General features: G+C 45.8%; 1 protein-coding gene across 1 annotated transcript; it reads left to right on the top strand.

Annotated features, from left to right (window-relative positions):
- Positions 1–54,974: 54,974 nt before the first annotated feature.
- Positions 54,975–116,640, top strand: LOC141114390 (urotensin-2 receptor-like). Its single transcript, XM_073608037.1, has 2 exons — positions 54,975–57,813; positions 115,889–116,640. The coding sequence occupies exon 1, from the start codon at positions 56,661–56,663 to the stop codon at positions 57,744–57,746; it is 1,086 nt and encodes a 361-aa protein (XP_073464138.1). The 5' UTR covers positions 54,975–56,660; the 3' UTR covers positions 57,747–57,813; positions 115,889–116,640.
- The last annotated feature ends 27,539 nt before the right edge of the window (positions 116,641–144,179 follow it).

The following is a 144,179-nucleotide window of genomic DNA, read 5'->3' as shown; positions in this document are numbered from 1 at the left end:
CCGGGACAGTCCCTCAAAATCAGGGACAGTACCTCAAAATCCGGGACAGTACCTCAAAATCCGGGTCAGTCCCTCCAAATCCGGGACAGTCCCTCAAAATCAGGGACAGTCCCTCAAAGTCCGGGACAGTTGGGAGCTATGGAAGTGTGTCCCTGGAAGTCTGTAAAGCGTACCAAAACCTATACAATTTCATTGTACAATCTCCTTTCGATCTACCATCAACTATGTCATGCAAGGGCCTGCCTGATTACATACAGAGTGATTGGATCGATAGCTGTGTCCTCGGATTAGATAGTGTTGGTAAATCTAAAGCAGAGATTGTACAATCAGATTGTATAATGTATGGTCACCTTTATACACCTAAAATGAACTAATCTGTGGTTTCAGTACCATTAATTTTTAACGCCCACCCATACACGGAAGAAAACGCACGTTTTGTTGAGAGCAAAAACTCACAACGAATGCTGTATTGTAATGAAGAAAAAGAGGGACTGGCTCAGTAGGATTGAAAGAGAGAAATCACAGCAACCTCTACACCTTCCCGAAGAAGAGCATGTGGTCGGAGACCCAGAAGAAGACATCCTGGGTTTGGTAACAGACTAACCTTGCACAAGTTATTCTATTGTCTGCTGGGAACTGTTGTTTTGTCTCCAAGGGCCCCAACTTTTCCGGCCAACGGTTTCTTTATCCATCAATCATTGGCCGGTGTGATAAAACTTGGACTGTCACAGCAAGTTAGGACTGTCTATATACAGCAGCTATCATTAAATTCCCATCGCCCTCCACAAGTTTCAATCTTCTACGTGATCGATGCTGGGGGACTCTGGGAACACGGTGCAATTTATCTAAACCAGTAAATCTTCTTATGAACCTATTTTCAGCCGCAAAGCAGAATCTATATCTGGCCGTCCTGGATCGCAGAAATGGGAATCTTTAAGGTCCCGCCACCTTATCGAGCCGCTCTGGAATAGGAAATCGGTGGCCTTTCATCATATGCATGGTAATTAGCTCCTGTGTGCGGAGAGGGACGAGACCCTGATTTGTGGAGCCTTGGGGGGGGGGGTTATATTTGCTGCATTGTTCCCAGGCTGGTGGGTGGACGTCTAATCAGGCAGGAGGACTAAAATGGCCACGAGGGACCTCCAAGGGAGTCGGCGGGAAAAGGTTCCCACCGTCAGATAAGGGGAAATGTATCCTTCACGCCAACATTGATCCGAGCATAATTAAAGAAGAACGATCGGCATTATCTGCCTGTAATCCAAGAGGCCTCATTATGGCTGGAGGAATGTCCATTATACAGAAACGGATAAGAGTTTCTTTTTACAACATAACTATTGGCGGCATCAAATAATACATTTACACTATGATGAAAGCTGTTTTTATTTTTACCCCCATAACATTCATCCTGACAGTAAATTCATTCGTCTTCTTTTAACAGGGTGACAACGCTGTTCATTCAACTATTACATTACATGGCAACGTTGGAGCCCACCCAGGTGTGTTACAACAGCGAGTGAATATTCCCTATTTTAACACTGATCCTCCTCCCAGGCCAACCAGGAAGCGGGGTCATGAGACGTTTGGCCGAAAGGACAGGCGATCCTATTGGACGCCTAGGAGGAGGGGAGGAGTCGCACGGCCGAAGCTATGGAGGAAAGGACACAGGAGCCGAAGCTCGACCGCCTGATGCCTGATGCCCGCCGCCTTCCCGATGCTGCTGCCTGATGCCCGATGCCCGCCGCCTGCCCGATGCTGCTGCCTGAAGCCCGGCCCGCCACCTGGATGGGTTTGAGGTGCCACCCCAAAAAAAAAAAAAAAAACACTGGCCACCACTCTTCCTAATGTAATAGGTGGATACTGGTGCGATATCCTTTCCTCAGTGGCGGAACTACCAGGGTCACAAAGATCGCACTTGCGACTGGGCCCTGTCGTTCCGCCAATGTGGGGGGGGCCCCAAGACATCTGTGGGAACGTAAGGCTTGGTTCACAGTGCTATGACCCCCAAGTCGTGTGACTTACTTGTGATCTCCTTGTTTGTGATTTCCTTGTGACTTGCTTGGGACTTTTGTGATTTAACATTGCAGTCTATGGCACTTAAAACCAGACCAGAGGAAAGGGCCCTGGGACCGATGGAAAGGGGGGCCCCTTCATGGTTTCCTGCACCAGGTTTTAGTTACGCCCTCTGCCTTTCCTTTCCTTTTGGGTTGATTTTGGCCTGGTGCACCAGGATTGTCCCAGGACTCTCCCTAAGTGCAGTGCCTTCTGGTAGGTATGGGGCTGCCCTTGTCTGGCCAGGGGCTGGGGTACACAAAGAACTCCTGGTGATATACCTCCTGGGGGTGCCAGAAAAGCACTATGGGTTTGGGACCTCTCTGGCACTTGGTGACTTCACCTATTGCTATACTTGAACAATACTTCTTGGGCAAGCCTTTTGGCTAGCTTATGCAGGGCCGTAGATAAGGGGGTACCACCAGTCCTCCTGTATGGGGCCCGGACCAGCAGGGGGGGCCCAGGCAGCAGGGTGAATTGGATGTGGGCAAAGAAGGTGATCGGTGCGGCAGAGAGGCAATTACTGGAACCAATCCCCTGTATGGCTCTCTCTGCAGCATCTGAAAGCTGGCTTCTTCTCTTCTACCTCCCGTTGGCTTTCAGCTGCTGCAGAGAGAGCCATACAAATGATCGGTTCCAGTAATTGTCGCCCCCTGCAACACCGATCACCCTCTCTGTGCACCATTTTCCCCTGCTTCCCAGGTCCCCCTGGGCTGCTGGCATCTCATACTAGCACATTATAAGGAGACTTACCTTAAAAACGCTGAGAGGGCTTCCATCTGCACCTGGTCTTCATTCCGGGTTTGCGGCTTATGCTGCATGAGAAACCGGGGGGTGGGATGACATCACTACCATGCATGTGCGAGGGGGCCACCATTTAGGGCAAGGTCTGGCACAGTATGCCGGGCCTTCAGAGTGCATGCACCAGTGTTGTCACCGGCTGCATGCACTCTGAATATCCCCTAAACAGTGCAAGTTTAGGAGATATTCAGAGTACCAACAGGTAAGTCTGTAATAAGCCTTATTACAGGCTTACCTGTAGGTAAAAGATGAAAAAGTGTGTTTACTACTACTTTAATCACATAATTAGGACCCTACCACCATAATTAGGCTCCAGGGGTGGGGCGAAACGCGTTGGAAGAGTGACTTCTGATGGAATGAGCTGAGGCTGCTCCTACTTCACAAAGACATGGCCGGATAGGTGTGCGGCTGCAGAAATAGCCTTCGATCTTCATAGCCAATCACATTGCTCACATGATAAAGAAGTCCATCTTGCCCCCTTGGGTAAAGACCTATTTAAAGGGATGCAAAGGCTGGGTGGGAAGGAGTAAAGAGGGAACAGAGGAAATGGAAATACAGATCCCTTGGTGGCTCCCGTTGGCGTGCCGTTCCTCTGAGGGGAAATAATGCTTTGACAAGATAAAACAAAGAGAATTGCAAGTAGCATAATGTTTGAAACATTGTTACCAACATTTGCCCACAGAACTCTCAGCATAGTGGGAACTTTTATTTCCCCGGTCCCACCTGGCTGATGAGCAGCAGAGCTCATTGATAGTCTGTCGAGGGCCCAAGCTGCGCGTTTCAATTAAACTTTGCCGCTGGATATTTTCAATACAGATCAATAAGAACAAACAGCATGTCCGCCGTCTCCGTATTCTGCGTAATAAGCGAATAATGTAGAGACAAGAATCCAATTCCGTGACTCCTTGATGCATTTTATTATCACACTGACATCCCAGGCCATCCTCTAATTGCCTGTATGGATGTGGAAGGGTAGACCCTCTAATGGCTTCACCCTTGAACGCGCAGCGGGGAAAATAAATATTCCGAAACACCTGCTTGTCTCCTCTTCACTGTCACGAATTTTGTTACACTTCAAAATCACCCTGGAAACACCCCGAGAGAAATACCAAAGTTACAGTTTCTGACCTTTTTGTTTGCAAATTGCTAATCCAGCGACTTCACTAGTTGGAGTCGCAGAACCAATATAAGTATCCTGATCAGAAATTCCCACTGGTTCCAATTGCTTCTTCTTCCTTTTCTTCTTTAATCCTTAGCTGGTGATTGGGGAACAGGTCATCCTTTTAACCAGTGGTGGTCCAATTTCTCGATATGCAGGGAGGGGAGCCTCAAGTGTGGCCCCCGACTTCGCCAAAGGGCCAAACACAAAATTCAAAGAATATTCAGTCTCAGAGACAGCAGACACACAACAGTGAAAAACTATGGGCATGATAAAAGAGATGGTCAGAGACTGCAGACACGATACAAGAGATGGTCAGAGACTGCAGACATGATAAAAGAGATGGTCAGAGACTGCAGACATGATACAAGAGATGGTCAGAGACTGCAGACATGATACAAGAGACGGTCAGAGACTGCAGACATGATACAAGAGATGGTCAGAGACTGCAGACATGATACAGGAGATGGTCAGAAACTCTGGACGTGATACAAGAGATCATCAGAGACTGCGGACACGATACAAGAGATAGTCAGAGGCTGCAGTCATGATACAAGAGATGGTCAGAGACTGCAGACATTATACAGGAGATGGTCAGAGACTGCAGACATGATACAAGAGATGGTTAGAGACTGCAGACACCATACAAGAGATGGTCAAAGACTGAAGACATACTACAGGAGACAGTCAGAGACAACATACATGATATAAGAGATGGTCAGAGACTGCAGACACGATACAAGAGATGGTCAGAGACTGCAGACACGATACAAGAGATGGTCAGAGACTGTAGACACAATACTAGAGATGGTCAGAGACTGCAGACACGATACAAGAGATGGTCAGAGACTGCAGACACGATACAAGAGATGGTCAGAGACTGTAGACACAATACTAGAGATGGTCAGAGACTGCAGACATGATACTAGAGATGGTCAGAGACTGAAGACATACTACAGGAGATACTCAGAGACAGCAAACCTGATACAAGAGATGGTCAGAGACTGCAGACATGATACAAGAGATGGTCAGAGACTGAAGATATCTCCCAGTTAGAAGAAAAGGGAGGGGGAAAATCCCTCCTGCAGAGCTGACAAGCTGTGTCTCTGTTCAATGAGAGTCCCTGCCAGCTTGGCAATGTAGTGAGGATGCAGAGCAGCCACTACACACTCCCCTCGCCAGAGAACCTTTGGTCCTCCAAAGGAAATTACATTCTTTTACCTGGTACAGAGTTACATGCGGAGGAAATGCTCCTTACATTGGTGATCAGTGGGAAGAATGTGCCTTACATTGGTGATCAGTGGGAAGAATGTTCCTTACATTGGTGGTCAGTGGGAAGAATGTTCCCTACATTGGTGATCAGTGGGAAGAATGTTCCTTACATTGGTGATCAGTGGGAAGAATGTTCCTTACATTGGTGATCAGTGAGAAGAATGTCCCTTACATTGGAGATCAGTGAGAAGAATGTTCCTTACATTGGTGATCAGTGAGAAGAATGTTCCTTACATTGGTGATCAGTGAGAAGAATGTTCCTTACATTGGTGATCAGTGGGAAGAATGTTCCTTACATTGGTGATCAGTGAGAAGAATGTTCCTTACATTGGTGGTCAGTGAGAAGAATGTTCCTTACATTGGTGATCAGTGAGAAGAATGTTCCTTACATTGGTGATCAGTGAGAAGAATGTTCCTTACATTGGTGATCAGTGAGAAGAATGTTCCTTACATTGGTGATCAGTGAGAAGAATGTTCCTTACATTGGTGATCAGTGAGAAGAATGTTCCTTACATTGGTGATCAGTGGGAAGAATGTTCCTTACATTGGTGATCAGTGAGAAGAATGTTCCTTACATTGGTGATCAGTGAGAAGAATGTTCCTTACATTGGTGATCAGTGAGAAGAACGTTCCTTACATTGGTGATCAGTGAGAAGAATGTTCCTTACATTGGTGATCAGTGAGAAGAATGTTCCTTACATTGGTGATCAGTGAGAAGAATGTTCCTTACATTGGTGATCAGTGAGAAGAATGTCCCTTACATTAGTGATCAGTGAGAAGAATGTTCCTTACATTGGTGATCAGTGAGAAGAATGCTCCTTACATTGGTGATCAGTGGGAAGAATGTCCCTTACATTAGTGATCAGTGAGAAGAATGTTCCTTACATTGGTGATCAGTGAGAAGAACGTTCCTTACATTGGTGATCAGTGAGAAGAATGTTCCTTACATTGGTGATCAGTGGGAAGAATGTTCCTTACATTGGTGATCAGTGAGAAGAATGTTCCTTACATTGGTGATCAGTGAGAAGAATGTTCCTTACATTGGTGATCAGTGAGAAGAATGTTCCTTACATTGGTGATCAGTGAGAAGAATGTTCCTTACATTGGTGATCAGTGAGAAGAATGTTCCTTACATTGGTGATCAGTGGGAAGAATGTTCCTTACATTGGTGATCAGTGAGAAGAATGTCCCTTACATTGGTGATCAGTGAGAAGAATGCTCCTTACATTGGTGATCAGTGAGAAGAATGTCCCTTACATTGGTGATCAGTGAGAAGAATGTCCCTTACATTGGTGATCAGTGGGAAGAATGCTCCTTACATTGGTGATCAGTGAGAAGAATGCTCCTTACATTGGTGATCAGTGAGAAGAATGTTCCTTACATTGGTGATCAGTGAGAAGAATGTCCCTTACATTGGTGATCAGTGAGAAGAATGTTCCTTACATTGGTGATCAGTGAGAAGAATGCTCCTTACATTGGTGATCAGTGAGAAGAATGCTCCTTACATTGGTGATCAGTGAGAAGAATGTTCCTTACATTGGTGATCAGTGAGAAGAATGTTCCTTACATTGGTGATCAGTGAGAAGAATGTTCCTTACATTGGTGATCAGTGAGAAGAATGTCCCTTACATTGGTGATCAGTGAGAAGAATGTTCCTTACATTGGTGATCAGTGAGAAGAATGTTGTTCAGTAGGGAATCACGTGACAAGAGCTTGCAGTCTCATCCCTGAATTCTGCAGGGGCAACCTTAACTTTTAACTGACATGATAAGGTTGGCCATAGTAACAAGTCAGTTAGAGAAATCCTTTCAGGATTCATGTTATGCCATATTTCTGAAATGCCCCGGGTCATGGATGAGCACTCCTGAGGATCCTCTGACCGCGGTGCCTCCTCTGTGGCCGGCTTTGATGTGTAAGTCAATACTATGCACATGTTTTAAAACAGTTAATGCATTCTGCAGAATCCTGAAGCATCAGAGGGGGTCGGTATGGTGTAAATCCCTTTTATCTCCAGATAAAACGCGCCACCTGCGGGGTCACACACCTGCGGCGATGAGAGCATCTATGCGGTGAAAGCCAAAGGGGATTATGGGAAATGAATGCAGTTGTTAGTGGTTAGGCCTATGATTAGATGGCACCCTTACATCGCGGATAATTAAAGCTCTTCTGAATTTATAGACGGAAGCCGAATTCCTTGACTAACAGAAATTCCTCTGGTGATTGGCAGGCGGCAAGATGGAACCTCAGAGAAATGAAAAATTGCCGTTTGGCATTTAGAATACAATATACACTATTTTGCCAAAAGTATTGGGACGCCTGCCTTTACACGCACATGAACTTTAATGACATCCCAGTCTTAGTCCGGAGGGTTCAATATTGAGTTGGCTCCACCCTTTGCAGATATAACAGCTTCAACTCTTCTGGGAAGGCCGTCCACAAGGTTTAGGAGGGTGTCTATGGGAATGTTTGACCATTCTTCCAGAAGAGCATTTGTGAGGTCAGGCACTGATGTTGGACGAGAAGGCCTGGCTTGCAGTCTCCGCTCCTAATTCATCCCAAAGGTATTCTTACCTATAGGTAAGTTTATAATAAGGCTTACCTGTAGGTTCTGTATATATCACGTAAACTTGCACCTTTTCGGAGACATTTACTATATACAGTGCCGCCAACATCATCGGCGCATGCGCACTGGAGAAACGGCCCACTCCTGTCGTTCCTTCAGGGACCATGCCGTGGCCGGCAGCTCCCACGCGCGTACGCGGCTAGTCACGTCATCGCGGCTCCAGCCAATCACAGCGCCGGAGCCCGCGAACCCGGAAGTAACTCCGGGAGAGATGGTGGCCCTGTTAGCGGTGTGCGGGCGCCGATTCAGGGCATCGTTCTAAGGTAAGTATTTCGTAATGAGCTAGTATGCCATGCACCCTACACATTATGCCTTTTGTCTTGCAGGTTTTTTTTTTTTTGGACTTTTTTATTTTGGAGGTCTACAACCTCTTTAGGTGGTTAATATACAGTTATCTGAATTCTTTTTTTTTTTTTACCGAATACATGCAGCAGAATACATTTTGGCCAAAATGTATGAAGCAATTATATTTTATTGAATATATTTTATAACAGAAATGTGAAAATATCGTTTTTTTTTTTTAATTTTCAGTCTTATTTTGTTTATATAATAGAAAAAAAACCCAGTGGTGATCCAATAATTTAGAAAATAAAATAAAAAATAATAAAAATAATAAAAAATAATAACAATCTCATCTGGGTACAGTGTTGCATGACTGCACAATTACCAGTTAAAGTAGCGCAGTTACTTTTTATTATTTGTTTGTTTGTTATATTCTCTTTTTCTTTGTAAAGGAGTTTTTTTTTTCCTTGTTGCTAGTAGTATCCTTTTTTGGAGTTGTAGCTTAATGCCAAAGACTAATATATTTTATTATTTATTTTTATTTATTTCAGGTACTTATATAGCGCCGTCAATTTACGCAGCGCTTTACATATACATTGTACAATCACATCAGTCCCTACCCTCAAGGAGCTTACAATCTAAGGTCCCTAACTCACATTCATACATACTAGGGACAATTTAGACAGAATCCAATTAACCTACCAGCATTTCACATTATTGATCATAACTTCCATTGGTATTGGGGGGGGGATATTGGTGCCATATATAGTATTTTACAAAATACCGAGCTCAGCCAAGCTGTTCCCGAGTATTTCCGAGGCTCTCCGGCGCCCCCCCACCAACTCTGGCCACATGCGGTATTGCATGTAATAGAAGTCAATGCGGAACAAATTATCTTTGTTTCCATTGACTTCTGTGGGGAAACTCGCTTTGATATGCGAGTGCTTTGAATTACGAGCATTCTCCTGGAACGGATTATGATCGCAATCCGAGGTTCCACTGTAAACTTGGTTTGAGAGCGTTTTGCAAGACAAGCAAAATTCTTTAATAAATCTTGACTTGATATACAAGCGATGTCTTAATGTACAAGTAGCGTCGCGTCACGTCACAACTGAGTATAAAAGAGAAGAGAGGCGCCTCTAATTCCGCGTACACACGGTCCGTTTTTTACCGATGGGAAATGTTCAATGGGAGCTTTGCTGTCAGAAATTCCGACCGTGTGTAGACTCCATCGGACAGTTTCCGCCGGAATTTTCCGACAAACAAAATTTGAGATCTGGATCTTAAATTTTCCGTCAGCAAAATCCGTTGTCGGAAATTCCGCTCGTGTGAGCACAATTCCGATGCATCAAAGTGCCACGCATGCTCGTAATCAAGCAGAAGGAGCCGCACTGGCTATTGAACTTCATTTTCCTCGGCTCGTCGTACGTCTTGTACGTCACCGCGTTCTGGACGTTCGGGAATTTCCGACAAGATTTGTGCCACTGTGTGTCTGCAAGACAAGTCTGAGCCAACATCCGTCATATAAAAATCCAGGATTTCGTTGTTGGAATGTCCGTGTGTACGCGGCATAGGTGTAGCAATATGGTTACATTTAATGAAGGAACAACAATTACCGTATAGACTCGAGTATAAGCCCCCCTTGGCTTATACTCGAGTCAAGCCCTTTTCTGCAGCAAAGAATGACATTTTCCAAACCGAATTTGGGGCCCCGTATCTCGGGGCCACTTGGTGCTAGGAACTCCAAATTTGGTGTGCAAACTGGGGTTCCTAGCACCAAGTGACCCCAAGATACGGGGCCCCAAATTCGGTTCAGAAAATGTCATTCTCTGCTGCAGAAAAGTGCAAAGTCCCGTATCTCGGGGCCACTTGGTGCTAGGAACCCCAAATTTGGATATGTTGTAGTGCTAGTTCCACTGGGATTGCACACCCAATTTGGGGTTCCTAGCACCAAGAGATACGAGATATGGGGCCCCAAATTCGTTCAACTGTGTCCATCTGCAGCAATGTCATTTCGGGACACTCTGGGTCCAGAGACCCCAAATTTTGGCTGCAGTTAGGGGGGCACCTAGGAACCCTTAACTACCGAGTTTGAAGTTCGGGGGACCTATGGCTGCAAATGGGCACAGTGAGGCTGCAAATGGGCACAGTGAGGCTGCACATGGGCATTGTTGACTCTCTTTTCCACTTACAGTAGCTGCACATTTCTCCCCCTAGGCTTATACTCGAGTCAATACGTTTTCCCAGTTTTTTGTGGTAAAATTAGGTGCCTCGGCTTATACTCCAGTATATACGGTAGCAACATATTGCTACACTTAGAGGCGCCTCTCTTCTCATTTACTGTATACTTTGTAGCTCCTGCTGGATTTTTCTTCTAATCCCCTTGTGGAGGCTTCCATTTGTGGAAGGACATTTTACAACCAATCACATCGCTATAATCTTTTTATATGGACTATAAACTGAAGGATTTATAAATAAATGGTTGTGGAACGAATCATCTGAGTTTCCATTATTTCTTATGGGGAAATTTTCTTTGCTATACAAGCGCTTTGGATTACAAGCATGTTTCCGGAAGGAATTACACTCGCAATCCGAGGATTTACTGTACTGTATATTATATGCACTTTTATCTTTAGGTGCTCCCTAAAAGCACAGTTTATCGTTTTACTTTTATGTTTGTTTCGTGGGTGTTGGTGTTGTTGGTATGTGAGTACCATTTGTGTAAAATTATTCTGTATGTACGTTTCAATAAATTTAGATTGAAATAAAGTAGCGCAGTGCTGAATAGCGAAAAAAAAAAAAATTGGCCTGGTCATGAAGGGGGGGGGGGGGTAAAACCTTCCGGAGCTGAAGTGGTGAGGAAAGCTCCGATCCCGTGGAATAGAAGTATTGATCATTTAAAGGGAATCATTAAAGGCTATTCATAGCGCAGTCCAATGACACACCGCGGGCTCCCGATTCCTGGAAGGGCGTCCGTTCGCTTGCGTCCGTACGCCATTATTTCCTGCTGACAAGGAGACATCAAACGTTGTCTGGCTCCCCGTGTGACGGTTAATTATGCCGTCCAATTTACTTTATTTATGTGTGAATTTGCTATCAAATGGAGCCCAGCTTGCGATTAAATGAGCAGCGCTCTCAGACAGATGCTCCGGGTTTTGAAGTGTGGAGGGGGAGGGGAGGGTGGGGGTCTATGGGAATTTCTGCGTTAACTCTTTCATTGTCCAACATTAGAACCACTGATTCTTTTTTTTTTTTTTTTTTCTGCGTTTACTTCCTGTCCCGCAGACATTACAGAGAGGGAAATCTCCTTCCCACCACTCATCTCCTGTTCTGGATTTACTCTCACCTTGGGGTGTATTCATAACAAATCACTTCATTTAATTAATTTAATTCATAAAAAATTGCATAGCACTTCCATCAGTGAAAGCGCATGTGCATTTGTTCTGTGCGAACGGGACCAAAAAAAAACAAAAACAAACAAAAAACAAATGTTATTAAGCTTTGTCCTGTGCTGGTTGAGTGTTTTTTTTTGTTGATTTAGAATGGAAAATACCACATTTGGCCACTGGGTGTCGCTAAGTATAAAATACATTTTCTACAATACTTAGGGCCATCTAGTGGTTGAATTTGGTATTTTCTGTTTTATATCAAAGACAAACATTCGACCAGTACAGGAAATAGCCTAACAACATTTTCTGTTTACTTAAAATGGAAAATACCACATTTGGCCACTGGGTGTCGCTAAGTAAAAAAAAAAATACATTTTCTACAATGCTTAGGGCCACCTAGTGGTTGAATTTGGTATTTTCTGTTTTATATCAAACACAAACATTCAACCAGTACAGGAAATAGCCTAACAACATTTTCTGTTTAATTAAAATGGAAAATACCACATTTGGCCACTGGGTGTCGCTAAGTATAAAATACATTTTCTACAATACTTAGGGCCACCTAGTGGTTGAATTTGGTATTTTCTGTTTTATATCAAAGACAAACATTCGACCAGTATAGGAAATAGCCTAACAACATTTTCTGTTTACTTAAAATGGAAAATACCACATTTGGCCACTGGGTGTCGCTAAGTAAAAAAAAAAATACATTTTCTACAATGCTTAGGGCCACCTAGTGGTTGAATTTGGTATTTTCTGTTTTATATCAAACACAAACATTCAACCAGTACAGGAAATAGCCTAACAACATTTTCTGTTTAATTAAAATGGAAAATACCACATTTGGCCACTGGGTGTCGCTAAGTATAAAATACATTTTCTACAATACTTAGGGCCATCTAGTGGTTGAATTTGGTATTTTCTGTTTTATATCAAACACGAACATTCGACCAGTACAGGAAATAGCCTAACAACATTTTCTGTTTAATTAAAATGGAAAATACCACCTTTGGCCACTGGGTGTCACTAAGTATTACAGAAATGTCCTACAATACTTAGGGCCATAGTGGTTGAATTTGGTATTTTCTGTTTTATATCAATGACAAACATTCCACCAGCACAGGAAACAGCCTAATACAGTGGAACCTTGGATTACGATCATAATCCGTTCCAGGAGAATGCTTGTAATCCAAAGCACTCGCATATCAAAGCTATTTTCCCCATAGAAGTCAATGGAAACAAAGAAAATTTGTTCCACATTGACTTCTATTGTATGCAATACCGTATGTGGCCAGAGGTGGGGGGGCGTCGGAGAGACTCAGAAATACTCGGAGATGGCTCGGATGTACTCAGAAACCCTCAGAAAGGCTCAGAAACACTCGGGAACGTAGTATTTCCGAGTGCATCTGAACGGCTCCGAGCGGCTCCAAGTGTTACCGGCGCCCCTGCACCTCTTGCCAAATGCGGTACTGCGCACCGCAGGGGCTTGAATCCTGCTCGTTTTGCAAGAAGACACTCGCAAACCGAGTCAAGATTTTAAAAACTATAATAGCTCGTATTGAGAAACGCTCGTTAACCGCGTTACTCGCAATCCGAGGTATTACTGCAACATTTTTTGTTTATTTAGAATGGAAAATACCATATTTGGCCACTGGGTGTCGCCAAGTATTACAGAAATGTCCTAAAATACTTAGGGCCATCTAGTGGTCAGATTTGGTATTTTCTATTTTATATCAATGACAAACATTCCACCAGCACAGGAAACAGCCTAAGAATTTTTTTTTTTTTTAGAATGGAAAATAACACATTTGGCCACTGGATGTCGCTAAGTATTACAGAAATTTCCTACAATACTTAGGCCCATCTAGTGGTTGAATTTGGTATTTTCTGTTTTATGTCAATGAAAAGCATTCCACCAGCATAGGAAATAGCCTAATAACATTTTTTGTTTATTTGGAATGGAAAATACCATATTTGGCAACTGGGTGTCGTTAAGTATTACAGAAATTTCCTACGATTCTTAGGGCCATCTAGTGGTTGAATTTGGTATTTTCTGTTTTATATAAATGACATACATTCGACCAGCACAGGAAATAGCCTAATAATGTTCTTTTTTTTTTTTTGTCTTTCCTCCATTCACTCGAATGTATCTGCAATTTTACTGCTCTAATTACAATGCAATTTTTTTTTTAAATACGCACTTTGTGATCACCAGGATAGAAAGGATGAATTTCTCGATCGGGGACAAGCAGCTGGCATTACCAGAAAGAGAATTGTAATTAGTGGCATGAACCCATGTACAGTTAAGTACATTCATAGGTGTGCCGAGTCTCCTCTGTTATCCAGTGGTTGGGGTAACACAAACCCAGTTGCCGACCAATCACATACTTGGTAGGTCATTGGACTTCAAGTGGTTGTACCGGGATGATGCCTGCAGCTGCCATTTTCTATCTTGTAAAAGCAATCCTAGCAGCTGACTAGCCTCTGGATTGCTTTTACAAGCAGCACGAGGGGACGCCCCGCACCCCTCCTGCTGCCTTCCGCGGCTTTACCGGGATCTCCCCTCCCACCGGGAGTCCCGATCGACCAGCCAGCACTTCCACTGATCACAGAGCCAAGCAAAGACTGGGTCAGCTTTGTCCGGCTCTGTGATGTGGTAACCCGGGAGGGATGACCTGACATAACTTTTTGTAAACGGCGACATTTTCCAAAATCAAAAGCATCCGAACACATCGATCTTGGTGTTTTGAATGCTTTTAAGGGCACAGGAAGGATCTGGGGTCTTATAGACCCCAGATATCTCCGTAAAGAGGACCTGTCATGTGCCTATTTCTGTCACAAAGGATATTTAAGTTCCTTGTGACAGCAATAAAAGTGTTAAAAAAAATTAAAGTAGCAGTGTAAAGAAAAATAAAATTTTTTTAAATTAAAATTGCCCCCGTGCTCGCGTGCAAATACCACACGCACGCGAACAGCGATCGTCCCACACATGTGAGGTATCACCGCGAACATCAGATCATGGGCAGTAATTCTAACACCAGACCTGCTGTGTTAATCTAAAGTGGTGACCTGTAAAGGCTTTTAAAGGCGTCTTGTATGGATAGTAACAGATACATAATTTGTCACAGGTGTGCACAATTTTAAAGCGTGACATGTTTGGTATCTATTTACTCGGCATAGCATCATCTGTTATATTTTACCCCAAAAATTTGATTATGTATTGTGGGGTTTTTTTGTTTTTTTTGCATTGAAACTTTAAAATTTCTAAAAAAAAAAATGCATTCAAGACTGCTGCGTAAATACCGTGTGACCAGTGGCGGCTGGTGCTCAAAATTTTTTGGGGGGCGCAAACAAACTGAAAATTTCTGAAATAAAAACCCATCAATTGCAGCCACTGTGCCAATTAAACGCTTCCTCATTTCCATCAAACGCAGCCACTGTGCCCATCAATTGCTGCCACTGTGCCCATCAAATGCAGCCACTGTGCCCATCAAATGCAGCCACTGTGCCCATCAAATGCAGCCACTGTGCCCATCAAATGCAGCCACTGTGCCATCAAATGCAGCCACTGTGCCCATCAAATGCAGCCACTGTGCCATCAAATGCAGCCACTGTGCCCATCAAATGCAGCCACTGTGCCATCAAATGCAGCCACTGTGCCCATCAAATGCAGCCACTGTGCCATCAAATGCAGCCACTGTGCCCATCAAATGCTGCCACTGTGCCATCAAATGCAGCCACTGTGCCCATCAAATGCTGCCACTGTGCCCATCAAATGCTGCCACTGTGCCCATCGAATGCTGCCACTGTGTCCATCGAATGCTGCCACTGTGTCTATCGAATGCAGCCACTGTGCCATCAAATGCTGCCACTGTGCCATCAAATGCAGCCACTGTGCCCATCAATTGCAGCCACTGTGCCAATTAAACGCTTCCTCATTTCCATCAAACGCAGCCACTGTGCCCATCAATTGCTGCCACTGTGCCCATCAAATGCAGCCACTGTGCCATCAAATGCAGCCACTGTGCCCATCAAATGCTGCCACTGTGCCATCAAATGCAGCCACTGTGCCCATCAAATGCAGCCACTGTGCCCATCAAATGCAGCCACTGTGCCCATCGAATGCTGCCACTGTGTCCATCGAATGCAGCCACTGTGCCATCAAATGCTGCCACTGTGCCCATCGAATGCTGCCACTGTGCCCATCGAATGCAGCCACTGTGTCCATCAAATGCTGCCACTGTGCCCATCATATGCAGCCACTGTGCCATCAAATGCAGCCACTGTGCCCATCAAATGCAGCCACTGTGTCCATCGAATGCTGCCACTGTGCCCATCATATGCAGCCACTGTGCCATCAAATGCAGCCACTGTGCCCATCAAATGCTGCCACTGTGCCCATCAAATGCTGCCACTGTGCCCATCAAATGCTGCCACTGTGCCCATCGAATGCAGCCACTGTGCCCATCGAATGCAGCCACTGTGTCCATCGAATGCTGCCACTGTGCCCATCATATGCAGCCACTGTGCCATCAAATGCAGCCACTGTGCCCATCAAATGCTGCCACTGTGCCCATCAAATGCTGCCACTGTGCCCATCAAATGCTGCCACTGTGCCCATCGAATGCAGCCACTGTGCCCATCGAATGCTGCCACTGTGCCCATCGAATGCTGCAACTGTGCCCATCGAATGCAGCCACTGTACCCCCCCCCCCCCGCCTGCTCGCCGTCTGCCCGGCACTTACCCTGTCTCTATGGGGCAGTGGGTGACGGCGGCGGGCAGTGTCCTCAACACTCCTCCATGTCCTCAATGTCTTCTCCTTCCACCCTCTCCTCCTGATAGGTGTCCAATCACAGCGCCTGTCATTAATGCCAATCAGGTGATGGGTAACAGACCGGACCACCTGATTGGCGGAGAGGCGGTTCAGTGTAAGGAAAGCGAATATTCATTTGCTTTTCTAATACACCTGGGTGAACTGCGAGCGACAAGCATGGCGCTCGCAGGTCCCCTTTTTTCACGCCTATTAGAGCCTATGGCTCTAATCAGGTGCTTCAAAAACACACACCCCCCCACCCCCCCCGCTGCTATAATTCAGGCGCCCGAAAAGGGGCCAGACGCCTGAATAGGGGGTGGCAGAGGCGGCCGTGGATAGATTCACGCTATGCATGAATCTATCTATTGGTGATAGAGGGGGTGGCTGGAGAGAGGGGGCGGCGCCCGTGCGCCCTTATGAACGCACCGCCACTGTGTGTGACATAAAAAAAAAATTGCAACGCCCACCAATTTGTTCTCTAGGGCCTCTGCTTTAAAAAAATAAATAAATACTGATTGTTACATGTAAACAAAAAGTACCAGAAAAGGCCCGGGGGGGTCAAGCGGATACTCAAGGGCCCAGTCACATTTTTGCTGTGCATTGGCGCATATGTCTAAAAATCAGTGCGTTGCCATGCTTTTGGGGCACGCTGCTTTGGCCCGGGTTCACAGTATTGCGAACACAGACATCGCATGTATGGCTGAACTCGCATTGGATTCGTATAATAATTCCCGCACTGGAATCGGATGGCATGGGCGTTCACTCCCGATCGCTCCGATTCCTGTCCGAATTCACAGTTCGCTCTGATTCCTGTGAACCGATCTGGGGGGTGTCATTGAACATTGTATTGTCACCCGCAGCGGTTGGCAGAGGGCAGTGTGAGCTGCCTGCGGGAGAGAGGCGGGAATGGGCGCTGGAATCGCTCTGGTTCCCGCATCGCTGCTCTGTGAACCCGGGCTTGGTGTGTATGCAATGCATGTACCACGCGTGGCAGTAATGCACAGATTAACGCTTACGCTACTGCAATGCAAAAGTGGGCACCCTAAAAAACAGGCAAAACCAAAGTAGACCTTCCTTCTTGCTCCTGCGATGTCCCCCTCCACCGACGTCACCTGACCCCCCCTCCATAAAAAAGGGGGGGTCAGGTGGGTCTTGGCGCTGCGTCGCGGTGCCCGCAGCGTTATCTCCTCGGCTCATTCCAGGACGACCTCCAACTCTAATTAAAACAATGAGCAAGACAGAAAAGAGATCTCCGAAAGTTAATCACGGAGTTTGGAGGACGTGGCGGGTCTGACCTCAATTTCCCGATGAAAAGCCGCCGGAGCGTAGACGCAGTGCCGCAAGATGAATGGAATCTGCAGAGAAAATCAACTCGTTTCTTCTTTTTATTTTTTTGCATTGAACGCAATCCACTGAAGGACCCCAGAGGCCCAACGCTTAATCCAATAAAACGTTTTCTAATTAGCCGCGTCTTTGGATGGCGTTCCACGGTGCTTCCCGCTAGGATTGTACAGATCAGCCATCATCTCTGACTGCTGGAATGGGAGGAAGCGGGTCAAACGGGGTCACCGATATCTCCAACGTCTAATCCCCGCCCCCGCCTCACTTTCCACATTAAACTACTTTGGTCTTCATTTAGACCACCGGAACATTTAAAGGGCCAGTCCACCCAAAATGAAACTTTTAGTTATAGGTGGAGCAGGCTGGGCGGAGTCTGCCAGGTTCTTGTATGTCTTGGATACTCCACCAGTGACATCTCCCTGACACCATACCTGTCCACCCTCATGTCTTACTACTCAACATTGGGTGTTCTGGCTCCGGTTATAATATCTAACAAAAAAAAGTTCAACAGGGATGGTGGGAGCCCCTCATAATGGGCACAGCGGGTGTACAGACCCGGGAACTCAGCACAGGGATGGTGGGAACCCCTCATAATGGGTACAGCGGGTGTACAGACCCGGGAACTCAGCACAGGGATGGTGGGAACCCCTCATAATGGGCACAGCGGGTGTACAGACCCGGGAACTCAGCACAGGAATGGTGGGAACCCCTCATAATGGGCACAGCGGGTGTACAGACCCGGGAACTCAGCACAGGGATGGTGGGAACCTCTCATAATGGGCACAGCGGGTGTACAGACCTGGAAACTCAGCACAGGGATGGGGGGAACCCCTCATAATGGGCACAGCGGGTGTACAGACCCGGGAACTCAGCACAGGGAAGGTGGGAACCCCTCATAATGGGCACAGCGGGTGTACAGACCCGGGAACTCAGCACAGGGATGGTGAGAACCCCTCATAATGGGCACAGCGGGTGTACAGACCCGGGAACTCAGCACAGGGATGGTGAGAACCCCTCATAATGGGCACAGCGGGTGTACAGACCTGGGAACTCAGCACAGGAATGGTGGGAACCCCTCATAATGGGCACAGCAGGTGTACAGACCCGGGAACTCAGCACAGGGATGGTGGGAACCCCTCATAATGGGCACAGCGGGTGTACAGACCTGAGAACTCAGCACAGGGATGGTGAGAACCCCTCATAATGGGCACAGCGGGTGTACAGACCCGGGAACTCAGCACAGGGATGGTGAGAACCCCTCATAATGGGCACAGCGGGTGTACAGACCTGGGAACTCAGCACAGGGATGGTGGGAACCCCTCATAATGGGCACAGCGGGTGTACAGACCCGGGAACTCAGCACAGGGATGGTGGGAACCCCTCATAATGGGCACAGCGGGTGTACAGACCTGGGAACTCAGCACAGGGATGGTGAGAACCCCTCATAATGGGCACAGCGGGTGTACAGACCTGGGAACTCAGCACAGGGATGGTGGGGAACCCCTCAGATTTCCTTTCTTCACACAGTGACAGCACTCAGGAAAGGAAATGCCGATAACCGGCAATTATTTACATGGGATCAGCAGTGATTGGACACAGCTGATCACATGGTAAAGAGCCAAATCATTGGCACTGATATGCTGCACTGATGGGCACTAATAGGCATCACTAATGGGCACTGATGAGGCAACACTGATGGGCACTGATTGGCAGCACTAATGGCAGTACCGATAGATGACACTGATGAGGAGGCACTGATGGGCACTGTTGGTACTGCACTGATAATTAGGACACCGATAATCAATGCCCTGATTATCAGTGTAGATGTCCCTTTAACACAAGTCAGTTATCGGCTCTCCTCTCCTCTCCTCATGTTGTCAGCGTGAGGAAAGGAAAGCCAATAACCAGCTTGTGTTTACATATGTAATCAGCTGTCATTGGACACAGCTGATCACATGGTAAAGGGGAGCTGTGATTGGCCCTTTACCCCGATCTATGATCAGCTGTGTCCGAAGCGACGTAATCCTGGCAAATCAAGCCCGTTCTGTAGCTGTCTTTCGGGTATAGCGCGGGCGGGAAGGGGTTAAAATGCATCATAGAATAAAAATAACAGATGAAAAAAATAACAAAAAAATCAAAATGCAAATAATACCCCACTTTCTCCGGCATTACCCCAAATAATACCCCACTTTCTCCATAATTACCCCAAATAATACCCCACTTTCTCCAGCATTACCCCAAATAATACCCCACTTTCTCCATAATTACCCCAAATAATACCCCACTTTCTCCATAATTACCCCAAATAATACCCCACTTTCTCCATAATTACCCCAAATAATACCCCACTTTCTCCATAATTACCCCAAATAATACCCCACTTTCTCCAGCATTACCCCAAATAATACCCCACTTTCTCCATAATTACCCCAAATAATACCCCACTTTCTCCATAATTACCAACATACTATAAAAACCACCTACAAATCCTGATCATAAACCAGATTTAAATCTTCCCCTCCGGCTCTTCCCGTGGCGCTCGGTGGCGCAGTATTTATTCTCCATTTCAGATGAATATACAATCTGGACAATATTTTACTGTAAACGGGAAAAAAGTTTTCTTATTTCGTGTATTTTGTCGATATATATATATATATATATTTTTTAGAACCTTTAGGATCCCTCGTCTGTGATTGGCTGGGATCCATCTGTTGGCACGCCGCCTCATTCCTCTCCCGCTGGATATCAATGACGATAATGCCCACGCAACTTTGTTTTAGGCAGATAATTGGCATCCATTCCTGGAGATACAGAAGCAAATATGTATCTACAAGGAGAAGAATTTTTTCGGGAGCTGCGAAGAATAGGATCCCCGCCCCCCCCCCCGGGTCACATCCAAGGGTCGCTTCAGCGCTAAGTAATAATTACCGGGTGGGGGGGGGGCACAGGTGCAGGAATGCTGCCGATCGATGATGGGGGGGGGGGGGTGGAGGACTCCATGAGGTTCATTATTATGGAATGACGGTGGGGCGGGGGAGGGGGAGGGGGGGGCAGAAGTTTGCTCCCGTGTATCAGTGATGGATTGCTGCCTCTTTCTTTGTATTCCTCTCAGGAACTGATCATTTAATTTGTATCCACATAACATACGCGGCAGATGTGACACACATACGGCACACACAACCCCCATACGTTTCCTAATATTAATTAACCACTTGCCTTCTGGAAGATTTTACCCCCCCCCCCCCCCTTTCAGGATTAGGGTTGCCACTTTTTCTTCAAGCCAAACCCGGACACTTTAGCGGGCGCAAAGTAATTTTTTTTTTCTTTAGCATACACTATAGGATTGTAACAGACCTGGGACACCTTTGGGCGCTCCAAAGAGAATAATAATGCGGCGCCCATAGTGCCCCCCCCCCCTCACCCTCCTGTCCAGCCCGGTTCTGAGCCACAATCCTGTCTGAATAATGTGTCCGGGTTTCAGGTGGACTGAAACCCGGACACATGATTCAAAAGCCGGACTGTCCGGGTTAATTCCCAGACAGGTGGTAACCCTATTTCAGGACCAGGCCATTTTTTTTTGCGATACGGCACTGCGTTACTTTAACTGACATTTTATTAAAGCTTAAAAAAAAAGCATCACCGAAGCCTCAAAAAACCCCATGTAGGCACTTTAACCCGTTCCCGACCGGCCGCCGCAGTTCTAACTGCGGCAGAATGGCTCCTCTGGGCGAGCCGTCGTAGCTGTACGTCGGCCCTTTAAGACGCTGCAGGAGGCGCGCGCACGGAGAGTGTACCCGGAGCCGATGCGAGTGCCCGGCGGGCGCCACGACCACCGGCCACCCGCGATCGCTCGTGACAGAGAACCGGGGTCTGTGTGTGTAAACCAACGTTTCTCAACTCCAGTCCTCGAGGCGCCCCGACGGGTCACGTTTTCAGGCTTCACCATTATTTTGCACAGGTGATTGGATCAGTTTCACTGCCTTAGTGATTATCACAGCCGTTTTCATCTGAGGGAAATCCTGAAAACACGACCTGTTGGGGCGCCTTGAGGACTGGAGTTGGGAAACTCTGGTGTAAACACACAAATCCTGGTTCTCTCAGGGGAGAGGAGCGAGATCGTGTGTTCCTACTAAGTAAGAACACCGATCTCTCTCCTCCCCTAGTCAGTCCCATCCCCCCACAGTTAGAACACAGTAAGGGAACACAGTTAAGCCCTTGATCGCCCCCTAGTGTTAACCTTTTCCCTGCCAGTGACATTTATACAGTAAGCAGTGCATTCTTATAGCAATGATCTCTGTATAATTGTCCCAAAATTGTGTCAAAAGTGTCCAATTTGTCCACCGCAATATCGCAGTCCCGATAAAAGTCGCCGATCGCCTCCATTACTAGTAAAAGAAAAAAAATAATAATAAAAATGCCATAAATCTCTCCCCTATTTTGTAGACGCGTTAATTTTTGTGCAAACCAATCAATATATACGCTTATTGCGATTTTGTTTTTTTTTACCAAAAATATGTAGAAGAATACATATCGGCCTAAACTGAGGAAAATGTTTTTTTTTTTAAATTGGGATATTTATTATAGCAGAAAGTAAAAAATATTGTTTTTTTTTTTCAAAATTGTCGCTCGTCTTTTGTTTATAGCGCAAAAAAATAAAAAACTGCAGAGGTGATCAAATACCACCAACAAAAATCTCTATTTGTGGGGAGAAAAAGGACGTCAATTTTTGTTTGGGTACAACGTCGCACGACCGCGCAATTGTCAGGTAAAGCGTCGCAGTGCCGAATCGCAAAAAAAATGGCCTGGTCATTGAAGCAGCCAAATCTTCCGGGGATGAAGTGGTTAATATGTCTTAAAGTTGAAGCAAATATAAATGAGCTCTAAAGGTTGTTTAGTTCGGCGTGCATGTCAGTGGTCTACCCATTATCCTAGATCTTCCGATTCTCCCATTGGAGGACCTCATCCGTGCTCCTTTCCTTCATCCGTGCTGCTTTCCTTCATCCGTGCTCCTTACCTTCATCTGTGCTCCTTACCTTCATCCGTGCTCCTTTCCTTCATCCGTGCTCCTTTCCTTCATCTGTGTTCCTTTCCTTCATCCGTACTCCTTACCTTCGTCCGTGCTCCTTTCCTTCATCTGTGTTCCTTTCCTTCATCCGTGCTCCTTACCTTCGTCCGTGCTCCTTACCTTCATCTGTGTTCCTTTCCTTCATCCGTGCTCCTTACCTTCGTCCGTGCTCCTTTCCTTCATTTGTGTTCCTTTCCTTCATCCGTGCTCCTTACCTTCGTCCGTGCTCCTTTCCTTCATTTGTGTTCCTTTCCTTCATCCGTGCTCCTTACCTTCGTCCGTGCTCCTTACCTTCATCTGTGTTCCTTTCCTTCATCCGTGCTCCTTACCTTCGTCCGTGCTCCTTACCTTCATCTGTGTTCCTTTCCTTCATCCGTGCTCCTTACCTTCGTCCGTACTCCTTACCTTCGTCCGTGCTCCTTTCCTTCATCCGTGTTCCTTACCTTCGTCCGTGCTCCTTACCTTCATCTGTGTTCCTTTCCTTCATCCGTGCTCCTTACCTTCGTCCGTGCTCCTTACCTTCGTCCGTGCTCCTTTCCTTCATCTGTGTTCCTTTCCTTCATCCGTGCTCCTTACCTTCGTCCGTGCTCCTTTCCTTCATTTGTGTTCCTTTCCTTCATCCGTGCTCCTTACCTTCGTCCGTGCTCCTTACCTTCATCTGTGTTCCTTTCCTTCATCCGTGCTCCTTACCTTCGTCCGTGCTCCTTACCTTCGTCCGTGCTCCTTTCCTTCATCTGTGTTCCTTTCCTTCATCCATGCTCCTTACCTTCGTCCGTGCTCCTTTCCTTCATCCGTGCTCCTTACCTTCGTCCGTGCTCCTTTCCTTCATCCGTGCTCCTTTCCTTCATCTGTGCTCCTTTCCTTCATCCGCACATAAACTCATTAGGAACACATTGTTATTTTTAATGGAAATCCTCTCACTATGATGCAGCAGTAATTGGTGCGGTTTTGTTCAGTCTTGTTAGACCCAGCTTCCCGCTGATTGGCCTCACCCTGGGTTCAATGAAAGGACTGGCGCCCTCTTGGAGAGGAGGGTGGGGGGGATGTTGGCTTTGTGCCGTCTCCAGCACAACACTAGTTAGGGATTGTTTATAACTATTACACCGCCACAGAGCGGGGAACCCTTCATTAGGTGGTGGGGGGAGTATTTGTAGCGTGATGCTCGTCATCCGCGGGTGCAAGGAGAACCTGCATATGTAATGATTAAATATATCCATCTTCTGTTCACACGTAATACAAGCTATATATTGAAATATTACGAGAAGAAGTAACGTTCTATGCAGTATAAAGGTCAAGTCTTTCATTTGCACATACCTTCCAGAAAAAGAACATTGATACAATTTTATTTAAGAATGAAGCTCGCAACTGCTGTTCGAAGGCTTCATCCATAAGGGCTCCCCATGGTTTAATTTGCTGGAGCAGCAGGTCGGGGGCCCCAGATGTACCTCCCAACTGGAACCCCCCCCCTATTGCATAGGCTCAGCCCCATGCTAGAACTTCTGTTGGGATTCTGTTGCTGTCTGTGACCCCCACTAGGAAGATTTTCTTCTCTGTGACACCAAAACAAGCAATGAGGGGTGCCAGGGTCAGCATGACAGGAAGCTCTCGATGGGATTGAAATTAGTCAAGGTGGTCAGTTGACATTGTAAGGAGTGTCTGGTCAGTCTGCAGTGAATTTTGGAAGCTTGGGGGGGGATCAACAGAGACCATGGTTCATGGGGACTTAGTAACCACAACATAGCAACAGGTCCAGGAGTTGAAGCTACCTAGCCTTTAAAGGAAGACCTTAGCCCCACTGGTGGTTATCTTCAGAAAGCATTGTCTTCAGTAACTGAAGGCCATCAGGTCCAAAAAAAACAATTGCAACCCTCCTGTGGACCTCCTAGGTGTCCTATCTACCCTGGAAGGAAGGACTGGCCAATATTCTATTCCAAGGAGAATGCTCTACTAGATCATTAGAGCCTGGGATTTTCAGTAAATGGATGACATGAAGAAGATGACATGCCTGGAATTAATGAGGAGAAAATGGAATTCCATGTACCATATAATCAACAACATTCCTTACAAGAAACACGATGTCCATAACACGAACTCTCAACCCTATTAATAGGCTTGTGTCACCTTAAGAACCTTAACAATGAGCTACCTGACCTAGCCAAACCCAATTAACCTGACCCGGAAAAAAAAAAATCCTTGGTGCTTGATGGATTGTCACCCATCCGCCGTTGCTATGACAGCAAGTCATTCTTCTAAGTGGGCGCTTTTTCGTTTCATTATTAAGAGATCATTGACCTTGGCCTTTCTGTCCCACCTATGACACTGGCTCATGGACGGACACGTCTATCACATTCTTGTGGACCCAACATGATTCAATTTGACGTTCAGCAAAGCTCCTTGGAACAAATGCAGATTAGGTGTCAGAAGCTCTGCAATAAACAAACATGATTTTCATCCAAGCTTCAGTTGATACTATTGATCAGTGTGGTGTGACATGTGACAAGGCCACCCGCCAAAGACTGGATCCAGTAATCATTAGTATAACAAAGCTGAGATGAATGTGAGCCCATGATAAAAGTCCGAGATCGATCTATCTATCTATCTATCTATCTATCTATCTATCTATCTATCTATCTATCTATCTATCTATCTATCTATCTATCTATCTATCTATCTTAAAAATAGGTTGTTTTGGTTTCCCAACACAATCTTGTTTGGATTGGCCATGTGCAGTTGATGATAGTAAATCTACCGGTCTGAGAATTTATTTGTGCATAGCCTACTGTCCTGTATCATCCTTTTCCCTCTCCGGTTAGTGGGTTTAAAATGATGTTTGTTTTCGACTGTAGTGATGATGGGACACTATTCCTCCCACTGACACCAATGATGGGACACTATTCCCCCCACTGATACCAATGATGGGGCACTATTCCTCCCACTGACACCAATGATGGAGCACTATTCCCCCCACTGACACCAGTGATGGGGCACTATTCCTCCCACTGATACCAATGATGGGGCACTATTCCTCTCACTGACACCAATGATGGGGCACTATTCCCCCCACTGATACCAATGATGGGACACTATTCCTCCCACTGACACCAATAATGAGGCACTATTCCTCCCACTGATACCAATGATGGGGCACTATTCCTCCCACTGACACCTATGATGGGACACTATTCCTCCCACTGACACCAACAATAGGGCACTATCCCTCCAACTAATACCAATGATGGGGCACTATTCCCTCCATGGATACAAATAACGGGGCAGTTTTCCTCCCACTGTCACCAATGACGGGGCACTATTCCCTTCACTGATACAAATGATGGGGCACTATTCCCTTCACTGATACAAATGATGGGGCACTATTCCTCCCACTGATTGAAATGGGAGGGCTTTATTATTCCCACTATTCCTCCCACTGACACCAATGATGGAGCACTATTCCTCCACTGATAGAAATGATGGGGCACTGTTCCTCCCACTAACACCAACAATAGGGCACTATCCCTCCAACTAATACTAATGATGGGGCAGTATTCCCTCCATGGATACAAATGATGGGGCACTATTTCTCCCACTGACACCATTGATGGGGCACTATTATTCTCACTGATACCAATGATGGAGCACTATTCCCTTCTCTGACACCAATGATGGGGCACTATTCCTCCCACTGATACCAATGATGGGGCGCTATTCCTCCCACTGATACCAATGATGGGGCACTATTCCTCCCACCGATACCAATGATGGGGCACTATTCCTCCCACTGATACCAATGATGGGGCAGTATTCCACCCACTGATACCAATGATGGGGCACTATTCCTCCCACTGATACCAATGATGGGGCACTATTCCTCCCACCGACACCAATGATGGGGCACTATTCCTCCCACTGATACCAATGATGGGGCACTATTCCTTCCACTGATACCAATGATGGGGCACTATTCCTTCCACTGATACCAATGATGGGACACTATTCCTCCCACTGACACCAATGATGGGACACTATTCCTCCCACTGACACCAATGATGGGACACTATTCCTCCCACTGACACCAATGATGGGGCACTATTCCTCCCACTGACACCAATGATGGGGCACTATTCCCTTCTCTGACACCAATAATGGAGCAGTGCATTATCATTTCTAGGTGGACTGATCCTTTAAGCACCACCGACTGAGGGCAGCATGAAGACAATGTCGCTGTGATGATTAGCGAAGCTCTGTGAAGGGATCAGGGCTGTTTACACAGTGCTGGGAGTCCATCTATAATCCTCGGCTATTTCCATATAGATGACTGTATTAATGTTCCTTGGCTTGCGAGCGCAGATAAAACACCTCGCTATCCCGCCATTACCATATTTAACCCCACAGGCAGCGCAAGCCAGATATAACTACACAGGCGCTTGCCATATATATTTAATTCATAGAGAACAAATCTCATGCTCATCCCGTATGTACACACGGCTTGTTAAATGCAAAATATTTAAAGTGATAGTAAAATCCACTTTGTGATTTTTACCTATAGGTAAGCCTATAAAGCTGTAGGTAAAATGAATATCTTCTAAATGGGCACCGTTTAGGAGATATTAGCACTGGATGCAACCGGTGACATTACCAACTAGGGTTCCCACCTGTCTGGGATTCGCCCGGACAGTCCGAGTTTTAAATCCTAGGGCAGCCCCGCAGCACCAGTCCTCCTATCCTCCTCTCCCCTCCCATCGGCTTCCAGTGCTTTTACCTATATTGGTAGGGGGGACGCTTTAACTGGGGTACAGACTGATGTGGGGGGATTATACTGGGGGACAGACTAACCAGGCGGTATGTACTGGAGTACAGGCTGACCTGGGGGGGATTTTACTGGGGTACAGGCTGACCTGGGGGGATTGTATTGGGGTACAGACTGACTTGGGGGGGGGGATTTTACTGGAGTACAGACTGACCTGGGGGGTGGACTGGAGTACAAACTGACCTGGGGGGGTGTACTGGAGTACAGACTGACCTGGGGGGGAATTATACTGGGGGACAGACTTGGTGGGATTGTACTGGAGTAAAGACTTGGTGGGATTGTACTGGAGTAAAGACTTGGTGGGATTGTACTGGGGGACTGACCTGGGTGGGATTGTACTGGGGGACTGACCTGGGTGGGATTGTACTGGGGGACAGACTGACCTGGGGGGGGGTACTGGAGACTACAGACTGACCTGGGTGGGATTGTACTGGGGGACAGACTTGGTGGGATTGTACTGGGGGACAGACTTGGTGGGATTGTACTGGGGGACTGACCTGGGGGGGGATTGTACTGGGGGACAGACTGACCTGGGGGGGGGTACTGGAGACTACAGACTGACCTGGGTGGGATTGTACTGGGGGACAGACTTGGTGGGATTGTACTGGGGGACAGACTTGGTGGGATTGTACTGGGGGACAGACTGACCTGGGGGGGGATTGTACTGGGGGACAGACTGACCTGGGGGGGGGATTGTACTGGGGGACAGACTGACCTGGGGGGGATTGTACTGGGGGACAGACTGACCGGGGGAGGGGGTGTACTGGAGACTACAGACTGACCTGGGTGGGATTGTACTGGGGGACAGACTTGGTGGGATTGTACTGGAGTAAAGACTTGGTGGGATTGTACTGGGGGACTGACCTGGGTGGGATTGTACTGGGGGACTGACCTGGGTGGGATTGTACTGGGGGACAGACTGACCTGGGGGGGTACTGGAGACTACAGACTGACCTGGGTGGGATTGTACTGGGGGACAGACTTGGTGGGATTGTACTGGGGGACAGACTTGGTGGGATTGTACTGGGGGACAGACTGACCTGGGGGGGGGGGGGATTGTACTGGGGGACAGACTGACCTGGGGGGGGATTGTACTGGGGGACAGACTGACCTGGGGGGGGGATTGTACTGGGGGACAGACTGACCTGGGGGGGATTGTACTGGGGGACAGACTGACCTGGGGGGGGATTGTACTGGGGGACAGACTGACCTGGGGGGGATTGTACTGGGGGACAGACTGACCTGGGGGGATTGTACTGGGGGACAGACTGACCTGGGGGGGGATTGTACTGGGGGACAGACTGACCTGGGGGGGGATTGTACTGGGGGACAGACTGACCTGGGGGGGGATTGTACTGGGGGACAGACTGACCTGGGGGGGGATTGTACTGGGGGACAGACTGACCTTGTTTGATTTAACTACACTGTTAAGCTTCTCCCATTATTAACACATTTGGCTACACCCAATGTCCGTCACAGGAAACTACAAGCGCCACAATACTACTAAAAGGTGTCCTAGGTCTTCTACAATCCTATAGTATATACTGCAAAAAAAAAAAAAATGAAAAATTGCCCATGTGCAGCTGAAGTGTTTGAGTTTGGCTTGATAAAAAGGTGGCAACCCTATCACCAAAGCATGCGCTCTGAAGGTCCCACATACCATGACGTTACAGGGCTCCAGCCGAACCCGTAAGGAAAACCCCGGGATGATGGCAGCCCTTCATTCTAAGGTAAGTATTTCATAATGTGTTAGTATGTGATACATACTAGCACATTATGCAATTGTCTTACAGGGAAACGTTCTACATACAGCCCAGTGGATGGAGGACCTTACCGACTGGATGACTATAGCGAGTTGTGCCAAGGATGTCCGGCTGTACGCCACACTCTGCCAGTTGGAGCTTCACCAAGATAACCATTTTTGGTGATTACGGCCATTCAATGGGCATTGTACATTAAGTCACATGAGTCTGCAGCGGGAACGCGGGGGACACCTCCAGCACTGAATGTGTTTAATGGCAAGAGGTGCTGGGGTATTAATAATGCCTGCTGGGGGATCTATGGTCACTGGAGGGGATGTATTTTTGCATGAGGGTATTATGTCAGTTGTTGCTGGGAGGGATCTACTGTTAATGGAGAGATCTAACGTTGCTGGCTGCTGGGGGGCCTATTGATGTTGGCTGCTGGGGGATCTGCAGTTTATCGGGGTATCTCAAGCTCCCTATCCCTAACCAAGTTCATTGTCCCCTCCCCCCCAAAAAAAAAATACCTAAAAAAACTACTAAACTGTTTCTGAGCCAGTGGAAGAATGAAGGAATTGCTGTGTGCCTGGCTGTGTGTGGAGAATAGGACCAAATTCACCAGCGACTCCTTAGGGGGGTGCTCAACACATGCTACACTTCCTGTAACAAAGACCACTCACTGCTGCTCTCTCTCCTTGTGCAGGGTGACTGGTCTTGTCTCCGCCCCTCTCCTATAGTTTTCTGCAGGTAGCCTGTAGTGGGTGGAGCTTGGTAGGCCCCTCCCACTGCCCTGTTTTCTCTTCTCTTCTTGTGCAGGATGATTGGTCTTGTCTCCGCCCCCCTCCTGTAGTTTTTTGCAGGCACCCTGTAGTAGGTGGAGCTTGGTAGGACCCTCCCACATCTCTGCTCTCTCTCTCCTTGTGCAGGCTGACTGGTCTTGTCTCCACCCCCTCCTGTAGTTTTCTGCAGGCAGCCTGTAGTGGGTGGAGCCTGATAGGCCCCTCCCACTGCCCTGTTCTCTCTCTTTCTCCTTGTGCAGGGTGACTGGTCTTGTCTCCGCCCCCCTCCTGTAGTTTTTTGTTGGTACCCTGTAATGGGTGGACTCTGATAGGCCCCTCCAACGGCTCTGCTCTTTGCTCAGACTATGTACAGCACAGTGATGATGTCACCGCTACTTTACAAGGTAATATCTGAGTTTGTAAAGGCATTTGGAGCTCACAAAGCAGATTTTTAATCCTTTGTGGCTCTTGAGGAATATATGTAAATGAAAGTTTTTGTCCCCCGGAGTTCAGCTTTAAATTTGGCTCCTTGAATTGCTTGCATCAAAAATAAATAGATTTTTTTGCAAAAGTCTGGAAGTCGCCGGCTCTCAATGTAGACGAGGTGAAGAGACGGGAGCCTGGTATGCTAGATAATGAGGAATTAATACGTTTATTGATGTATCAATCATTACAGAGCTGCATTCATTTGTATCTTTTATTTCTGCCCGGAGTTCAGCTGTAAATGTCACTCAATGCTTTTCTTACCCCTGAAATGTTGCTCACAAGTGACTGCAGTTGTGGCCATTTGCTGTAAGCAATTATCATCCATATTTATTATTTACACTGATTATTATCGGTATGGATCAGCTTCTGTTCCGCCTGTTTACTGCAGCAAGCAAACAAACAAACAGCCCCACATCGCCCCCTTGTGGCCACCGACCCGCATTCAGCCATGCACCATGGGGGGGTAATTCATAGAAAACTCACACATTGCCCACAGCACCCCATTAAATCCCACCTGCAAATTGTAGGCTGTCTCTTCATACATGTGTGCGTGTGAATTAAAATACAGAGGTGTCAGTGAATGTCCGGTGCACAGCTAAGCCATTGTTTTCAATGGGTGCGTTCACATGAAGGGCCCCCCTACAGGGGGTCCTATAGAAGGTAGGTTCATATTCATGCGGTGCCAATGCAAAACTCGCCTCGCAATACACCCAGAGGAAGCATCATAATGCAAATGCATTGGTGTGACCTCTTCAACTACTATATGATAAAAAGAATTCTGCATACCTACAGTGCCTTGAAAAAGTATTCATACCCCTTGAAATATTCCACATTTTCTCATGTTACAACCAAAAACTTAAATGTATTTTATTGGGATTTTATGTGATAGACCAACACAAAGTGGCTCATAATTGTGAAGTGGAAGGAAAATGATAAATGATACAAATAAATATGTGAAAAGTGTGGGGGGTACATTTGTATGGCACCCCCCGGAGTCAATACTTTGTAGAACCCCCTTTCTCTACAAGTCTTTTTGGGGATGTCTCTACCAGCTTTGCACATCTAGAGAGGGACATTTCTGCCCATTCTTCTTTGTAAAATATCTCAAGCTCTGTCAGATTGGATGGAGAGCGTCTGTGAACAGCAATTTTCAAGTCTTGCCACAGATTCTCAATGGGATTTAGGTCTGGACTGTGACTGGGCCATTCTAACACATGAATATGCTTTGATCTAAACCATTCCATTGTAGCTCTGGCTGGATGTTTCGGGTCGTTGTCCTGCTGGAAGGTGAACCTCCGCCCCGGTCTCAAGTCTTTTGTAGACTCTAACAGGTTTTCTTCTAAGATTGTCCTGTATTTGTCTCCATCCATCTTCCCATCAACTCTGACCAGCTTCCCTGTCCCTGCTGAAGAAAAGCATCCCCACCACATGATGCTGCCACCACCATGTTTCACGGTGGGGATGGTGTGTTCAGGGTGATGCGCAGTGTTAGTTTTCCCCACATAGCGTTTTGCTTTTAGGCCAAAAAGATCAATTTTGGTCTCCTCTGACCAGATCACCTTCTTCCACATGTTTGCTGTGTCCTCCACATGGCTTCTCACAAACTACAAACAGGACTTCTTATGACTTTCTTTCACCAATGTCTTTCTTCTTGTCACTCTTCCATAAAGGGCAGATTTGTGGAGAACACGACTAATAGTTGTCCTGTGGACAGATTCTCCCACCTGAGCTGTGGATCTCTGCAGCTCCTCCAGAGTTACCATGGACCTCTTGGCTATTCTCTGATGAATGCTCTCCTTGCCCGGCCGGTCAGTTTAGGTGGACGGCCATGTCTTGGTAGGTTTGCAGTTGTGCCATACTCTTTCCATTTTCCGATGATGGATTGAACAGAGCTCCGTGAGATGTTCAAAGCTTGGGAGATTTTTTTATAATCTAACCCTGCTTTATACTTCTCCACAACTTTATCCCTGACCTGTCTGGTGTGTTCATTGGCCTTCATGATGCTGTTTATTCACTAAGGTTCTCTAACAAACCTCTGAGGGCTTCACGGAACAGCTAGATCTAATAGATTTTAGTTAGGGGTATCAGAGTAAAGGGGGCTGAATACAAATGCCCCCACACTTTTCACATATTTATTTGTAAAAAAAGTTTGAAAACCATTTATTTTTTTATCCTTCCACTTCACAATTATGTGTCACTTTGTGTTGGTCTATCACATAAAATCCCAATTAAAAAAAATACGTTTTTAGTTGTAACATGACAAAATGTGGAACATTTCAAGGGGTATAAATACTTTCTGAAGGCACTGTATCTAGCAGGTTTATAGTACACCATAATTAGTATAGGCCTTTCTCAACCTTTCTACCCCAGAGGAACCCTTGAGATAACTGTCAAGTCTCAATGAACCCCTACTAAAAGAAAATTACCAGGGATCGGGGGGGAAGCATGACCTCTATCATTGGTGATCAGTGAGAAGAATGTTCTTTACATTGGTGATCAGTGGGAAGAATGTTCCTTACATTGGTGATCAGTGGGAAGAATGTCCCTTACATTGGTGATCAGTGAGAAGAATGTTCCTTACATTGGTGATCAGTGAGAAGAATGTTCCTTACATTGGTGATCAGTGAGAAGAATGTTCCTTACATTGGTGATCAGTGGGAAGAATGTTCCTTACATTGGTGATCAGTGAGAAGAATGTTCCTTACATTGGTGATCAGTGAGAAGAATGTCCCTTACATTGGTGATCAGTGGGAAGAATGTTCCTTACATTGGTGATCAGTGAGAAGAATGTTCTTTACATTGGTGATCAGTGAGAAGAATGTTCCTTACATTGGTGATCAGTGAGAAGAATGTTCCTTACATTGGTGATCAGTGAGAAGAATGTTCCTTACATTGGTGATCAGTGAGAAGAATGTTCCTTACATTGGTGATCAGTGAGAAGAATGTTCCTTACATTGATGATCAGTGAGAAGAATTTTCCTTACATTGGTGATCAGTGAGAAGAATGTCCCTTACATTGGTGATCAGTGGGAAGAATGTTCCTTACATTGGTGATCAGTGAGAAGAATGTTCCTTACATTGGTGATCAGTGAGAAGAATTTTCCTTACATTGGTGATCAGTGAGAAGAATGTTCCTTACATTGGTGATCAGTGAGAAGAATGTTCCTTACATTGGTGATCAGTGGGAAGAATGTTCCTTACATTGGTGATCAGTGAGAAGAATGTTCCTTACATTGGTGATCAGTGAGAAGAATGTCCCTTACATTGGTGATCAGTGGGAAGAATGTTCCTTACATTAGTGATCAGTGAGAAGAATGTTCCTTACATTGGTGATCAGTGGGAAGAATGTTCCTTACATTGGTGATCAGTGAGAAGAATGTTCCTTACATTGGTGATCAGTGAGAAGAATGTTCCTTACATTGGTGATCAGTGAGAAGAATGTTCCTTACATTGGTGATCAGTGAGAAGAATGTTCCTTACATTGGTGATCAGTGGGAAGAATGTTCCTTACATTGGTGATCAGTGAGAAGAATGTTCCTTACATTGGTGATCAGTGAGAAGAATGTCCCTTACATTGGTGATCAGTGGGAAGAATGTTCCTTACATTAGTGATCAGTGAGAAGAATGTTCCTTACATTGGTGATCAGTGAGAAGAATGTTCCTTACATTGGTGATCAGTGGGAAGAATGTTCCTTACATTGGTGATCAGTGAGAAGAATGTTCCTTACATTGGTGATCAGTGAGAAGAATGTCCCTTACATTGGTGATCAGTGGGAAGAATGTTCCTTACATTAGTGATCAGTGAGAAGAATGTTCCTTACATTGGTGATCAGTGAGAAGAATGTTCCTTACATTGGTGATCAGTGGGAAGAATGTTCCTTACATTGGTGATCAGTGAGAAGAATGTTCCTTACATTGGTGATCAGTGAGAAGAATGTTCTTTACATTGGTGATCAGTGAGAAGAATGTTCCTTACATTGGTGATCAGTGAGAAGAATGTTCCTTACATTGGTGATCAGTGAGAAGAATGTTCCTTACATTGGTGATCAGTGAGAAGAATGTTCCTTACATTGGTGATCAGTGAGAAGAATGTTCCTTACATTGGTGATCAGTGAGAAGAATGTTCCTTACATTGGTGATCAGTGAGAAGAATGTTCCTTACATTGGTGATCAGTGGGATAAATGATCCTTTAAATTGGTGTGAAGAATGCCCCCCTCTACAGTGGTGATCTGAATACCATATTTACAGGCAGATCAATAGTTAATTGGTGTCTTGCTGCTGGCTCTGGCAAGTGGCATTGGCCCAGGAACTGTGCAGGTATCATCAAGCATGACCTATAGCCAACGCCCCTCTACTTCTATACACTCCATTACTGCAGGCATTTTTCCCGCGTACAGTGCAGCTCATTCACGCACAATAGAAAGGCTGCATACAGTACCGGGGCAGGGTCATCCAGCTCCCAGGGCAAGGATCCAGGATTGTAACCCCTTCTCTGCTTTTAATACATGCTGTAGATGGGGTCTATTATTTACCACCTTGCTTCACTGTGCCCGGGGCACCCCTCCCTCCTGCCCACCTCTTGTCCTGGCCTTATCTGCATACTACATTTGCACAGCGTCTATATTATGGTGCAATGAAGCGCTGGTCTATCAGCACTTACTGTACTTGTACAATGGGAAGCCATTCTAAATAAAGACACCATTCAGGTTGTCCTGTGTCACCGTGCATAGCAGTAATTGTCACTAAAATGGGCGTGTTTCTACGCATGACAGCCATTCATAATAGGTGTGAATTTAGCGTTCCGCAATGTAAGCAGCTCCAGCAATCAGCACACACACAGAAGATTCTCGTTGTTCCTACAAATCCCTCACCGCACATCTCACCCTGCGGATGTGATAAAAAATACACGATGGAGAAAAATGTTTTCTAGAAGGAGAAACAAGGTCAGCGAGAAGCCGCGGCATATGAACGGGTAATAATAAATATGGATTGACAGGGGTCACTCTGGAGAGGACTGGAGGGGGGGGGGGGGCGGATGAGTATCTCTCTAACTTCAGTCCCTTATCTATTGACGCCTTAATCTCTGGCTCGCTCTCTTTGTATCTATGATTGATCCAACCTGTCCATCTGTTTCCACCTCCGCACTTCAGTTCATCCTCAGTGATGGGAAAGACGCAAAGATAACTAGATCACATAACAGGCGGAAGAGCACCATGGCAGTAACAATAGTGATAGCACCCCACGCCGCTGCTATGGGGCCTGGAGGCATTGCGGGGCAGTGAAGATGACCTCCCACATCATGTTTGTTGGACAGTACAACCAACTTGCAAACCATTCAAATGAATATGGCTGAGCCACAACTGCCCCACAAATGCCTGCAATGCACACGGTTGCCGCAGGGTGGTGCAAACTTTCATCATTTAAAACAGGAGTTGATGAGGCGATATAGCTAGGCTGATCAGACATTCCTGATTTCTGGGGACAGTCCTCGATTTCCGAAGGCTGTCCTCGGCTATCTTGGATTTCTCATTAAAAATGGGAGCGTGATGTTGTGGGTGTGGTCACAAATTGTGATATTGTTTTGTGGGTGTGGTTGAAAGTGGGTGTGGCCAAGTAGGGTGTTCCCAAATTTAAAGTCATGGGTAGGCACTAACAAAGTACGAAACGCGTCGACCTTCTCTCAGTCCCCACAGTGTCTTTTTCACTGCAGTATGATGTTTATTTACTGTAAAGCTGGATTCTTTTTTTTTATGGTGCAGCTGTCTTGAATTTCTCATTAAAAATGGGAGCATGATGTTGTGGGTGTGGCTACAAATAGTGATATCACTTGGCAGGTTTGGTTATAAGTGGGTGTGGTCAGTCGGGCTTTCCCCAATTTAATTTTGAAAATCTGGTCACCTTAGCTATTTTGTCTTTATACCTTGAATATCTGCCTCTTGTTCCAAATGTTTGTGGCCAGTTGTTTGGGGGCATGTTAAAAATAGGGGTGTGATGTTGTGGGTGTGGTTACAAAATAGTGGTATCATTCTGCAGGCATGGTTTTAAGTGGGTGTGGTCAGTAGGGTGTTCCCGAGGTTTTCAAGTCATGAGTAAGCGCTATTAAAGTACGAAACGCGTTAGTTGACTTTCTCTCAGTCCCCACTGTGTTTTTTTTACTGCCATACAGTATCTCACAAAAGTAAGTACACCCTTCAGTCACATTTTTGCAAATATTTTCTTCGTCTATTTCTACATCCTGCTGACCACGCCCACTTCTAACCACAACTGCAAAGTGATATCAACATTTGTGACCACACCCACAACTCCATGTTCCCAATTTTAATGAGAAATACAAGACAGCCAGATAGCTGCACTTCACAAAAGCACCCAATATTACTGCAAATAAAAGAAAAACATCACGCAGTATCACACAAAAGTGAGTACACCCCTCACATTTTTGTAAATCTTTTCTTCCATCAACACTGAAGAAATGACACTTTTCTACAATGTAAAGTAGTGAGTGTGCAGCTTGTATAACAGTGTAAATTTGCTGTCCCCTCAAAATAACTCAACACACAGCCATTAATGTCTAAACCGCTGGCAACAAAAGTCAGTACACCCCTAAGTGAAAATATCCACATTGGGCCCAATTAGCCATTTTCCCTCCCCGGTGTCATGTGACTCGTTAGTGTTACAAGGTCTCAGATGTGAATGGGGAGCAGGTGTGTTAAATTTGGTGTTATCGCTCTCACTCTCTCATACTGGTCACTGGAAGTTCAACATGGCACCTCATGGCAAAGAACTCTCTGAGGATCTGAAAAAAAGAATTGTTGCTCTACATAAAGATGGCCTAGGCTATAAGAAGATTGCCAAGACCCTGAAACTGAGCTGCAGCACGGTGGCCAAGACCATACAGCGGTATAACAGGACAGGTTCCACTCAGAACAGGCCTCACCATGGTCCACCAAAGAAGTTGAGGTCACGTGATCAGTGTCATATCCAGAGGTTGACTTTGGGAAATAGACGTATGAGTGCTGCCAGCATTGCTGCAGAGGTTGTAGGGGTGGGGGGTCAGCCTGTCATTGCTCAGACCATACGCTGCACAATGCATCAAATTGGTCTGCATGGCTGTCATCCCAGAAGGAAGCCTCTTCTAAAGATGATGTACAAGAAAGCCTGCAAACAACTTGCTGAAGACAAGCAGACTAAGGACATGGATTACTGGAACCATGTCCTGTGGTCTGATGAGACCAAGATAAACGTATTTGGTTCAGATGGTGACAAGCGTGTGTGGGGGCAACCAGGTGAGGAGGACAAAGACAAGTGTGTCTTGTCTACAGTCAAGCATGGTGGTGGGAGTGTCATGGTCTGGGGCTGCATGAGTGCTGCCGGCACTGGGGGGCTACAGATCATTGAGGGAACCATGAATGCCAACATGTACTGTGATATACTGAAGCAGAGCATGATCCCCTCCCTTCAGAGACTGGACCGCAGGGCAGTATTCCAACATGATAACCACCCCAAACACACCTCCAAGACCACCACTGCCTTGCTAAAGAAGCTGAGGGTAAAGGTGGTGGACTGGCCAAGCATGTCTCCAGACCTAAACCCTATTGATCATCTGTGGGACATCCTCAAAGGGAAGGTGGAGGAGCGCAAGGTCTCTAACACCCACCAGCTCCGTGATGTCGTCATGGAGGAGGGGAAGAGGACTCCAGTGACAACCTGTGAAGCTCTGGTGAACTCCATGTCCAAGAGGGTTAAGGCAGTGCTGGAAAATAATGGTGGCCACACAAAATATTGACACTTTGGGCCCAATTTGGACATTTTCACTTAGGGGTGTACTGAATTTTGTTGCCAGCGGTTTAGACATTAATGGCTGTGTGTTGAGTTATTTTGAGGGGACAGCAAATTTACACTGTTATACAAGCTGTACACTCACTACTTTACATTGTAGACAAGTGTCATTTCTTCAGTGTTGTCACATGAAAAGATATAATAAAATATTTACAAAAATGTGAGGGGTGTACTCACTTTTGTGAGATACTGTGTGATGTTTTTCTTTTATTTGCAGTAATAGTGGGTGCTTTTGTGAAGTGCAGTTATCTGGCTGTCTTGTATTTCTCATTAAAAATGGGAGCATGGAGTTGTGGGTGTGGTCACAAATGTTGATATCACTTTGCAGTTGTGGTTAGAAGTGGGCGTGGTCAGTAGGACGTTCCCCAATTTAATTTTGAAAATCTGGTCACCTTAGGTATCTCTCATTTTAAATTTGTTTATTTTGTCGTTGTACCTCGAATATCTGCCGCTTGTTCCAATTGTTTGTGGCCAGTTGTTTGAGGGCATGTTAAAAATAGGGGCGTGATGTTGTGGGTGTGGTTACAAATAGTGGTATCATTTTGCAGGTGTGGTTATAAGTGTCTGTGGTCAGTAGGGTGTTCCCGAATTTCAAGTCATGAGTAATCGCTAACAGCACGAAACTGGTCAACATTCTCTTGTGTCTTTTTCACTGCAGTATGTTTTTTTTTAAATTAGTAATAAAGTTGTATGCTTTTTCAGAGTGCAGCTGTCTAGAATTACTCATTAAAAATAGCGGCGTGATGTTGTGGTTATAAATGGTGCTATCGTTTTGTGGGTGTGGTTATAAGTGGGTGTGGTCAGTAGGGTGTTTGATTTGAAAAACCTGCTCACCTTAGATATAACGCCTCCTTGCCACTTCTCAAATGCCTTCTGAAAAGTTATCCACCGCGTGTAAACCCTTACTAATGCAGATTTATTGCTTTTGGGTCATCATGGCCAGCACTGAAATTAAACCTCTCCAATAAAAATAACTAACAACATTTTCAACTTCCAGCCCTGTAGAGGGTGATAGCGAGAACCTACAGCCATAAGAGTCCAACCTGTTGGAAACTTTTCCTGCATTCCTTGTTTTTTTGCTGATACAACTAAAGGATAAAAAGTTCCATACATGAGCCGTCCTCAGCATTGGATAAGGATTGTGGAGTATATTTGTACACTGTCCACTAATGGAAGGAGGCTGGTCATTCTCAGGAAGGAAGTTATCTACCATCTATGGCCACCCTATTCTTCTGATCCAATGGTGCTGTAGAAGACTGCAGATAATTGTAGTCAGGTGTATTTCCAGCATTACGGGCAAAGTTTGAACATTTCCCAGCAAGCGCTTCAAGATCTCACCTCGTTGTCTACAGCATGTGTACACTGGCTTTTCCAGTAGCTGGTCAGAAGGATGTCAACTGCAGGTCTGTTATGGTGCCCCCGGCATATGATGCGCCCAGGGCCTGGACTCTAAAGGACAGTTGGTCTTCACCAGAGCTCTTGGTGATAGAGATGGGCCAGAGACCTTAGAGGTTCCACATTTCTTTGTTGCCAGCTGTCACTAGGTTGTGGCCCTCAAGATTAACCCACCAAGAGCATAGCTGAGACAAAATAGTTATAAGGCATGGAGACTGGACATGAAATGCTGGGCAGAAAAGTAGTCTGTTGGAGTCAAAGGTCGTAGGCAGGCAACATGCAAGACAGTAGTCAGGTCCGGCCAGAGGTCAAGGAATTCTGGAAGCCCTGGCTTCTACTATTATCATTGGAAGTCCAGGCAGGGATTCTGCAAGTCCTTGGAGGGATTCTAAGAGTAGAAGTTCTGGAACTTGTATCAAGGCTTCTGCAAGCACCACTGGAAATCCTGCCAGGGATTCTGGAAGTCCTCACAGGGATTCTGAGAGTAGGAGTTCCAGAAGTCATGGCAAGGCTTCTGCAAGTACCATTGGAAGTCCTGGCAGGAATTCTGGAAGTCCTCGCAGGGATTCTGAGAGTAGGAGCTCTAGAAGTCATGGCAAGGCTTTTTCAAGTACCATTGGAGGTCCTGGCAGGAATTCTGGAAATCCTGCCAGGGATTCTGGAAGTCCTCGCAGGGATTCTGAGAGTAGGAGTTCCAGAAGTCATGGCAAGGCTTCTGCAAAAACCATTGGAAGTCCTAGCAGGAATTCTGGAAGTCCTTGCAGGGATTCTGAGAGTATGAGTTTTAGATGACCCAAGGATTCTGCAAGTACCGTAACAAAGTCAAATTCCTCTGTGAGGAAGCACAGATAGGACTCAGAAGCTTCATATGCCTACACAATTCCCTCACAAGATCGACTTTTTTTCAGAAGCTGGCGTTCCTCTTTGATTTCAGCTCCATCTTCTAAATATAAAAACATCACCAATATAAAATCGGCTTCATCAAAGACCTGCATGTTGGAAAATCAGTGGGCTTCTCTCTGTTCTGCACCCTGGAGATCAGATCTGGAGAAGAGAAGAAAGAGAATGTAGAGATCATTAAGAAGTCAGAAGGAATTCCACTATTCAAAGCATCCGTTCCACATTGTTTAGTATGTGCATGGGTGACATGAGAAGGTGACGAGGAGACGGGTGTCATAGAAAAGAGATACCAGGCTCAGGCTGAGATGGGGATGAAAGATAAAGGAATGACAAGAGGAGCCTTAGATGTCTTCCAAATAGATGCTCTGAGGACTTTGATTTTATTTTAAAGAATCGTAATAAAAAAGACAAAAGGCTTCACCTGTAAATTAGACCTAAACTAGAACTGGATGACATTTACTTTGCTCTTTGCACTCTGTATTATGAACAATTACCATGCTTTTTTTTCCCATAAAATACTTCCTTCACCTTTTTTTCATTCTTTAGTCTAGGCATCTCCAGACTACAGCCTGCGGGCCAAATCCTGCCCACTGCAAGGTTTTATCAGGCTTATCTAGGCTCAGTGAGTTCTCATATAGGTCTGCCACTGGTCTTCAGGTCAGCCTACGATATCTGTTTCTGCCCAGTTACCATCCCTTTTCCCCATAAAATACCCTCTTCATCTTTTTATTCTAGGCATCCCCAAACTATGGCCCACGTGCCACATCTGGCCCACTGCAAGATTTTAGGGTCTAGGATCAGTGATCTCTCACACAGGTCTCCCACAGGTCTTCAGGTCAACCTGCAATCTCAGTTTCTCCCCAATATTCATAGCCCCTTTCTGGTCTCCAGGGCAGATTCCCCAGCTGCACTGTAATGTATGGTTGTTGGTTGCTAAGACTGCTGGCATCATAACGACCAATCACACGCTTGCCCGGGCATTCACAGGAGGATGGGACTTCTTCTGTCCAGACCTAATCTGCCTCGGTCTGCTTCTACAGCCACACCCTCAGGCTCTACATGCTTCCAACCACACAGTGAATGTATAAGGTAAGAGTGGACTCTGATGGGGACCCTGATGTAAGGGGGAACTCTAATGGGGACCCTGATGTAAAGGGAAACTCTGATGGGGACTTTAATGTAAGCAGGAACTCTAGTGGGTGCTCTGGTGTAAGGGTGGACCCTGATAGGGACTTTAATGAAAGGGGGACTTTGATGGGGACCTTTATGTAAGGGGGGACACTTGAGTAATGGGGGGGTGGAATCTGATGTGGGCTCTGGCGTAACGGTGGGCTCTGACGAGGACTTTGATATAAAGGGTAATTTTGATTGAGACCGTAATGTAAGGGGTTACTCTGATGGGATTGTCCGGCCTCCTGTTCGGAGAAAGCCAAGCATCTTATAAAGAAGCGGTATTTCTAAATCTGCTATATATGACTGCTTCCCACTGACACTGGTTTCTAAGGAAGTCACAAGTACCCTCAGTGACCCTACAAACAACTGACATCAGAGGGAATCCCCGCCCCTTTTACAGAAAGGATTGGGCATAGCAATACAGCCAACTGATCCCCCCCCCCCCGTCAAAAAACAAACACAGTTTACTATGTATCAGTTATGAATGAACACAATGAATGATTGGGATATATCATCCACTGTGTTCATTCAGGAAGGGTAGGGGGCCAGGAAATGGGACATTTTACAGACCCTTCCTCCCACTTTCCATCCTAAAGGAGTCTATTGTGTGCTTGAAAGAAAGGAGGGAAGCCGGCAGCACTTTGGGGGTGGGGGCACACAGGGGAACCTGAGTAACAGGGGGAAATGTATGGTGCATGGGGCAATAGACATGGCAGGGGGGCAAATATTGGACTCAAACCCCTGTATGGCTCTCTCTGCAGCAGCTGAAAGCCAGCTGGAGGGAGCAGCTTTTAGCTGCTGCAGAGAGAGCCATACAGGGGATTCACCCACCTGCCTGGGCCCCCCTGCTGGCCTAGGCCCCATACAGGAGGACAGATGGTACTCCATTATCCACGGCTCTGAACATCTATACTATCTACCCTATAGAAGGAAGATGCTTATACTTACTTATTCTCCAGGCGCTTCAGTCCGGTCACAGGATCTCCCCAACAGCAGCTTCAAGGCGATCTGACAACATGGAGAATGCCTGGGGGTCACCCAACAGCTTACTATAGGGCATCCGTTGCCAGCTGTCCCTCCTCTCCCCTGAAGCTGGCCACTGGGACCCGATCATGCAACTGGACCGGAGCACGCTGAGACAGTGGTGGCTGGTGCTCAAAATTTTTGGGGGGGCACAAACGAACTGAAAAATACTGAAACAAAAACATCAATTGCAGCCACTGTGCCCATCATATGCAGCCACCTGTGCCCATCATATGCAGCCAACTGTGCCCATAATATGCAACCAACTGTGCCCATAATATGCAACCAACTGTGCCCATAATATGCAGCCTACTGTGCCCATAATATGCAGCCAACTGTGCCCATAATATGCAACCAACTGTGCCCATCATATGCAGCCAACTGTGCCCATAATATGTAGCCACTGTGCTCATCATATGCAGACTCTATGCCCATCATATGCAGACTCTGTGCTAATCAAATGCATCCAACTGTGCCAATAATATGCAGACTCTGTGCCCCATCATATGCAGCCTCTGTGCTAATTAAATGCAGCCAACTGTGCCCATCATATGCAGCCACTGTGCCCATCATATGCAGACTCTGTGCCCATAATATGCAGCCAACTGTGCCCATCATATCTAACCTCTGTGCTCATCAAATGCAGCCAACTATGCCCCATCATATGCAAACTCTGTACCCATCATATGCAGACTCTGTGCTCATCAAATGCAGCCAGCTGTGCCCATCATATGCAACCACTGCGCCCATCATATGCAGCCACTGTGCCCGTCATATGCAGCCACTGTGCTCATCAAATGCAGCCAACTGTGCACCATCGATTGTAGTTTCTGTGCCCATAATATGCCCCACTGTGTCCTGCAAATGCAGCCAACTGTGCTCCATCATTTGCAGCCTTTGTGCCCATAATATGCAGCCACAGCCACCGGAGCACCCTGAGACAGTTGTGGCTGGTGCTCAAAATTGGGGGGGGGGGGGGGCACGCAAAAGAACTGAAAAATTCTGAAAAATACTAAAATAAAAACATCAATTGCAGCCACTGTGCCCATCATATGCAGACAACTGTGCCCATCATATGCCAACTCTGTGCCCATAATATGCAGCCAACTGTGTCCATCATATGCAGCCAACTGTGCCCAAAATATGCAGCCACTGTGCCCATCATATGCAGAATCTGTGTTCCTTAAATGCAGCCAACTGTGCCCCCTTATATGTAGCCTCTGTGCTCATCAAATGCAACCAACTGTGCCCCATCAATTGTAGCCTCTGTGCCTATAATATGCCCCACTGTGCCCCACAAATGCAACCGACTGTGCTCAATCAATTGCAGCCTATTTCCCCATAATATGCAGCCACTGTGCCCACCGTATGCCCGGCATGTACCCCATCATGGTGGCGTGTCAGGCAGCTGGTCAGGCGGCGAGCTGTGGGACGGTAGCGCGGCGATGGATGCTGTGTCCTCCATGCGTGTCTTCTTCCTGTATTCCTTGGCTCCAAAAGGATCACCTCTGCCTTCAGCCAATCAGGTGCCCGGTATTACATCCAGACCTCCTGATTGGCTGAGAGGTGGTTCTGTTGGTTTTTGAAGGACATTTATCTAGATGACTGCTAGTTTTAGGTGACAAAGGACATACAGTATTGATCATTAAAGAAAATCTAATCCAAATCCCTCATCTAAAATATAACATGCAAATGTTAAAGTTTTTTCTTTATAAATCTGCAGCTTTCATTAAAATAATCCCCAGTGATCCTGCCATGAATGCCCTTATTCAGGCACTTCTTTTTACAAGGTGACAATGCTCTGTCTCCCAGTTGTGCTCCTGTGTTGTCACCCTGATGGAGGCCAGGAACCCTGGTGGTCACCAGGTGACAACCTTAAAGATTGTACCACCAAAAAGGTGTCTGAAATGGAAAGACTATGGTCAAGGGGCTGCAAGTCAGTGGTCAGGTCAAGCAAAGGTCTTGGCAGGCAGCAGAAAAGAAACAAATTAAGTCCAGGCAAAGACTGAGGTAGGTAAGAACGTAATTAGATCCAGGCAGGAGTCAAGGTAGGCAGCAGATGAGAATGTAGTCAAGTATCGAGACAGGTGACAGGTTAGTTAAATCCAGGCAGGGGTCAAGGAAGGCGACAGGTGAGAGACAGGTTAGGTCCAGGCATGGGTTAAGGCAGTTAGCAAATGAGACAGTAGTTAGGTCCAGGCAGGGGTCAAGGCAGGCAGCAGGTGAGAGAGCAGTAAGGTCAAGGCAGGCAGCAGGTGAGAGAGTAGTCATGTCCAGGCAGGAGTCAAGTCAGGCAGCAGGTGAGAGAGTAGTCAGGTCTATGCAGAAGTCAAGGCAACCAGCAGGTGAGAGAGTAGTAAGGTCAAGGCATACAGCAGGTGAGAGAGTAGTCATGTCCAGGCAAGGGTCAAGGCAGGCAGAGCAGGAGAGAGCGTAGTCAGGTCCAGGCAGAAGTCAAGGGAACCAGCAGGTGAGAGAGTAGTCAGGTCCTGGCAGAAGTCAAGGCAACCAGCAGGTGAGAGAATAACCAGGTCCAAGCGGGGGTCAAGGCAGATGGCAGGTGGGAGAGTAGTCAGGTCCAGGCAGACAGCAGGTGAGAGAAAAGTCAGGTCAAGGCAGATGAGAAAGTTGTCATGTCCAGGCATGGGTCAAGGCTTGCAGGCAGCGGGTGAGAGAGTAGTCAGGTCCAGGCAGAGGTCAACTCAAGCAGCAGATGAGAAAGTAGTCAGGTCTAGGCAGGGGTCAAGGCAGGCAGCAGTTTAAAGAGCAGTCAGGTCCAGTCAGGCAGCAGATGAGAGAGAGTAGTCAGATCCAGTCAGGCAGCAGGTGAGAGAGCAGACAGGTCCAGTCAGGCAGCAGATGAGAGAGAGTAGTCAGGTCCAGTCAGGCAGCAGGTGAGAGAGCAGTCAGGTCCAGTCAGGCAGCAGATGAGAGTAGTCAGGTCCAGTCAGGCAGCAGGTGAGAGAGCAGTCAGATCCAGTCAGGCAGCAGATGAGAGAGAGTAGTCAGGTCCAGTCAGGCAGCAGGTGAGAGAGCAGTCAGGTCCAGTCAGGCAGCAGATGAGAGTAGTCAGGTCCAGTCAGGCAGCAGGTAAGAGAGCAGTCAGATCCAGTCAGGCAGCAGATGAGAGAGAGTAGTCAGGTCCAGTCAGGCAGCAGGTGAGAGAACAGTCTGATCCAGTCAGGCAGCAGGTAAGAGAGAGTAGTCAGGTCCAGTCAGGCAGCAGGTGAGAGAGTAGTCAGGTCCAGTCAGGCAGCAGGTGAGAGAGTAGTCAGGTCCAGTCAGGCAGCAGGTGAGAGAGCAGTCAGGTCCAGTCAGGCAGCAGGTAAGAGAGAGTAGTCAGGTCCAGTCAGGCAGCAGATGAGAGAGAGTAGTCAGGTCAAGGCAGGCAGTAGGTGAGAGAGTAGTCAGGTCAAGGCCGACAGCAGGTGAGAGAGTAGTCAGGCAGCAGGTGAGAGAGTGGTCAGGTCAAGGTAGGCAGCAGGTGGGAGAGCAGTCAGGTCCAGTCAGGCAGCAGATGAGAGAGAGTAGTCAGGTCCAGTCAGGCAGCAGATGAGAGAGAGTAGTCATGTCAAGGCAAGCAGCAGGTGAGAGGGTAGTCAGGCAGCAGGTGAGTGAGCAGTCAGGTCAAGGTAGGCAGCAGGTGAGAGAGTAGTCAGGTCCAGTCAGGCAACAGGTGAGAGAGTAGTCAGCTCCAGGCAGGCAACTTACAGGTAAGCATTATTGCACTTCAGTTCTGCTGTAGCTGGTAATAAAACACACCACTAATCACCTAACAGCAAAGTGTTTAAATACCCTCCAAGCCAGTGAGCATGCTCAGTATCAGGGACACACGCCAATGCGTGCTGCAGCGCTTGCACACATCAGCATACACTAACTGATGTTCACATGTCATTGCCAAGAGACGATTGAACAGGCGCACGCATGACATGTTTGTTGTTTATGATACACAGTGCTATAGCAAACTAAATGTCACCCAGTTACACCCATTTTAATAGTAACCTTGAAGCTTTTTGTGAGGGTTGTTCATCTGCCTGGTCATGTGACCACTTAAACATGGCGTACGTGTCTGAATGAAGTGCACTCTGAGAGGCACTGTGACTGCATGATAATGAGACCTGCTTATTTTCTAATAGGAAAGGAAGGTTCTGGACATTAATGAAGGTGGTGAGGAACACGTTCCATAATGAAAGGAGACGGCGTAGAGGACAGAAGGAGAGGAGAGCACCGCGGCTTTCAGGGACTGGCCAAATCTGTGGGTTTACTTTAAAGTCGCAGGTCTTATCTCGCCTCGTCCCCTTTATCCCGCAATTATTAAACCTTTTTTTTCCATTATTGGCTCTAACTCCTCTTTCCTCCATCCCTAAACGCCACTTTTTATTGCTTTTACAGCCCCTTTTATCTTTAAAATCCGATGTGTTCCATTCTCATATAGAGACACAAGACTCCAGTCCGGTCATATCTGAGTGTTGTAATGCAGAGTGAAATGGTTCTGCCATTGTCCAGTAATTAGCAGTCCTGAGAAGTAGAGATGAACAGTCTGATTTCCTTCAAATTTTGTCAAAATTTGCCACAATTGTCATCATATGGACTACCTAGGGAAACTTTTTGGTAAAATTCACATTGGCTTGGCAAAGCCAAAAAAAAGCATGAGGCTGCATTCACACCTGAGCCACTTTGAACCCCGTTATTTCTCAATGGCACCTCAAATGTGGGTAGCAGTCAGGAGACAAGTCCAGGGGCTAACCGAGTCGGTAATGGGTATCCGCAGGTGCAAGGGTAACCCAGGAACAAATGCACTGGAGAGCCAAAGATCAACCAGCAATCACAGAGAGAAACTGGCTCCCTAGGTGTCACCTAGACACCTGAAGACACCTAGAAAAAGGTAAGTATAAGGGCTGCGGAGCTTTTCAATGGGGTGAGGTTAACCCTAACGCTATGGGTGCCTTCACACCTGGGTGATGCTGTCAGGACTCAATCTGCAGTAGAAGCTCACTAAGACCTGGCATTCTTGCCAGTATTTTTCATGGCCGCACAAATGTGCGCCAGGATGAGTACTGGCGCACAGCTGGCATGGACTGGCGCCAAACGGTGTCTAGGTGTCCTCTAGATCCCAGGCAGTTTGCGCCAGTCTTGGTTGGCTGTGCACGCCTTTGTGTGCCCTAGTGCTCATCCTGGTGCGTATTTGTGCCGCCATGTAAGATACTGGAAAGAATGCCAGACCTTTGTGAGCTTTTACTGCTGATTGAGTCCTGACAGCATCACCTGGGTGTGAAGGCACCCTTAGTGTTAAGGTTAACCTCACCCCATTGAAAAGCTCCGCAGCCCTTATACTTAACTTTTTTCTAGGTGTCTTCAGGTGTCTAGGTGACACCTAGGGAGCCAGTTTCTCATTTTTCTGGATGTCTTCAGTCCAGTCCAGTGATGTCACAGTTCCTCCTTACTCCTTTTCTTCGTCCAGCAGCTGGCAAATTCTTAATAAATAGAGACCTGCTCTAATTACATGACCCGGCTCTCCGCAGCATCCTACTGTGAGTCCAGGGCGGAGGGTAGGGCAATGACGCCTCAGGCTCCTGAGAAGTGGGTTAAATGTAGGTGTTACCACCCGTCCAGGATTCACCCAAACAGTCTGGGTTTTGAATCATGTGTCCAGGTTTCAGTCCACCTGGAACCCGGACACATTATTCAGACAGGAATGTGGCTTGGAAACAGCGAGGGTGACAAGGGTGAGGGGGGGTACTATGTGAACCACATTACTATTCTCTTTGGAGTGCCCAAAGGTGTCCCAGGTCTGCAGGGCTGGTGCAAGGATTTTTCACACCCTAGACGAAACCTCATTTTGCCGCCCCCCCTTTGGCTCCACCCCTAACCCCACCCCCTTTGCCCTGCCTCTGTATACCCCACTTCTTTAATGAATCACCCATCAAATGCAGCCTACCAGCGCCCATCAATGCAGCCTAACAGCGCCTATCAATGCAGCCTACCAGCGCTCATCAATGCAGCCCACCAGCACCCATCAATGTAGCCTACAAGCGCCCATTAATGCAGCCTACCAGCGCCCATCAAATGCAGCCTACAAGCGCCCATCAATGCAGCCTACCAGCGCCCATCAAATGCAGCCCACCAGCACCCATCAAGTGCAGCCTCACCAGTGCCCATCAAAGCAGCCTCACCAGCGTCCATCAATGCAGCCTACCAGCATCCATCAATGCAGCCTACCAGCATCCATCAATGCAGCCTACCAGCGCCCATCAAATGCATCCTACCAGCGCCCATCAATGCAGCCTACCAGCGCCCATCAATGCAGCCTCACCAGTGCCCATCAAAGCAGCCTCACCAGCGTCCATCAATGCAGCCTACCAGCATCCATCAATGCAGCCTACCAGCGCCCATCAAATGCATCCTACCAGCGCCCATCAATGCAGCCTCACCAGTGTCCATCAATGCAGCCTACCAGCGTCCATCAATGCAGCCTACAAGCGCCCATCAAATGCAGCCTACCAGCGTCCATCAATGCAGCCTACCAGCGCCCATCAATGCAGCCTCACCAGCATCCATCAATGCAGCCTACCAGCGTCCATCAATGCAGCCTACAAGCGCCCATCAATGCAGCCTACCAGTGCCCATCAATGCAGCCTACCAGTGCCCATCAATGAATGTTTGCTTGCTTCTATCGTCGGGCCACAGACACAGTCCTCCGTCGCCGCTGCGCCTCTGACACTGACATGTGTGTACGGAGCGGCGGCTGCCTGCTGATGCTGAGACTTAGTGGCTTGCTGCAGAGAGAAGAGAGTAGGAACACCAGTGGCCGGGCGCCCTAGGCAGAAGTGCGCCCTAGGCAGCTGCCTAGTTTGCCTAGTGTTAGCACCGGCCCTGCAGGTCTGTTACAATCCTATAGTGTATATTAAAAATAAAATACAAATTGCTGTGCTGTGCTAAAGTATTTGGGTTTGGCTTGAAGAAAAAGTGGCAACCCTGGCTGAATGATGCTGGATGCCATTCATGCCAGAAGATGAGTGACGTTGGATCAGGACTGGGATGGGGGCAAAAGGGACAGCTGCACCAGGCACAGTGCCATCATGTGCGGGGGGGGGGGGTCAACTCATGACGAGCCACGCTTCCCTCTTCTCAGGCACACTCCAAATCAGTGGTTGGCAACCAGTGGCCCGTGGCTTCAAGCCTGCTTTGATAGCTACGGCTGTGTCACGCCATGCTCTACACGCTCTCCACCCCAGCCAGCAAAAAAAAAAAAAAAAAAAAAACACCGCGCATGCAGCTGTTAGAAAGCAAGTGGCAAGGCCACGCGTGAGCAGTGCAAATTTCTTTCCAACCATGGGCAGACGGAGCCAGTGCCAGGACAAGATCATCCAGTGCCCAGGGCAAGGAAGCCAAATTGCTATTGGCAATCATGCAGAGAGTGAAATCAAAACAGGTTGATATACTTGCTTGACATAAATGACTGAGCAATGAAGCCAGAGGATGGGGATGGCGGCCAGTTAACAAGCATTTCCAGAATGCATTCAGCAACGGCAGCCCACGTATCTTTCTCGTGGCAGGGCCCCTTTAAATATTCATGTCCAATCACAGCGTCCCAATACCCCCCAGTCCTCATTTTATTTACAAAGTGCCGCACGGGGACTGCGGATTGCTTAAATTATGTGCAAAATGTACGAGAACTGCAAGCGCTGCTCTCAATTATTCATAGCGGAGGAAGAGCAGAAATGCAGCTGTGAATTTTCGACACGTGGCGACTAAATAATAAATTACAGGACTAGTAAAACAAAAATGTCCCACGGCGGAGGGGCTGAACCAATCAGAGCTCAGAGCCAGGGCCAACGTGACACGGGGCCTGGTCATTTTGGTTCGGTGGCCAGGTCCTGTAGCCGGGATTTCTGTTACCTTTTACAGCTTCAATCCAACATGTTCTGAGAGAGCACAGAGGTTGCCATTCCTGAATTCGCCTTCATAAAATGCCAGTTGCCTGGCTGTTGGCGATCCGACCTGCTTCTAAAAAGTTTGAGGACAGGAATGCAGATCGATGGTTGTGGCTTCCCCCATCATTTGCTTGCTGCATGCTGGCTCCGGGTCAGTAACTGGAAGCCAGGAATGGCCAGGCGGATAGCATTTTCAGAAGCGGATCAACAGCGGCGGTGGCCGTATCTCTGTCAGTGCACTTGTCTTTTTTCTTGCCACCTATTATCTTCACAATCATCCCGATTGTGGCTTCTGCTTTACAGCAGCATTTGGCCTGAAATGATTGTCAGCTCTTCTGGTCAGGATGTTATTCCTTTTTATCTTCCCCCTCCTGTAAAATTTGGTGTAGCAGCAAAAGGTCAAAAGAAATAAAGAAAAGTGAGAGGACAAAACGATGGAAAAGATTGGAGGGAAAGGCAGTGGGGGATTAATACTGTGTGCAGTGCGTGCCATGCACATGGGCCCTAGGGGAGATGGGGGCCCCTTGTGTATTCACTGGCTGTATGAATTGTGGGTTCAGGACAGAAGGGGCTGTCTCTGGTCTCTGTGTTCCCCCGCCTTGCATCCTTCAGAACGGTGCAGTTTGCAGTCTGAAGTCTCTCACCGCTTGTTGGTTGTTAGGATGCTGGCGGCCACCGTAGTGTGGCCGCCATCATCCTAGCAACAACACACGCATGATGAGGCTCAGTCCAGTGTATGGGCGGCACAGCCCAATCCAGTAAATGGGCAGCCTGGCTCAATCAGTATATGGGTGGCATGGCCCAATCCAGCACATGGGCAGCATGGCCCAGTGCAGAGCAAAGGGAGCATGGCCCAACTCAGGGCATAGGGGGCACAGCCCAGTCCAGTGCATAGGTGGTATGGCCCAGTCCAACACAGGTGGCATGGCCCTGTTCAGAGCATAGGTGGCACAACCCACTCCAGCACATGGGTGGCGCGGCCCAGTCTAGCACATAGATGGCATGGCCCAGTCCAGTGCATAGGCAGTACGACCCAGTCCAACATAGGTGGCATGGCCCTGTTCAGACCATAAGTGGCACAGCCCACTCTAGCACATAGACGACATGGCCCTAGTCCAGCACATGAGTGGTACAGCCAAGTCCAGTGCATAAGTTGCCCAGTCCGGTACATGGATGGCAGATCCCAGTCCAATGCCTAGGCGGCACTACTCAGTCCAAAATAGGTGGCATGGCCCTGTTTAGCCCATAGGGGGCACCACCCACTCCAGCACATCGACAGTATGGCCCAGTCCAGCACATGGGTGGCGCAGCCAAGTCCAGTGAATTGGTTGCACGGCCCAGTCCAGCACGTAGATGGCACAGCCCAGTCCAATGCGTAGGCTCAGTCCTAGATAGGTGGCTTGGCCCAGTCCAGTGCATAAGCGACACAGCTCAGTCCAGCACATAGGTGGCATGGCCCAGTCCAGACTAGTGCATAGGCGGCACAGCTCAGTCCAGCACATAGGTGGCATGGCCCAGTCCAGTGCAAAGGCAGTACGGCCCAGTCCAACATAGGTGGCATGACCCTTTTCAGACCAGTGCATAGGTGGAACAGCTCAGTCCAGCACATAGGTGGCATGGCCCAGTCCAGATCAGTGCATAGGCGGCACAGCTCCGTCCAGCACATAGGTGGCATAACCCACTCTAGCACATAGACGGCATGGTCCAGTCCAGCACATGAGTGGTGGAGCCAAGTCCAGTGCATAAGTTGCACAGCCCAGTCCGGTACATGGAAGGCACATCCCAGTCCAACACGTAGGCGGCACTACTCAATCCAGAATAGGTGGCATGGCCCAGTCCAGTGCATAGTCGGCACAGCTCAGTCCAGCATATAGGTTGCATTGTCCAGTCCAGCGCATAGGTGGCACAGCTCAGTCCAACATAGGTGGCATGGTCCTGTTTAGACCATAGGGGGCACAGCCCACTCCAGCACATAGATAGCATGGCCCAGTCCAGCACATGAGTGGTGCAGCCAAGTCCAGTGCATAAGTGGCACGGCCCCTTCAGCACATGGATGGCACAACCAAGTCCAACGTCCAGGCCGCATTGCTAAGTCCAAAATAGGTGGCATGGCCCTGTTCAGAGCATAGGTGGCACAACCCACTCCAGCACATGGGTGGCGCGGCCCAGTCTAGCACATAGATGGCATGGCCCAGTCCAGTGCATAGGCAGTACGACCCAGTCCAACATAGGTGGCATGGCCCTGTTCAGACCATAAGTGGCACAGCCCACTCCAGCACATAGATGACATGGCCCTAGTCCAGCACATGAGTGGTACAGCCAAGTCCAGTGCATAAGTTGCCCAGTCCGGTACATGGACGGCACATCCCAGTCCAATGCCTAGGCGGCACTACTCAGTCCAAAATAGGTGGCATGGTCCAGTCCAGCGCATAGATGGCACAGCTCAGTCCAACTTAGGTGGCATGGTCCTGTTTAGACCATAGGGGGCACAGCCCACTCCAGCACATAGATAGCATGGCCCAGTCCAGCACATGAGTGGTGCAGCCAAGTCCAGTGCATAAGTGGCACGGCCCCTTCAGCACATGGATGGCACTACCAAGTCCAACGTCCAGGCCACATTGCTAAGTCCAAAATAGGTGGCAAGGCCCAGTCCAGTGCATAGGTGGCACAGCTCAGTCCAGCACATAGGTGGCATGGCCCAATTCAACTCTTTCCCCGGCATTCTCTCCATCCAGACCCGCACACTCCCCGGGTCCTCCCGCCTGCCATGCTGTAATGAAGAATCCCAGGGGGCTCAAGGAGCTCTGATTGTTCTTTACATGTACATTTTCAGAGCCGATTTGAATGGAAGCCAATTACATGGGTGCAATGTTTTTGGGTTGTGTGAAGGAATCAGAACGGAGCATCTAGAGAGGAACACAATGAGATAATACCAATAGGACGCCTCTTGGGAATTGAGCTCAGGACCTCAGCGCTGCAAGACAAAATTGCCAGACATTAAAGCTGGCCGTACACGGTTAGATTTTCAGTCGAACATTCATAGAAAAATCATCAACCAATTTAGTTCTAAAGCAATGTAAAATTTCGTGCAGACCGGCGACTTACATTGAATCGCAGACCGCTTTCAATGTCAATTTGACCCCACTAACCATTAGAATATCCAAGAAATGTTCCAAAAATGAAAACTTTTGAATTAAATTCTATAGGTATGTGGCCAGCATCAGTCACCTTTTCATTTCTCGAGGGAGGAGGCCAGACTAAGGGTCTTGAACCCCCCCCCAGACCACAGCATTTAGACAACCGCCCTGGGGGAAAATCGCTTAGTTCAGAGGTCTAAGGGAATATAAAAAGGGCTCACTCACAACTGAAGGAGCCTTTGCCTTTTGCTTCTTATTTTCTCTTTTTGAGCTTTTCTTTTCTTTTTCTTTTTTTTTTCTTTCTTTTTTTTTGTCCTTTTGCTTTTTCTTTTTTCTTTTTGAGCTTTTCTTTTCTTTTTTTTTTTTTTTTTACAAATATATGTATAAATTATCATATAAAATTATACTGTACTGCCTCAAAAAAAAAAAAAAAAACTTCAGAGGATCGCTTTTTTCAGAGGGCAGTTGATTGGCGGCTGGCTGTCACCTCCTCGTCCGCATGTTTTAACCCTGAAAAGTCCACAACACTGCACCCCAGAAAGCGCTTGCATTTGCTTGAATGGGTCCTGTTTAATGATAATTTATACATATATGTGTAAAAAAAAAAAAAAATTAAAGAAAAGCTCAAAAAGAGAAAATAAAAAGCAAAAGGCCAAAAAAAATAAAAATAAATAAATAAATAAGAAGAAAAGCTCAAAAAGAGAAAATAAGAAGCAAAATGACAAAAACAAACAAATAAAAAAAAGAAAAGAAAAAGAAAAGCTCAAAAAGAGAAAATAAAAAGCAAAAGGACAAAAACAAATAATTAAAAAAAAGACAAAAAGAAAAAAAAAGCTCAAAAGAGAGAAGCAAAAGGACAAAAACAAACAAATATTTAAAAAAAAAAGAAAAGCTCAAAAAGAGAAAATAAAAAGCAAAAGGACAAAAACAAACAATTAAAACAAAAAAGAAAAAAAAAGCCGCTGTACTAACGTCGATCGCTCCCCCATTGGGCTGTTGTGTTCTGCACCCCCCCCCCCTCCCGCCAGAACACTCCCATCAGCGCTCTCAGCCATTGGCTGCTGGTTTTCCAGCATGCTCATCCGCCAGAAGCCGCCCGAACGATCAGTTTCTGTTGGACCGGGTTCCATACACACGGGCCGAAGGTCAGCCGGTTTTAATTGAACCGGCTGATGTCGTCCGACATTCGGCCCGTGCGTACTAGGTTTTAGGCTGGTTTCACGCTGGTGTTTTCTGTAGTCCACATCCGCCAGCTAAGCATGGAATCTCCCCACTGAGCAGGTGGATGACAGGTCTGTGTCCCGTTCGCTATGCAAAGCAGACACGGACACAGCCCCACTGTTCTCTATGGGGCCGTCAGATTAAAATGGACCGCCTGTCCGTATCCATCTGACTGATCGAATCAGATGCCGACACATATCCGCTGACATCCATTGCTCCATAGAGAGCTATCGATGGTCCGATCAGGTCCACCTGAAAAACCTAAAATAGGGCAAAGTACCAGAAGAGGAAAGGATGGGAGGTGCAGCTACATTTTCACATCCAGCAAGAAATTGTAGAAACCTCAAAAGACAAATAAAGACTATTAAAAAACAAAACAACAAGAAAATCACAAGAGTAAAAAACAAAAAGGACAAAAACAAACAAATCAAGAAAAAAAATAAGAAGCAAGAGGACACAAAATAAAAATAAAAACAAAAGATAAAAAAAAATGTACAAGGACAAAAACAAGTAAGGTCCACCTGAACAACCTAAAAAAGGTTAAAGTACCAGAAGAGGAAAGGATGGGAGGTGCAGCTACATTTTCACATCCAGCAAGAAATTGTACAGACCTCAAAAGACAAAAACAGACAAGTAAAAAACAAAACAACAAGAAAATCACAAAAGAAAAAATAAAAAGCAAAAAGGACAAAAACAAACAAATAAAAAAAAAAAAAAAAGAAGAAGCAAGAGGACAAAAAATAAAAATAAAAACAAAAGATAAAAAAAAATGTACAAGCCTCAAAAGACAAAAACAAGTAAGGTCCACCTGAACAACCTAAAAAGTACCAGAAGAGGAAAGGATGGGAGGTGCAGCTACATTTTCACATCCAGCAAGAAATTGTACAGACCTCAAAAGACAAGTAAAAAAACAAACAAAAAGAAAACATCAAAAGAGAAAATAAAAAGCAAAAGGACAAAAACAGACTAAAAAAAAGAAGCAAGAGGACAACAACAAAAAAAATGAAAAAAACAAAATAAACAAAAAGAAAAAGATAAAAAAAAAGAAAAGAAGAAGCAAAAGAGGAGAGGTAAGAAGACAACACTTACAGTTAAAATAGATCAAAGTACCGGAAGAGGAAAGGATGGGAGGTGCAGCAGATTTCGAGAAGTGTAACAGAAATAAGGGAACACCAAAGCCAACTGAAGGTGGAAAAGATGAGAAAAGCGGTGAAGAGCCAGACACAAAGAAGGGACAAACAATGGATACGTAAAGTAAGAAGACAGAAGGATAGAAGGAAAAGCCAACGTCACAGCCCCCTCTTCCCCTCCCTCTCCTCTCTCTCTCTCTCTCTCTCTCTCGCTCTCTCCTTCGCTGTTCCTGACTGATGAGAAGCTTCAGTCTTCTCCGCAAGACGGTCCTTTCCCCGGGCCGGCTGCGCTAACGCTCTCATGGAGCTCAACTCCTCCGGCCCGGGGAACTTGTCCAGCCCGGACCCCAGGGGCCACAGAACGGAGGAGCTGATCATCACCTCCACCTTCAGCACTATCTTGTCTTTGATGTACGTAGCCGGGATGGCAGGCAACGTGTACACCTTGGTGGTGATGTGTCACTCCATGAGGTACGCCGCATCCATGTACATCTCCATCATCAACTTGGCCCTGGCGGACCTCCTCTACCTATCCAGCATCCCGTTCATCGTCTGCACCTCTTTCGCAAAGGACTGGTACTTTGGAGACATCGGCTGCAGGATACTGCTGAGCCTGGACCTCTTCACCATGCACGCCAGCATCTTCACCCTCACCGTCATGTGCACAGAGAGGTACATGGCCGTCACCAAGCCCCTGGACACCGTCCGGAGGTCCAAGGGCTACCGGAAGTCCATAGTGGTGGCCGTGTGGCTCTTGTCCCTTCTTCTGACGTTGCCCATGATGATCATGATGACGCTGAGAGAGGCCGAGGGCAAAGGGGGGAAGAGGATGTGCGCGCCCACCTGGAGCGAGGACGCCTACAGGACTTACTTAACTGTACTTTTCAGCACCAGCATCATGGCCCCGGGGATGGTGATCGGCTACCTCTACACCCGCCTGGCCAGGACCTACCTGGAATCTCAGCGGAACCCCATCAGCAAGAAGGAGAACAAGAGGTCCCCCAAGCAGAAGGTGCTAATTATGATCTTTAGCATCGTGCTGGTCTTCTGGGCTTGCTTCCTGCCTTTTTGGATCTGGCAGCTGATCAGGCTCTACGACATGTCCCCGCCGCTCTCGTCCCAAACCCAAAAGTGCATTAACTACTTGGTCACCTGCCTGACCTACAGCAACAGCTGCATCAACCCGTTCCTGTACACCCTGCTCACCAAGAACTACCGGGAGTACCTGAAGAACCGCCACAAAAAGTTCTACAGGTTCACCTCCGCCTTTCGCAAAAGGGGGTCCAGCCTGCAGTGCTCCTCGTGGGGGCGTTCCATGTCCTCCAGCAATCACTACGACTACGCAACGGAATCTATGGGGATGACCTGCGTCAGGGACACCAAGTGACTGGAAGAGGTCTTAGGTCCGGCATTGGCTTCCACGCTCACTGCGGGAGGGACCCCCTCTGACCACGGTAAGTAATACCGAGAACGTAACTCTTCAGACTTTATTGGTCCAAAGTGGTAGGAAACAAATTTAGTGTATGTGGTCCAAACAATTCTTCACCAATGGGCTTCGGAGACGTATCAGAACTCTAGGGTTGTGTGTAGCTTACACCCATTAAAGGGATCGTTTCTGGTTTCTGAGCAGTTGGTTGGGGAGATGAGCAGAATGCCCCCCCCCCCCGACAATTGAAGAGGTTTCCTGCCAATGCCGGGACAAGGTCCTCCAGCGCCCAAGGAAAATATGCCAAACTGTGAACACCCCCCCCCCCTCCTCTTAGGGTTAGCAGTGATGTCACTGTCACTACTCTTGTCAGCTTTGTAACAGAAGCAACCGCCACAGGGTGCCCCCCATCCTTGCAATAAACCGTTGTGCCCAGGGCAGCTGCCTCCCTCTTGCCCACCCCTTGTCCCGACCCTATTTCCTGATTCTCCTTCCAAAAACCTCCCCTTTAATGAAACAACCCTTTATAAGCCAGAACCAAGGAATTTTATGAAGTTTTCAGCCACGCCTTCTCCACAAAAAAAAAACTTTCAAGGCAACACCCCTTTTTTTTTTTCATTGAGCATTTTAAACAAGCCATGCCTATTTTGCATGCTATATCACCCCCCCCCCCCCCCCAGGCACAGGCAGTTCCGGATTATTATTGCAGCTTTAGTTCACGTCATTAGAATTTGCCATGTTTTTATCTATTTCTTTTACACTGTGCCCCTTTTCTTTTCCGCACCCTAGGCAGCTGCCTTTACTGCCTTACTCTGATTTCCTTTGAAGCGGTCACGTTTTTTTTCTCGCTGTCGAGGGGAAGTTTGCTCTGCAGTAATGCAGCAGTGGACACAGACTGAAAAAGCAGCAGAACATTGCAGTCTCTGTGCCCGTGCAATGCTAAAGGTGGGCACAGATATAGAGATCTCCCCATCCAGCTATCATTGCATTGGCACGCTGGCCTGTATTGGGCGGTCGCTCAGGAATATCCCAACCTGGTGATCGCTGGTTCACCCGAGATCTGTCAATCAGAGGCTGTCTATCAATGTAGACAGGTGCCAACCAACATGCAGTTAATTTGGGTCTGTTTGGGAAGACGATCTGAATGCTTTGACTTTATTGGAAAAAATTGTTGATGGAAAATGACCCTTCTGTCCTGTGCCACGATTGGATGTGTGACTAATGTATGATAACAAGATTGGTCTTTATTGATAGCTGCTATAGATTTGATCACTGAAAGGGGGGAGACCATAGATTTATAATAGGGACCTTAGAGTAGGGGTCTTACCCGTCCTGCACCAACTTCTCCTGAAGGTATGGGGACTCTGATATGATGGGGGGGACTTCAATGTAAAAGTGGGGGATCTGATATGAGGTGGCTATTATGTGAAACGGGGGCTCTGGTGGGTAAAGGGGGGGGGGGGGGTGTTCTGATGTGAAAGGAGGTTTTGATATCAAAAGAAGGACTCAAGGACTCTGATGTGAAAGGGGAACTCTGTTGTCAAGGGGAAGTTCTAAAGTGAAAGGGGGGACTCTGATGTAAAGGAAAGGGGTGGGTTCTGGTGGGTAAGGGGGCTCCGATATGCAAGGGGGACCCTGATGTGAAGGGGGCTTTGATGTGAAAGGGGGGCTGTAATGTGCAAGGGGAACTCTGTTGTTAAGGGAAAGTTCTAAAGTGAAAAGGGGGACTCTGATGTGAAATGGGGAAGTTGTAAAGTGAAAGGGGGGACTTTGACGTGAAACAGTGAACTCTGTTGTGGTGAAAGGGGGTGGGGTCTGATGGGTAAGGGGGCTCCGGTGTGCAACGGGGACCCTGATGTGAAGAAGGGTTTGATGTGAAGGGGGGGGTTCTAATGTGCAAGGGGAAAGCTTTTGTTAAGGGAAAGTTCTAAAGTGAAAGGGGGAGGGGACTCTGATGTAAAATGGGGGATTCTGCTGTGATAGAAGGGGGGCTCTGATGGGTAAGGGGGGCTCTAAAATTAAGTGGGCTCTGACGTGAAAGGTGACTCTGATATGAAAGGGACCCTGATGTGAAGGAGGCTCTGTTGGGTAAGGAGGGGATCTGATGTGCAAGAAGGGCGCTGAAGTAAAAGGGGAACTCTGTTGTGAAGGTGAAGTTCTACGGTGAAATGGGGGATCTAATGTGAAGGAAGAGGGGATATGATGTGAAGGAAGGGGGGGGTCATGATGGAAAGGAGGGACTCTGATCTGAAAGGGGGCCTTCAGATGTGATGCAGGGGGTTCTGATGTTACAGGGGGACTCTGATGTGGAAAGGGATATACTGATTTGGGGGGGATCTCATGTGAAGGGGTTCTGATCTAAAAGGGGTCTGTTGATGTGATGGGGGGCTTCTGATGTGGTGGAGGGTACTGATGTGATGGGAGGATGGGAGGACCTCTGATGTGATGGGGGACCTCTGATGTGATGGAGGGTTCTGATGTGATGGAGGACCTCTGATATGATGGGGGACCTCTGATGTGATGGGAGGACCTCTGATGTGATGGGGGACCTCTGATGTGATGGAGGACCTCTGATGTGATGGGAGGACCTCTGATGTGATGGGGGACCTCTGATGTGGTGGAGGGTTCTGATGTGTTGGGGAGTTCTGATGTGATGGGGAGATCTGATGTGATGGAGGTTCTGATGTGTTGGGGAGTTCTGATGTGATGGGAGATCTGATGTGATGGAGGGTTAAGATGTGATGGAGGGTTAAGATGTGATGGAGGTTCTGAGGTGATGGAGGGTTCTGATGTGATGGGGGTTCTTCTGATGTGATGGAGGTTCTGATGTGATGGGAGGACCTATGATGTGATGGGAAGACCCCTGATGTGATAGAGGGTTCTGATGTGATGGAGAGTTCTGATGTGATGGGGGTTCTGATGTAATGGAGGTTTCTGATGTAATGGAGGGTTCTGATGTAATGGAGGGTTCTGATGTGATGGGGGACCTCTGATGTGATGGGAGGACCTCTGATGTGATGGAGGGTTCTGATGTGATGGGGGTTCTGATGTAATGGAGGTTTCTGATGTAATGGAGGGTTCTGATGTAATGGAGGGTTCTGATGTGATGGGGGACCTCTGAAGTGATGGGAGGACCTCTGATGTGATGGGAGGACCTCTGATGTGATGGGAGGACCTCTGATGTGATGGAGGACCTCTGATTTGATAGAGGGTTCTGATGTGATGGGGGTTCTGATGTCATGGAAGGACATCTGATGTAATGGAGGTTTCTGATGTGATGGAGGTTTCTGATGTATTGATGGACCTCTGATGTGATGGGAGGACCTTTGATGTGATGGAGGGTTCTGATGTGATGGAGGGTTAAGATGTGATGGGGGTTCTGATGTGATGGAGGGTTCTGATGTGATGGAGGATTCTGATGTGATGGAGGGTTCTGATGTGATGGAGGGTTAAGATGTGATGGGGGTTCTGATGTGATGGAGGGTTCTGATGTGATGGAGGATTCTGATGTGATGGAGGGTTCTGATGTGATGGGGGTTCTAAAGTGATGGAGGTTCTGATGTGATGGAGGGTTCTGATGTGATAGAGGTTCTGATGTGATGGGGGTTAAGATGTGATGGAGGGTTCTGATGTGATGGAGGGTTCTGATGTGATGGGGGTTTAGATGTGATGGAGGTTCTGAGGTGATGGAGGGTTCTGATGTGATGGAGGGTTCTGCTGCGATGGGGGTTCTGATATGATGGAGGTTCTGATGTGATGGGAGGACCTCTAATGTGATGGAGGACATCTGAAGTGATAGAGGTTTTGATGTGATGGGGAGTTCTGATGTGATGGAGGTTCTGATGTGATGGAGGGTTCTGATGTGATGGAGGGTTCTGATGTGATGGGGAGTTCTGATGTGATGGAGGTTCTGATGTGATGGAGGGTTCTGATGTGATGGGGGGACCTCTGATGTGATGGGGGGACCTCTGATGTGATGGGGGACCTCTGATGTGATGGGAGGACCTCTGATGTGATGGGGGACCTCTGATGTTATGGGGGACCTCTGATGTGATGGGAGGACCTCTGATGTGATGGGGGGACCTCTGATGTGATGGGAGGACCTCTGATGTGATGGGGGACCTCTGATGTGATGGGAGGACCTCTGATGTGATGGGGGACCTCTGATGTGATGGGAGGACCTCTGATGTGATGGAGGGTTCTGATGTGATGGGAGGACCTCTGATGTGATGGAGGGTTCTGATGTGATGGGGGGTTCTGATGTTATTGGGGGGAGGTTCTGATGGGAAGGAGAGAATCTGATATAGAAGGGAACTACTGATTTGATGGGGGGGGGGCTTCTGACATGAAGCAAATGTATTCATTCATTTATAAACCTGTTTTTTTTTTTTGCCTGTGGAAATGTGTAAAATACAAAATGTGTCCCTCATACTAAAAAGTTTGGAGCCCCCCCCCCCCCCCCGGCCATATATCAACATTCTCACTAAACAAATGATAGATTATTGAAGCTACGTTAGCGCGCACGCTCCACGCAACGACGGCCCTTTAAATTGCTGTGAGCAGAAATACAACGATCTGCATATGTGACCTGAGACCGGAATTTTACATTCTAATGAGGAATGTTCGCAGCTTCTGGACGCACGCCGGTTTGTATATAAGGGGCGGAACCATAGCAGTGTTATTTCCATTGTCACCTCCCCCACCCCGTCCGGTTTATTGTGTTTTTTTTTTTTTTTTTTTTAAATGTCAGGATCTTCAAGTGCTGCCTGTAGAAAGATAACGAGGGTCTCGCATGCACAAGCTATAGAGAGGGGCATAAAGAACAGACGATCAACTTTTCAGCGGCCATCGTTAAAGGAGAACGTCAGATAAACTGAACTCCTATGAATAGAAAAAAAATTAAAAATACCCCTGTAGTGGAGCCCCCTCCCCCCTGCAATGCAAGGGTTAAATACTCATGTAATCTGTAATACTCGTCTCATTCGTAAATTCGATAATTCCGAAATAATAAATAACTAACTAATAATAACTAATAAATGATAGGCATTGGAATTTCCTTTCAAATTTGGCTGTTAGTGAAAGTAACGAATACGAATTTATCCGAAGTTACGAATTATCCGAAATAACAAATGCTGCATCTAAACAAATAGAACGTAACAAAGTAATAATAATAAATAACAATGATAATAAAAAAGTTTTTATTAATATTATCATTTATTATTATTAATTCGTTACGTTCCATTCGTTTAGATTCGCCATTCGTTATTTTCAGATAATTCGTAACTTCAGATAAATTTGTATTCGTTACGTTCACTACCAGTCAAATTTAAAATAAAATTCCAAATACCTATAACTTAATAGTTAGTAATAGTTACGTTTATTTATTTATTATTTATTTCAGGTACTCATATAGCGCCGTCAATTTACGCAGCACTTTATTTATACAGTGTACATTCACATCCGTTATTATTAGTTAGTTATTATTTCAGATTTTTGAATTTTCGGGTTTTCGAATTTCCGAATTTTTCGAATTTACAAATTTTCTAATATTCGAATTTTTGCGAATATTCGGAAAAATTCGTTAAAGGGGTTTCCGTTAATTTTGGATATTTCCGAATTAACAAATTTGTCGAAATTCGTTACAAAAACGAATTCGGGAACGAAAAGGAATTGCACACGTCTAATAGGCTGGTCCGATCGGTCTGTCAGTGTGAAAAGGGCCTTAAAGATTGCTTATTACAGTGATCATGACTGTAACAAGCAATCAGAGTGTAAAAAAAAAAAAAATCCTGATCACCTCCCCAGAGTAGCAGAGTGTTACTATGGTAACACCGAACTCATAGCCGGGACAAGATCATCCAGTGCTCAGGGCAAAGATGGAAATTTGTGACCCCCCCCGTTCATTATGTGCAAGCTTATGAGAATGAAGGGAGAGAGAGCACAGCCCGCACCTCCTCCCGGCTCTCTCCTCCTCTCCTTGCTGCTTCCAGCGCTGGGCTGACAGAAGTAGTGATGCCGTTGTCACTACTCCTGTCAGCCTTATAGTCAGAGGAACTTGCGGCACCCCCATCCTTACAATACACACTGTGCCCAGGGCAGCCAGCCCTTTCTGCCCACCCCTTGTACCGGCTCTGACTGGTCACAGTAAAAAGGAAAAAAAATGTTAATAAAATTGAAAAAATAATTAGAATCTCTCTTTTTTTTTTACATACTGCCACCAGTCATTGTCCCTGATTACTGCCACAGCAGTCATATGATGACGCTGTACTGCACTGATGACAGTATGTACAAAAAAAATGTGAAAAAAAAACTAATTTTATTTAAATTCTTAAATTCTCCCAAAAATTGTGGGAAAAAAATTACAACTTCAAAAAACTCGCCATGCCTCTTGCTAAATACCTCGGTCTCCTAACCATAAAGGGGGTGATTTGGGGGGTATTTGTACTGTCCTGGTGTTTTAGGGGCTCAAGAAATGAGATCGTCCGTCAGTACATCAGGATTGATCGATTTTCATATATACTGTATATATCCCATAATTTGTGGACTCTATAACGTTCACACAGACTAAATAATAATAGACACGCCTCCAGAAATGTTACTTCCCGCTGGTGTGATTGGCTCACTGATTTTCCCAGAAGTCTGCACTAAGATACAAGTCAGACTTTAGGCATCCCCTGCAAAGGGAAGTTCAGCTTTGGTGAGATTCTCCCCAAGGGTTAAGTACTTCTAAAGGGATGCAGACCCTGCACCTTTCCTCATTAGAACAATGGGAGTGCACCCGGTGATTATAATGAACCAGACCCTCCCATTCAGAGTCATTTTGCACAGGACATGGGGGAACAAACAGCAACAAAATGTAGGAATCTGCTACAAAATTTGTTAAAATCCCTGCAATGTACATAGATAGAACAGAGCCTTGGGGGCACTCTGCACATGCTCAGTTTGGTGTGTATGGCTAGAGAGTTTTTTTTTTCCCGGGCGGGTGCATGTGATCAGCACAGGACCAATCAGCACTGTCCAGACGGACGGTCAGGGGTTCTGCAGCCTCATAGGTCAGTCAGAGTAGAATAAAAACTCCTCCTACAAGCTTTAACCAGACACTGATAGAAGTCACAAGACTGCTATATACTGCTGATGAGAAAAGGTATTTAGCAGTTTATATTTACTAAAATAATTGCGTTTTCATGTTCTGTGTACTGTGGGAAAGCAGATATAGTGACTGCAGGCTCCTGGGGAGAGCAGATATAGTGAATGCAGAGTCCTGGGGAGATCAGATATAGTGAATGCAGAGTCCTGGGGAGATCAGATATAGTGAGTGCAGAGTCCTGGGGAGATCAGATATAGTGACTGCAGGTTCCTGGGGAGACCAGATATAGTGAATGCAGGCTCCTGGGGAGATCAGATATAGTGAATGCAGGTTCCTGGGGAGACCAGATATAGTGAATGCAGGCTCCTGGGGAGATCAGATATAGTGACTGCAGGCTCCTGGGGAGAGCAGATATAGTGAATGCAGAGTCCTGGGGAGATCAGATATAGTGACTGCAGAGTCCTGGGGAGATCAGATATAGTGAGTGCAGAGTCCTGGGTTTAGTAACCTTTTAATTGAAAGGTCCTCAGAGGTAAAAGGTCAGTGTCAGCAGAAACCTGTCCCACCTATGGGCTGCATTCACACACTATGGCGCTTTGTGACTGGGCGCAAAAAAAAAAAAAAACATTTGTGATGCATTTGCGGTGCCATTGATTGTTAACGGTGCCTGTTTTTCTAAAAAAAAAAAAAAAAGAGAGAGAAAGTACCCGCGTAATGGGGTGTATGTTAAAGGATAGAAAATCTATTGGAACTGCTGCCACTACCAGTTACTTCCACTAGGTGGAGTGTAATGTAGAAAAAAGGAAAGAAGGAGTAGATATGGCGCTGTTCCAGATCTGGTGAATTCAGGTGTATGCTGCTCCCTTAATTGGGAGGAATATATTAGGTGGGGAAAAAAAATACTAAGTGGTTCATATTCCTATGCGTATTACCTCAAGAACCCATAGGTCATGACCTATAGTCTGCCCAGGAAGTAAAGCAGAATTAATGGATAAGTGTTTGGAAACATCCACGAAGATAGTGAGAGTTTCCCTTAAGGACGGAGATATCTTATGGTGCTACACAGTGGCATATACTGTGGATGTGTGAGACCCCAAGAGGGGGTGAAGGATCTGGTGAGTGCAGTCATTATAAGAGCACGAATAAGACACGCACTGAGGATTTATTTATTGAAAAGAATTTGAATGGACTCATTCACCGGCACCGGAGCACCAATTAATCAGATGTTCACTTGTTTATTCACATTAGCACTTTAAATGTTTATATTTTTATATTGGTTTTATGTATATATGTATAATAACTAAGCAATTTGCAATATTTTAATTTATTTAAGGTATAAACTGGGACCATGCACATTGCACTTTATTGTATTAGTTACACAACGCACACACACCCAGGCTTCACATTAACCTTTATATGGGTTCTTGAGGTAATACACATAGGAATAGGAACCACTTAGTATTTTTTTTCCCCACCTAATATATTCCTCCCAATTAAGGGAGCAGCATACACCCGAATTCACCAGATCTGGAACAGCACCTGTTTTTCTAAAAGCTCAAAAAGTGCATCAGCCACTTTGAAATGAATAGACCGCCCCATACATGTAGCGTGACTACACGCAACAACAACAAAAAAAGAGCAGATGCGCAATGCCTGATGCCCTGTGTCATACTGCGAATGGACCTTGTAGATACAGTACCGGATTTGTCATTTTTTTCACTGATTTTTTTTTTTTTTTATGTTTAATTTGCCTCAAAAGTCACCCTAATGCCCCCCCCCCCTTTACCCCAAGGCCCCATTGCAGCTGCATGGGCTGCTATGGTTATTGATATACCATGTTCTAAGTCTCTGGGGACAGACGTGTTGGAATATGGTTGCTGTTCTTTCTGCGGTGCCGTGTCTCTGCTTCAACCTGATTGGATAACATGTGATACAGCCACTTTAATTCATGCTGGATTTTATGAATGAACTCCGACACCTCCCGTTACACCTCCTGCGGCTGTGTTGTCACTACGCATTACTTCCTCTCACCTCTCCTGAGCAATCTCTAACACCTCTGAGTCAGACATTTTTTTTTGTATTTCTGCTACCGGTAATGATAAAGGTCCCCAGGCAGGTAGAAGAACATCTATATATAGGTTCTAGAGGGTTAAAGAGGAACTCCAGGCACAATTTCCTTTTAAAACAGAGACTATATTGTCAAAAGTATTGGGACACCTGCCTTTACACACACATGAACTTTAATGACCACATATCCAATACCCCTCCTCCTCTGGCAACCACCGCAATCCACTCAGTTTCATTTCTATCCCCCTGCTTCCTCAAACCACCCTTTGGAACGCCCGCTCCATCTGTAACAAGTTAACATCTGTACATGACCTCTTCATCTCTCATGGCTTTAACATCCTCGCCATAACCGAAACCTGGCTTCAACATTTTGACTCAGCTTCTCCTGCTGCCCTCTCCCATGGTGGCCTCCATTGGACTCACTCCCCCAGACCCAACAGACAGAAAGGAGGTGGGGAGTTGGCTTCCTTCTATCCCCACAAAGCACCTTCCAAGTCCTTCCTGTCCCTCCCTCTCTATCCCGCTCTTCTTTCGAGATGCATTGTATTCGTCTGTTTTCTCCCATTTCTCTGAGAATTGCAGCAATTTATCGGCCTCCTGGACCGGTATCGCGCTTTCTTGATGACTTTGCTGCCTGGCTACCCTACTTTCTCTCCTCTGAAATACCCACCATTATTCTTGGTGACTTCAACATTCCTGTCAATGTTAACAGCCCAACTACAGCTCAACTTCTTGACTTCACCTCATCTTTTGACCTAACCCAATGGACACGTACTTCCACTCTCTCCAATGGTAATACCCTTGACCTTGTTTTCTCCCATCTCTGAAACCCTGGCAACCTCACCAACACCCCCTTTCCTCTCTCTGATCACAACCTCATTAGTTTCACTGTATCCTTGCCTCCAACCACCCATCCCTCCAATCAGCAAACAATTATTTGTAGGAACCTTCGTCACTTTAACCCTTCTCTTCTCTATTCTACTACTGACCACCTATATGACATAATCTCTCCCCTGTCCTGGCCACCTCTTTCTACAACAGTTCACTCTCATCATCACTAGATGCACTTGCTCCTCTAACCACACGCAGAATCAGGCCCCGACCGTTACAACCCTGGCAAACTGACAACACTAGAAATCTCAAGAGACATTGCCGTGCTCTTGAATGACTGTGGTGTAAAACCAAATGTCTGCAAGACTTTACCCTATATAAATCTGCCCTTCAAAATCACAATTCCTACCTCCATGCTGCCAAACAAGCCTACTTTGTTTCTCTTATTAATACCTAGTGATCCAGCTCTTCTCAACCTTTAACTCTCTGCTTCGTCCCCCACCCCCTCTGCCCACTAACTCACTCACTGCCCAAGAGATTGCCAATCACTTCAAAGACAAGATCGATGCAATTCGTGAGGACACCTCCACTGTGCGTACATCTTCCCCACCCAACATACCTTGCCTAACAGCACTGAAGAGGTTACAAAACTTTACTCGGATGCCTACCTAACCAATTGTCCCCTTGGATCCTGTTCCCTCACAACTACTACAGCCACCCTCTTCTTCTATCCTATGCTCCCTCACTCACATCTTCAATCTCTCCCTCTCTAGTGGCATCTTCCCCTCCCCTCTAAAACTTGCGCAGATCACTCCAAATCTTAAAGAGCCCTCACTGGACCCCACCAACCTGAACAACTTAAGACCCATCTCATTGCTCCCATTCACCTCTAAACTTCTAGAACGCTTAGTCTACAACCGTCTTAGCTCCTACCTCAGTGAAAATAACCTTCTTGACCCCTTACAGTCTGGCTTTCGCTCACAGCACTCTATGGAAACCGCCTTACTAAAACTCACTAATGATTTACTAACTGCTAAAACCAACAGCCAGTACTCCATACTCCTACTACTTGTCCTCTCTACGGCCTTTGATACTGTTGACCACCCGCTCCTTCTCAATAAACTCCATTCCCTTGGCCTCCGAGATTCTGCTCTATCCTGGTTCTCTGTCTACCTATCACAACGCTCCTTCAGTGTCACCTACAACTCCTCCTCTCCATTGTCCCTTTCTGTGGGGGTCCCCCAAGGCTCTGTTCTTGGACCCCCTTCTCTTCTCTATCTACACCTTCTCCCTTGGTCACTTGATAACCGCCCACGGCTTCCAATACCACTTATACGCCGATGAGACCCAAATCTATCTGTCTACTCCTCACCTCACTCCTTCAGTCTCCTCTCCATTACTAACTTACTAACTGACATATCAGCCTGGATGTCCCACCACTTCCTTCAACTAAATCTCTCTAAAACTGAGCTAGTAATGTGAAGTGGAAGGAGAATAATAATCTATTAGATAAGCACCTGAAAGACCACAACATACAGGGATATACAATGTAATACTGACACATAATCACACACATAGGTTGGACTTGATGGACTTGTGTCTTTTTTCAACCTCACCTACTATGTAACTATGTAACTATGATACAAATAAATATGTGAAAATTGTGTGTGTGTGTGTGTGTGTGTGGGGGGGGGGATTTGTATGGCGCCCCCCGGAGTCAATACTTTGTAGAACCCCCTTTCTCTACAAGTCTTTTTGGGGATGTCTCTACCAGCTTTGCACATCTAGAGAGGACATTTCTGCTCATTCTTCTTTGTAAAATATCTCAAGCTCTGTCAGATTGGATGGAGAGCATCTGTGAACAGCAATTTTCAAGTCTTGTCACAGATTCTCAATGTGATTTAGGTCTGGACTGTGACTGGGCCATTCTAACACATGAATATGCTTTGATCTAAACCATTCCATTGTAGCTCTGGCTGGATGTTTCGGGTCGTTGTCCTGCTGGAAGGAGAACCTCTGCCCCAGTCTCAAGTCTTTTGTAGACTCTAACAGGTTTTCTTCTAAGATTGTCCTGTATTTGTCTCCATCCATCTTCCCATCAACTCTGACCAGCTTCCCTGTCCCTGCTGAAGAAAAGCATCCCCACCACATGATGCTGCCACCACCATGTTTCACGGTGGGGATGGTGTGTTCAGGGTGATGTGCAGTGTTAGTTTTCCCCACACATAGCGTTTTGCTTTTAGGCCATAAAGTTGAATTTTGGTCTCATCTGACCAGATCACCTTCTTCCACATGTTTGCTGTGTCCTCCACATGGCTTCTCACAAACTACAAACAGGACTTCTTATGACTTTCTTTCACCAATGTCTTTCTTCTTGTCACTCTTCCATAAAGGGCAGATTTGTGGAGAACACGACTAATAGTTGTCCTGTGGACAGATTCTCCCACCTGAGCTGTGGATCTCTGCAGCTCCTCCAGAGTTACCATGGACCTCTTGGCTCTTCTCTGATGAATGCTCTCCTTGCCCGGCCGGTCAGTTTAGGTGGACGGCCATGTCTTGGTAGGTTTGCAGTTGTGCCATACTCTTTCCTTTTTCCAATGATGGATTGAACACAGCTCCGTGAGATGATCAAAGCTTGGGAGATTTATTTATAACCTAACCCTGCTTTATACTTCTCCACAGCTTTATCCCTGACCTGTCTGGTGTGTTCCTTGGCCTTCATGATGCTGTTTGTTCACTAAGATTCTCTAACAAATTTCTGGGGGTTTCACAGAACAGCTGTATTTATACTGAGATGAAATGACACTCAGGTGGATTCTATTTACTAATTAGGTGACTTCTGAAAGCAATTGGTTCCTCTAGATTTTAGTTAGGGGTATCAGAGTAAAGGGGGCTGAATACAAATGCCCCCCCCCCCACAAACTTTTCACATATTTATTTGTATCATTTATCATTTTCCTTCCACTTCACAATTATTTGCCACTTTGTGTTGGTCTATCACATAAAATCCCAATAAAATACATTTACGTTTTTGGTTGTAACATGACAAAATGTGGAAAATGTCAAGGGGTATGAATACTTTTTCAAGGCACTGTATTATACATCTTATAGACTCTATAAAATGGGAAAGGCTCCGCCCCCAGACTGTTATAGATGCCAAGCGGCTATTGGGGATTTTTCCCATATGATTTTGGACTGCCCCGAGGTGCACACATTTTGCAGTGAAATCTATAGGTTTATCAAGGAGAATCTGACCCTACCCAATATCTGTACTCCAGGAGTTCTGGTGGAGGAGGAGTTTAGAGAATCCCAAAAGTCCCAATTCAACTCCTTTTCTTTTGTGGTAAAATAAAAACATTGTACTGCAGTGGAAGAGGCCAGATCTTCCTCGCTCGGAGGCTTGGTTTGACTTTGTTAACCTGCTGCCAACCGCCCCACGTACATTTACCGCGGGGCGGCGGCTCCCCTGGGCAGAATTGCGTAGCTGTACGTCACTCTGCACTTCCGGGTCTGGGGGGGCGCGTATGCGCGCCGCCGGTGACCCGCTCCCGCTGTGATTGGACACAGCGGGAGCCAATCAGCAGGTCCCACGGACTTGTTGTCCGCCAGCACTCGGCGATCATCCAGGAGACTGGCGGAAAGACGATCTGTGACAAGGGAAGGCTGCGATCCTGTGTTCCTACAAAGCAGGAACACGGATCTCTGCCTTCCCACAGTAAAAGCACCTCCCCCAACACAGTCAGCAAGGACCACATTTAACCCTTTGATCACCCCTGATGTTAACCCCCTTCCCTGCCAGTGTCATTACTACAGTGACAGTGCATATTTTTAGCACGGATCACTGTATAAGTGTCACTGGTCCCCAAAAAAGTGTCAGGTGTCCGATTTGTCCACCGCAATGTCGCTGTCCCGCTATAAGTAGCTTACTGCTGCCATTACTAGTTAAACAAAAAATAAATAAATGAAATTCCATAAATCTATCCCATAGTTTGTAGACGCGATGACGTTTGTACAAAACCAATCAATATACGCTTATTGGGATTTTCTTTACCAAAAATATGTAGCAGAATATATATTGGTCTAAACTGATGAAGAAAATAGATTTTTATATTTTTTTTATTGGATGTTTTATAGCAGAAGTAAAAAAAAAATATTGGGTTTTCCGATTCCACTGTGGGTTCATTGCAAAGAACTCGCAGGCAGCCCTATGCGAACACTGCCCTATGCAAACCGCTGCCCTATGCGAACACTGCCCTATGCAAACCGCTGCCCTATGCGAACCACTGCCCTATGCGAACCGCTGCTCTATGCGAACCGCTGCTCTATGCGAACCGCTGCCCTATGCGAACCGCTGCCCTATGCGAACCACTGCTCTATGCGAACCACTGCCCTATGCGAACCACTGCCCCATGCGAACCACTGCTCTATGCGAACCGCTGCTCTATGCGAACCGCTGCTCTATGCGAACCGCTGCTCTATGCGAACCGCTGCTCTATGCGAACCGCTGCTCTATGCGAACCGCTGCCCTATGCGAACCACTGCTCTATGCGAACCACTGCTCTATGCGAACCGCTGCTCTATGCGAACCGCTGCCCTATGCGAACCGCTGCCCTATGCGAACTGCTGCGGGGCGTCAAAACAAAGTTAATGACACACCCCCCCCCCCGGATCGGTTTGCATATCACAGTGCTAACTGTCAATTCAGACAGGAATCGGATCGCATGGGTAGGGCTGCTGTTATAAATCAAAGGGCCCCATACAGGCTACCTGACAGGGCCCCACCCCTCCCAAAAGTGACTGAAGACATAGATTTATCCATCACTTTCTCTACAGACTCAGCTGCACAGATTAATGAATAAGAAGCGCTCTGAGGCTACCTGATCATTCACAAAACTGAAGCATAGTGAACACAGTTTACTATGCTTCAGTGATGAATGGTCACAGGAGTGATTGATACAGATCGTATTGCTCGCTGTGTTTATTCAGGAAAGGAAGGGGCCACTAAATATGACCTCCCCCCTGTGTGCCAGCGGGAGAGGGGGGAAGCCAGCAGTGCTGCGAGGGAAAGGGGGAAAAGGGGGGGACGGGAGGACAGCAGATGGAAGGGTTGCGTGTTCTGGAGCCAATCTCCTTGCAGTGAAACCGAAAGAAGGGAGAGGAAGAGAAGCCGGCAGCACTGCAGGGGGAGAAAGAAGAGGAGCAGTGTCTGCAATATGACAGTACAGCCAACTCTCCTGCTCAGCAGGGGCCTGGGCCCCCCTTTTGAACTAATGGAGCCCGGGCCCAGTACAGGGGGGCTGGCTGTACCGCCTTATCAGCAGCCCTGTGCATGGGTGTTCACTCCCATGTGATCCGATTCTGGTGCGGACCAACGCCTCCTGCACAACTTTGGTCCGAATGCGATGTAAAATTCATCCATAAAATCTGTATGGCTAAATCTGCATCGCATTTGATCTGCACAGAAGTCTGAACCAGGTCTTCAAAAAAAAAAAAAAGAACAAGGAGTCCTGAAAGTGATGGGTTGGACCCCACAGAGCCCTGATCTCACCATTCATGGAGTCTGTCTGGGATGACATGAAGAGACAGAAGGATGTGAGGCAGCCGACATCCACAGAAGATCGGAGCTTAGTCCTCCAAGATGTACCTAGAACAACCTACCTGCCGAGATCCTTCAAAAACTGTATACAAGTCTACCTAGAAGAAGGCAAGGGGGGGGGGTCAAGCCAAATATTGATTGGATTTGGATTTCTCTTCATTTACTTTCCGTTTTGTTAATTGATAAAAAAATAATCTATTAACACTTAAATATATATATTTTTTTATTGGTTCCAGAAGCCTCTCTCAGGAAGATAAATACGGATTTAATTGGATATTTTAGTGTCCTTGATGGGGGAAAACAACCTTCAAAGTCTTCTCTGCGGGGCAGAGCTGGCACAGTAGACGATTGTGTGAGCGAAAATCGCCCCCAATCCACTCGCCAGCGTCCGTCTTTGGGTGAACTTGAACAAAATTATTCCAATTTTATGGGAAGGGACAATTCTTGCCGTATCAAGGAAAATTCCCCCCTCTGTGAACAACATTTTCCAGTGCTGCCAAATTCTCCGACTTGTATAAAAAATCCCACTAGAGACACGTGCTGAGTAATGTGTCAGAGTAACACTCCCAAGTATTCATTATTACCACTCACAGAAGTCACAGTACTCCCCCCTGACGACACCTTCATCTGCTTTTCTCTCCAAAATGACGCCCCCCTCTCGTCTTTGTTCAAGTATCACCCAGGGTCACCATCTAATACCTGAAATGAGATGCCGGATCAGAACTGAGAAGATGACAACTGGAGGCCATTGATGGCCTCTATCTTTTGGGGGATTCAAGAAAGTTTAGAAGTGTGTTCTCAGCTCCACCCACCTGCCTTAGCCACTATTAGTGGGTCTTGAAGTAGAACTCCGTTCAACATTTTTAATTCAAGTAGAAAAGGGTCAGCTCCTCGGTCATGTTTCTACTACGGTCTGTCCTCTTTTGGCTAACTTGCATGGGTGTGGCCAACAATGGTCTATGAAATGGGAAGGAAGAGAAGAAGACCTCAGATCTTGAAACGCTGATCTGTTTCTATACTGTATATTCTATATAACACTTCCTCCTACCATCTTCTATAAATTCTTTTGGCTTCACAGAACATTAATTCCATCTGCTCCCCCATGCCTCTACTAAGTGCTTCATGTAACACCTCTTCCAACAGATCTCCATAACGACTTATCTAACCGGCACCCATAGCTGAGAGCTGCCATGGGATCCTTCCCAACATATTAAGATCTCTTCACCTTGTTTGTTCATCAGATTCATGTATAATGCCAGGCTGGGAGCAGGTAAAGCATACCGTCTCAGGGTAATTTGGGCCCTCAGTGTCACCCTGGGATAAGATGGGCCCCCTTAATTTTCAGAGTTTAAAGTGGTTGCAAAGGCAATTTTTTTGTACAAACATGTCAACACTTACTTGCGCTGTGCAATAGAATTGCAGATAGCGGCCCCAATTTCCTCTCCTTGGGTCCCCCTGCCGGTGCTCCTGGCTCCTCCCCACTTGCTAGTGTCCCCAGTAGGAAACTGATTCCCATGGGGGTACCCATGCGGGCTCGCTCCCGAGCCCTGCTGCTGCATCCATTGACACAGACAGCATAACAGATTCTCCCCCCCCCCTTCCCTGTCACTGGAGTTGATTGACAGGAGTTAGAGCCAATAGCACCTGCCTGCTTACCTGGAACATTTTAACTGATAAGCACCCCTTCCCCTGAATTCCTCAACACTTGTCTCCTGCAAGTGCTTGAAGATGAAAAGAGGAAAAGTGCTGTCTCCTTGCTAGCTGTGTTGTCAGATCGTCATGGGGGATGGGATTGGATAGACTCTGTTCTCATGAATATGAAGGGTCTCGGTGATGTCACTGGTCTCTAGTGATTGGATAGGCTGTGTTCACATGAATATGAAGAGTCTCGGTGATGTCACTGGTCTCTAGTGATTGGATAGGCTGTGTTCACATGAATATGAAGAGTCTCAGTGATGTCACTGGTCTCTAGTGATTGGATAGGTTGTGTTCTCATGAATATGAAGGGTCTCGGTGATGTCACTGGTCTCTAGTGATGGATAGGTTGTGTTCTCATGAATATGAAGGGTCTCGGTGATGTCACTGGTCTCTAGTGATTAGATAGGCATAGGCTGTGTTCTCATGAATATGAAGGGTCTCCGTGATGTCACTGGTCTCTAGTGATGGATAGGCTGTGTTCTCATGAATATGAAGGGTCTCGGTGATGTCACTGGTCTCTAATGATTGGATAGGCTGTGTTCTCATGAATATGAGGGGTCTCGGTGATGTCACTGGTCTCTAATGATTGGATAGGCTGTGTTCTCATGAATATGAAGGGTCTTGGTGATGTCACTGGTCTCTAGTGATGGATAGGCTGTGTTCTCATGAATATGAAGTGTCTCGGTGATGTCACTGGTCTCTAGTGATTGGATAGGCTGTGTTCTCATGAATTTGAAGGGTCTCGGTGATGTCACTGGTCTCTAGTGAATGGTTAGGCTGCGTTCTTATGAATATGAAGGGTCTCGGTGATGTCACTGGTCTCTAGTGAATGGTTAGGCTGTGTTCTCATGAATATGAAAGATCTCGGTGATATCACTGGTCTCTAGTGATGTATAGGCTTTGTTCTCATGAATATGAGGGGTCTCGGTGATGTCTCTGGTCTCTAGTGAATGGATAGGCTGTGTTCTCATGAATATGAAGGGTCTTGGTGATGTCACTGGTCTCTAGTGAATGGATAGGCTGTGTTCTCATGAATATGAAGGGTCTCGGTGATGTCACTTGTCTCTAGTGAAGGGATAGGCTGTGTTATCATGAATATGAAGAGTCTCTGTGAGGTCACTGGTCTCTAGTGATTGGATAGGCTCTATTCTCGTGAATATGAAGGGTCTTGGTGATGTCACTGGTCTCTAGTGATTGGATAGGCTACATTCTCATGAATATGAAGGGTCTCTGTGATGTCACTGGTCTCGTGATTGGATAGGCTGTGTTTTCATAAATATGAAGGGTCACAGTGATGTCACCGGTCTCTAGTGATTGGATAGGCTGTGTTCTTATGAATATGAAGGGTCTCGGTGATGTCACTGGTCTCTAGCGATGGATAGGCTGTGTTCTCATGAATATGAAGGGTCTCGGTGATGTCACTGGTCTCTAGTGAATGGATAGGCTGTGTTCTCATGAATATGAAGGGTCTCGTGATGTCACTGGTCTCTAGTGATGGATAGGCTGTGTTCTCATGAATATGAAGGGTCTTGGTGATGTCACTGGTCTCTAGTGATTGGATAGGCTGTGTTCTCATGAATATGGAGGATCTCGGTGATGTCACTGGTCTCTAGTGATTGGATAGGCTGTGTTCTCATGAATATGAAGGGTCTCTGTGATGTCACTGGTCTCTAGTGATTGGATAGGCTGTGTTCTCATGAATATGAAGTGTCTTGGTGATGTCACTGGTCTCTAGTGATTGGATAGGCTGTGTTCTCATGAATATGAAGGGTCTCGGTGATGTCACTGGTAGGCTGGATTTGATTTACAGTTGTAACAGTCCCATTCACTTTAATGTGATGGCTTGTGATGTGGCAGTGACACAACAAGGTGAGGGACGTGGTGGCAGCAGGTGAGTGGATGCCTGCTGCCATGATGGATCTGAAATGACAGGTGCTCTTTAAATGTAAGGACTTATTCTTGCTGGTAGTTCTTAAATATTTGCAAACAATATGAAGGTTTCCTATTTAAAATAATAATCTGTCAGGTTATTAAAACAGCGATATCAGAACCGATTCAATCATACAGTTTGTAGTGTACATAGTTTTGCAAAACAATGTGATAAAGGAATATTCCTGAACTTTGGTTTATCTCGTGGTTACTGTGAAATTGTGTGAATGCATCAATGCAGTGCATGTTATCTCAGCTTGCAGAGATTAATTAAATGAGTTTACCAAAAATGTAAATATTGCAGAATATATAGCCTCATGCTACATAACTAAGCCCCATTTCATGCTGAACACACAAAAGTATTAATGTATCTTAAATAGAAAACTATCTTTAAAAGGATTTCTACTCCAAAAGCATTTTTTAAAATATCAAAATAATCAGATTTAAATTAAAAAATCAGATTTTTAATTTTTTTTTTTTTAAATTGTTGATTTTTATCCACCCTGTTATTTATTACCTGTTGAGCAAACAAACTATGTGTACCAGCATTGCCCCAAATCCATACCATGCCTTCCATAGGGTGGCGTCTTTCTTTGTCAGGCAGTTTGCAGCATAGTCAGTCTCTGGCAGTGAGAGGGTAAACCAATCAGAGAGCTGCCTGCGGAGGAGGTTGAGGATCAGTAACTGTACACGGTGCGTAACAATAAAAGAGGCACTTCTACAATGCACACAACACACGTCTGAAACTTCCCTGGAAACCACAAAGCCCCGAGCAATCTATTATTTTATTGCATGCTACAGATCTAGAGGCACCATGTAGAGAAATTACAGCCTCCGAGACTCCAGCCTGCCTGGTAATACAATCAATTCCTGATACTGAATATAAAAATGTACATTGTAGATAACTGAGATACATCATATTCATGAGAATGTAGCGTAGAGATCAGTGACATCACCGAGACCCTTCATATTCACGAGAACACAGACTATCCATCACTAGAGACCAGTGATATCACCGAGACCCTTCATATTCATGAGAACACAGCCTATCCATCACTAGAGACCAGTGACATCACCGAGACCCTTCATATTCATGAGAACACAGCCTATCCATCACTAGAGACCAGTGACATCATCGAGACTCTTCATATTCATGAGGACACAGCCTATCCATCACTAGAGACCAGTGACATCACCGAGACCCTTCATATTCATGAGAACACAGCCTATCCATCACTAGAGACCAGTGACATCACCGAGACCCTTCATATTCATGAGAACACAGCCTATCCAATCACTAGAGACCAGTGACATCACCGAGACCCTTCATATTCATGAGAACACAGCCTATCCAATCACTAGAGACCAGTGACATCACCGAGACCCTTCATATTCATGAGAACACAGCCTATCCATCACTAGAGACCAGTGACATCACCGAGACCATTCATATTCATGAGAACACAGCCTATCCAATCACTAGAGACAAGTGACATCACCAAGACATTCATATTCATGAGAACACAGCCTATCCATCACTAGAGACCAGTGACATCATCGAGACTCTTCATATTCATGAGGACACAGCCTATCCATCACTAGAGACCAGAGACCTCACCAAGACCCTTCATATTCATGAGAACACAGCCTATCCATCACTAGAGACCAGTGACATCACCGAGACCCTTCATATTCATGAGAACACAGCCTAGCCAACACTAGAGACCAGTGACATCACCGAGACCCTTCATATTCATGAGAACACAGCCTATCCATCACTAGAGACCAGTGACATCACGAGACCCTTCATATTCATGAAAACACAGCCTATCCAATCACTAGAGACCAGTGACATCACCGAGACCCTTCATATTCATGAGAATGTAGCCTATCCAATTACTAGAGACCAGTGACATCACCAAGACCCTTCTTTTTCACGAGAATAGAGCCTATCCATCACTAGAGACCAGTGACATCACTGAGACTCTTCATATTCATGAAAACACAGCTTATCCATTACTAGAGACCAATGACATCACCGAGACCCTTCATATTCACGAGAATAGAGCCTATCCATCACTAGAGACCAGTGACATCACCGGGACTCTTCATATTCACGAGAATAGAGCCTATCCATCACTAGAGACCAGTGACATCACCGAGACTCTTCATATTCATGAGAACACAGCCTATCCATCACTAGAGACCAGTGACATCACAGAGACCCTTCATATTCATGAGAACACAGCCTATCCATCACTAGAGACCAGTGATATCACTGAGACCCTTCATATTCATGAGAACACAGCCTAACCGATCACTAGAGACCAGTGACATCACCGAGACCCTTCATATTCATGAGAACACAGCCTATCCAATCACTAAAGACCAGTGACATCACAGAGACCCTTCATATTCATGAGAACACAGCCTATCCATCACTAGAGACCAGTGATATCACTGAGACCCTTCATATTCATGAGAACACAGCCTAACCGATCACTAGAGACCAGTGACATCACCGAGACTCTTCATATTCATGAGAACACAGCCTATCCATCACTAGAGACCAGTGACATCACCAAGACCCTTCATATTCATGAGAACACAGCCTATCCATCACTAGAGACCAGTGACATCACCAAGACCCTTCATATTCATGAGAACACAGCCTATCCATCACTAGAGACCAGTGACATCACCAAGACCCTTCATATTCATGAGAACACAGCCTATCCATCACTAGAGACCAGTGACATCACCAAGACCCTTCATATTCATGAGAACACGGCCTATCCATCACTAGAGACCAGTGACATCACTGAGACCCTTCATATTCATGAGAACACAGCCTATCCAATCACTAGAGACCAGTGACATCACCGAGACCCTTCATATTCATGAGAATGTAGCCTATCCAATTACTAGAGACCAGTGACATCACCAAGACCCTTCTTTTTCACGAGAATAGAGCCTATCCATCACTAGAGACCAGTGACATCACAGAGACCCTTCATATTCATGAGAACACAGCCTATCCATCACTAGAGACCAGTGATATCACTGAGACCCTTCATATTCATGAGAACACAGCCTATCCAATCACTAGAGACCAGTCACATCACCGAGACCCTTCATATTCATGAGAACACAGCCTATCCATCACTAGAGACCAGTGATATCACTGAGACCCTTCATATTCATGAGAACACAGCCTAACCGATCACTAGAGACCAGTGATAAAGTTGATTTTTTCTTGAACATCCACTCCCTTGACTGCAGGGAAATTATTAAAATGATTTCAAGGGATTGTCACTTTTGAATGAAAACTCCAGTTTTGTTAAAAAAAAGAAAATCACATATTGATTACTCTCAGTTCCATACAAACCTCACTTTAATTTCCTGTCTGAAAGACTTCAGTCATCATTAATGCCCTCTGCTTCTGTTGCCCACATCTTCTGGCATATTAGCTTTCTGTGCCATAAACCATTTTGTCCCCAAGCATCCTATAAAAGAACACATGCTCTGCATCCCTTTACACCTGCATGCTCCCTGGGTGGTACAGTCTTTAACTGTGCAATCTGCTGATTGGCTTGATTACAAAGCAAGCAGCTGAACAGCAGATAGCACAGCTAAAGTCCTCAACACTCAATGGCTAACAGGGAGAAGCATGCACATCTAAAGGGATGACATGGATGTGTTCTTGCAAATAATGCTCCTGAAAAGCAGGCAGTGAGGAAGGGTGCTGTAATCCTTGTAGGAGCCTGCTGGCCTCTTCCACCAAATTCAACACTAAGAGCAGCAGAAAGACCTAGGGATGATGTCACTGAGTCTCAAAAGAGTTATATCTTGAAAACAAAATAATTCGATTTAACTGCATGTTGAGCGAGGGATAAGGGAAGGTCTTCTATGTGTACTTTTAATTTAGTTTTCATTTTTAATTAAAGCCAGCAGCGATTTTCTATGATAGCCAGAATAAAAAAGTATTTTCAATTTGCAACCATGGCAGTAGTATCCAATGTGCAGACATAACGTCCCACCACCCTGATCTTCCCTGTTATTGGTTAGTCTGGTGACATCCCAAGCAATCTTCTGAGGTTCCATGCACCGGATCTTCATGAAATCACTGCAAATTGTTGTATGTCTGAGATTATGCCAGAGGTTCCCAACATTAGAACTCTTCATTATACCAAAGGCAAGTATTATCTAACCCTAAGTTCCCCTGCATTCGCTTTTTTTGTACGCTTGACGTTTTTTCAGAAAAGTACTACAGTCCAGTTAACATGGTTTCCTTGGGAACACGTTCACACCTATGCATTTTTCAGCCGGTGAGTCTTTGGAATAGGGTCAGGGACATTTTTCTGCAGCAGATTGCGTTTTGCGTGTAATAGACTTCTAAGGAGTCGCACCAGAACCGCACGTGTTACATTTTTGATGCATTTTTTTAATGTGTTTTGCGTTTTGTGGTGTTTTTTTTTTCCCCTTTAAAAACACTGTATATAAGTGGTTCTAAGGAGTGGGCCGGGAAGAATATAGGTGGTTCTAAGGAGCGGGCCGGGAAGAATATAGATGGTTCTAAGGAGCGGGCCGGGAAGAATATAGGTGATTCTAAGGAGCGGGCCAGGAAGAATATAGGTGGTTCTAAGGAGCAGGCCGGGAAGAATATAGGTGGTTCTAAGGAGCGGGCCGGGAAGAATATAGGTGGTTCTAAGGAGCGGGTCGGGAAGAATATAGGTGGTTCTAAGGAGCGGGCCGGGAAGAATATAGGTGGTTCTAAGGAGCGGGCCGGGAAGAATATAGGTGGTTCTGAGGAGCGAACCGGGAAGAATATAGGTGGTTCTAAGGAGCAGGCCGGGAAGAATATAGGTGGTTCTAAGGAGCGGGCCGGGAAGAATATAGGTGGTTCTAAGGAGCGGGCCGGGAAGAATATAGGTGGTTCTAAGGAGCGGGCCGGGAAGAATATAGGTGGTTCTAAGGAGCGGGCCGGGAAGAATATAGGTGGTTCTGAGGAGCGAACCGGGAAGAATATAGGTGGTTCTAAGGAGCAGGCCGGGAAGAATATAGGTGGTTCTAAGGAGCAGGCCGGGAAGAATATAGGTGGTTCTAAGGAGCGGGCCGGGAAGAATATAGGTGGTTCTAAGGAGCGGGCTGGGAAGAATATAGGTGGTTCTAAGGAGCGGGCCGGGAAGAATATAGGTGGTTCTAAGGAGCGGGCTGGGAAGAATATAGGTGGTTCTAAGGAGCGGGCTGGGAAGAATATAGGTGGTTCTAAGGAGCGGGCTGGGAAGAATATAGGTGGTTCTAAGGAGCAGGCCGGGAAGAATATAGGTGGTTCTAAGGAGCGGGCTGGGAAGAATATAGGTGGTTCTAAGGAGCGGGCCGGGAAGAATATAAGTGCTTCTAAGGAGCGGGCCGGGAAGAATATAGGTGATTCTAAGGAGCGGGATGGGAAGAATGTAGGTGGTTCTAAGGAGCGGACCGGGAAGAATGTAGGTGGTTCTAAGGAGCGGGCCAGGCTGAATATTGTGCCTGGGTTTCGGGCAGTCTGAAACCCAAACATATGATTCAAAAAAGTGAAGTGACAGTGGTGAGCGGAGAGTGGAGGGCCAAAGCCTGGAGGTTGCAGAGCTCTGCCACGTTTCGCCTGAAAAAAAAAAAGCCCTGGGTGCAAGGGCCTCAGGAAATGGCCTGGGGGGGCGGATTCGGCCCGTGGGCCTTGTGTTTGACACATGTGCTTTAGATATTAGGTTGTGTTACGGCTGCTTCCCCGATACAAAGAAAACAGGTAAAAGTGCATCTCATCATTTCCGCAGATGTCCTCATCCTGGTTTTAATTTGGAGCATTGGTGACATTTGGGACACCAAGTCATGCAGAAGCTCCCACATAGAAGATTCCCAACACAGAACCATATACTTGGCGATTCTCCCATGTTGGTGATCAGCGTTCAGTGTTTGATGTCAGTGTGCGCTACGAAGCCGCATCAATTAAACAAGCACAAGGCGGATATTTATATACACACTATAAATATTCATCAATCACGCCGCTTGTCTGAACAGCAAAATACTTGAACCCACTGTGACTTGCTGCAGTGTTAAAGTGAAGGTACGGCGTGTCCTCAGGGTAGATTGTGAATGATTACTGCAATGTTTATCTAAAAGTCAATTTTAATGTGACTCTCACATTTTTACATGCTTGGTCTTCCATATTTTCAATTCTGTATATTATAAATAGAGATTTCAGATTGGCCATTAGAGGGAGCTCTCTATTTTACTCATTGCTTAAAGGGGGCCTTCACTCACTTTTTCTTGTTCCTTCCATGTCGCCCCTTCTCACCAATCTGCAACAATGGGGGTAGAGATACCTATTTTCGGCAAAGCTCAGCCAGCTCCTTTTTTGCCTGTTGGAAACCTCCTAGGATAGCCACATCATTCATCTTAGGAGGCTCGGAGGCTATGTAGGATAAATTGCGCATGCGCAGTGCAGAGTAATCTGGAGGCCAGCTCTTAGAACCTGGAAGAGCCAGCTGGCCTCTTGATGATGTCACAAGGAAGATGGCAGCGCAGGACCCGGCATGTGGCAGCTTTTGGCAGGACACACCTGGATAGGGTTTGTTAAAGGAGTAAATATGCTATTATAGCTCTCAGGGCTTTTTTTCTCAGAGAATAGGTGCAGGAACTCTCTCTTTTGGAGTTACCCCTTGTCTCCACCCCCTACCCACCTCTGAGCACCAGTCCTTGGTTCCACCCTATACCCACCTCCGAGCACCATTCCTTGGTTCCACCCCATATCCACCTCCAAGCACCATTCCTTGGTTCCACCCCATACCCACCTCCGAGCACCATTCCTTGGTTCCACCCCATATCCACCTCCGAGCACCATTCCTTGGTTCCACCCCATATCCACCTCCGAGCACCATTCCTTGGTTCCACCCCATACCCACCTCCTAGCAGCATTCATTGGTTCCACCCCATATCCACCTCCAAGCACCATTCCTTGGTTCCACCCCATATCCACCTCCGAGCACCATTTCTTGGTTCCACCCCATATCCACCTCCAAGCACCATTCCTTGGTTCCACCCCAAAGCCACCTCCGAGCACCATTCCTTGGTTCCACCCCATACCCACCTCCGAGCACCATTCCTTGGTTCCACCCCATACCCACCTCTGAGCACCATTCCTTGGTTCCACCCCATACCCACCTCTGAGCACCATTCCTTGGTTCCACCCCATATCCACCTCCGAGCACCATTCCTTGGTTCCACCCCATATCCACCTCCAAGCACCATTCCTTGGTTCCACCCCATACCCACCTCCTAGCACCATTCCTTGGTTCCATCCCATATCCACCTCCGAGCACCATTCCTGGGTTCCACCTCATATCCACCTCCTAGCACCATTCCTTGGTTCCAACCCATACCCACCTCTGAGCACCATTGCTTGGTTCCACCCCATATCCACCTCCGAGCACCATTCCTCGGTTCCACCCCATATCCACCTCCTAGCACTATTCCTTGGTTCCATCCCATATCCACCTCCAAGCACCATTCCTTGGATCCACCCCATGTCCACCTCCGAGCACCATTCCTTGGTTCCACCCCATACCCACCTCCAAGCACCATTTCTTGGTTCCACCCCATACCCACCTCCGAGCACCATTCCTTGGTTCCACCCCATATCCACCTCCCAGCACCATTCTTTGGTTCCACCCCATACCCACCTCTGAGCACCATTCTTTGGTTCCACCCCATACCCACCTCTGAGCACCATTCTTTGGTTCCACCCCATACCCACCTCCAAGCACCATTCCTTGATTCCACCCCATACCCACCTCCGAGCACCATTCCTTGGTTCCACCCCATATCCACCTCCCAGCACCATTCTTTGGTTCCACCCCATACCCACCTCCGAGCACCATTCTTTGGTTCCACCCCATACCCACCTCCGAGCACCATTCCTTGGTTCCACCCCATAACCATCTTCCAGTACTGCCCCTTTTAGGGAATACAGAACCAAGTAACATTTGTGGTACTAAGAAATTTGTATGAAATTTGTTAATGCTAGTAAGAAAAGCAGTAAAATAGATCCCCTGCAGCCAACATAGACCCCCCAGCAACAATAGATCCCCAGCAACATCAACAGATCTCCCCACAGACAGCATCAATAGACCTTCCAGCAGCAAGCTACAATAGACTGCTCCCTCAACAGTAGATCCCCCTCCAGGCAAAAACTGACACCCCCAGCAACTCTAGATCCCCCACCAGCATAAATATATATTCCCAGCAACAATAGACCTCCCCTGCATAAAAAAGATCCCTTCCAGAGACAATAGATCCCCCAGCAGAAACAATAGACCTACACAGCAACAACAGTAAAAAAGGGAGGACAGACCATATTGGCCCCATAAAGAATGAGGAAGGACATCTGGTTACAAAGGATGGGGAGATGGCAAAGGTATTGAATTTATTCTTCTCCTCAGTCTTCACGAGTGAATCGGGGGGCTTCAGTAACCAAAACTGCAGTGTTTATCCTCATGACACAACACAGGAAGCACCTACATGGTTAACAGAGGACGGAATTAAAATTAGACTTGAGAAACTTAACATTAATAAATCACCGGGACCAGATGGCTTGCATCCGAGGGTACTTAGGGAACTCAGTCAGGTGATTGCCAGACCGTTGTTCCTAATTTTTACAGACAGTCTATTGACTGGAATGGTACCAGCTGATTGGAGAAAAGCCAATGTAGCACCAATATTTAAAAAGGGCCCAAAAAACATCCCTGGGAATTACAGACCAGTTAGCCTAACATCAATAGTATGTAAACTCTTGGAGGGGATGATAAGGGACTATATACAAGATTTTAGTATTAAGAATGATATCATTAGCAGTAATCTGCATGGATTCATGAAGAATCGTTCTTGCCAAACCAATCTATTAACCTTCTATGAGGAGGTGAGTTGCCATCTAGATAAAGGAAGGCCCGTAGACGTGGTGTATCTGGATTTTGCAAAAGCATTTGACACAGTTCCCCATAAACGTTTACTGTACAAAATAAGGTCCGTTGGCATGGACCATAGGGTGAGTACATGGATTGAAAACTGGCTACAAGGGCGAGTTCAGAGGGTGGTGATAAATGGGGAGTACTCAGAATGGTCAGGGGTGGGTAGTGGGGTTCCCCAGGGTTCTGTGCTGGGACCAATCCTATTAAATTTGTTCATAAACGATCTAGAGGATGGGATAAACAGTTCAATATCTGTATTTGCAGACGATACTAAGCTAAGCAGGGCAATAACTTCTCCGCAGGATGTGGAAACCTTGCAAAAAGACCTGAACAAATTAATGGGGGAGGGGCGACTACATGGCAAATGAGGTTCAATGTAGAAAAATGTAAAATAATGCATTTGGGTGGCAAAAATATGAATGCAATCTATAGACTGGGGGGAGAACCTCTGGGGGAATCTAGGATGGAAAAGGACCTGGGGGTCCTAGTAGATGATAGCCTCAGCAATGGCATGCAATGCCAAGCTGCTGCTAATAAAGCAAACAGAATATTGGCATTAAAAGGGGGATCAACTCCAGAGATAAAACGATAATTCTCCCGCTCTACAAGACTCTGGTCCGGCCGCACCTGGAGTATGCTGTCCAGTTCTGGGCACCAGTCCTCAGGAGGGACGTACTGGAAATGGAGCGAGTACAAAGAAGGGCAACAAAGCTAATAAAGGGTCTGGAGGATATTAGTTATGAGGAAAGGTTGTGAGCTCTGAACTTATTCTCTCTGGAGAAGAGACGCTTGAGAGGGGATATGATTTCAATATACAAATACTGTACTGGTGACCCCACAATAGGGAGAAAACTTTTTAGCAGAAGAGAGTTTAATAAGACTTGTGGCCACTCATTACAATTAGAAGAAAAGAGGTTTAACCTTAAACTATGTAGAGGGTTCTTTACTGTAAGAGCGGCAAGGATGTGGAATTCCCTTCCACAGGCGGTGGTCTCAGCGGGGAGCATTGATAGCTGCAAGAAACTATTAGATAATCACCTGAATGACTGCAATATACAGGGATATGTAATGTAATACTGACACATAATCACACACATAGGTTGGACTTGATGGACTTGTGTCTTTTTTCAACCTCACCTACTATGTAACTATGTAATAATCCCCCCCACTCAAAAATAGATCCCCTCCAGCAACAATAGATCCCCCAGCAGCAACAATAGACTTACGCAGCAACAATAACCCCCCACACTCAAAAATAGATCCCCTCTTGCAACAATAGATCCCCCCAGCAGTCAGCATAAATAGACACTGTAGCATAACCCGGCACCCCTTACCATCACATACATTCAATGCTGGAGATATTGGAGGTGCCAGAACTGCGTTTCCCTGCGTTCCCACAAAAAAAAAAAATCCCTGATAGCTCTACCCAGTGGACAGGGTAAGATAGGATTAAACTCAAAATTTACCTTGAGAAGGGGGCATGAAGTTCCCCTTTAATAGATATTAGCCACACAGGGAAGGTCTTGTTTTTAGTGAGTTGACTGACTCATAGACATAAACTGGGAGAGTGGAGCAGTAAAGTACAACCACCACCTAGAACTGCAAAGCAGGAAGCTGAGCCGGGTGTGTAATGAGGGAATATCCACATCTACATATATATCACAAACTATACACAGAAAAATAAAAAATAAAACACTCCAAAATACCAATGTGTATCAAGCCGATCTTTTTACTCCAAAAAATATCAATAAAACAGAGAGAAGAGAGCACTGAGAGAACGGCAGGTGAGAGGAGAGAAGATGGGGAATGGAGGAGAGGAGGGAGAGGTGAAGAGGAGAGGAGGGAGAGGTGAAGAGGAGAGGAGGGAGAGGTGAAGAGGAGAGGTGAAGAGGAGAGGAGGGAGAGGTGAAGAGGAGAACAGAGAAATGGAAAGGGTGCAATGGAGAAGGCAGAGGGGAGAAAGAAGGGAGACGAGTAAGGGAGAGGAGAGAGGGGTGATGAAGGAGAGGAAAAAGGAGAGAGAGGTGAAGTGTGAGGGGTGAGGGGAAAGGAGAGACGATATGGGGGAGAGGTGAGGAAGTGGACAGAGGGGAACAAAGAAACACAGCAGAGAGAGATAAAAATGAGGGGAGAGAGAGGGGAAGAGGAGAGGAGTGGTGGAGAAGAGAGGAGATGAGGAAAGGAAAGGGGAGAGGAGAGGGAGGGGAAATTAAAATGAGTTGGGAGAGGAGGGAGAGGAAATGAGAAGTGAAACAGGAGGGAGAGGAAAGGAGAAGAAAGACGAGGGCAGCAGAGAGAAGGAAAGGAGGGGAGGGAAGAGGTAAACTAGAAGAGGGCAGAAAAAAGAAGAGTAAAAGAGAGATGAGAGGAGGTTAAATGAGAGCATCTTAGAAGAGGGCAGGGGAATAGAGGAGAGGGGAGGTGAGAACAGAGGAGAGGAGGATAAGAGAAAACAGGAGAGAGGAAAGCAGGAGTGAGGAGACGATAAAGGGGGAGGGGAGGGGTAATATAAAAGAGGTGAGACAAGAGGAAAGTAGAAGAGAGAAGATGAGATGAGAGAGAAGATGAGAAAAAGGTAAAGGAGAGAACCTTCGAGGAGGGCAGAGGAAGAGAAGAGAGGTGAGAACAGAGGAGGGGTGGAGGCGAGGAGAAGAAGAAGAGGGGACAGGAGAGGTAAAATAGAAGAGGGGAGAGAAGAGGAAAGTAGAAGAGAGAATATGAGAGGAAGGTAAAAGAGAGAACCTTAGAGGGAGGCAGGGGAAGAAAGGAGAGGTGGGAAAAAGGGAGAGGAGAAGAGAGGGGGTCAGAGGTGAGACGAGGAAGAAGAAGGCAGGGGAAGGGAGTAGAGGTGAGAACAGAGGAGAGGAGGATAGGAGAGGAAGAGGGGAAGGAGAGCGAACAGAGGAGATGAGAGAAGAAGAGGGGAGTGGAGAGGTAAAATAGAAGAGGAGAGTAGAAGAGAGAAGATGAGAAGAAGGTAAAGGAGAGAACCTTAGGGTTGGGGGCAGGTGAAGGAAGGAGAGAGAACAGAGGAGAGGAGTGGAGAGAAGAGAAGAGGGGACGGGTGAGGTAAAATAGAAGAGCAGAGAGAGGAGAAGAGTAGAAGATGAGAGGAAAGTAAAGGAGAGAACCTTAGAGGAGGGCAGAGGAAGAGAAGAAAGGTGAGAATAGAGGAGAGGAGAAGAGAGGGGGCCAGAGGTGAGGAGAGGAAGAATAAGAGGGGAGGGGAGAAGTAAAATAGAAGAGGAGCGTAGAAAAGAGAAGATGAGATGAAGGTAAAGGAGAGAACCTTATGCCGCGTACACGCAATCGGACTTCTCATTGGAAAAAGATATGCCGGCTGTTCCGACGGGATTCCGCTCAAGCTTGCCTTGCATACACGCGGTCACGCAAAAGTTTGCTGAAATTATGACCATCAAGAACGCGGTGACGTACAACACGACGACGAGCCGAGAAAATGAAGTTCAATGCTTCCGAGCATGCGTCCAATTGTTTCCGAGCATGAGTAGGGATTTTGCGCGTCGGAATTGCCACAGACGATCGCATTTTCGGATAGGAACTTTTCCCGACCGAAAAATTTAGAACCTGCTCCCAATCTTCTGCTGCCGGGAATTCGGCCAGCAAAAGTCCGATGGAGCGCACACACGGTCGCATTTTCCGATGATAAAAACTCTCATCGGTCTTTTGCGGGCCGAAATTCCGATCGTGTGTACGCGGCATGAGGGTTAGGGACAGGCGAGGGAAGGAGAGAGAACAGAGGAGAGGAGGGGAGAAGAGAGAAGAGGGGAGTGGAGGGATAAAATAGAGGAGGAGATAGAAGATGAGGGGAAGGCAAATAAGAGAACTTTAGAGGAGGAGAAGAGAGGTAAGAGCAGAGGAGAAGAGAAGAGGTGAGGACAGGGAGAGGAGAGGAGAGAAGGTCCTCCTGGTTGATGCATTTTATAAACTCTCTGCGGTCTCTCTCTGAGATAGCAGACAACTTAGAGCTTCTAAATTCCTCATATAACGTTGACATGTTCAGCCCACGCATGCGTCATAAAAAAGGACGATCCCTTTAGGCACCAGACATAGGTATCAGGAAGATTCTTGCACCATCCAGCAGAGGTCACTGTCTGAGGACACATACAGGCCGGACAATTCATGTTATGGCCGCCGGCAGTATTGAAGGATTTTGCCATATTGTTCACCCGATTATAATACTAGAAATATTTATGAGATTCTCCATTTCCCGGGCAGGAATCTCATTCCACAAATAGATTAAAGATCTTATAAATAATGTCAATATCTTTACCCGGTGACAGGGGAGGGATTTAGCAGCCAGGGGGGAGCTCATAGGTGTATTTTAACCCTTTAATGCCTAAGCCTATTTCTGACATTTTGGTGTTTACAAGTTAAAATCCATATTTTTTGCTAGAAAATTACTTAGAGCCCCCAAGCATTATACAGTATAACCTCGGATTACGAGCATAATCCGTTCCAGGAGAATGCTCGTAATCCAAAGTACTCGCATATCAAAGCGAGTTTTCCAATTGAAGTCAATGGAAACGAAAATAATTAGTTCTGCATTGACTTCAATGGGATGCAATACCGCACGCGGCCAGAGACGGGGGGGGGGGGCGCTGGAGAGCCTTGGAAACGGCCGAAAAGGCCCGAGGGACACTTTGACTGACCTCGGCGAACCTCGGAAAGACTCCGTTCCCAAGCCTTTCCAAGGTTTTCCGAGGTCAGCCGAACTGTCCTCGGGCCTTTCCGTGCATTTCCGAACGGCGCCGATCGGCGACTTTCGGCCTCCGGCGCCCCCCCACCTCAGGCCAAAAACGGTACTGCACACCGCTTTTGGCCTGAATCCTGCTCGCTTTGCGAGACAACACTGGCAAACCGAGTTAGGATTTTTAGAAATACAGTGCTCGGCTTGCGAAACGCTCGTTAACCGCATTACTCGCAAACCGAGGTTCCACTGTATATATTCCTTTAGTAGAGAATCTAGAGAATAAAATGGCGATTGTTGCAATATTTTATGTCACGCGGTATTTGTGCAGCGGTGTTTTGAACACAACTTTTTGGGAAAAGGGTCATTTTCATGAATTTTTTAAAAAAAACGAAACAGTAAAGTTAGCTCAATTTTTTTTTTGTATAATGTGAAAGATGATGTTACGCCGAGTAAATAGATACCAAACATGTCATGCTTGGAATGGCGACAAATTACGGTACCTAAAAATCTCCATAGGCGACGCTTTAAGTTTTTTTTTTATGGTTACCAGGTTAGAGTTACAGAGGAGGTCTAGTGCTAGAATTATTGCTCTCGCTCTGATGATCGTGGCAATACCTCACATGTGTGATTTGAACACCGTTTACATATGCGGGCGCGACTTTCGCATGCGTTTTCTCTGCTTAAATTGTGTTTAAAAAAAAAAAATTGTAATCACTTGTATTGCTGTCACAAGGAATGTAAACATCCCATGTGACAGTAATAGGTGGTGACAGGTCCTCTTTATGGAGAGATCTGGGGTCTATAATGAATGTAAACATCCCATGTGACAGTAATAGGAGGTGACAGGTCCTCTTTATGGAGAGATCTGGGGTCTATAATGAATGTAAACATCCCATGTGATAGTAATAGGAGGTGACAGGTTCTCTTTATGGAGAGATCTGGGGTCTATAATGAATGTAAACATCCCATGTGGCAGTAATAGGAGGTGACAGGTCCTCTTTATGGAGAGATCTGGGGTCTATAATGAATGTAAACATCCCATGTGGCAGTAATAGGAGGTGACAGGTCCTCTTTATGGAGAGATCTGGGGTCTATAATGAATGTAAACATCCCATGTGACAGTAATAGGAGGTGACAGGTCCTCTTTATGGAGAGATCTGGGGTCTATAATGAATGTAAACATCCCAGGTGACAGTAATAGGAGGTGACAGGTCCTCTTTATGGAGAGATCTGGGGTCTATAATGAATGTAAACATCCCATGTGATAGTAATAGGAGGTGACAGGTTCTCTTTATGGAGAGATCTGGGGTCTATAATGAATGTAAACATCCCATGTGACAGTAATAGGAGGTGACAGGTCCTCTTTATGGAGAGATCTGGGGTCTATAATGAATGTAAACATCCCATGTGACAGTAATAGGAGGTGACAGGTCCTCTTTATGGAGAGATCTGGGGTCTATAATGAATGTAAACATCCCATGTGACAGTAATAGGAGGTGACAGGTCCTCTTTATGGAGAGATCTGGGGTCTATAATTAATGTAAACATCCCATGTGACAGTAATAGGAGGTGACAGGTCCTCTTTATGGAGAGATCTGGGGTCTATAATGAATGTAAACATCCCTTGTGACAGTAATAGGAGGTGACGGGTCCTCTTTATGGAGAGATCTGGGGTCTATAATGAATGTAAACATCCCTTGTGACAGTAATAGGAGGTGACGGGTCCTCTTTATGGAGAGATCTGGGGTCTATAATGAATGTAAACATCCCTTGTGACAGTAATAGGAGGTGACGGGTCCTCTTTATGGAGAGATCTGGGGTCTATAATGAATGTAAACATCCCATGTGACAGTAATAGACGGTGACAGGTCCTCTTTATGGAGAGATCTGGGGTCTATAATGAATGTAAACATCCTATGTGACAGTAATAGACGGTGACAGGTCCTCTTTATGGAGATATCTGGGGTCTATAATGAATGTAAACATCCCATGTGACAGTAATAGGAGGTGACAGGTCCTCTTTATGGAGAGATCTGGGGTCTATAATGAATGTAAACATCCTATGTGACAGTAATAGACGGTGACAGGTCCTCTTTATGGAGAGATCTGGGGTCTATAATGAATGTAAACATCCCATGTGACAGTAATAGGAGGTGACAGGTCCTCTTTATGGAGAGATCTGGGGTCTATAATTAATGTAAACATCCCATGTGACAGTAATAGGAGGTGACAGGTCCTCTTTATGGAGAGATCTGGGGTCTATAATGAATGTAAACATCCCATGTGACAGTAATAGACGGTGACAGGTCCTCTTTATGGAGGGATCGGTGGGTCTAAAAGACCTCCAATCCCTCCTTTGCACGTCAAAGTTTTCAGATTACCGAAAACGGCGATTCTGAATACTGTATATTTTTTTTAATCCGGCGCCATTGGCAGCCGTGTAAACGGGAAGTGACGTCGTGACATCGCTCCTGTGTTTACAGTCATGAGACTAGAACGAAGCCGCTTTCGGCTTCGTGCCAGTCTGTGGCTAGACGCCGGAACTGGCGGATCGTGGATCGGGTCTCCCGCTCCTCCGGTCACTGCCAGGTGTTTTTTCACCTTAATGCATAGGATGCACGAGGGTCATGGAGGGAGCTGAAACTTCGAATTGCCAAGAGACAGCCAAGAATCCTTAAGGATTTAGAGAAGATCTGTAAAGAAGAGTGGACCAAAACCCCTCCTGAGATGTGTGCAAACCTGGTCACCACCTACAAGAAACGTCTGACCTCTGTGCTTGCCAACAAGGGTTTCTCCACCAACTACTGAGTCATGTTTTGCTTGAGGATCAAATACTTATTTTACTCACTGAACTGCAACTCCATTTATAACATTTGTATTGTGTGTTTTTTCTGGATTTTTGGTTGATATTCTGTCTCTATCATATAAAATACACCTATGATAAAAATTATAGACCCTTCATTTCTTTGTAAGTGGGCAAACTTACACAATCTGCAGGGGAGCCAATCAGTATTTTCCCCGCTGTATGATGCCATCATGTCAAAGACTTGATCTTCACTCTATAGCCAAAACTTTGTGAATTTCTAACCATAACCTATAAGAGCTTTTTGGACATTCCAAAATCAAATCATGGAGTTCTGGTGTTTCTGGTGAATGGCTATGCACAAAGTCAGCTCCATAAAGACATGTCTTGACCAGTTTGGTATCGGCATCCCTCCAAATGATGGACGGTTTGCACGAAGGTCCCTTTTTGGTTCCACCATGACTTGCACAAAACTAGCTCCATAAAGACATGATTTAACCAGTTTTGTATGGAGGAACTCAAGTGGCTTGTACAGAACCCTGGCCTCAGCGCTTCTGAACACCTATTGGATGAATTGGAAGGCCAGTGGTGAACCAGGCCTTCTCATCCAATATCAGTAGCTGAAACTAAACACCTCTGGGAAGAATTGGAACACTGATGGTGAGCCAGGTCTCCTCATCCAACATCAGTACCTGACCTCAACCCTACTGAACACCTTTGGGATTAAATGAATTGCTAATCTTGAGCTAGGTCCTCTGCTCCGACATCAGTACTTGACTCCAACCTAACTGAACACCTTTGGGATGAAATGGATCACAGACGCTAAGTCAGGTCTTCTCATCCAATATCAGTACCTGACCTCAACCCAACTGAACTCCACAGCCAACACACCTTTGGGATGGAAAGAATTTCCAATGGTGAGCCAGGTCTTCCCATCCAACATCAGTACCTGACCTCAACCCTACTGAACACCTTTGGGATTAAATGAATTGCTAATCTTGAGCTAGGTCCTCTGCTCCGACATCAGTACTTGACTCCAACCCAACTGAACACCTTTGGGATGAAATTGATCACAGACGCTAAGTCAGGTCTTCTCATCCAATATCAGTACCTGACCTCAACCCAACTGAACTCCACAGCCAACACACCTTTGGGATGGAAAGAATTTCCAATGGTGAGCCAGGTCTCCTCATCCAACATCAGTACCTGACCTCAACCCTACTGAACACCTTTGGGATTAAATGAATTGCTAATCTTGAGCTAGGTCCTCTGCTCCGACATCAGTACTTGACTCCAACCTAACTGAACACCTTTGGGATGAAATGGATCACAGACGCTAAGTCAGGTCTTCTCATCCAATATCAGTACCTGACCTCAACCCAACTGAACTCCACAGCCAACACACCTTTGGGATGGAAAGAATTTCCAATGGTGAGCCAGGTCTCCTCATCCAACATCAGTACCTGACCTCAACCCTACTGAACACCTTTGGGATTAAATGAATTGCTAATCTTGAGCTAGGTCCTCTGCTCCGACATCAGTACTTGACTCCAACCTAACTGAACACCTTTGGGATGAAATGGATCACAGACGCTAAGTCAGGTCTTCTCATCCAATATCAGTACCTGACCTAACCCAACTGAACTCCACAGCCAACACACCTTTGGGATGGAAAGAATTTCCAATGGTGAGCCAGGTCTCCTCATCCAACATCAGTACCTGACCTCAACCCTACTGAACACCTTTGGGATTAAATGAATTGCTAATCTTGAGCTAGGTCCTCTGCTCCGACATCAGTACTTGACTCCAACCTAACTGAACACCTTTGGGATGAAATGGATCACAGACGCTAAGTCAGGTCTTCTCATCCAATATCAGTACCTGACCTCAACCCAGCTGAACTCCACAGCCAACACACCTTTGGGATGAAAAGGATTTCCAATGGTGAGCCAGGTCTTCCCATCCAACATTAGTACCTGACCTTAACAAATGGCCACAAATTCCCCCAATCAAACTCCACATTCTCTTATGGGAACCCTTCCCAGAAGAGTGAAAGCTGTAGGCGCTTATAGTCTCAAAAGGGAGGCAACTCCCTAATGCCATAATTGCCATGGTTTTGGAATGGGATGGCCAACAAACTCATATGTGCTAGATGGTCCTTTGTACACAAAATATGTATGGGAGCAACAACGATCTGGGTGTGGGCAGCAGAGTGTGGTTAGCACTCCTGCATTGCAGCACTGGGATCCTAGGCTGGAATCTTCACCATGCCACCAGCTGCATGGAGTTTGCATGGCTGCCCTGTATTTTGCCAGGGTTTCCTCCAGGTACTCCAGTTTCCTCCCACACTTCAAAGACATATTAGTAAGTTAATTGTCTCCTGTCTAAATTAGCCAAAGTATACAGTATGTATGTATGTGAGATCGGGACCATGGATTGTAAGCTCCTTGGGGGTGGAGACTGATGTGAATGTACGGTATGCATGGTGCAGTTATGTCTGTGAGTACGTCATCGGACAAATTATATTTATCTCATAGTATGAGAGGTAATCGATCGATTAATATTAAAGATAAAAGTTCCAGGATAGAAAAAGAGAAAAGCTTTCTATATGACAACATTGAAAGGACAATCAAACAATCATAAGAAGTCTTACCAATGGTAGACGAGTCATAACGTGCGTCCTGCCGGCCGTCACACAGCGCCAATGGCATAGACATACACTAGATTACCAAAAGTATTGGGACGCCTGCCTTTACACACACATGAACTTTAATGACATCCCAGTCTTAGTCCGTAGGGTTCAATATTGAGTTGGCTCCGCCCTTTGCAGCTTTAACAGCTTCACCTCTTCTGGGAAGGCCGTCCACAAGGTTTAGGAGGGTGTCTATGGGAATGTTTGACCATTCTTCCAGAAGCGCATTTGTGAGGTCAGGCACTGATGTTGGACGAGAAGGCCTGGATCGCAGTCTCTAATTCATCCCAAAGGTGTTCTATTGGGTTGAGGTCAGGACTCTGTGGAGACCAGTCAAGTTCCTCCACCCCAAACTGGCTCATCCATGTCTTTATGGACCTTGTTTTGTGCACTGGTGGGCAGTCATGTAGGAACAGGAAGGGGCCGTCCCCAAACTGTTCCCACAAAGTTGGGAGCATGAAATTGTCCAAAATGTCTTGGTGTGCTGACGCCTTAAGAGTTCCCTTCACTGGAACTAAGGGGCCAAGATCAACCCCTGAAAAACAACCCCCCCACACCATAATCCCCCCTCCACCCCCACACCATAATCCCCCCTCCACCAAATGATTTGGACCAGTGCACAAAGGTAGGTCCATAAAGACATGGATGAGCGGGTTTAGGGTGGAGGAACTTGACTGGCCTGCACAGAGTCCTGACCTCGACCCCATAAAACACCTTTGGGATGAATTGGAGCGGTGCCTGACCTCACAAATGCTCTTCTGGAAGAATGGTCAAACATTCCCATAGACACCCTCCTAAACCTTGTGGACGGCCTTCCCAGAAGAGGTGAAGCTGTTATAGCTGCAAAGGGCGGAGCCAACTCAATATTGAACCCTCCGGACTAAAGCCTCGTACACACGATCGGACTTTCTGATGGGAATTGTGTGATGACAGGCTGTTGGCGGCAAATCCGACCGTGTGTACACTCCATCGGATTTTTCTGCGGACAAATGTTGGATGGCAGGTTTCAAAATTTTCGGCGGACAAATGTCTGTTGTCGGATTTTCCGATCGTGTGTACACAAGTCCGTCGGACAAAAAAGTCCAAATTACAAAACACGCATGCTCGGAAGCAAGGAACGAACCGGAAGCGGTCGGTCTTGTAAACTCGCGTTCGTAGAATTGAGAATTAACATTCGTGACGCGGCAAATGCTGAAATCTGGAAACGCAGCGCACAATTCTCTTCTTCTTTAATTGGATAATAATGAAGCTGCTTTGCTGGTGATACTGATGGAGTTATTGCAAACTAATTTTCAAAAACTTTTTTTTCTAGTGATATCAAGAATAATATTATTATGCTTTTTTTTTTTTTTTTTTTTTTTTTGGGGGGGGTTAAGTTACCACAACACCATTATTATCCCGGAGTTTTTAAGATCAAAGATACAACTATGTTGGTGTCTCTTGTTAATGTTACATTGTATTTGTTTAAATGTAACTTCCTAGTCCCAAACTGTCATTGGAAGTAAAACACACAGCCAAGTATTATTCTCCACAATTTGTTTTATTGTGCATTAAAAAAAGAAAACAAATAAAATTAGACATGTTATCTGCCAATAGAACTTCACCAAAAAGTGCATTCTATGCATCCGAAAATATAACAAATCAAATCATTATTATTCAACCAAAAAATAAAATAAAAGCCTCATGCATGTGTCCTGCTGCTTAATATAGGGGGGTCACCAATGCCAAGAGTTGGTGAAAGCAGAGGGGTCCGTCATCCAGAGATAATTAATTATAAAAATTATTATTATTATTATTATTAATAATAATATTATAATATAATAATAATATTATAATAATTATAAATATTAATTGATTATAATGATATTATAATAATATTAATAATAATTATTATAATTATTATAATTTAATAATTATTCTCCTGGAGCTCCCGCAGCAAAGGCATATGAAATAATTGGTCACCATTAATAAAGCAACCAATTTTTGGTCCAAGAAATCCTCCTCCTCCTGTTCCTGGACTGGACTTGGGTCAAAGCAATAACTCCAAGGCCAATAATAAATAACACGTCATCTCCTCCGATTCCGCAACATGGCTGGTTGACGAACGGCCATTCAGAAACGAACTGAAAAGCGCAAACTGAAAAGTGTGAAATGAAAAGCGCGAACCAACACTCACCAAACTTCTATTAACAGGAAATTAGAAGAAGGAGCCCAAAGGGTGGCGCTAAAGAGATGAAAAAGCACATAGTACGTCACTACATTCGTGTTTGTTGGCCGACAATTGTGTGGCCGTGTGTATGCAAGACAAGTTTGGGCCAACGCCCTTTGGTTTTGTTGGCGAACAATCCGATCGTGTGTACGAGGCTTAAGACTGGGATGCCATTAAAGTTCATGTGTGTGTAAAGGCCGGTGTCCCAATACTTTTGGCAATATAGTGTAAATAATAAAATAATATTATAGGAGAAGATTTAATGGCAGATGGCATTGTAAGTCCATAAAAAGTGACTTTTCTTCGCTGGCCGTCATCTATATTTTAGGAAGAAACTATTTTTACAAGTTCAATAACATCAGAACTTGTCTCCAATCTTTGTATCTTTTACGCTTTATAAATCTTATTACACCAGGAAGATGTGTTTTATTGTCTCATTTTATAGTATTTTTCGCACTGAGAATTGTTGCAAAACACGCCGTGATATCTGACATGTGCAGCTCCGGGTGACGATAAAATATAATTTACCGGAACGATCAGCTACCCGGGACTGAAATCTGGATGGCCACTGAGTTCTTTTAATACTTGTGTGATAAAATTATTGTGACCCCTTTGCAAGAAGGGCTTTCAGAGTGCCGCTGGGCAGGGCTGAAGTCGCCTATCTCTCGTCTAGTCCAGTGGTGTCCAAAACTGCGGCCCTAGGGCCGGATGCAGCCTTTTGCCTGCTTATATCCATGCCATTGGGGCACTATTCCATCCACTGATACCAATGATGGGGCACTATTCCTCACACTAATACCAATGATGGGGCACTATTCCTCCCACTGACCCCAATGATGGGGCACTATTCCTCCCACTGACACCAATGATGGGACACTATTCCTCCCACTGATACCAATGATGGGACACTATTCCTCCCACTGATACCAATGATGGGGCACTATTCCTCCCACTGATACCAATGATGGGGCACTATTCCTCCCACTGATACCAATGATGGGGCACTATTCCTCCCACTGATAGCAATGATGGGGCACTATTCCTCCCACTGATACCAATGATGGGGCACTATTCCTCCCACTGATACCAATGATGGGATACTATTCCTCCCACTGATACCAATGATGGGGCACTATTCCTCCCACTGATACCAATGATGGGACACTATTCCTCCCACTGACACCAATGATGGGACACTATTCCTCCCACTGACACCAATGATGGGGCACTATTCCTCCCACTGACCCCAATGATGGGGCACTATTCCTCCCACTGATACCAATGATGGGACACTATTCCTCCCACTGATACCAATGATGGGACACTATTCCTCCCACTGATACCAATGATGGGGCACTATTCCTCCCACTGATACCAATGATGGGGCACTATTCCTCCCACTGACCCCAATGATGGGGCACTATTCCTCCCACTGATACCAATGATGGGGCACTATTCCTCCCACTGATACCAATGATGGGACACTATTCCTCCCACTGACACCAATGATGGGACACTATTCCTCCCACTGATACCAATGATGGGGCACTATTCCTCCCACTGATACCAATGATGGGGCACTATTCCTCCCACTGACCCCAATGATGGGGCACTATTCCTCCCACTGATACCAATGATGGGGCACTATTCCTCCCACTGATACCAATGATGGGGCACAAAGAGGGATAAAAGCAGATGAAGGGATTGTCGGGGGAGTCCTGTGATCTCTGTGAGGTAATAAATACCTGGAAGTATTACACTTTCTATGCTGCACTTAACATGAAATATCTGTTGGCTCCACTGTAAATATACAATCGCCATATTTTTATCCTGGAGGTATAAATCGCGCTGCGCTTCCAGCGTGTACTTAGCCGCCATTCCTTCCTCGCGTTTTCTACATTACATCTTGTCCGGCAGCCAGAAACGTTCCCCGGGATGGAAATGAGATCCGTCCCTCAAATCAGCTGAAAGGATTTTTATGGATGCAGTAAATCCAGACATCTCCGCTCGTTCTCCGTCCCCCGATCGATAATAAATCTAATAGGATTTTATGCCTCTTTGACTTTTTCTCATCTCGCTTAGTGAGGGGAAATGTCTGCCTGTCAGCGCCAGTCACAGCCAATGATTGACAGCGACTGACGCTGCGCTACGCGGAACCCCCCGGGGTTTTGTCTTTTTACGATTTCTAAGCAATCCAATAAGGGCCCATTGATGATGCAACCAATCAGAGTTTAAAGAAGAACTCTCCCTTCAAATTTTATTTTTTTTGTTCTGTCCCCAGGAGATAAGATACACGGAACAGTTTGTCCGCTGTTCCCACATGTCAGCTACAAGTTTAAACAGGGCGCCCCCCCCCCCCCTTCTCATCCAACAACGCAGCTAGCAAGGAGAAGGCCGCTTCATAACCTGTACATGTCTCAGCTCCAAACAATTGCCTGGGACAACCAGCAGCAAGAGAAGTGAGGAAGGAAGGAAAGCGGACATGGAGGTCACCAGAGCTTCACAGGTTGTCACCCGAGTCCTCTTCCCCTCCTCCATGATGACATCACAGAGCTGGTGGATGTTAGAGACCTTGCGCTCCTCCACCTTCCGTTTGAGGATGTCCCACAGATGATCAATAGGGTTTAGGTCTGGAGACATGCTTGGCCAGTCCATCACCTTTACCCTCAGCTTCTTTAGCAAGGCAGCGGTGGTCTTGGAGGTATGTTTGGGGTGGTTATCATGTTGGAATACTGCCCTGCGGTCCAGTCTCTGAAGGGAGGGGATCATGCTCTGCTTCAGTATATCACAGTACATGTTGGCATTCATGGTTCCCTCAATGATCTGTAGCCCCCCAGTGCCGGCAGCACTCATGCAGCCCCAGACCATGACACTCCCACCACCATGCTTGACTGTAGACAAGACACACTTGTCTTTGTCCTCCTCACCTGGTTGCCCCCACACACGCTTGTCACCATCTGAGCCAAATACGTTTATCTTGGTCTCATCAGACCACAGGACATGGTTCCAGTAATCCATGTCCTTAGTCTGCTTGTCTTCAGCAAACTGTTTGTGGACTTTCTTGTACATCATCTTTAGAAGAGGCTTCCTTCTGGGAGGACAGCCATGCAGACCAATTTGATGCAGTGTGCGGCGTATGGTCTGAGCACTGACAGGCTGACCCCCCACCCCTACAACCTCTGCAGCAATGCTGGCAGCACTCATACATCTATTTCCCAAAGACAACCTCTGGATATGACGCTGAGCACGTGACCTCAACTTCTTTGGTGGACCATGGTGAGGCCTGTTCTGAGGGGAACCTGTCCTGTTATACCGCTGTATGGTCTTGGCCACCGTGCTGCAGCTCAGTTTCAGGGTCTTGGCAATCTTCTTATATCCTAGACCATCTTTATGTAGAACAACAATTCTTTTTTTCAGATCCTCAAAGAGTTCTTTGCCATGAGGTGCCATGTTGTACTTCCAGTGACCAGTATGAGAGAGTGAGAGCGATAACACCAAATTTAACACACCTGCTCCCCATTCACACCTGAGACCTTGTAACACTAACGAGTCACATGACACCGAGGAGGGAAAATGGCTAATGGGGCCCAATTTGGAGATTTTCACTTAGGGGTGTACTGACTTTTGTTGCCAGCGGTTTAGACATTAATGGCTGTGTGTTGAGTTATTTTGAGGGGACAGCAAATTTACACTGTTATACAAGCTGTACACTCACTACTTTACATTGTAGACAAGTGTCATTTCTTCAGTGTTGTCACATGAAAAGATTTACACAAATGTCACTGAGGGGTGTACTTACTTTTGTCAGATACTGTGTATATATATATATATATATATATATATATATATGTGTGTGAGTGAGGGGTGTACTTACTTTTGTGAGATACTGTGTATATATATATATATATATATATATGTGAGTGAGGGGTGTACTTACTTTTGTGAGATACTGTGTGTCTCAGCTCCAAACACTTGCCCAAGACAAGCTGCAGCAAGAGGAGTACAGGAGGAATGAAAGCTGACATGCCCATCCCCCCCCTCCCCTGTGGCCATCCGACAACACAGCTAGTAAGGAGAAGGCTCCCTGATAACCCCATGCTTGTCTCAGCTCCAGACACTTGCCCAAGACAAGTATCAGCAAAGGGAATGCAGAAAATCGGAAAGCCGTCATGTCGTCTAGGGTTGCCATCTGTCCGGGATTCACCCGGACAGTCCAGATTTTTGAACCATGTGTCCGGGTTTCAGGCAGACTGAAACCCGGACACATTATTCAGACCAGGTTGTGGCTCCCCAAGTAACCCAGATAGTCGCACACAAATCTGTTGCCGTCCGGGAGCTGCGGGCGGATGTCTGGGGGCAAGTTTGGCATCACTGGGGGGGGAGGGGGGGGGCAATGATGTCAGCAAGAGTAATTTGGCCACACCCACCGTTCACTGCAGCACGCTATGTACTACTCTCCTCGGGGCATCCAATGGTGTCCCAGGCCGCTAAAGTGTTCGGGTTTGGCTTGAAGAAAAGGTGGCAACCCTAATGTCGCCCCCCCCACCCCCTCCCCCTCCTTCCCCTGTGACTGATCAACAACACAGCTAGCAAGGACACAGCTGCTTTATAACCTATGCTTGTCTCGGGTCCAAGAACTTGCCTGCGACCAGCAACAGCAAAAGGAATGAAATGGGGCAGAAAGCTGACGATCATCAGCGCCATCTATTGGCCATAATGCACAACTTTCCTGATTCACTCTAAAACTGTATGAACAAATAACATTCGACCCGGAGAGACAATCGCCCAATCGTTTTCGGTATTGTCCCCATTCTGCACAAAACAAATGTACGTAAAGTTTCAGGTTATGGAATTTAAAAACAAAAACTGAAAAAAAAAAAAACGCCCCCCCCCCCGATATATATAGGTTTCTTGTGAACAGCAGGATCTCCCTGAGCGGCGAGAAGCAAAGCGTCTCAGGATTAGAAGCAGCGAGTTGTGTGATTGATAAATTTACATAAGAATGTCGATCAAAGATCTCCAACTGTGATAAATCTGCACAATATAGATCTGGGGACCCCCATGGCGCTGCTTGATCTCCATCCTCATTATAGAGTGCCTGGAAAAAGTATTCATACCCCTTGAAATTTCCCACATCTTGTCATGTTACAACCAAAAATGTAAATGTATTTTATTGGGATTTTATGTGATAGACCAACACAAAGTGTCACATAATTGTGAAGTGGAAGGAAAATGATAAATTATACAAATAAATATGTGAAAAGTGTGTGGGGGGGGGCATTTGTATTCAGCCCCCTTTACTCTGATACCCCTAACTAAAATCTAGTGGATCAATTGCCTTCAGAAGTCACCTAATTAGTAAATAGAGTCCACCTGTGTGTCATTTCATCTCAGTATAAATACAGCTGTTCTGTGAAGCCCTCAGAGGTTTGTTAGAGAACCTTAGTGAATAAACAGCATCATGAAGGCCAATGAACACACCAGACAGGTCAGGGATAAAGTTGTGGAGAAGTATAAAGCAGGGTTAGATTATAAAAAAATCTCCCAAGCTTTGATCATCTCACAGAGCTCTGTTCAATCCATCATCGGAAAATGGAAAGAGTATGGCACAACTGCAAACCTACCAAGACATGGCCGTCCACCTAAACTGACCGGCCGGGCAAGGAGAACATTCATCAGAGAAGAGCCAAGAGGTCCATGGTAACTCTGGAGGAGCTGCAGAGATCCACAGCTCAGGTGGGAGAATCTGTCCACAGGACAACTATTAGTCGTGTTCTCCACAAATCTGCCCTTTATGGAAGAGTGACAAGAAGAAAGACATTGGTGAAAGAAAGTCATAAGAAGTCCTGTTTGTAGTTTGTGAGAAGCCATGTGGAGGACACAGCAAACATGTGGAAGAAGGTGATCTGGTCAGAGGAGACCAAAATTCAACTTTATGGTCTAAAAGTAAAACGCTATGTGTGGGGAAAACTAACACTGCACATCACCCTGAACACACCATCCCCACCGTGAAACATGGTGGTGGCAGCATCATGTGGTGGGGATGGTTTTCTTCAGCAGGGACAGGGAAGCTGGTCAGAGTTGATGGGAAGATGGATGGAGACAAATACAGGACAATCTTAGAAGAAAACCTGTTAGAGTCTACAAAAGACTTGAGACTGGGGCGGAGGTTCACCTTCCAGCAGGACAACGACCCGAAACATCCAGCCAGAGCTACAATGGAATGGTTTAGATCAAAGCATATTCATGTGTTAGAATGGCCCAGTCACAGTCCAGACCTAAATCACATTGAGAATCTGTGGCAAGACTTGAAAATTGCTGTTCACAGACGCTCTCCATCCAATCTGACAGAGCTTGAGATATTTTACAAAGAAGAATGGGCAGAAATGTCCTCTCTAGATGTGCAAAGCTGGTAGAGACATCCCCAAAAAGACTTGTAGAGAAAGGGGGTTCTACAAAGTATTGACTCCGGGGGGCGCCATACAAATGCCCCTCCCCCCACACACTTTTCACATATTTATTTGTATCATTTATCATTTTCCTTCCACTTCACAATTATGTGACACTTTGTGTTGGTCTATCACATAAAATCCCAATAAAATATATTTACGTTTTTTGATTGTAACAAAATGTGGGGAATTTCAAGGGGTATGAATACTTTTTCCAGGCACTGTATCTAGGTGTGTAAATCAGACTGATTATTATCTATGTGGTCATCACACGGCATTAGTGTCAGAGCTGTAATTGGCTGATTATTGATCTCGGTCTTTGCTGTGATGAAGACGTAAATCGCAGACGATGGAGAATAATTCTGGCCATACACGGGGAGAACGAATTTCTAGCGGTGGGGAAGTCCAATCATTCCAAAATGAAATGTTAACTGCTTCCCACCCTCTGTATTGTCAAATGATGAGCGGCGGGCGAGAGCGCTATCATCCTGGGGTGATGTCTTCCTACTCTCAGCACCTGACGATCGTTGGTGTGCTCTGTCCCTGAGCCGATGACGAGGCTCTTTACCCATGTGATCAGCTGTGTCCAATCACATCTCATCACATGTACAAGGAAATGTCAGTTATTCGCATTCCTCTCCTCACACTGACAGAGGATGGGGGGAGGAGAGCCAATCAGCGGCATTTCTTCACAGGGGAGACTGTACAGGTAATCAGGACACTGATCATCAGAGACGCCCCAACAGTGCATCAGTACAGCCTCATCAGTGCCCATCAGTACAGCCTCATCAGTGCCCATCAGTCAAGAAAAAAATTACTTATTTGCAAAATTTAATAACAAAAACTTAGAAAAACTTTTTTCTTCATCAGTGCCACCTCATCAGTGCCCATCGATACAGCCTCATAAGTGCCCATCAGTGCCACCTCATCAGTGTCCATGAGTGTCGCCTCATCACTGCCCATCAGTGCAGCCTCATCAGGGCCCATCAGTGCAACCCTCATCAGTGCCCATCAGTACAGCCTCATCAGTGCCACCTCATCAGTGCCCATTAGTACAGCCTCATCAGTGCCTCATCATTAGTACCCATCAGTGCCACCTCATCAGTGCCCACCAGTGTTGTCTATCAGTGCCCAACAGTGCAGCCTCATCAGTGCAACCTACCAGTGCCCGTCAGAGCAGCCTATTAGTGCCCAACTGTGCTGCCTCACCAGTACCCGTCAGTGCCACCTCATCAGTGCACATCAGTCAGGAAAAAAATTACTTTTTTGCAAAATTTTACAACAGAAACTAAGAAAAACTTTTTTTCTCATCAGTGCCACCTCATCAGTGCCCATCGGTACAGCCTCATCAGTGCCCATCAGTGCCCATAAGTACAGCCTCATCAGTGCCCATCAGTGCCACCTCAATCAGTGCCCATCAGTGCAGCTCATCAGTGCTCATCAGTGCCACCTCATCAGTGCCCATCGGTACAGCCTCATCAGTGCCCATCGGTACAGCCTCTTCAGTGCCCATCAGTGCCACCTCATCAGTGCCCATCAGTACAGCCTCATCAGTGCCACCTCATCAGTACCCATCAGTACAGCCTCATCAGTGCCCATTAGTGCCACCTCACCAGTGCCCATCAGTACAGCCTCATCAGTACCCATCAGTGCAGCCTCACCAGCGCACATCAGTCAAGAAGAAAAATTACTTAGTTTCTGTCATAAAATTTTGCAAATAAGTAAAACTTTTTTTTTTTTCAAAACATTCTGTAATTTTTTGTTTGTTTAGCAAAAAATAAAAACCCCATTGGGGATTAAATACCAACAAAAGAAATCTCTATCTGTCTAAAAAAATGATTAAAATGTCATATTATTATAATACAGGATTTTTATAGCGCCGTCAGTTGCGCAGCGCTTTACAATATATATATATGTGTACAGTGTTACACGACCGCATAACTGTCATTCAAAGTGTGACAGCGCTGAAAGCTGAAAATTGTCCAGGGCGGGGGGGGGGGGGGGCAATGCCCGGTAAGTAAATGGTTAAATGTAAACGAAAATTTGAAATACTTTCGAACAACATTCGTCAATTCATCGAATGTCCTCAGGACTGTTGGGGGCGAATTTTTTGTACAACCTGTACAGGTAGACTGGTTGGTATACCCTCATGCACAGTCCGGCCCACCACTATCCTTTACCCCCCTTCCTAAACTCCCTTCCCCATGGTTTCCTTTACTCCCCCCCTTCCCCTTCCCCATGGTTTCCTTTACTCCCCCCTTCCCCTTCCCCATGGTTTCCTTTACTCCCCCCCTTCCCCATGGTTTCCTTTACTCCCCCCCTTCCCCTTCCCCATGGTTTCCTTTACTCCCCCCCTTCCCCATGGTTTCCTTTACTCCCCCCCTTCCCCTTCCCCATGGTTTCCTTTACTCCCCCCTTCCCCTTCCCCATGGTTTCCTTTACTCCCCCCCTTCCCCATGGTTCCTTTACTCCCCCCCTTCCCCTTCCCCATGGTTTCCTTACTCCCCCCCTTCCCCATGGTTTCCTTTACTCCCCCCCTTCCCCATGGTTTCCTTTACTCCTCCCTTCCCCTTCCCCATGGTTTCCTTTACTCCCCCCCTTCCCCTTCCCCATGGTTTCCTTTACTCCCCCCCCTTCCCCTTCCCCACGGTTTCCTTTACTCCCCCCCCTTCCCCTTCCCCATGGTTTCCTTTACTCCCCCCCTTCCCCATGGTTTCCCTTTACTCCCCCCCTTCCCCTTCCCCATGGTTTCCTTTACTCCCCCCCTTCCCCATGGTTTCCTTTACTCCCCCCCTTCCCATGGTTTCCTTTACTCCCCCCTTCCCCTTCCCCATGGTTTCCTTTACTCCCTCCCTTCCCCTTCCCCATGGTTTCCTTTACTCCCCCCCCTTCCCCATGGTTTCCTTTACTCCCCCCTTCCCCTTCCCCATGGTTTCCTTTACCCCCCCCCCCTTCCCCTTCCCCATGGTTTCCTTTACTCCCCCCTTCCCCTTCCCCATGGTTTCCTTTACTCCCCCTTCCCTTTCCCCATGGTTTCCCTTACTCCCCCCCTTCCCCATGGTTTCCTTTACTCCCCCCCTTCCCCATGGTTTCCTTTACTCCCCCCCCTTCCCCATGGTTTCCTTTACTCCCCCCTTCCCCTTCCCCATGGTTTCCTTTACCCCCCCCCCCCCTTCCCCTTCCCCATGGTTTCCTTTACTCCCCCCCTTCCCCTTCCCCATGGTTTCCTTTACTCCCCCCCCCTTCCCCTTCCCCATGGTTTCCTTACTCCCCCCTTCCCCTTCCCCATGGTTTCCTTTACTCCCCCCCCTTCCCCTTCCCCATGGTTTCCTCCTTTACTCCCCCCCTTCCCCTTCCCCATGGTTTCCTTTACTCCCCCCCTTCCCCTTCCCATGGTTTCCTTTACTCCCCCCCCTTCCCCTTCCCCATGGTTTCCTTTACTCCCCCCTTCCCCTTCCCCATGGTTTCCTTTACTCCCCCCCTTCCCCTTCCCATGGTTTTCCTTACTCCCCCCCTTCCCCTTCCCCATGGTTTCCTTTACTCCCCCCCTTCCCCTTCTTCATGGTTTCCTTTACTCCCCCCTTCCCCTTCCCCATGGTATCCTTGAACTGGCTTGCTACAAAGTTACAATGTTACATCTGACCACTAGGGGGAGGAGGAGACTGAGGAAATGCTTCCTCCTGTCTGCAGCAAACCAAACTGATGATGCCATCTCAGCGCAGGCAAAACTCACTGACCGGAGCTCATAATGGAATTTTAATGACAAAAGGTGGAGCTTTTCTGAACAAATGATCCGGCTGCTGTATACAGGATCATCTTTATCATTGTTCGGACACATGTAAACATTTTCTTGCCCCCCCCCCCCCCCCCCCGTAGATTCCAGTTATCAAATATTTGCGGGCAGCGTGGGCTGAAGGGGCAGTTGCTCTGGGCCCGCAAAAAAAACAATGACTGGGCCCAGGGTAGCTGCCCCTTTTGCCCTGCGCTAAAGATGCCCTTCGTTTTTTTTGGAACGGTTGTGTTTCCGTGCCTCCAGGACAGAAGCGGGCAGGAATCTGCAATTTATACATATTGTACCCGGAGGAGAGTTCTTCCATTCTGGAATGGAAATTATCAGCGAGACCCCCTGATAGGAAGACGCTCTCTCTCTCTTTTTAATTAGAAGTTCCCTATAAAAAGAATAAATTGGCAATAATAGAACCCCCATAAATAGCGCCCTTTTCTTCCCTGCGGGCCGCCAGTCCACAGCGGTGTGCGATTTAATGACCGGGAGAGAGAGAGGCGCCATCCCGAGACTCTTAAGGGCTCCATCTACCCGCTGCAATTAGAGCGCCGGTAATGGGAGCGCCGAACGCTTCATCAAGATAATTCATTAATCAAGATCGTTAGGATTCCGCCGCATTGATCGGCTCATTAAAAAGGGTCATCAAGAAGAGCGGCGCCAAAAAAAAAACCCAACATCCAGACCGCAAACCAGCTGACCTGTAATCCTTCTATATAGTAAAGCTATATACCCGGGCTGTATACCCGGGTTATATACCCGGGCTACAAAAAAAGAGGATGATTTGCTGAGGACCCCCCCGTTCACACGGGGCTGGGCATAACGGGAAACGAACAAACGCACAAAAAACGCACTAATATACGCAACACGCTTGCTGTGCCATTATTTCTTAATAGCACCCCAACCGCAGATAGCAGACGCAAAAAAAAAAAAAAACACAGAAAACGTGCAACGCAAAAACACCGGCAGGAAACAAACATGGTTGTTAGGGAGCGAGTGGCTACCGGTGTCCCTAACAACCAGTTAGACATGTGCACTGACAAAAAATGTGTTCGTTTTTTTCGTTTCCGTGTCATTCGTTTATTTTTTTTTTTTTCATTTTTCGGGTCATTCGTTATGATCGCAATTCGTAAATTCGTACATTCGTAAATTGGAAAATTCAGAAATTTGTAAATTCGAAATTTGAAAATCCAAAAACCCGAAAATTCGAAAATCTGAAATAGTAACTAACTATTAAATTACAGGTATTGTAATTTCCTTTCAAATTTGGCTGTCGGTGAGCGTAACAAATACGAATTTATCCGAAGTTACGAATTATCCGAAATAGCGAATGCCGTATCCAAGCGAATGGAACAAATTAATAATAAATAATAATATTAAAAAGTTTTGTTATTGATTGGCTAATTAGCAATTTGTGTTACCGAGCAACTGGACAGGTGTACCTAATAAAGTGGCCGGTGAGTGTATATACAGTATATGACAGTCAGGTGAATACAGAGCATAGCCGGGGGGGGGGGGGGGGTGGGGGGGGTTCAGCCCTTCTTGGCGTTGATCACGGATTGGTGGCTAGTTATTCACATAGCCTTGCAAAGTTAATGACAGGTCCACTTTAATCCTGCACAGCATGCACACTCTGTAATTGCTTTCCTCTGTGGGGCGGGAGGGGGTGGGGTGGGGGGGGGTTTGATGGCGCTGACCTCGCGGGTTGCTCATCTCGCCGCAGTGAAAAAAACAAAGTCATGAAATATTCACGGCGCTCCATGTCCTCAGGAAATCAGGCAGTTTAAACAGCATTTCATATCAGCCCCAGCAGATCAGACCCGGGGAATACATGAAAAGATGACCTGTGACACCCTTGTACTAGAAAAGGAAACAGAAGCCGCCTGAGACTTAAAGGGGAACTCCATGCTGCCCGCAAAGAGCAGACAAGGATCAGGACCCCCACCGCTGCCAACCCTAGAGGATGTATCAAAAACTGCAGCCAGGGTGAATTTCTGCTGTTCTTTCATATTTTCACCTGAAACGGGGAATAAAACTAAAAAAATTTTATTTCCAATACCAAAGGGTCGATTTATACAAAAAAATTGCATAGCGAATCGCCCAGTGAAAGTGCATGTAGGCTCATTCTGTGCTAACAGGAGGAGCCAACAAATGTTATTGGGCTATTTCCAGTGCTGGTTGAATGTTTTCCATTCATTTAAAACAGAAAAATACCACATTCCGCCACTAGATGGGGCTAACTATCATAAAAAATGATAGTTAGCCCCATCTAGTGGCCAAATGTGGTATTTTTCTGTTTTAAAATACAAACTTTTAACAGGAAATCATCTCTCTGTCACTCTGCGCTCTCCTCCACAACATCTAAGGATCGCTAAGCTGCTACATTTTTGCTGTTGGGCTTAGTTACCCGGATTTTCTAGCCCCTCTGGTTCCAGATTGGCTTGCACCGATACTGTTTTTTTTTTATTTTTTTTTTATTATCAGCGAGTACAAGTACCGATACTTTCAGTCAAGTACTCGCCGATACTGAGCACCGATACTTTGTGGTGCCATTTGCGTTAATACGAGGGCAAAAAAATTGGTTCAAATCGCACTGCAAAAGAATTTGCATGCGATTTGAACAGGAATGGGGTGCGATTCATGCCCGAATCACATGCGATTACCCCCACTGCTCCTGCGTGTGTATATATAGAAAGGGAAAAGCGCCGTCTAGTGGGCAGTTTAAAAAAAAATGTTAGCACTCGCAGTACATATCTGGCCACATGAAAAATAATCGAGGTTGGTGTCCCGGTCCGCCGACGGTAGAAAATCAGGGCGCTCACAGGGCTGGGGGAGAAGTTCAGGGACTCCCGTGGGTATAGGGCGGAAGTGATGTCAGCTTGGGGGGCGGGAAATGATGTCAGCTTGGGGGACGGACCGCCTCTACATCTCCCCCCAGCCCTGTGAGCATCTCCAGCGGCCGTGGTTTGCTATCGTCGGCGGACCGGGACACCCATGTAGATTATTTTGCATGTGGCCAGATATGTACTGCGAGTTCTAACGTTTTTTTTTTTAACTGCCCACTAGATGGCGCTTTAAACTGTTTCTCTATAAACACAGGAACAGTGGGGGGGGGGAATCTCGTGCGATTCTCTGCACTGCGACTTGCGTTCATTCATTTTTGTAATGACGCAGATTGCACCGCAAAGTTTCGGTACTGGGAACATTTGGGCAAATGCTTGGTATCGATACCAATACCGGTATTGGTGCGTCCCTAGTCCCCCCCCCCATAAATCTAGCCCAGAAGGGGTATACAGTATACACAAGGATTGATTAGCACGCCCAACAGTCCACAGTGATGACAACAGAGACAGTCATTTCTTTTTGGATTCACCATACTGGGGGGGGGGGGGGCAACATTCATGGCGTTCCAATGGCTTTGGTGCATTCTAAGTTGCAGTGCCAATTAGTTCTCATTTCAAGCTTTCAAGTTTTAATGTCAAAGAATGGCGATTTCTTTGAAAGCAGCCAAAAACAACAAGTAAAAAAAATACATCGCCCAATAAAATGTAACAAAACAAAACCAGCCTTTGCTACAATGTTCAGCTTCAGTCTAGCTAAGGATTTCCCCCGCAGTACTTTTTTCTGCCAATAGATGTCCTCGGTCTGACGATCAGCATCATTCAACCCATTTCCTTTAAAGGGGTTGTAAAGGTTTTTTTTTTTTTTTTTTTAATAACATGTTATACTTACCTGCTCAGTGCAAGGGTTTTGTAAGGGTTTTGCGCTGTGTAAGGGTTTTGCCCCGATCCTCCTCTTCTGGGGTCACCCCGGCGGCACTCCTGGCTCCTCCTCTTCATCGAGTGCCCCCATGGAAGGCCCCATGGGGGCACCCATGCGGGCGCGCTCCCAAGTCCTGCTGCTGCATCCATTGACACTGACAGCAGGACACGGCTCCGCCACCGCCCCCCCCCCCCCCCCCCCCGCAATCTCCCGTGTCACTGGATTTGATTGATTGGCTCCCGCTGCTATCAATCTATCCAATGAGAACCCGAGACAGCAGCTGGGCTCGTCCCCATCGCTGGAAAGATCAGGTTCAGTTAAGTACAAGGGTGGGGGTGCTGCAGAGCAGAAGGTTTTTCACCTTAATGCATAGAATGCAAACCATGAGACTTTACAACTCCTTTAAGCCGCCTATGTCCCTCCCCCCCCAGTCTGTGATTGGACAGTGAAAGGAGAAGCAGCAGACCGATGAGCTCATCTCTCAAACTCTGCTCTCTCCTTCTATCAGGTAGACATGTGCAATTCGTTTAGTTCGGAATTAATTTATTTAACAAATTTCGACAAATACGTTAATTGGGAAATATCCGAATTAACGAAAACCCGTTTAACAAATTTTTCTGAATATTCGTAAATTCGAAATCCGAAAACCCGAAAATTTGAAAGTCTGAAATAATAACCTAACTGATAATAACTTAACTATTACTAACTATTAAATTATAGGTATTGGAATTTCCTTTCAAATTTGGATTTTAGTGAACGTAACGAATACAAATTTATCCGAAGTTACGAATTATCCCGAAATAATGAATGCCGCATCTAAACGAATTGAACTTAACAAATTAATAATAATAAGTAATAGTAATAAAAACTTTTTATTATTATTATTACTATTTATTATTAATTAGTTCCTTTCCATTTGTTTAGATGCAGCATTCGTTATTTCGGGATAATTCGTAACTTCGGATAAATTTGTATTCGTTACGTTCACTAACATCCAAATTTGAAAGGAAATTCCAATACCTATCATTTAATAGTTACGGTTGTTATTATTAGTTAGTTAGTAATGTTTTTGGATTCTCTTTCTTATTTTCGAATTTTTGATTTCACAAATTTACGAATTTACAATTTTACGAATTTTCGTCAATTCGAAAATTTGTAAGATCGTAAATTCGAAAATCCATAAATTCGTAATTTGTAAGTTCGTAAAACCGTCAATTCGTAAAATTGTAAAATCGTAAATTTGTAAATTCAGAAAAACGTAAATTCATAAAATCGTAAATTTGAAAAATTCGTAAATTCGTAAATTCAAAAATTCGAAAATCCACAGATTTGTAAATTTGTAAATTGGATAATTCGTAAGTTCGTAAAACCATCAATTCGTAAAATTGTAAAATCGTTAATTTGTAAATTCAGAAAAACGTAAATTCGTAAAATTGTAAATTTGAAAAATTCGTAAAATCTTAAATTCAAAAATTCGTAAAATCGTAAATGAGAAAATTCATCATTTCGTAAATTTGTAAAATCGTAAATTCAAGAATTCGTAAATTAGAAAATTCGTAAATAGGTAAAATTGTACAATCGTAAGCTTGAAAATTCGTAAATTCGAAAATTCGTAAATTTAAAAAATCGTAAATTTGTTAATTTTTAAAATTCATAAATTCGTAAATTTGTAAAATCGTAAATTCGAAGATTTTACAAATGTAGGAATTTTGGAATTGTTATCATAACGAATGACCCGAAAAACAGAAAAAAAAAATAAAAACGAAGGGAAAACGAACAAATTTTTCAGCAGTGCACATGTCTACTATCAGCACGCTTCTTGTCAGCAGGTGAGCTTGATTGGCTCCTTGTGCCGCTTCCTACGCTTACACTCCAGCCCTGCTGTACAGGAACTGCAATACCAGGTCAGATTCTGGTCTTTGCATTCAACATTTAGCAAAAAATGTATTGGCGATAACATATCTGCTTTTACATCTGCCGGGAGTTCAGCTGCAGCCCTGGTCCACACCAGTGTGATCTGTCACCGTTCAAAATCGCATGACAAGTCGCACTCCACTGCCGGAAATGGAACAGTTCAAATTGTTGCGGCCCCAGCAGTACTTTTTTTGGGGGGGGAATTCGTTGCGACTTGCATAGACTGTTTGTTAAATTGCAAGCCAACAATTAAATCGGATGGGGAAAATCGCACTGATCTGAAGTAGAGCGATTCTGGGTGTGAAGCAGGTCTCACAGTGATACATTTTATATTTGCACCACCAAATACTGCAGCTTTTCCTCTGTTCCCGGAGTCCCTCTTTAAGCTGTAATAGCCGCAGAGCTGAGCTCATTAAGGTGGGACCCCGCTGTGCTCACCGACATCACATCAGATTACAGGTTGGAGTGCCAATCAAGTTAAGGAGTCCATTGTAATGGCGGGAATAAATCGCTGAGTGAATTGTCTGTTCTGACGGCGGAGGGGAAATCGGGACACGCAATGACAGCTGCAGAATGGGCAACGGACGTATTTGGGGACGTAACGCGTCGGGGGGCATTGCAATCACAGCAATAAAGGTTTCATTTCTTTTTTGGATGTTTAACCCTTTATCTTAAAGAGGCTGGAAAAGAAAAGACATCATGCTTACCTGCCTTTGTGGCCGTTCCTGCAACCTTCACTCTCTTTTACACAGAAGGCTTGGGGGGAGGGGGTAAAAACAGACGCAGTTTCTTGAGCCCCTCACCCGAATTTTACCCTTACAGCCAGACAGAGCTACACTATATTGCCAAAAGTATTGGGACGCCTGCCTTTACACACACATGAACTTTAACCACTTGACCACTGGACACTTAAACCCCCTTCCTAACCAGACCTATTTTCAGCTTTTGGTGCTCTCACATTTTGAATGACAATAACTCAGTCAGGCAACACTGTACCCATATGAAATTTTTGTCCTTTTTTTCTTTCTTGTGGTGGTATTTAATCACCGCTGAGTTTTTTATTTTTTGTGCTATAAAAGAAAAAAGACCAAACATTCTGTAAAAAAATGCATTTTTCTTCATTTCTGTTATAAAATTTAGCAAAATGTATTGGCCAAAATTTATACCGCTACATATCTTTGGTAAAAATAACCCAAATCGGTGTATATTATTTGATCTTTGTGAAAGTTATAGAGTCCACAATCTATGGTACCAATCTCTGAAAATTGATCACACCTGAATTACTGACGGCCTATCTAAGTTCTTGAGACCCTAACATGCCAGAAAAGTACAAATACCCCCCAAATGACCCCTTTTTGGAAAGTAGACATTCCAAGGTATTTAGTAAGAGGCATGGGGAGTTTTTTGAAGTTGTAATTTTTCCCACAATTCTTTGCAAATTCAAGATTTTTCTTTTTCACAAAATTGTTATATTAGCAGGTTATTTCTCACACATGGGATGTCTGAACAATAAGTGTTACAATGTTTTCCTTTAAAATAACTTCCTCTATTATTTTTTTTTTTTCTTAACAGGAAATCTCATTACTACAGTGCAATCCCTCATCTGGACAATACGGCCCCTCACCTGCGAGAGAACTCCGCACTCTACCTCATGTCAGAGACTACACCTTTAAAGACTTGCGAAACGCGTCGGAGGTGACGGCTTTGCACAAAGACCTTTTGATGAATGTGGGGCGCAGACCGCCCGGAGGCTCCCTGCGTTGGCTCCTCAACGTTCTGCAATATACTGTTTGACGCTTTGGAATGTAACAAAAGAGACAAGGACGCTTTAAGGCGGAGCGACGATCCATTCAGGGACACGGCTGCTTCGGGGACGTGCATTTCGGGTGTCGCAGCGCTAAAGGCGGACCCCGAAATGTCTGTCCTTCTCTCCCGGACGCGGTTGTCATGATGTGTGTCTATTTTTAATTCTCAAAGCCTGACTTCGCGTGATGCAGGAATTTCAGTTTTGGATGGGCACAGCTGGGAGTATCAGCCTCTGAATGTTAATATTTATAGGAGACGTACGGCCGGTTCACACCATGCCTGCAGCTTAATCGCACAGGAACGCAGTACATTTGTGATCTGCAGCGGGTGTCAATAAAAAGTTAACAACACCCCAAATGGAGGTCACAAGCGCATTGTGTTTGCCTGCACCGGATCGCTTAGTATTTTTATACCATGCAACCTGGTTGCGATGTTTTTTCAGTATTCTGACCTTAATCTGAGAATTCTGACTCTGAATCTCAGAGATCTGACTTTTAATCTCAGAAATCTAACTTTGAATCTCAGAATTCTGACTTTTATTTTCAGTCTATGGATCCCAGAGATCTGACTTTTAATCTCAGAATTTTGATTTTTAATCTCAGATTTTAGATTTCAAATCCCAGAGTTCTGACTTTTAATTTCAGAATTTTCATTTTTAGCCTCAGAATTCTGGCTTGGACTCTCAGAGTTCTGACTTTTAATCTCAGACTTTTGATTTTGAATCTCAGAATTCTGACTTTGCATCTCAGAATTCTGACTTTGCATCTCAGAATTCTGACTTTTATTCTCAGACTTTAGATGTTGAATCTCAGAGTTCTGACATTTAATCTCAGAATTTTAACTTTCAGCCTCAGAATTCTGGCTTTGAATCTCAGAGTTATGACTTTTAATCTCAGACTTTTGATTTTGAATCTCAGAATTTTGACTCTTAGTTTCAGACTTTAGATTTTGAATTTCAGAGTTCTGACTTTAAATCTCAGAATTTGGATCTTGAATCTCAGAATTCTGACTTTGCATCTCAGAATTCTGACTTTTATTCTCAGACTTTAGATGCCGAATCTCAGAGTTCTGAATTTTAATCTCAGAATTGTAACTTTTAGCCTCAGAATTCTGGCTTTGAATCTCAGAGTTATGGCTTTTAATCTCAGACTTTTGATTTTCAATCTCAGAATTCTGACTACAAATCTCAGAGATTTGATTTTTAATCTTAGAATTTGGATTTTGAATCTCAGATTTCTGACTTTTAATTTCAGACTTTAGATTTTGAATCTCAAATTTCTGACTTTGAATCTCAGAGTTATGACTTTTAATCTCAGAATTTGGATTTTATAAATCTCAGAATTCTGACTTTTACTTTCCGAACGAAAATTTTTAACCTAGGAATTAAATCTCAGAATTCTGACTTTAAAACTCAGTTTTGACCTTGAATTTTAGAATTCTTTGCCACGCTAATCAACTTCACTGACGCTCTCTGGAGAAACCTCTACTGGTCTGAATCTCCTGTGATTCCCCTGTTATATCTTGCAATCTCAGAATTCTGATTTGGAAGCTCAGAACTACATTTCTATCCTCCACCCAAAACAAAAATATTTTTTTTTTTTTTTTTTTTTAAATACGCTTTAAAGCTCCGAGACTCTACCTGCACTGCACAGATTATATGCTCATCTAGGGGAACATTAAAAAGCGCTTTTATGTAACTTACCTGATGCTCCTCCGGCGCGATTCCTTTCTCTTTGTGGGTTGTGGGCGGGCCCTCAGTGTCCTCGCTTACAATGTAGGGCTGCCGGTCCTGCATTGTACATGATGACATCAGAGTGCGATTGATGGACAGACTGCTAAATAGAAGTGGCTCTGGGGAAGCGGTCGCACAGCGAGGAGGAGCCTGCAGGGGACAACGCAAGTAAAAGTGCTTTTTTAATTGGTACTCCAGACAAAAAGGGGCATTTACCCTTGCAGTATGGGGGGGGGGGGGACTCTGTAAGGGTAACTGTATTTTAACCCCGAAATTCAGCTTTAAGGTGCTAGATTTCCCCCATAGTAATTTGTGTCCTTGTCCCCCCCCCCCATTAAAATGAACCTGGCTTTGCCGCTGCAGGTTCTCCAGCGCTGTCACAAGGGGGAGGGGAGAGAGTTCAGTTGATACTCCGTCACTCCTCTGGCAGCGCGGTGAAGAGCCTAAGCAGTGAGTATGTGCAACTTCTTGGGCAAAGCCCAGCCTCACCCCATGGTGTCATTCTCCAACAGATGACTCCAGAATTAGCTTCAGCCCATCGGGGGGGGGGGGGGGGATGGGGATGTGATGCCATCATTAGGGGGTGGCGGGAAAAAAACTGCTAATTTGCATGTTATCAAGGAAAACCGAGAACAATCGATACACATTTATAACAGCTCGTTTATCTTGATCCATCCATACTCAAGCCTTTAGGGCGGAGTGCTGCTTTAGTTTTGGATGGGGCGGGGGAAGGGGTAGAACCTCCATCTGGTTTTGTAGCCCTTCCTGAAATGGGGGGGGGTGTGATGAAGTGTTGGACTGGCTTGGTGGTTTGGTGGCGGCTTCGACTTGTAATAATTAATTGTTACAATGTTGCAGCTCCGATGCCCAGAGGAGCCCCAGTATTGAGCAAACGTTGGGCAAATTGCCCGTCGAATATTTCATATATATACCTCTAGATAAGCTGAATGTATTTTCCAGTCGGCCAGCAAGACGTTTCCCTTATAGACAATCTCAGGGGAATTCTGTTAGAGGAACCCGCAGAGCACAACCAATAAAGAGACAATAACAGAGGATCACTGAGTGTGCAGAGGAGACCAAACAACTCTACACGTGCAGAACACCTTTCCCTTCAATAAGCAGTATCTGCACCACTACAGAAACATTGTATCATAAATAATCTGCGCTTTTTTCAAAGTAACAACCAAGGTCTCGAGGAGTGAGGAGCAGTAGAAACAAAAAACACACAAACACCAAATTAAAAAACATATAAATCAGACCTCCGACCTTCTCTTCAGTCTTGCACAGGTGTACCGGCTCCTCTCCTGGACTGAAATGGCTTCCTCTGATTTCACCGCACACTGTGAGCTTCTCACCATGTGCATTACAAGTCAGAGAGAACCCGCCTCATTTCCTGGCTGGAGGACGCCCAGCATCATTTAGCGCTTTCCTCCATAACCTGGTTGTCCCTGGCCCCACCTCTTTTCATTCATTGGATTTCAGTTCTTTCAATCATGGAGGCTCAGCGTCATACATGAGTGTTACCTCGGGAGGTCTGCATGCAAATTCATCCCGCCTAGGAACACCCACTCCTTCAGACCCACCTGTCAAGGCATTTTGATATTTGCATAACTCCTCCCAAGAGCCTGCCCCTGGGGGGCGGGAGAAAAACAATCCACACGTTGCCACCCCCCCAGTCGGTCGGGTCACAGGCACTTTCCCCCAAGTCGGTCGGCCACCAGCCCCGCACTTGCCCCATCTTGCACTTCCTCCGGGCAAAGTCACGGCGGCTTCCCCTGCGTCCCCTCCCTCCTCCTCCTTGGGGCCAATAGGATCGCCTCTCCTCTTGGCCAATCGGGTGAATGGCCTCAGGACCAGCTTTCTGATTGGCCGGGAGGAGAATCAGGAAGACAATAGCAAATATTCATTCACTATTGTCACACAACTGGGTGAGCTCAGGGCGCAGTGCTCTACTCCCTGAGCCCACCCTTTTTTACAGCCTATTAGAGCCTCAGGCTCTAATCATGTGCTTCTAAAAAAGAAAAACCCCATTGGAATCCATGGTCCGGTGCCCTGCATATAGATTAGGGGGCCAGATGCATGGATTGGGGGGGGGGGGGCGGCGCCCCTGCGCCCTGCACTACGGCCCGCCACTGCTGCCCACTGCTTGTGCATCACAAGTGGGTGGTCTGTATGCAAATGACAATCTGCCTAGGAATGCCCACTCCTCCAGACCGACGCCCACCCAACAAAGCGTTCTAATATTTGCATAACCGGCCCACTCCTTCTATCGGGCTGAGAGCTCTTGAGAGGAGAACCGAAACCGGGTGCTGTGATGTTATCAGGAAGATGTGTACAGCCCCCTGCCGGCCCCTCTCACGAGCCATGATCTTCCTGCATTACATAGAGAAGCACAGAGGCCCAGTGATGACATCACAGAGTGCAATGAATGAGAGGCATGCAATGAAAAATGAAAATTGAAAGGTTTTATTTAAAAATATAATTAGCCTGATAATGAAGGGGGAGTGGGCCAGGGAAGGCCAAATATAAGCAAGACCCATTCACCAGTCTGCGATGACCATAGACCAGAATCTTCCTCCAGCATTCCTGCATTGGAAATGATTATCCCAGATCCCCCCCCCCCCCCCCCCCCGTGGAGGCACCCGCTATCCTCTCATACAGGTTTTATACATGATCTCAGGGTTCTCAGCAGAATATAATACGCAGCATTTCCATGTTGCCAATGACGTATACTGCTCCTCACTCTGCGGGCTTTTATAGGATTTATAATGAGAATTTTTCATCTATAGTGACCCTGCGGGTCGTGTCAGCCTGGGATGAGCCCCCCCCCGATTTATGGAGCTCAATGTAATCCGGTGAATCGGTCTCGTCTGCCGCAAGTTTAAAACCTTTTTTAATTCTCAGTTTGTTTCCACTGCTCCTTTGATGTCACTTTAATAAAATGTATAATATTTATTACATACAGTGCATCCGGAAAGTACTCACAGCGCTTCACTTTTTCCACATTTTGTTATGTTACAGCCTTATTCCAAAATTGATTAAATTCATTATTTTCCTCAAATTTCTACAAAAAATCCCCCATAATGACAACGTGAGAGAATTTTGTTTGAAATCTTTGCAAATTTATTAAAAATAAAAAAAGGAAAAAAATTTCATGTACATAAGTATCACAGGCTCCTCCCATGTACATAAGTATCACAGACTCCTCCCATGTACAGAAGTATCACAGGCTCCTCCCATGTACATAAGTATCACAGGCTCCTCCCATGTACATAAGTATCACAGGCTCCTCCCATGTACATAAGTATCACAGGCTCCTCCCATGTACATAAGTATCACAGGCTCCTCCCATGTACATAAGTATCACAGACTCCTCCCATGTACATAAGTATCACAGGCTCCTCCCATGTACAGAAGTATCACAGGCTCCTCCCATGTACATAAGTATCACAGGCTCCTCCCATGTACATAAGTATCACAGGCTCCTCCCATGTACATAAGTATCACAGACTCCTCCCATGTACAGAAGTATCACAGGCTCCTCCCATGTACATAAGTATCACAGACTCCTCCCATGTACATAAGTATCACAGACTCCTCCCATGTACATAAGTATCACAGGCTCCTCCCATGTACATAAGTATCACAGGCTCCTCCCATGTACAAAAGTATCACAGACTCCTCCCATGTACATAAGTATCACAGACTCCTCCCATGTACATAAGTATCACAGACTCCTCCCATGTACATAAGTATCACAGACTCCTCCCATGTACAGAAGTATCACAGGCTCCTCCCATGTACATAAGTATCACAGGCTCCTCCCATGTACATAAGTATCACAGGCTCCTCCCATGTACATAAGTATCACAGGCTCCTCCCATATACATAAGTATCACAGACTCCTCCCATGTACATAAGTATCACAGGCTCCTCCCATGTACATAAGTATCACAGGCTCCTCCCATGTACATAAGTATCACAGGCTCCTCCCATGTACATAAGTATCACAGGCCCCTCCCATGTACATAAGTATCACAGACTCCTCCCATGTCCTTACATGCACTGTTACCTGTGGGACCTTCTATAGACAGGTGTGTGCCTTTCCAAATCATGTCCAATCACCTGAATTTACCACAGGTGGACTCCAATCAAGTTGTAGAAACATCTTAAAGAGGAGTTCCACCCAGGGGGTCCATTAAAAAAAAAAAATTAAAAGTCAGCAGCTACAAATATTGCAGCTGTTGACTTTTAATTGGACACTTACCTGTCCCAGGGTCCAGCGATGCGGGGGATCGAAGCCCCGCTCGTCTCCCCCTTCTCCACTCGTCGGCGCCGGCATTGCAACTGTGGGCGCCGGGCTGTGGCTTCACAGCCTGGAACCCACTGCGCATGCGCGAGTGGCGCCGCACGCCGTGATTGGCCGTTCAATCACCTGGGACCTGTAATGGGTCCCAGATGATTGACAGGAGGGAGGGAGCAGAGCCGAGCCCTTCCTGTGCCGAGGGGGAAGTGATGTCACCAGCCCAGGCACTGGAAGAGGCAGACTACGAGGGACCCCCTAGCAACAGGCATTTAGAGGTGAGTGAAAAAATATCTATATATATCCAAATTTTTTTTTTTTTTTTTTTTTTTTAGAATTTTTCAGGTATTTTTGTTTTTTTGGGTGGAACCCCACTTTAAGGATGATCAGTGGAAACAGGAGGCACCTGAGCTCAATTCTGAGTGTCATGGGAGGAGCCTGTGATACTTATGTACATGGGATGAGCCTTTGATACTTATGTACATGGGAGGAGCCTGTGATACTTACGTACATGGGAGGATTCTGTGATACTTATGTACGTGGGAGGAGCCTGTGATACTTATGTACATGGGAGGAGCCTGTGATACTTGTGTACATGGGAGGAGCCTGTGATACTTATGTACATGGGAGGAGTCTGTGATACTTATGTACATGGGAGGAGCCTGTGATACTTGTGTACATGGGAGGAGCCTGTGATACTTACGTACATGGGAGGATTCTGTGATACTTATGTACGTGGGAGGAGCCTGTGATACTTATGTACATGGGAGGAGCCTGTGATACTTGTGTACATGGGAGGAGCCTGTGATACTTATGTACATGGGAGGAGTCTGTGATACTTATGTACGTGGGAGGAGCCTGTGATACTTATGTACATGGGAGGAGCCTGTGATACTTGTGTACATGGGAGGAGCCTGTGATACTTACGTACATGGGAGGATTCTGTGATACTTATGTACATGGGAGGAGCCTGTGATACTTATGTACATGGGTGGAGTCTCTGATACTTATGTACATGGGAGGAGCCTGTGATACTTATGTATATGGGAGGAGCCTGTGATACTTATGTACATGGGATTGTTTAGTTTTTTTTATTTTGAATGAATTTGCAAAGATTTCAAACAAACTTCTCTCACGTTGTCATTATGGGGGATTATTTGTAGAAATTTGAGGAAAATAATGAATTTAATTCATTTTGGAATAAGGCCGTAACATAACAAAATGTGGAAAAAGTGAAGCGCTGTGAGTACTTTCCAGATGCCAAAATTTATTATATTGCAGCTCACCAATTCTTAGATGTGGCAGCCGCATTCGTTTTACTTTTTTTAGGCTTTCTTTTTTTTTTTTTATCTGGTAATCTAGTCAGTAAGTTTGTTTTTTAGCCAGCAGAACAAGATGCAGATGTAGCAGTTAGAGGGATGGAAAAAACCATTTACCACTGACAGGGGTGCTTAGCCAAGACCTGCACAGGCACCATGCTGGTGTCATCTCTGAGCCGGCATCACCGAGCTGCACTTTCAGAATTTCCCTGACAGCTTAAGGAGTGTATTTATAATAAATCTGCAGAGCTGATTGTCCTGTAGAGCTGCTCGTACGAATCAGGACAAAATCAAATGCTATTAGGCTATTTTAACGACCAGGGTGAACGTTATCCATCCATTAAAGAGTGGCTCTGGAAAATACCACATTGCCACCACTAGATGGAGCTGACAGTCGGAGCAAATAAGTATCATCAGCTCCATCTAGTGGCTGTAATGCAGTACTTTCCCAAAGCACTCTTTTCTTTTTTGAATGCATAACATTCAACCTGGAGAGAGTATAGCCTGGTAAGATTCCTTTTCTTCCCCCCATTCACACAGAACGAATGTGCGTGCGGTTTTTACAGGATGCAATTTTTCGTTGTAAATGCAGCCTAAAGATTTTACAAAGTGGGAAAAAAAAAGAAGAACATAAGCAGTTGCCTTCTCATTTACAGGAATGACAGGTGCACTTTAAAGGGCAGTTTACACCACGTGTGTCCAGTGCGTTTTTTTTCCTGCATTTCCAAAATGCATGGATAGTAGGTTATATGGTTTCCAATGGCATAGTTCACACCATTTAGGCCCCATTCAGACCTGAGCGATTGTCTGCTTGTAGCTTGAAGCTCCAAAACGCCGGAGGTGGGAAAATAAATCAATGATTCTCTATGGAGACGGTTCACATCTCCGCTCCAAAACGCCTGAAGCTTCAAACCAGTTCAGGAGCTTTTTTTTGTCGCTCGAATTGGGCAGATTTGGGCGTTTTTAGCACGTTTTTATTCTCATTGAAATTAATGGAAAGGCGTTTTTGTGCTTTTTTTTCCTGCTCAAATGAAAAATTGTAAAAATAAAATAGTAATAATATATGAATAAATAAATGTAAAATAAATACACAAATAACTAAAAAGCATCATAAATCAGTAAAATAAATTAATAATATGTAATAATACATAAATAATAATTAACCTCTAACCTTATACAAATATTAAATACATTATTATTATTATTATTATTATGATTATTAATAATCATAATAATAATAATTATTATAATAATAAAAAAATAACAATAAACACCCAAACTCGAACAAAAAAATACATTATTAATAATAATAATAATAATAATAATAATAATAAAAATAATAATTAATTAATAATAATTATATTAATAATTTATTTTGTGTTAGGACAGGGGTCTCAAACTGGCGGCCCTCCAGCTGTTGCGAAGTCCAATGAGGCATTGCAAGGCTGACAGTTACAAGCACGACTCCCCCAGGCAGAGGCATGATGGGGCTTGTAGTTTCACAACAGCTGGAGGGCCGCCAGTTTGACACCCCCTGTGTTTAGGGTGTTTAGTTATTTATTATTATTTTATTTTTTTAAGGGGTAAGGGTTAAAGTTAAGTTTTAATTATTTGTTTATTGTTACTTAGTATTAATTGATTGATTTTTTTTTTTTATTATTATTTATTTATATTTTGTATTTATTTGTGTATTTATTTTACATTTATTTATTCATTTAATATTATTCATATAATAATAAATAAAATAAAAATAATAATAAAAAATAACCCTAACCCCCAACTCCTCATTCCAACCCTAACCTAAACATAAACTCGAACCCTTTACCCCAACGAAAATACATTATAATAAATGAATAATAATAATAAAAGAAGAAATAAAAGCTAATGGAAAAGCTAAAAAAGCTGAAATACCCAACAACAGATAATAGTTTTCTCTATTGGCTAATAAAAAAAAAAAAAAACGCCAAAGCCCAAAAACGCTACATACAAACGTGCAAGTCACACAAAAACGCGCAAAAAAAAATGCCAAAAGAAAACGTGAAAAAAACGCTGGAAGACGCTATGCTCAGGTGTGAATGCAGCCTTAAGGTGAAGGAAAAAAAAAGAGAGGAAAAAAATGCAAAAACGTGTCAAAAACGCACATGCAGAAATACATCTGGAACGCACCCTAGATCCATTCCAGATGCGTTTCTGCCGGTGCGTTTTTGACACGTTTCTGGATGCATTCCAGGTGCTTTTTTTTTTCTTTTTTTCCTGTTTTATTTTTTATTTTTTTAAAACTCTACAGGGGACAAGTGCCTTTTTGATGCATTCCAGTGCATTTTTCATGCATTTAAGGGGCCATGTCACACCACATGCAGTCCAGTGCGGTTTTTTTTTTCCGCATCAAAAAAGCATAGAAAGTAGGTTATATGGTTTCCAATGGCCTAGTTCACACCAGTGCGTTCCAGTTCCAGAAACTGTACTGGAATGCTGTAAAACGCATTAAAAAAATGCACTGGAATGCATCAAAAACGCACTGGACCCCAGCACGGTGGGAAAAAAAAACAGAAAAAAAAAAAAAACATCTTGAATTCATCCGGAAACGCAGCAAAAACGAACAAAACAAGCGCCAAAAAAACGCGCATTCAGAAACGCATCCGGAACGGAGCTGGAGTGCGTTTTTGTGGTGTGAAACGGCACAGGTACCCCGATAAGATCAGGTGCTCTTCTCCTTCTCCATTTCCCATCCAGCATCCTGTCCGCCAATCCGCTATGCAGAACCATATTTAAAGGGGATCTCCGTTTTCTTATTTTGAAATATCGCATATAAAGATACAAAGTTGCTTATTTAAAAAAAATAAAAAATTAAAAAAAAAAACAGATTTATAAAAATGTTTCTGTATGATCGTCATCTCGGCCAGGGCAGAACCTCTGGACATGTGTGCCATATATCTTGCCTGACACTAGGGGGCGTAACCACTGAGAAGATAATTGTTTAAAAAAAAAAAAAAAAAGTTATTAAATAAAAAAATTTAAAAAAAACTAAATCGAGAGAAATTGTGTTTATTTGTGTTTTGAAGAAGCACATCGCAGTCATCAGTCTGATTTCCAGTATCAAACCTCTCCTCTGAGCCCAGATCGTCCTAGACCCGCACCGCAGCCTGTGACTGGACAGTGATAGGAGAAGCAGCGCAGCGATGAGCTCATCACACTGTCACTCTGCTCGCTCTCCTCCTATCAGCATGCTTCCTGATTGGCTCCTTGTGCTGTTTCCTCCTCTAATGCTCCAGCCCTGCTGCACAGGGACTGCAAGAGACTGATATCAGGTCACAATCAGGTACGTATACTGCCCGTATGTAATAAAATACAGCGGGTAAAATAAGTATTAAACACGTCACCATTTCTCTAGGTCAATCTATTGGTAAAGGTGATATTGACATGAAATGTTCCCCAAATGTCGGTGACAATCCATCCAATACATACATACAAAGACACCAAAACAAATCTGTTCAGAAATGAAGTTCTGTGTAATAAAATGGAAGGACACGGGGAAAAAGTATTGAACCCGCTAACCGAAATGTAATTAATATTCGGTACAAAATCCTTTGTTGGGAATAACGGCATCGAGACTCCACCTCCTGTATGGAGGAACGAGGCGCATGCATTGCTCAGGTGTGATTTTGGTCTTCAGATCTTGAAGGTTCTGTAGTCCTCTTCTATGAACTCTGATCTTTAGTTCTTTCCATAGATTTTCTATTGGATACAAGTCAGGTGATTGGCTGGGCCATTCTAGCAGCTTTATTTTCTTTCTCCTTGGCTTTGTGTTTGGGATGATTGTCCTTCTGACATGTCCTCCTGACATGTCCTCCCGGGATGTCCTCCCGAGATGTCCTCCCGAGATGTCCTCCCGAGATGTCCTCCCGGGATGTCCTCCCGAGATGTCCTCCCGGGATGTCCTCCCGGGATGTGCTCCCGAGATGTCCTCCCAAGATGTCCTCCCGGGATGTCCTCCCGAGATGTCCTCCCGGGATGTCCTCCTGAAATGTCCTCCTGGGATGTCTTCCTGAGATGTCCGCCCTCATTTTATCTTCATCATCCTGGTAGATGGCAGCAGATTTTTATCACCATTCATCCTTCCTTCAATGATATGAAGTTTGCCAGTACCGTATTCTGAAAAACAGCCCCGCCCACACCATGATGTTCCCGCCTCCAAAACTCACTGTTGGTATGCTTTTGGGGTGATGTGACCTCCAAACATGGTGTGTATTATTATTATGGCATCCAAAGTGTTCCATGTTGATCTCCTCTGACCAGACTATCTTCTCCCCATATTTCACAGGCTTGTCTAAATGTTGTGCAGAAAACTTTAACCGAGCTTCACCGCGCTTTTTCTTTAGCAATGGAGTGTTGTGTGGTGAGCGGTCATACAGGCCATGGCGGGGGGAGGGCATTACTTATTTTGTACCTGCTAATTCCAGGTCTTTCTGAAGCTCTCCACAAGTGGTCCTTGGCTCTTGGACGAGTCTTCTGATAATTCTTTTCACTCCTCTGTCAGAAATCTTGTGAGGAGCACCTGGTCGTGGCCGGTTTATGGTGAAATTATGTTCTTTCCACTTCCAGATTATGGCCCCAACAGTGCTCACTGGAACATTCAGAAGTTTAGAAATCCTTCTGTAACCAATGCCATCAGTATGTTTTACAACAATAAGGTTGTGAAGGTCTTGAGAGAGCTCTTTGCTTTTACCCATCATGAGATGTTTCTTGTGTGACGCCTTGGTAATGAGACACCTTTTTATAGACTGAACCAGCTGATATTAATTTGCCCTGACAAGGGGCAGGATTGTTTTCTAATTACTGATAGATTTCAGCTGGTGTCTTGGCTTCCCATGCCTTTTTTTTGCACCTCCCTTTCTTCATGTGTTCAGTACTTTTTCCTTCCATTTTATTACACAGAACTTCATTTCTGAACGGATTTGTTTTGGTGTCTTTGTATTTATGTGTAGCAGAATCTCTGACCTCTTCCAGTCTAATGAGAACCTTTGAGGCCACGGACCGCTGACATCCTTCAATATGTGGTGGGTTGTGAGGCATAATGGGTGCAAAGGTGGTAAAAGTCATTGGGCACTAGACACTTCTTGGATGCAAAAGAGGTTTTATTTCTTTTAACAGCCCTTTTAAATTTTGCAAGGGAAAGAGGGTTGGGGCCAGGACACCCTTAAGTAGTTGCGATTTCAATAGGCAGACTCCGAGACTTCAATAGGCAAACAGGGAAAGGCCCCAGCAAAGTGCCACTTCTGCAGGTGCAGGAATGCTGTCCCCTATGGCTACAGTTCCTAATTCAAACGTAACAGTTCTCCTAGCTTTACTACAACTTCTACTTGTAGTTCTTCAGCCCCTTGAGCTCTTGGTCTCTCACTGGACCCTCTGAATCCCGTGAGCTCCTCAAGGCTTATGTGGTGGTATCTCCCTCAAGCGTCACCCAAGCTTCCTTGCTGGGTCCCTAGCTTGGCACTTCGGATACCTTCAAGCTTCACCCCTGCTGACCGGCTCGGTCCCTGGCTTGGCACACAAGGCTGCTCTGCAAGCGTCACCTCCACTGGTTGGGTCCCTGACTTGACCACCACCTGAAGTTTCTCGATTCTTCACCATGCCCGTTCGGTGAGATTACTGCTCCGGTACTTGCTTCAGTTACTCCCTGTGGTCCCTGGTAATAAGGTGGTTGGTCCCTTTGTGGAGAAAGCTTCTCTTCTACCTCCGACCACGACAGGTTCCCCGGCCGGCAGAACTGTCTCTTTTGGTTGGACTGCAAGCCGCAATCCCAACCCTGCACTGCCCTTTTACTTCTGCATAGGCCCTCTCACAGCCTGGCAGCCAGATGCCCCCCCCAGGATAGGCCCAATCTCTGGCCTAGCAGCCTGGGGCAGATGACACACGTTCATACAGACGGCAGTCCGGGTGGCACCGAACATCAATCACCTGACTCCACCCAAATATATAGGCTCTCCCAGTAGGCCAAGGGATTCAAGAAAACCCCTGCCCATTGGCTGAGATATCCCATATACCCATAACCTGACCACCTTGAGTCATCCTTCTCATATCTAGTACCAACAAGTGCCCGGACACCTAGTAGTAGAAGAGAAAAGTACAAGAAGGCCAAACTTAGGGAGAAATCAATGGATCTCCAACAATTTAACTATGGTAGCTACCCCTGACAAGGAATTTGGTGAGGAGCTCCCTGACTAAACCCCAGGGCGCTACATATGGATTGCATGGGTTGTCACTGACATGTGGGGGAACATTTCATGTCAATAGCGCCTTTACCAATGTATTTACCTAGAAAAATGATGACGTGTTCAATACTTATTTTACTCGCTGTATATCTAATGATGTATTGATGATTACAGAGCTGCATTATATCTGCCTGGAATTCAGGAGTTGAAGGCAAATCTTCCGATGGGGACACTTGTCCCATTGACAACTTTAAAGAGATTCCCTCTAGAAACCCCCCCCACCCCCCCCCACCAGCATGCTGCAGAGAAGAATCCTTGTTCTATGAATGCAAGCAGTGCTTTCTCTGCAGATGTCCCAACATGCCCCTCCTTCATTGAGTCAGACCTATAGCTTTGCAAACAGCAAAGTCCCCAGGACTCTGCATTCACTATATCTGCTCTCCCCAGGACTCTGCATTCACTATATCTGCTCTCCCCAGGACTCTGCATTCACTATATCTGATCTCCCCAGGACTCTGCATTCACTATATCTGGTCTCCCCAGGACTCTGCATTCACTATATCTGATCTCCCCAGGACTCTGCATTCACTATATCTGATCTCCCCAGGACTCTGCATTCACTATATCTGCTCTCCCCAGGACTCTGCATTCACTATATCTGCTCTCCCCAGGACTCTGCATTCACTATATCTGCTCTCCCCAGGACTCTGCATTCACTATATCTGATCTCCCCAGGACTCTGCATTCACTATATCTGGTCTCCCCAGGACTCTGCATTCACTATATCTGATCTCCCCAGGACTCTGCATTCACTATATCTGATCTCCCCAGGACTCTGCATTCACTATATCTGCTCTCCCCAGGACTCTGCATTCACTATATCTGCTCTCCCCAGGACTCTGCATTCACTATATCTGATCTCCCCAGGACTCTGCATTCACTATATCTGCTCTCCCCAGGACTCTGCATTCACTATATCTGATCTCCCCAGGACTCTGCATTCACTATATCTGATCTCCCCAGGAGCCTGCATTCACTATATCTGCTCTCCCCAGGACTCTGCATTCACTATATCTGCTCTCCCCAGGACTCTGCAGTCACTATATCTGATCTCCACAGGAGCCTGCATTCACTATATCTGATCTCCCCAGGAGCCTGCATTCACTATATCTGATCTCCCCAGGAGCCTGCAGTCACTATATCTGCTCTCCCCAGGACTCTGCATTCACTATATCTGATCTCCCCAGGAGCCTTCATTCACTATATCTGATCTCCCCAGGAGCCTGCAGTCACTATATCTGCTCTCCCGGGGACCCTGCAGTCACTATATCTGCTCTCCCTAGGAGCCTGCAGTCACTATATCTGGTCTCCCCAGCAGCCTGCATTCACTATATCTGGTCTCCCCAGGAGCCTGCAGTCACTATATCTGATCTCCCCAGGAGCCTGCAGTCACTATATCTGCTCTCCCCAGGACTCTGCATTCACTATATCTGATCTCCCCAGGAGCCTGCAGTCACTATATCTGATCTCCCCAGGACCCTGCAGTCAATATATCTGATCTCCCCAGGAGCCTGCAGTCACTATATCTGCTCTCCCCAGGAGCCTGCACTCACTATATCTGATCTCCCCAGGAGCCTGCAGTCACTATATCTGCTCTCCCGGGGACCCTGCAGTCACTATATCTGATCTCCCCAGGAGCCTGCAGTCACTATATCTGCTCTCCCCAGGAGCCTGCAGTCACTATATCTGATCTCCCCAGGAGCCTTCATTCACTATATCTCCTCTCCCCAGGAGCCTGCAATCACTATATCTGATCTCCCCAGGAGCCTGCATTCACTATATCTGCTCTCCCCAGGAGCCTGCACTCACTATATCTGATCTCCCCAGGAGCCTTCATTCACTATATCTGATCTCCCCAGGAGCCTGCATTCACTATATCTGCTCTCCCCAGGAGCCTGCACTCACTATATCTGATCTCCCCAGGAGCCTTCATTCACTATATCTGATCTCCCCAGGAGCCTGCATTCACTATATCTGCTCTCCCCAGGAGCCTGCAGTCACTATATCTGCTCTCCCCAGGAGCCTGCAGTCACTATATCTGATCTCCCCAGGAGCCTGCATTTACTATATCTGCTCTCCCACAGTACACAGGAAATTGGAAATGCATTTATTTTAGTTAGCTAAATACCTTTTCTCATCAGCAGTCAATAGCAGTCTTGTTAGTCCTATCAGTGTCTGGTTAAAGCTTGTAGGAGGAGTTTTCATTCTTCCCTGATTGTCCTATAAACCTGTAGGACCCCTGACCCTCTGTCTGGACAGGGCTGATTGGCCCTGTGCTGATCACATGCTCCCTCCCAAGAAAGAAAACAATTCTCTAGCAATACAAACCAAACTGAGCATGTGCAGCTTGTCCCCTAGACTCTGTTCTATCCAGAGATAGATCAGGGACAGTGGAAGAAGGATCAGAGAGGACAGGATCAAACAGCGTTTTTAGACAAAGCAGAAGATTAAGTTCTTACCTTGAGTTTAACAAGCATGCTTCACTGCATATACAGACTGATTTTACTGTTGTGGGGTTACTAAGCATTCAAGGGAAAGTAGTATGTTGAGCTGGTCCACAATTCCCTCCTTGAACAGGACTTTAGGTATTAAGGGTTCAAGGGAAAGCAATATGTTGACCTGGTCCACTTTTAGTTTAGATTTAGTGTCATCCCCAGGGTGAGTCCTGTTCAAAGGGGGATTGTGGACCAGCTATAACAGAAGCTATGTAATTTTTAGTGTACCCTTACTGCATGTATGCTATTGGAAATGTTATTTTGCTAGGAAAGGCTAGTCAGTGTGTGTGTATAGAACGTCCTCGGGTTTCAGATTACACCGGGATGGTGGTTCCACCTACAGGCATCGTCCCGGTATCATTCTTTTCAGATGGCAATTCCGTTTCAGGTAAAATTGATCAGAGTGGTCTAATTAGCCACTCGATCACTCCTGCAGGTGGCAGAAGTGGGTCCCACCCCTCTCCTGCCGCCGCCGCTCCTGGGCCCTCCGGGCCCATCGCGGAGGCCAGGATTGATGCGGCTGGTGGCGATGGCTGCCCTGAACAGGGAGAAAGGAACTGACATCATTCCCCTCTCCCTGTAACCCCAGAAACCGAGAGCGAAAAGTAGTTTGTCACTTCCAGTTCTGCCCCTTTGTTTACCTGGCCACCAGGTAAGTAGCCGATCAGACCAGTCTGTGTTTGATCGGCTGCATTGGAGGCCAGAGGACAGATTTGGAGTCTAATAGACCCCCAAATCTCTCCATAAAGAGGACCTGTCATTGCCCATGCTGTCACAAGGGATGTTGTTCATCAGTTGTGATAGCAATAAAGTTAGTACAAAAAAAAAAGGTGTTAAAAAAATAACATAAAAAACTTGTATAAAATAAATAAATAATAATAAAAAAATTTAAAGCTCACCTGTCCCACCTTACTCGCAAATGCGTACGTGAGCGCACCACACATGTGAGGTATTGTCGCGAACGTTATAGCGAGAGCAATAATTCTAGCAGCAGGCCTCCCGTGCAACTCGAAACTGGTAACCTGTAAAGGCGTTTAAAGCGTCGCGCCTTAGCGTGGAGAACTTTAAGCACGGTAGTTTGCCGCCATTCCACGGGCAGAAGCAATTTTAAAACGTGACATGTTGGGTATCTATTTGCTCGGTGTAACATCATCTTTCACATTATACAAAAAAAGTGGGCTAACTTTTTATTTCTTTTTTTCAATTCATGAAAGTGTTTTTTTTTTTCATCCAAAAAAAATGTGTTTGAAAAACCGCTGCGCAAATACCGTGTGACATAAAAAAATTGCAAAACCCACCATTTTATTCTATAGGGCCTCTGCTAAATATATATATATATATAATTTTGGGGGTTCTAACTAATTTTCTAGCAAAAACAAAAACAAAAAAAAGTAGATTTTTACATGTAGGAATGATACCTCTTATCATATTTTCTTGATTTTGATACCTTGCGATTAACTATTATAGGCTTCCCAACGTCCCTCCCCCCTATCCGGTTCCCCGTGGAGGTCTTCCTTGTCTGCTTATCACTCTTTAAATGGTTCCACAAGACAGATGAAGACATTAATGTCCTCCAGCCAAGCTGCCTCTGGAAACAGCTGGAAGTTGTTTCAAAGGATCAGAGTCGCCTCTGGGAGAAGTAATAAGCGGTAAATCGCAGGAATATACGAAATAAAAGCATTACTAAATCCCCGTGTGACCACATATGTGTCAAATCAATAAAAAAAAAAAATGGATTCCCCCTAATCATTTGTGAGACGCACATTTCGTGTCCCGTTTCTCGGAGGGGCGATGACGCCGCATGCAGAAAGGGAATGGAAAATATAACTGACAATGAAAGTCGCGTTATTAAAGGGCAATGCACTCTCATCACCCGCCGAGAATAATTCTATTTCTCTTCTATGATAGAAAAGTGCGGTGTCGGTGGCGGAACAATTGCCGTCATCCTGCTGTGCGTTCTCTAGATTGCAGCAGAACATTCACTGACCTGAGAGAGATCCGAACAATAATGAGACCTCCCAGTGCCGGAATTTACATCATCTCTGCGCAGATCAAAGTTGGTATTAGGTGGAGCATCCCTTAAAGTGGACCTCTACATAGAGTACGCTATATACCAGGAGAGGAGAGTTATAGAGGAAGGAGCAGAGTCCTCCAGCAGAGCAGAGTATTTCAGGAGAGGAGAGTTATAGAGGAAGGAGAGGAGTCCTCCAGCAGAGCAGAGTATTTCAGGAGAGGAGAGTTATAGAGGAAGGAGCAGAGTCCTCCAGCAGTGCAGAGTATTTCAGGAGAGGAGAGTTATAGAGGAAGGAGCAGAGTCCTCCAGCAGTGCAGATTATTTCAGGAGAGGAGAGTTATAGAGGAAGGAGCAGAGTCCTCCAGCAGAATATTTCAGGAGAGGAGAGTTATAGAGGAAGGAGCAGAGTCCTCCAGCAGTGCAGAGTATTTCAGGAGAGGAGAGTTATAGAGGAAGGAGCAGAGTCCTCCAGCAGTGCAGAGTATTTCAGGAGAGGAGAGTTATAGAGGAAGGAGAGGAGTCCTCCAGCAGAGCAGAGTATTTCAGGAGAGGAGAGTTATAGAGGAAGGAGCAGAGTCCTCCAGCAGTGCAGAGTATTTCAGGAGAGGAGAGTTATAGAGGAAGGAGCAGAGTCCTCCAGCAGAGCAGAGTATTTCAGGAGAGGAGAGTTATAGAGGAAGGAGCAGAGTCCTCCAGCAGTGCAGAGTATTTCAGGAGAGGAGAGTTATAGAGGAAGGAGCAGAGTCCTCCAGCAGTGCAGAGTATTTCAGGAGAGGAGAGTTATAGAGGAAGGAGCAGAGTCCTCCAGCAGTGCAGAGTATTTCAGGAGAGGAGAGTTATAGAGGAAGGAGCAGAGTCCTCCAGCAGTGCAGAGTATTTCAGGAGAGGAGAGTTATAGAGGAAGGAGCAGAGTCCTCCAGCAGAGTATTTCAGGAGAGGAGAGTTATAGAGGAAGGAGCAGAGTCCTCCAGCAGTGCAGAGTATTTCAGGAGAGGAGAGTTATAGAGGAAGGAGAGGAGTCCTCCAGCAGTGCAGAGTATTTCAGGAAAGGAGAGTTATAGAGGAAGGAGCAGAGTCCTCCAGCAGTGCAGAGTATTTCAGGAGAGGAGATTTATAGAGGAAGGAGAGGAGTCCTCCAGCAATGCAGAGTATTTCAGGAGAGGAGAGTTATAGAGGAAGGAGCAGAGTCCTCCAGCAGTGCAGAGTATTTCAGGAGAGGAGAGTTATAGAGGAAGGAGCAGAGTCCTCCAGCAGAGTATTTCAGGAGAGGAGAGTTATAGAGGAAGGAGCAGAGTCCTCCAGCAGTGCAGAGTATTTCAGGAGAGGAGAGTTATAGAGGAAGGAGAGGAGTCCTCCAGCAGTGCAGAGTATTTCAGGAAAGGAGAGTTATAGAGGAAGGAGCAGAGTCCTCCAGCAGTGCAGAGTATTTCAGGAGAGGAGAGTTATAGAGGAAGGAGCAGAGTCCTCCAGCAGAGAAGAGTATTTCAGGAGAGGAGAGTTATAGAGGAAGGAGCAGAGTCCTCCAGCAATGCAGAGTATTTCAGGAGAGGAGAGTTATAGAGGAAGGAGCAGAGTCCTCCAGCAGTGCAGAGTATTTCAGGAGAGGAGAGTTATAGAGGAAGGAGCAGAGTCCTCCAGCAGAGCAGAGTATTTCAGGAGAGGAGAGTTATAGAGGAAGGAGCAGAGTCCTCCAGCAGAGTATTTCAGGAGAGGAGAGTTATAGAGGAAGGAGCAGAGTCCTCCAGCAGTGCAGAGTATTTCAGGAGAGGAGAGTTATAGAGGAAGGAGCAGAGTCCTCCAGCAGTGCAGAGTATTTCAGGAGAGGAGAGTTATAGAGGAAGGAGAGGAGTCCTCCGGCAGTGCAGAGTATTTCAGGAGAGGAGAGTTATAGAGGAAGGAGAGGAGTCCTCCGGCAGTGCAGAGTATTTCAGGAGAGGAGAGTTATAGAGGGAGGAGCAGAGTCCTCCAGCAGTGCAGAGTATTTCAGGAGAGGAGAATTATAGAAGTTTTTTTATGTGTTTTATTACTTTCATGAAGTGAAATCTCATCAATGGACGTTTCCTTTCACATTCTCTGACTCTTTTCTCAGTCTGTAGGAAATGATGAGTTGTGTGACTTCCGTGGATGATTGTGAGCTCCGTCCTTGTGCGCTGCAGTCGGAGAAGAAGACGCGGAGACAGCGACAATCATTTCTGTCCTTAGCAGAGGAGTGACACTCGGATCTATTTGTATCTGAAGTGCCGACATTTCGTGCGACCCCCTCCCCCCCCCCCCCCATACGCTTTCTATAATGTTACACGTACATATTCACAGGTGTCTTAACCACTTGCCAACCAATAATAATAATAATCATATAAGTTCTGTATAATAATAATATAATACTAATAATATAAATCCTGTATCATATTAATAATAATAATAAAAACAATACAAATCCTGTATAATAATATTAATAATAATAATTACAAGGGGATGTTTACATTTCTTGTAATAGGAATAAAAGTGATCCAAAAAAAAAAATGAAAGGGACAGTGTAAAAATAAAAAATAAAATAGAAAAAAAATTGAACGCCCCCCCCCCATCCATCCGAGCTCACACATAGAAGCGAACGCACACGTAAGTGACGTACACATATGTAAACAGCATCCGCACCACAAATGTGAGGTAGCGCCACGAACGTTAGAGGGGGAGGAATAATTCTAGGGACAGAACTGTAACTCATAACCTGTAAAAATGTTTAAAGTGTCGCCTATGGAGATTTTTAAGTATGGTAGTTTGTTGCAATTCCACGAGTGTGCGCAATTTTAAACGTAACATGTTAGGTATCTATTTACTTGGCGTAACATCATCTTTTACATTTTGCCAAAAATTGTGTTATATATTGTGCTTTTTTTGCATTAAAATTCATGAAAATGTATTTTTCCTTAAAAAAAAAAAAAAAAATTGCGTTTGAAAAACCGCAAATACTGTGTGACATCAAAAAATTGCAATGATCGCCATTTTATCTGGGGGAAAAAAATATATATAATGTTTGGAGGTTCTAAGTAATTTTTTTAGCAAAAATTATTGATTTTTACTTTACTTGGCAAACAAAAAGTGCTGGAAAAGGCGGGGTCTTCTATCTTCACCCTATAAACAAAAATGTAAAAGTCGGCAGCTACGAATACTGAATACAAATACTGGATACAAATACTCAATACGAATACTGTGGCTGCTGACTTTTAATTAAAAAAAACATACTTACCTATCCCAGGATCCAGCAATGTCCTCACCTGACCTGGCGCTTGGCTTGTCTTCGGGTGCTGGCGCCGACATTTTAACTGTGGGCGGCCGACTGTGACTCATTGCAGCTTCACAGGCAGACAGCGGCGGCCTGTCCATTAGGGGCACCCAGGCTCCGCCCCCTCTCTCCAGGCCACCCCCTATTTGCAATGGATAGATTCATGCATCGGTGGGGTTTTTTTTTTTTTTTAAAGCACTTGATTAGAGCCATAGGTTGTTTTTTGGGACACAGAGAATGTGACCGGAGCCCACCCAGGTGTGTTACAACAGCGGATGAATATTGTAACACTGTTTCTCTTTTTTCCTCTTTTAACTTTTTATTTCTGAAACAAGAAAACAAAATACATTCCACAATACATACAACGTATAATATCCATCTCTATAAACCCATTATTCCTTTATACACACGCAGATGGATGGCCAATTTAACACTGTTTCTCAATCCGGCCAACCAGAAGCGGTTGTGAGACCCGTTTTACGATTGGCCAAAAAAGAGAAGACTCCCGATTGGCCGTCGAGGAGGAGGGAGGAAACGGAAGCCGCGGCAGTCGCCGTGATGACCCGTGGAGAACAGGAGAACGAGAGGCCGACACCGAGCAGGGGAAGCCGTTGGTGATGGGGTAAGTGCCACCGACTGACCGGGGGGGGGTGGCATACTGTTTGCTGCCCTCCCCCCCAAATACAAATTCCACTGGCCGCCACTGCAGCCAGATGCCCACTGTGCATGCGCAAGCTGCGTTGTGCCCTGTGATTGGTCCAGCAGTCTCCTGGGACCTGTGGAGTTTTGAGGAAGGAGCAGAAGGGCCAAACTTCCACTCAGATTAGTGTGGCGATCCGACCGGAAGTGGAAGAGGGTAGCTGCTGTCCAAATCAGGTACCCCCCACCACCAAAAAACATTCCATATATGGGAGAGGAGGGAGGGGAGGAGGAAAAGCAGGACCTCCCCTTTTGGGTGAAGGCCGGCATTAAGACTGACTACATGAAGTGTGGGATCCATCCTCATCCTTCTTTCCCTCGTCTCTGGGTGGTCTTCTCTACATCCTAATAGATTGCAGGGTCCTGTGATGGTGGGCGGCGCCCCCCCTGCAGAGTAGATTCATGACGCCGTGCACTCACAGTATGTCCTCAGTCTGGTAGATTGAGGACATCTTGTGGGGGAGAAAATTGCAACTCAATGCTGCTTTTTTGTTTTTTTAAATCCAGCTACTAACTACTTTAGGACTGCCCGCATTGTACTGCGCATGGGCGGCTCCTACAGTTAAAGGTTGCTGGCCTCCTCCAGGTACAGTGCCCCCCCCCCCACCCCCAACGCCAACTCCCGTTGTGATTAGACATAGCGGGATTTTGTCAGCAGGTCCCAGCTAATCATTTGTGGCTAGTACCTGCTGATCGGCTGTGTCCAATCACAGCCTGGAGCTCTGTGTCGACAAGCAACGCATGCAAAGCAGGGAGAAGAAACAAAGAGATCTTTAATAAAAAAGCAGCACACATTACACATTGTTAGGCACACATTTAACCCCTTGATCACCCCTGGATGTGAACCTCCTTCCCAGCCAATCAGTGTCATTACACGCTTACATTACAAAGATTGTATGGCCGAGGAACCCCCAACAATCGGCAAAACACCGTCTCCTGTCGTGCGGACAAGTTTCTCATTTTAGAGCAAAATCACGGCTTTTACTTCTCACAGAGTTCCTGTTTATACCACCCATTGATAACAATGTAAGCCTTGGGGGGGGGGGTATGCTTTGCGTCAAGAACAGTGTCAATGGCAATCTTGTCACAATGTCGATAACACAGCAGGATCATCAGATGGAATCAATAGGACAGACGGGCACCAGGTGACGTCCGTGACAACGGGACAAAGACAGACTCACCCCTGGAGGGTCAAAGTATACCCAATCATATCCTTCCATCTTCTGGTCATAGAAGAGTATACAGTATATATTCTCTCCTCCATTACAGAGTTCATAGGTTCATGACACCAAATATATTCTACGTCACAATATACATTGTTATGTATATTATGTGTATATATATATATATTTATTATGGATGTGTATATATACTGTATATATATTATGTAACTTTTATTCTTTTCTTCTTTTGTTATTGAAATATATATGAAAAAGGAAATTAAAAAAACTCCAAAATAGTTCAAAATAATTCATAAAATGTAGCAATTTAAAATTTAAATTACATAAGTAATTAAAAAAATTATATTAAAAAATTCTCTCTCTCTCTCTCTCTCTCTCTCTAATATATATATATATATATATATATATATATATATATATATATACACTATATTACCAAAAGTAAAAGGTCTACAGGACCCCAAATCTTTCCGCTACCTTTAAAAAAAAAAAAAAGATCCTTTGCTTTAAAAAAAAAAAAAAAGTGTTTTTACTTCCACCCTAGACCGGAGATAATGTCATGACATGGCTCTGGTCCTCCAAGATCATAGAGGCGATCAGAGACGATCTGGTCTCTGGTTGCCTCTATAGCCAGCCGTGCCAGGCTTCGTATTGGTAAGCCCAAGAAAAACCAGGGAGCTGAGCGGAGGGAGGGGCGACCTCTCCCGCTGATTCTGAAAGCGATACAGCAGCTAATTAGCCCCTCGGACAGCATTGATGAGAAAGCCAATTACTGGCTGAAAGAGAAAACATCGGGGTTATGGCTGACAGCTTCAGCCATAGCCCTGGGAAATCACTTGAAAACTGAAATGTATATACACTATATTACCAAAAGTATTGGGACGCCTGCCTTTATATAAACTTTAATGACATCCCAGTCTTAGTCCGTAGGGTTCAATATTGGGTTGGCTCACCTTTGCAGCGATAACAGCTTCACCTCTTCTGGGAAGGCCGCCCACAAGGTTTAGGAGGGTGTCTATGGGAATGTTTGACCATTCTTCCAGAAGAGCATTTGTGAGGTCAGGCACTGATGTTGGGCGAGAACACCAGGCCCACTGTCTCCGCTCCCAAAGGTGTTCTATCGGGTTAAGGTCAGGACTCTGTGCAGGCCAGTCAAGTTCCTCCACCCCAAACTCGCTCATCCATGTCTTTATGAACCTTGCTTTGTGCACTGGTCCAAATCATTTGGTGGAGGGGGGATTTTGGTGTGGGGTTGTTTTTCAGGGGTTGGGCTTGGCCCCTTAGTTCCAGTGAAGGGAACACTTAAGACATTTTGGACAATTTCATGCTCCCAACTTTGTGGGAACAGTTTGGGGACGGCCCCTTCCTGTTCCAACATGACTGCCCACCAGTGCACAAAGCAAGGTCCATAAAGACATGGATGAGCGAGTTTGGGGTGGAGGAACTTGACTGGCCTGCACAGAGTCCTGACCTCTAACCGATAGAACACCTTTGGGATGAATTACAGCGGAGATTGCAAGCCAGGCCTTCTCGTCCAACATCAGTGCCTGGCCTCACAAATGCTCTTCAGGAAGAATGGTCAAACATTCCCATAGACACCCTCCTAAACCTTGTGGACGGCCTTCCCAGAAGAGGTGAAGCTGTTATAGCTGCAAAGGGCGGAGCCAACTCAATATTGAACCCTACGGACTAAGACTGGGATGTCAATAAAGTTCATGTGTGTGTAAAGGCAGGCGTCCCAATACTTTTGGCAATATAGTGTATAATGATGGAAGAATGAATACTACCTTTCTGGTCTTCGCTCTCGTTGCAGTGAACACGGGCCGGCCGAGGAGAGCATCGGATTTCTAATCGTTTAAGTAAATAAAAAAAGAGCCGGTCAATGGATATGGTGGGGGGAAGGGCGGCTCTTTGTACACAATATAATTAGCTCAGATGCTATCAGAGGCGATTCACCTTCTGATATATTGACTCCGTTGTTCTCATGTGAACCCCCAGCGCCAATCGTTTGCATTTAGAACTGACCTGTGGGGACAACGTCTACCCATTCGCTCATACTGGAATCCTGCTATTTTAGGCTGCTGGTTACTTGATCTTTATTTCATGAATCTCAGATTGCTTGTTCTCTGGTTTAATACACGGCAAAGGATTCCCAGAGCACTATGGGTCATCCTTAAAGCGGAGCTTCTCCCAAAAGGTGAAGTTCTGCTCCTCCTCCCCCTCCTCCTTTACATTTGGCACTTTTTTTTTGAGGGGGGGGGGGTACCTGACTTTGATGGATACCTGCTCCCCCACTTCTAGCCGGATACACGCTTCGATCGGAGCGGAAGTTTAGCCCCTCCTCCTTCCCGCACAGCCTTCTGGGACACATCACAGGTCCCAGGTGATTGCGGGACCATTCACAAAGCGCAGCCACGGCTCGCACATGCGCGGGTGGAAACCGGCTGTGAAGCCGCGAGATGTCACTGCCGGTTTCTCTTAGTCCAGAATCGGCTCCGGGGAGGACATGGCGGGCGCCCTGGACAGGTAAGTGTCCTTATATTAAAAGTCACCAGTTGCAGGATTTCTACAGGAATTGTTGCTGCTGACTTTACATTTTTCGGGGGAGACTGGAGCTCCTCTTTAATGTCTTGCTAAATGTGTAACAAATATATGAAGAGACGTCCCCACCGCCTGGAAATCTAGATTCAGTGGTTTAATAATCATGAGGGCTGCTATGGGGGGCCCTGGGGGAGGAGGGGGCCCTAGTAGGGAGGCTGTTGGGAAAACGAAACTGTGATGTTTGCAGTGTTTATCAAACAGCCATATATTGAAGTGAATTTTAGGGCACATAATTGCAATATATTACCACTTATAAATTACAATTTTTTTGTAAATTATAAAAAATTAGGTTGCATTAAGTAAATAGATACCAAACATGCCAAGTCCCAAAAGTGAGAAGTGAGGGGAACAGCAACACAGACAGTAATAGAGGAAAGATAGGTGCTGCCATCTTGGATCTGATGTCAGAGCTGTCACTCAAGCGGCTTTCTATAGTATATATAAAAACCCAAACTAGAGTCAAAGCTGCGCTCAGATCTAAAGAAACAAAAAATAAATGGTAAAGAAAAAAAAAAAAGCTGCCAGCACCTAAAAAGTCCAGTATCTGACTCCTAAAGTATGGTAAACAGCAAAGTGCAACGCTATAAGTATATATGTGACATATAAAAAAATGTGGTCCCACCAAGTGACGTAATATCAATCAGTAGATAGATGAACAAAATCAATCAATCAAAAACAAACTTTGTTCACAAATGCGTGTGAAAAAAGTATATAAAACAATATAAATAAATAGTCCAAAGCATAATAGTGAGTCCACAAAAAGATAGGGAAAAAAACACCCATCCAGGAGAGATGTGATAAGGAGAATTAGTAGATGATCCACCAAGGAGTGTGTGAATAGAGTCTGCTTACCGGACGGCGATGACCGCTATTACGGCAGTCTCGCCCAGCATAGGGATTATGGTCTCCCAAAACCACAGGTACAGAGCGGGACCAGTAGCTTTAACACTCGATCACAACCGGAAATAGAAAGCAAAACACATCCATAGCGCAATAACGTATGATAAAAGGATTTAATAGAATAAAGGAATTGCACTTACAATTTAGCAGAAAAAATGTAGCATGAGAGATATTAGACACAGCGGCGGTGTCTCCGTGTACCGCTATTCACTTCCTGTACTGCAAAGCCTGTCCGAGAACGTGATGACGTCACCGTCGTAGGCTCCTCCCTACGCGTTTCGTCACGATAGGACGTCATCTGGGGATGCTTTTTTCTGCTAAATTGTAAGTGCAATTCCTTTATTCTATTAAATCCTTTTATCATACGTTATTGCGCTATGGATGTGTTTTGCTTTCTATTTCCGGTTGTGATCGAGTGTTCAAGCTACTGGTCCCGCTTTGTACCTGTGGTTTTGGGAGACCATAATCCCTATGCTGGGCGAGACTGCCGTAATAGCGGTCATCGCCGTCCGGTAAGCAGACTCTATTCACACACTCCTTGGTGGATCATCTACTAATTCTCCTTATCACATCTCTCCTGGATGGGTGTTTTTTTCCCTATCTTTTTGTGGACTCACTATTATGCTTTGGACTATTTATTTATATTGTTTTATATACTTTTTTCACACGCATTTGTGAACAAAGTTGGCTTTCTATAGTATTCCTCTTCAAACATCCCCCGTAGCTTTATTAGGTCCCCCTTGCTAGTAGCGGGTTGGAGCCCTTTTATTAGGTCCCCCTTGCTAGTAGCGGGTTGGACCCCCTTTATTAGGTCCCCCTTGCTAGTAGCGGGTTGGAGCCCCTTTATTAGGTCCCCCTTGCTAGTAGCGGGTTGGACCCCCTTTATTAGGTCCACCTTGCTAGTAGCGGGTTGAACCCCCTTTATTAGGTCCCCCTTGCTAGTAGCGGGTTGGACCCCCTTTATTAGGTCCACCTTGCTAGTAGTGGGTTGGACCCCCTTTATTAGGTCCCCCTTGCTAGTAGTGAGTTGGACCCCCTTTATTAGGTCCTCTTTGCTAGTAGCGGGTTGGACCCCTTTATTAGGTCCCTTTTGCTAGTAGTGGGTTGGACCCCCTTTATTAGGTCCCCCTTGCTAGTAGCGGGTTGGACCCCCTTTATTAGGTCCCCCTTGCTAGTAGCGGGTTGGACCCCCTTTATTAGGTCTCCTTTGCTAGTAGCGGGTTGGACCCCCTTTATTAGGTCCACCTTGCTAGTAGTGGGT

The sequence above is a fragment of the Aquarana catesbeiana genome, linkage group LG12 (genome assembly GCF_042186555.1).
Source record: "Aquarana catesbeiana isolate 2022-GZ linkage group LG12, ASM4218655v1, whole genome shotgun sequence".
NCBI classification, from domain to species: Eukaryota; Metazoa; Chordata; class Amphibia; order Anura; family Ranidae; genus Aquarana; species Aquarana catesbeiana.
Note: the sequence above shows the minus strand (reverse complement) of the source record. Positions and strands in the feature narration are given on the sequence as shown.

Coding starts and splice junctions, on each gene's coding strand:
- LOC141114390 (XM_073608037.1), top strand. CDS start 56,661: ATGGAGCTCAACTCCTCCGGCCCGGGGAACTTGTCCAGCCCGGACCCC.